This window comes from Nothobranchius furzeri, chromosome 12 (genome assembly GCF_043380555.1).
Source record: "Nothobranchius furzeri strain GRZ-AD chromosome 12, NfurGRZ-RIMD1, whole genome shotgun sequence".
NCBI lineage: Eukaryota > Metazoa > Chordata > Actinopteri > Cyprinodontiformes > Nothobranchiidae > Nothobranchius > Nothobranchius furzeri.
The window spans coordinates 26,849,027-26,993,205 of record NC_091752.1 but is presented as its reverse complement, the minus strand read 5'-3'; the positions used below and the strand labels follow the sequence as shown (position 1 = coordinate 26,993,205).

General features: G+C 42.3%; 1 protein-coding gene across 5 annotated transcripts; it reads right to left on the bottom strand.

Moving 5' to 3' along the window:
* Positions 1-32,091: 32,091 nt before the first annotated feature.
* LOC129166804 (uncharacterized) lies at positions 32,092-132,947 on the bottom strand. Of its 5 annotated transcripts, XM_070542504.1 has the most exons (5): positions 99,184-104,428; positions 49,004-49,098; positions 47,477-47,609; positions 47,287-47,326; positions 32,092-33,465 (listed from the first exon to the last, which is right to left on the bottom strand). In XM_070542504.1, exon 1 carries the CDS (start codon positions 103,696-103,698, stop codon positions 102,919-102,921), a length of 780 nt encoding a protein of 259 aa, XP_070398605.1. In that variant the 5' UTR covers positions 103,699-104,428; the 3' UTR covers positions 32,092-33,465; positions 47,287-47,326; positions 47,477-47,609; positions 49,004-49,098; positions 99,184-102,918. The 5 variants fall into 5 exon arrangements, 4 of the variants coding, with proteins under 4 accessions (XP_070398605.1, XP_070398603.1, XP_070398604.1 ...); XR_011515686.1 differs by lacking the exons at positions 47,287-47,326; positions 47,477-47,609 and adding an exon at positions 132,705-132,947 and having other exon boundaries at positions 99,184-99,230; XM_070542502.1 differs by having other exon boundaries at positions 47,287-47,609.
* Between the last annotated feature and the right edge of the window lie 11,232 nt (positions 132,948-144,179).

The following is a 144,179-nucleotide window of genomic DNA, read 5'->3' as shown; positions in this document are numbered from 1 at the left end:
TGTGGTTGTAAAACCACATGCTAGTAGTCTGGCCCCGGTGTGATCAACCAGTTTCTGCGGGAATGTGACGGCGGAACCAGGGCCAGATTAACACTTTGTTGTACCCTGGGCAACAATATTCAAGGGCTCCATCATCACGACCCAAGGATCACCATAATGTGGTCACATACAGAATATTTTACTGTGATATGCAGTAAATATACTCAATACTTGAATGCCTGACAACACGTAACCCGCCCAGAGTAAACTTTGACCCACCTCGTGTGGACTGACCAATGAGGAGAGGGTCTTAACTTGAGGCCCTCTCTTCATTGGTCAGTCTGCATGAGACTGACTCTCAACTGACATTCAGTCGTAGGCAGCGAAGCGTCTCTGTGCAGCGCAAAAGCCCGGGTGGACAGTTTGTTTAATGCAGGGTGACCATATTTCCATTTCCAAACAAGAGGACAGGGGATCTGTGCCTATGACGTCACACTATGGCAACGCCACACAAACCATGTTGGGATCCATTTTTTGTAAGAACTAAATTAATATCAGATTCTGCCAATTAAAGGGCTCTAAAACAATTCATATGTAAATATTTTGCATATTTAATGCAAAATCTAATTTTTCTGCTTTAGTGCTGCAACAAGGTTTTATTAATAATAAATTATTATACCTTTTGTTTTACTACAGCATCGGTAAGCTTCCTGTGCACAGATTAAGGATGCTTGTTTCAGCTGTGAGATTAGACGATAGGATCAATGAAAAAATAAGTTGTCACACACTCCATGGAAACTTTCAGAGAATCCACAAATAGTGGCTTTCAAATGGTTTTGTTACTTTTAGCAGGTTTAGAAAAGCAGCAGATGAGACAGCATGTCTGATAATTTAGTTTTTCATCTGATAATATTAGAACATGTCAGTAATGTCTGAGGGGCTTTTATAAACACCATATAACTAACACTACTGGAGAGGGCATGAATTACACAGAGGCTTCTGGGGAGCCCAGTTATGGGGGGGGGGGGGGGCATTTTGCCTTGGCCCCCAAAATGTCTTGAAACGGCCCTGGGTGTGTGACTGAGTTTTGAAGGTGATCTGAATTGTATCAGATGTATAAATATGACGTGTATAACTTATTGTTTTTTACTGGTAAAAACGTGTAGTGGAGATAAATCTACCTACATTTTACTTTGTTTTCTTGTTTTTATTTAACTATTTTCCTGTCCTGTCTGTCTCTCATCTTCCTGCATCTCCTCTTAATTCTCCAGAAAAACTGCTGCCTGGATTCTTACCTTTTCACCTCATCAGTTACTTTTGAGCAGATCAAAGGGATCTCCTGACCGAAAAGCGCAGAGCGCGTTTTCGATGCTGCGTCAGTGAGGTGACATCACCACAGCACAGGTGATGAGCTCCACAGTAGCGAGCTTCAGGCACAAATAAGACAGAAAATAGAGAATATGTGCGGACATGAACGATCGTGTGCTAATTATAGTTTTTTGGTTGCGCCACTTTGAGAAGGGACCGTGTGCTGGAAGCAGCTGCCTGGATCGCTGCGCGACAATGCGGAACCGGTTCGCAGCAGCGCAAGTCTGCCGGCTCTCCCTCACGCTGATCTGCGGCTCTCCCTCGCGCTGATCTGCGGCTCTCCCTCGCGCTGATCTGCCGGCTCTCCCTCGCGCTGATCTGCCGGCTCTCCCTTGCGCTGATCTGCCGGTACCGGCTCTCCCTCACGCTGATCTGCGGCTCTCCCTCGCGCTGATCTGCCGGGTCTCCCTCGCGCTGATCTGACTTGCTCTGGTCTGCGCGCAACGGTGGGCAGGAAGGGGGGGGGGGGGGGGGGGCGCTTTTGGAAGAGTTGTGCGACACAACGAATCGATGACGCAATTCGTTGCCAACGCTTTTAGTAATCGATTTTCATCGAATTTATCGATTCGTTGTTGCAGCCCTATTATGTATTTTAGGTCACTGCCGAGCTGAGCTTAGATTTTAACATGCACTGTTTAACCATGAAATTTAAATGTAATAGGGTAAAACCCAGTGCATTTAACATAATGCTGCACTTTAGAAAATGGGTTGAAATATAACATGTTGGTGGAGCTGGGTTCCGACTCTCGGCTTGTGGAGCTCTCGGGAGACCTCTGTTTTCCACCCGTTCTCCCCTCCCCGCAGCTCGGCGCATCTCTGTCTGATCGCGGCTTCTGTCTGCTGCGCGGGCTGCCAGCTTGTGGAGCTCTGGATGAAAACCGATGTTTTCCACCCGGTTCTCCCTTCCTCGTAGCTCGGCGCCTCTCAGATCGCAGTGGCGCTTGTCTGCTGCGCGGGCTGCCGGCTTGTGGAGCTCTGGGATGGAAACCTTTCCACCCGGTTCTCCCCAGCGGCAGCTCTGCGCATCTCAGATCGCAGTGGCGCTTGTCTGCTGTGCGGCTGCCGGCTTGTGGAGCTCTCGGAGACCTCTGTGTTCCACACGGTTTTACCCAGCGGTCAGCCCGGCGTATCTTTGACTCAGAAGCTCTGGTGTTGTGCACAGTTAACTCTGGTTGTAGCTAGGTTGCTACCTCCGTTAGCTTAGCTCCCACCTCCGCGTTAGCTTTGGGTTAGCTTCAGGCTAGCTTGTAGCTAGTTCGACCGGGTGTCGTCAGTTGTTCCCAGCCTTACAGCCCCACCCTCAGCTCCACCTCTCTTCCCTTTTGTGGAATTGTCTGGGCTTGACGGAACCTGTGACACGGTCAAAATGGCGGTGGTGGCCACCTCCCATTTCTCCTCAAAATGTGTTATTGGAGTCTATGGAAATCCATTGTCCAATATTTATATGTCGATGGTGTTCCCCTGAAATATTCTGTTTCCCTTGGGCAGTCGAGAGCAAATATTCCCAAATCCACAGAACTTATTGTCCATTATAAGGACTAAACTTCCTCAAATAAAAGATGGTTGAACTGAGTGAGATTACATATTTTTACATAACTTCCAAAAATGATAAATAAGCTTGCTGCAAAAGAGTGAACAAGAATGTTTTACTGTATCTTTTTTATTGTTTTTAGGAGGAAATACAGATAAAATAAAATCACAAGCATAACATCATTATATTACATTACATCATTTTCCCGTAAAATTTTATCACAAATCAGAATCAGAATCAGAAAAGGTTTATTGCCATTGTTAGTGAACAAACGATTCACAAACTAGGAACTTGCTTCGGTACTAACGTGCTACATATAACATGAATAATATAATTAAAAAATAGAATAAAGTAGAATAAAATATAATAAACTAGCATAAAACTTTGCTATAAAAATGGCAGGTAAAGGTAATATGGCCGATAACGTGACGTTATGTCAAGTACCGAAGACGAGCATGGTTGTGTGTTTATAAGCTGTTCACAAGTCTAACGGCAGATGGAAAGAAGCTGTTCTTATGGCGAGAGGTTCTGGTCCGGATGGACCGTAACCTCCTGCCCGAGGGAAGCGGCTCAAAAAGTCTGTGACCCGGGTGCGAAGGGTCAGCTGCTATCCGACCTGCACCCCCCCGAGTTCTGGAGACGTACAGGTCCTGGAGAGATGGAAGGCTGCAGCCAATCACCTTCTCAGCAGAGCGCACAATGCGCTGCAGTCTGTGTTTGTCCCTCACTGTGGCTCCAGCGTACCACACAGCGATGGAGGAAGTGAGGATGGACTCAATGATGGCCGTGTAAAACTGCACCATCATCTGGGCCGGCAGCATGGCCTTTTTCAACTGCAGCAGAAAGTACATCCTCTGCTGGGCCTTTTTTATCAGGGAGCTGATGGATGGCTCCCACCTAAGGTCATGCGTGATGGTGGTTCCGAGGAAGCGGAAGGAGTCCACAGTGGTGACGGGGGTGTCCGTCAGGACGAGGGGGAGAGATGGGGCTGTTACTTTCCTGAAGTCAACAATCATCTCCACTGTCTTCTGAGCATTGAGCTCCAGGTTGTTGCTGCTGCACCAGTACACCAGCCGTTCCACCTCCCTCCTGTAGGCGGACTCATCACCGTCAGAGATGAGCCCGATGAGGGTGGTGTCGTCCGCAAACTTGATTAGTTTAACGGAGTCATAGCTCGAGGTGCAGCAGTTTGTGTACAGGGAGAAGAGCATAGGAGAATGTTGTGAAAATAGCCAGAAGTGTGATCTCCCGACATGGGGGACAGAATTTTTCAGGGGAACACAATTTCTCACAACACCTGACCTCCCGGCTGACGTCACCCCTCCTCCATGTGTGAATCGTGACCGCTTCAAGAGCAGAGCTAGCTTACTTCCTTCAGAACTGGTAGGCTGATAAACAGTCATAATTTTAAATGCTTTTTTAAAGCGGCGGAGTAGCTTGTTTTAAGTTTTCTGTGGGTTAGGCTACACAGGTTCGAAATCCATTATACAGTCAAACTCATGAGTGAGCCACCGTAGCTGCAATACTTTCTCTGAACTGCATGGCGCTAAAGAGTCACATTTTTTCATCATGATTTCAATGGATTACACCCATGGGGCCTTTAAACACAATTCGGCTGCAGCACCGGGCTGCCCGCTATGCTAAAGAGGTACATCAGCTGATGCTGATATATTTAAAAAAAAAAAGTAAATATCAGCCCAATATATCAATCTATCCCTAATGCATCTCACCCCCAATTGGCTAACAGAAAGAATACTCTTCTGCAGCCATTGTTTATTTTTGGGTAAAAAATGCAATGCTGATGCTTTATCTCCACAAATAACACAAGCCTGAACCTGTTCCATCATGTTGTGGATTTGCTAATGCTAATGGTTAGCTTCTACTAGCCGAGACACACTCTGCTCTCCGCACTGAAATCAATAGTCTTCTGCAGTCCCAAGAAAGATGTGTGAGGCCATTTTTACAGAGTGACGTAGATCTGTGTGCCTCTTTATGACCCGACTGTTTGTCAAGAAGTTGGCCAATTGTCAAGAAAACACTGTTTTCACACTCTGCATGCTTGGAGTGAGTGATCAATTTCTAAAAGAACAAATATTATATGTTTCTCAGTGAATCTCATCTTTTAGGCCCCAACTGGCACCAGACCAAACAGGAAATGTGTCAAAGGTCTTTACTTGGGACTTTCTGTAGTTTTACTTTGCAATCCATTTCAGGATTATTTTAAAGCTTGACCACAAACTGAAGCAACACACTGAAGGGCAGCTTTTGTAACTGTTGTATACAGTAAAACTTCTGTGAAACGATTTCAACAGAATTGGGTGGTGCAAGTAATTATTGGAATATCACATTTTACCCTGTCACATGCTCTTATAGTGACAAGATGTTGTGCAGCCATGAACCATCTGTGTTCTGGTTAATTAATCCTTTTTTTGTTTCTGTTTCCCATCACGATGCACTTTTCGTCACATGTGACAAGCAACCTTTCGTCACATGTAACACCCGCAGATCCGCAACCAAGATGTTAAAAATAGTGACCAGTCAGTATTGATGCGGACAATGATGCACAGAATCAGGCCGCTTCCAAAAACAGACAATTTATTAAAAATAGTTGCAAAGCTAAAAGTCCATATAAAATCTCAGTCTGTGCAGGTTGTGCCTATAAAACCTGCAGAGAGTTCAGCACAGCCACAGTAGATGCAGAGCTTCTTTTTCTTCTTCTTCTACTTGGTGTTTAACTGCGGTTGGCAACCAGCTTCATGGAGCATTACCGCCTCCAACTGTTCCGGAGTATGGGCCAGACAGTGAGCTCACAATCTACATAGAACCCTGCACCTTCACTCTCCCTTCCCTCTCATTTAATCATCTTTCTTTCTCTCCTCTTCCTTATCAACAGCTAAAATTATTATTCCTGTCTACACCCTATGAACCCCCCCCCCCCCCCCCCCCCACACACACACACACACACACACACATACACACCCAACTCCACCAGATCCCTCACCTGCACCCAACTACTTGCCAACACGGTCTTCAGAGCAAACTCCTCAGTACCCCTCTCCCTCATCTTATTCCGCAGAAATTCCCTTTCCACAAAATAACCCTTAACCCACAGAATTACATGTTCTACCATCTCTTCCTCCTCCCGACACACTCCACACAACCCAGTCTCATTTTTACCTATCATTTTTAGAGTTTTGTTCAATGAGCAATGACCCAATCTGAGTCTGTTAACAACCACCTCTTCTCTCCTATTACCCCATGCACCCCATGCCCTAACACCTCCTTCTTAACATTATATAAATGCCTCCCCTTGCTCATAGAATCCCATCTTTCCTGCCACTCCTTGACAACCTGCCTCCAGACAACATCTTTCGCTTCAGATGTACTACTGATCATTTCAATTTCAACACTATCTTTACTCAGAGCTTCTGTAGCCAATTCCAGGGGCGTGTCCAGGGAGTGGCCTGGGGTAGCAAATGCCACCATTGGAATCTGATTGGCCACCCCAGGTGCCACCACACAGAATTCCCTTTAGATAGGCTTTTCATTGTCCACAAAAGGCTTGGGGTAAAAAAAAAAGCATAACCATTGGTGCCACCCATGCACAAAGTGGTGCCTCACCTGGGCCACCCCATTTTAAAAGATCTGGACACGCCACTGGCCAATTCATCCACTTTTCATTTCCACTGATCCCTACGTGAGATGGCACCCAAAGAAAGTGAACATAACTACCGCTACCCCTTATTCTGTTCAAAGTCAACAGAATGTCAAACATACCCCGCCTTGTTTTTGAATGAAATGACTGTAAACTTGAAAGAACAGCTGCTGAATCAGAGCACACTACTACTTGTTTGATCTTTGAATGATCTATCCGTTTTAATGCAACCAAAATATGTGGCGTCTCCATTGTGTATTTTTATTCTACTACAACAATGAAAGTGCTATTTTAACATCCTGCAAAATGTTAACGACTCCTTTATCTTGTAACTATTTATTTTTAGCGGGTGCTCTGGCCGCCCAGGTCTGAACGCTGCGGTGTGAGGCTGATGCCAAGCAGGCTACCTGTGGAGCGCTCTGAAAGAGACCACAGAAGCTGGTGCGTGCTTCACATTACGCCTGATTGATGCTTCTCCGTCAGCTCCTCAAGGGAGAGACGCACACGCATTAATGGAGACGTTTTGCTTTTCTGTGGTACGATGCTGCATACACTCGTGTGTCCGGTCCACGATAGTGAATTTACTAATGTGTTTAATTATTTCAGACTTTAAAACACAGACAAATTTGTCTCTCATTCTCCTCCAACTCTGCATGCAGTCACCACCACTAAACCACGCTCTGCCATCTGCAAATAGAGTGTTTACTCTGTATTTTTGTACTCCTTCAGTCATGGGTTAATAAACATTCATATTGTTGGACTTTTTCCTGCAATCCGTTCTTCAATCTATTCTGTGTCTGACGCTATATCTTTTTACTTTTTGACGGGGCAGTAGTGGTGCTGTTGACCAATCGCAAGCTTGAGGTATTCGTCACTTTCGACGGATGTTTAAAAATTTGGGCTCGTTTCCGTCACCCTCTGTGTGCCTGTCGGAGAGCCCTTGCTCTGACGCATAATGGCGTTGCGTGTCTCAGCTCCAATGCAGACAAAGAAGAAGGAATCATGCTTTAGAGTTGCTCAACCGTGTTTTTCTGGCTAGAATGCCTGCCAAACTCTGTTAGCTTTGTTTAGCTTTGGTTAGCTCAATTAGCTTGTAGCTTCATTGGATCCAAGTTGATCACATCCTCACAGCCCCGCTCTCAGCTCCACCGTTCTGCCAGACTTTGAATTCTTGAGGAGTGTTGAGACAAGTGACACGGCCAAGATGGCAGTGGTAGGAACTGCCCCTGAGCTTCAATTAGGCTCTTCAGAAACCTACGAATGAAGTCACGGAGGGTTTTTCCATCATAGCCAAGTTCCTCAATTCTGGAACAATCTTGGCCAATAAAACTGATTCATAGTCTGTTGTTTGCTTGTTAGTAATTATTCTGAATGCTGCTGGACCATGTTTGAATGTCACTAACTAAACTCAACTAAAACTTTATTCATCAGGGGAATTTAAAACAACATTTGTTGTTGTAATAAATTTAAAGTAAATGAATAATAAAATCAAATAAAAGCCAAAAAAAAAACACCCTATGAAAATAAACAAAGTCAAATGACAGAAGGTTAAAAATTCCCTTAAAATAGACTAAAATCCAGTGAGCAATAGTGAGGATTTAAAAAGGATTTATATAGCTGCAGGTGTAGGTCGTCCACCGTGGTGGTGGTGGTGGGGGGGGGGGGGGGCATTTGCCTCCACATTTCTGGCACCATGACATGATCAGCCTTGTCCTTCAACCACCGGAAGGTCGTCATCAACGGGCCTTAATGTTTTGGATGAGCTAAAGATCCAGCAGGTATTGGGGCCCGTAGCTATGTGACACTTTAAAAGTCAACAATAAAATCTTCAAATCTATCCTAAAACCAACCAGGAGCCAGAGACGTTCAGTGAAGACAGGAGAAATGGGATCACACTTTCTGTGTTAAAAGTTTGGCAGCAGCAGACCCAGCTGCACACCAACAACCAGTCTCAGAAAATTACTTTGACATAAATTAAAACCTACTTGACCTCAGCTGAATAAACTAAAATTGACTCAATTTACTCAAATCTCTTTCAAATAGGTTACATTGATTAATGATCCCCAGATTCACCCACCAATTTACTCTTTAGTTTAAAGAGCAGGTTCACTGAAAACCCCATTTTAATGATTATTTATGATTATAACCAGTCACTCTGAGTTTTTCATGCAGGCTGAACATGAAAATAGTCTCCTACACCTATCTCCTACATTAGTTTCTGATAGAAAATAGATGGTGAAACTCTAGGATTAGAAAAGCCTGACAGATCTATGTCACACTGTCACTTAGCATTCATGGACTCACCCATTTTGACTCTTGACGGGGAAAGTTGTTGTTGGTTTAGCATTTGGAAATCAGCAGAGAATGTCTTGGCTAGTAGAAGCTAACTGTTAGCATTAGCAAATCCACCCCACAGCTGACGCAGGAGATCGGTGTTCAGCCTGCATGAATAACTCAGTAAATATTTCTAATCAGTTATAATTTTTAAATAAAGGCTGAATTGAGTTGATTATCAGAAATAATCAATAAAAAATGTTTCTCAGTGAGCCACACCTTTAAATCAAACTATAAATGATTATGTTCAAAGGAAGTCACAGATCAGTCTCTGCTTCTTCAGCAGAAGTAGTTACATTTACTTGAGTAAATTTGAAAAAGGTACCGTATTTTCCGGACTACAGAGAGCACCTCAATATAAACCACAGATATCTACTGAATTGAAAATGTAGTTTAACTGAACGTAACTGAACTGATCAGTATCAAACAAAACAGAAAAGTTATTGATTAGTTTATTCATCATCCTCCTGCACACTGAAACCACTGAAGTCATCATCTTCTTCAGTGTCGGAGTAGAACAGCCTCAGAAGAGCTTCGTCACATACCTTTTCTGTGGCAATGTCAGTGTCGCTCTCTGTGTTGCTGTCATCATCCCAGGATGAAGCTGGAAAAACAAGCAGCGCTGTTTTACTGTGAAAAAAATCCTCCTGGGCGCTTTCCTTACCACTCCTTTAACCATTCCTTCATTAGACTTTCTAGCATCCATCCTTTCTGGTTGACTAAAGCCGCACCTCATTATAAGCCGCATGGTTCAAAGCGTGTGAAAAAAGTAGCAGCTTATAGTCCGGAAAATACAGTACTTCTTGGTTTTACAGCATTGTACTTTTTACTTTTACTTGAGTAAACTCACTACAGAGTATCTCTGCTCTTACATGTTACTTAGTTACTTCACTGAATGAAGACCAAGCACCAGACACAAACACATTTACAGTTTGATTTAAAGCTGCTGAAGGTCAAGTGAATCTAGAGGAAATAGTCAAGTGAATCTAGAGGAAATAGTTTATCTAGTCAGTAGAAGTACTTTGGACTGTTATAACATATATTACCTATTAGAAGACTTCTTTCTCTGAGTTTCCCTCTTATGGACTCATTCCTGATCCTATCCTCCTTCCTCCTAAAGAGAACCCCTACATCTTGAGCGCTGCAGCCTCCAGTGCTGCCTGCTGTCTTGTCCTCATTGACACTGTCCTTGTCCTCTTCCTTCCAGTCTTGCTGAATCCCTTTTATCACACTTGACACTTTTCTCCACCCAGGACCAGTGATGGGTTTTAAAGCTTTATATTCAATTAGAGCTATGTGGAAATGTTTCTGCTGCATTTTTTGTAATTTTACAATTGAATTATTTTTACCTTTCTTTTATATTATTTTTCTTTAAACCAAAGACGTCGTCGTCGTCATCGTCTTCCTCCGCTTATCCGGGTCCGGGTCGCGGGGGCAGCATCCCAACTAGGGAGCTCCAGGCCGTCCTCTCCCCGGCCTTGTCCACCAGCTCCTCCGGCAGGACCCCAAGGCGTTCCCGGACCAGATTGGAGATGTAACCTCTCCAACGTGTCCTGGGTCGACCCGGGGGCCTTCTGCCGGCAGGACATGCCCGAAACACCTCCCCGGGGAGGCGTCCAGGAGGCATCCTGACCAGATGCCCAAACCACCTCAACTGGCTCCTTTCGATCCGGAGGAGCAGCGGTTCTACTCCGAGTCCCTCCCGAATGTCCGAGCTCCTCACCCTATCTCTAAGGCTGAGCCCGGCCACCCTACGGAGGAAACTCATTTCGGCCGCTTGTATCCGCGATCTCGTTCTTTCGGTCATTACACAAAGCTCATGACCATAGGTGAGGATTGGGACGTAGATCGACCGGTAAATCGAGAGCCTGGCTTTCTGGCTCAGCTCCCTCTTCCCCACGACAGATCGGCTCAGCGTCCGCATCACTGCAGACGCCGAACCAATCCGCCTGTCGATCTCCCGATCCCTCCTACCCTCACTCGTGAACAAGACCCCGAGATACTTAAACTCCTCCACTTGAGGTAGGACCTCTCCCCCGACCCGGAGGTGGCAAGCCACCCTTTTCCAGTCGAGAACCATGGTCTCAGATTTGGAGGTGCTGATCCTCATCCCAGCCGCTTCACATTCGGCCGTGAACCTACCCAGCAAGAGCTGAAGGTCAGAGCTGGATGAAGCTAGGAGGACCACATCATCCGCAAAAAGCAGAGACGAGATTCTCCTGCCACCAAACTCGACACACTCCACACCACGGCTGCGTCTAGAAATTCTGTCCATAAAAGTGATGAACAGAACCGGTGACAAAGGGCAGCCCTGGCGGAGTCCAACCCTCACTGGGAACAGGTCCGACTTACTACCGGCTATGCGGACCAAACTCACGCTCCTCTGGTAAAGAGACTGAATGGCCCTTAACAGAAAGCCACCCACCCCATACTCCTGGAGCGTCCCCCACAGGGTGCCCCTGGGGACACGGTCATAAGCCTTCTCCAAATCCACAGAGCACATGTGGATTGGTTGGGCAAACTCCCATGCCCCCTCCATCACCCTTGCAAGGGTATAGAGCTGGTCCACAACCAAACCAAAGACATTTGCAGAAAATTATATATTTTTATCTATTTGATTAAATTACATAAGCAGTTATGCTGAAGAGTTATTCGGTACTCAGTATCATTGTAACCAAATACTTTTTTACTTTTACTTGAGTCGTTCAATGATGGTAATTTACTTAAACTTGAATAAAAATATATGAAAGTAGTAACTGCACTCTGACATGAGGATGAGCTTTGGCTCATATCCATCTTTGTGTGCCAGTGAACACACACACACACACACACACACACACACACACACACACACACACACACACACACACACACACACACACACACACACAAACACTAAAAGCTTCCTTAAAGTCTCAGGTACTTTCCTCATGAATCAGTGCCTGTTTCCCACCACAGGAGTCTCACCTTTTTCCCCTGAAAGAACCAGTCAGCAGAAAGCTTTAGTTGTGTCTCTTGCCTCAGTGCCTGAGGTTAATCTGAGATCTTCACTAGAAGGTTTTGAGGAAACAAAAAAAAAAATATATATATATGACAGTTGTAATACAAACAATTTAACAAGCAAAAATTTAGAAAAAATAAAATGTGTATTTTTAATGGTAACATTTAAAGTACAGACTGCAATCAACTGTTTCCTTCAGAGACCTCGACTAAAAACACTGGGTGGTGAGATAATTCAACTGGTATCTTGGTGATTCATTGAACTTTTCAGGAAATACGTAGTTGTCTGACTTATTGTTTGTGGTGGCAACCAAAACAACCATCCAACCCCCCAAAAGAAGCTAAACTTTTCATAAAAACCCCGCAGACCAATGAATTAAAGGAAAATCATTAGCTTTGATAGAATGAGAGGAAGGTCTGGATTCTGTGGTGAAAGCATCTCTACTGAAAAACTTAGACTGGAGGTCAAAGCATCAAATGCCTGTTTGCTGCTGCATCTTCCCTTTTTGTCATTATGCTAAAGTCCCTCCTCTCTCAAAAAAGTACCTGGAAGCAAAACTACTTCATACAAAGAAAACAAGGACAGTGTTGTGCTCCAAACAGGAAAAAATATGTATGCACCACACTAAGACTTTCACATCCAACTCTGAACTCCCCTAAACATTCCTGCTACATAGAAAGACACTGTCTCCATGGGGAAAAAGCACCTTTTAATGTAGTGTGCTCCATCTGGAGAATGGTTTCACTTTAGTTGTTACAAAAAACAGAACTTATCTGGTGTACATGTTGTCATCGAGTTAAGGGAACAGTGATTGTAAAATTTTATTTACAGGAATGCTTTCTTACTTGTCTTCACCTAGAAATGAAAAGGTAGCTTACGCATGGCTGGGTACAGCTGATGATCACAAAAACTGCCTGAGCAGGTTAAACGTGTCGGTGCAGAGGATTTGCTTGAGTCATGAAAAAGAATCAAATCCTTGATTCACAAAATAAAATAACACCGGGTGAGGTCTTTTTTAAAAGTCGTCGTCGTCGTCGTCTTCCTCCGCTTATCCAAGTCCGGGTCAGGGGGGCAGCATCCCAACTAGGAGCTCCAGACCGTCCTCTCCCCGGCCTTCTCCACCAGCTCCTCCAGCAGGACCCCCAGGCGTTCCCGGACCAGATTGGAGATGTAACCTCTCCAACGTGTCCTGGGTCGACTCGGGGGCCTCCTGCCGGCAGGACATGCCCGAAGCACCTCCCCAGGGAGGCGTCCAGGAGGCATCCTGACCAGATGCCCAAACCACCTCAACTGACTCCTTTCGATCCGGAGGAGCAGCGGTTCTACTCCGAGTCCCTCCCGAATGTCCGAGCTCCTCACCCTATGTCTAAGGCTGAGCCCGGCCACCCTACGGAGGAAAGTCATTTCGGTCGCTTGTATCCGCAATCTTTTTCTTTTGGTCATTACCCAAAGCTCATGATCATAGGTGAGGATTGGGACGTGGATCGACTGGTAAATCGAGAGCCTGGCTTTCTGGCTCAGCTCCCTCTTCACCACGACAGATCGGCTCAGCGTCCGCATCACTGCAGACGCCGAACCAATTCGCCTGTCGATCTCCCGATCCCTCCTACCCTCACTCGTGAACAAGACCCCAAGATACTTAAACTCCTCCACTTGAGGCAGGACCTCTCTCCCGACCCGGAGTTGGCAAGCCACCCTTTTCCAGTCGAGAACCATGGTCTCAGATTTGGAGGTGCTAATCCTCATCCCAGCCGCTTCACACTCGGCTGCGAACCTACCCAGCAAGAGCTGAAGGTCAGAGCTGGATGAAGCTAGAAGGACCACATCATCCGCAAAAAGCAGAGACGAGATTCTCCTGCCACCAAACTCGACACACTCCACACCACGGCTGCGCCTAGAAATTATGTCCATAAAGGTTATGAACAGAACCGGTGACAAAGGGCAGCCTTGGCGGAGTCCAACCCTCACCAGGAACAGGTCCGACTTACTACAGGCTATGCGGACCAAACTCATGCTCCTCTGGTAAAGGGACTGAATGGCCCTTTACAGAAAGCCACCCACCCCATACTCCTGGAGCGTCTCCCACAGGGTGCCCCTGGGGACACGGTCATAAGCCTTCTCCAAATCCACAAAACACATGTGGATTGGTTGGGCAAACTCCCATGCCCCCTCCATCACCCTTGCAAGGGTATAGAGCTGGTCCACAGTTCCACGGCCAGGACGAAAACCACATTGCTCCTCCTCAATCTGAGATTCAACTATCGATCGGACCCTCCTCTCCAGTACCTTGGAGTAGAACTTTCCAGGGAGGCTGAGGAGTGTGATCCCCCTATAGTTGGAACACACCCTCAGGTCACCCTTCTTAAAGATGGGGACCACTGGCCACTCCACAGGAACTGCCCCCGATGACCAGGCAATGTTGCAGAGACGTGTCAACCACGACAGCCCTACAACATCCATAGCCTTGAGATACCCAGGATGAATCTCATCCGCCCCCGGTGCTCCGCCGCTGTGTAGTTGTTTGACTACCTCAGCAACTTCTGCCCCCGAGATTGGACAGTCCATACCCAGATCTCCCGGCTCTGGTTCCTCCTCGGAATGCGCATAGGTGGGATTGAGGAACTCCTCAAAGTATTCCTTTCACAGTCTGACTATAGCCCCAGTTGACGTCAGCAGCTCCCCATACCCACTGTACCCAGTGTGAGCGAGTTGCTGCCTCCCTCTCCTGAGGCGCCGGACAGTTTGCCAGAACCTCTTTGGAGCCGATCGATAGTCTTTCTCCATGGCCTCACCAAACTCCTCCCATGCCTGAGATTTTGCCTCGGCAACTGCCACTGCTGCACCCCGCTTGGCTATCCGGTACCTGTCTGCTGCCTCCGGAGACCCACAGACCAGCCATGCCCTGTAGGCCTCCTTCTTCAGCCTGACGGCTCCCCGAACCTCTGGTGCCCACCAGCGGGTACGGTGGTTGCCACCACAACTAGCACCGGCCACCTTGCGAGCACAGCTAGCAACAGCCGCCTCAACAATCACAGAGTGGAAAAAGGCCCACTCGGAGTCAATGTCCCCCACTGCTCTCGGGACGCGGTCAAAGCTCTGCCGGAGGTGGGAGTTGAAGACCGTCTTGACAGGTTCTTCTGCCAGGCATTCCCAGCAGACCCTCACTATGCGTTTGGGTCTGCCAGGTCTACGCGGCATCTTCCCCTGCTATCTGATCCAACTCACCACCAGGTGGTGATCAGTTGACAGCTCCGCTCCTCTCTTCACTCGGGTGTCCAAAACATACAGCCGCAGGTCAGATGATACGACTACAAAGTCTATCATCGACCTGCGACCAAGGCTGCCCTTGTACCAAGTGTAATGATGGGCATCCTTATGTTCGAACATGGTGTTCGTTATGGCCAAACTGCGGCTTGCACAGAAGTCCAATAACAAAACACCACTCGAGTTCAGATCAGGTGGGCCGTTCCTCCCAATCACACCCCTCCAGGTCATGCTGTCATTGCCTATGTGAGCATTGAAGTCCCCCAGCAGGACAATGGAGTCCCCTGATGGAGCACTATCTAGCACTCATCCCAGGGACTCCAAAAATGGTGGGTACTCTGCACTGATATTTGGCCCATAAGCACAAACAACAGTCAGGACCCGTTCCCCGACCCGAAGGCACAGGGAAGCTACCCTCTCGTCCCCCGGGGTAAACCCCACCACACAGGCAGAGAGTCTTGGGGCTAACAAAAAGCCAACCCCAGCCCTCCGCCTCTCACCTGGATCAACTCCAGCAAAGGAGTGTCCAACCTCTCTCAAGGACTTGGGTTCCAGAGCCAATGCTATGTGTCGAGGTGAGTCCAACTATATCTAGCCGGTACTGCTCAATCTCCGCCACAAGCTCCTGCTCCTTCCCCGCTAGAGAGGTGATGTTCCATGTCCCAAAAACCAGTTTTCTTGTCCAGGGATAGGACCGCCAAGGCTCCCGCCTTGGTCTGCCACCCGATCCACATTGCACCGGACCCTTCATGTTCCTCCTGCGGGTGGTGGGTCCACAGTTGGATGAGCCCATGTATCCGGTTCAGGCTGGGCCCGGCCGAGCCCCATGGGCGAAAGCCCGGCCACCAGGAACTCGCTCACGGGCCCCAACCCCAGGCCTGGCTCCAGGGTGGGACCCCGGTAACCCTCCGGGCCGGGTACTCCGACTCCTTGATAGTTCATCCATGAAAGATCCTCTGAAATGTAAAGAGTAGCATACATTGTTATGTAAAAAGTGCATTTCTATTAGTCTTTCCATTTAAGGAACTAGGTTTTGGAACCACTTGATGTAAACTGGTTAATTTAATTCAACCTTCTTTTCTTAAGAGTGCATTTTAGCATGCTAGCAAAAGTTCTCCTTCTAGCTAACAACAAACAGAAGTAAAGTATAGTCGTGTTTTCAGAGATGGCTGTAAACATTAGGATATTTATCACAGGAGTTATGAAATTCTCAAATGAAACACTACTACTTGGCTTCGGGACTTTCCACTGAAACTGGAGTCAGCATTTTGATTTTAATCGTTCTACTGGGCTGAGACAAAACAGAGCAGGGCCGTGTTGTGTAGCGCCCAAACAAGCGGCTTTTTCCAAACGTGTATTATTCGCATGTACTGCAGACTGAGGCCAGATAAAAAAAATAATTTAAATAGAAAATATTGTTACGCATTTGAAACAAATCCTACATTTGCATTGGTGGAAGTGAGAAATATTTATAGAGTATCAGGTATTCATTGTCACCTTCCTGTTAACCTTTTGATGTGGACTAAGGCAGGTTTCACTTTCCTTTTTCACATGATTTTATTGTTCACCACCTCTACACCTTTAACTACATCTCTAATCTTTGATTTCTTAATTTAATTAGATTTATTTAAAAACAACCAAAGGTAAAATCTGTTGGATGCAAATTTCTTTTTTCTTCTACAATATTATTTCCATAAACACTTGAAACAAGATTAACAACACAGAGTCATAGAGATTCAAAGCTTTATTGTGCTTTGTGCAGAAGGAAACATGTTTCTCTGTACAGCGATATTCTTACTTTGATGCCCACACTGGATGACAAATAACCTTAAATAGATTAGATTAAAAATAAGCATGAAAAACACAGTATAACTATGAAAAGTGAAGGAGTGACATCATGATGATTCATGTGCAAGTGCACCTCAAGAGTCTGATGACCATGGGCATTTCTGTACATTAACTAAAATATTTGACCAACTATAATTCACCCCTTTTTCCTTAGAAAATCATTATTTCTATAATGAGACAACGCTACACACTAATTTTTTATTTTATGGCTTCTCATGTTTGCTCTAAACACAGATATGAGCTAAGGACGCCTTTAAGAGCTCCCTGGACAAAATATCAGTCATTCATTTATTCTCAGCTGCTCTTTCAGTAAAAAAAATCTATTTCCTCTTGGTGATTGGCTAGAAGGTCCACCAGTGTGGAACTGTTGCTTAGTAGTGAGATGTCTTTCCCACCAACCAGTGTCCTGTTTCTAGTCATCACTGTGACTCATCTTGCAGCAGCTGAGTGGCTGTTATTCATGAGTCAGCACACCTGTGAGTGTCGTGATTGGCCGGTCTATTCTTGTGTCGATATATAAGCTCTGTGCTTTGTTGGGTGTCGTTTTAGAGCCACTGGAGGGAACAAACGTGCATGTGTTCTAATGTATAGAGGATGAGGTCATTGTTGGGGTAATTTTGTGGTGAGAATCAGAGTCTGAGTGGAGCTTAAATATGTTCTAATGAAAAGCAGTGATTATTAATTCCACCATACAAACTAATACATGATTTCAAAATGACAAATAAAAACACAATAGAGAATTTTACTTTATTGCTAATTAGGTTTTTATGGAGTTGTAACGAAAATTTTATATGAATGCGACATTGAAACAGTTAAAATGATTTTAAGCACTTTTACAGTTTTTCTCGATTGCTAAAACACATTTTTCAAAACTGTACGTTTCTTTCAAAACTGCACACACAAAACCCCAAACATAACACACAAATTGCTACACCGTGGCTTCCCTTTGCAACAAAACCCTGCCATCACATATCGTAACATGTTCCCAAAATGGAACACATGTTTTCATTTGGTAAACACAGCCACATATTCACATGACACACACATACCATTCATTGCTTAAACACAAGTAGCCTTTGGGTGAACACTACCAAGCATGGAAAGAACACTGAAGAGCAAAACTGAAAACACAATTGTCTAAATGGAACACGATGAATTACACACCGAATGTATGACAGTGCCCACTTTTCTCTGAGACAAACATTAGACATCACACAAATTTTGAGACAAAACATTTTATTTTTACAGTTACCCCTCCTCACCCCCCACCCCCCCTCACCCCCGGCCACCCCACCCCACAAATTTTGAGACAAAACATTTTATTTTTACAGTTACAGTAACCACCTCCACCCCCTCTCCCATTCAAGCATAATCATGGGGCATCATGCCTCCGGTCTCTGTCTGGCCAGAGGACCTCATCAACATCACAGACGATGTCCTCCTGGTCCAAACAGCACTGGAAGTACCGCCTCGAGTGCCACATGAAGCCCTGACAGGTCTCAAAGGCCACATCTCTACAAGCCTCCTCCATGGCTTGAAGCAGTGGGACCTTGCTCTGTGGATTCCTTTCGTACACCTTCCACCTCCAGGCTGAGAAAAACTCCTCAGTGGGATTGAAGAAGGGGGAATAAGGTGGAAGGTATAAAAAGGAAAACCGTGGGTGGTCCTGAAACCACTCATACACCTGGGTAGCCTTGTGGAAACTTACTTTTATGCTGCAGTCCCTGATTGCAAATTGCTTGCCAGACCCGAAAGTTTAGAGATTTGAATATTTGTGTGTTGTTGATTGAAGCTTTGAGAGTTTGTTTGACAAGTGTGTGTAAACGTGAAAATTGTGTGCTGTGTTTTGACAGCATGGTGATGTGAAATTGACATCAGAGTGTAAAGGAGGACAATCAGAGAGCTAATATGATAAGGCAATCTTAAGTAGTAATAAATGGAGTCAGGCGATTGGGAATTGAAGTAGAGGTTGTGAAATTCGTGCCTCATTTTTGATTTTTGAGTTTTGGCAATCGGAAAAAACTGTAATCATGAAATGAGTCAAGGAAACTGAAACCAATGAAATTTAAAACATGTTACTTTCAATTGTTTATTCATACATATCCAGATTGTGGCTTATACTGTACATGGCTGTTTCTCAATATGCGTGCTTGTCTGAACTTGTGTACTCAGAGTTCCTCGACGTGTTCTTTCTCTGCTCTTTATATCAAAGATACACAGATGCATCCTTCTGTGGACATAGGAAAGCAAAGTATCCCATAATGCATTGCGTTGCAAACCATTATACTCCAAACGGCAGAGGAGAAAGCTCATAAACGTAGTTTAATATCAGAAATACAAATAAAGAAATATATATAAATAATTGTGTGTAACCTGTAAAATTTGCTGTGTGTACTTTTTCACTCTTTACAATCCCTGAAAATGCTAATCAGCTAACACACTATCAAACTAAAAGCAGTGCTGCTTTAAATAGCTTTGTTTTGATGAAAAATAAACCTTTTTCTTTATTCAACAGAATTCAACAGAGGGAAATGCTTTGATCAGTTTTGATCAAAAAAGGCCCAAACATACAAATAATGTGTGTTCATTGCAATTTTATTTAAGGGATAAACCACACTTTACTTTTTAGTTAGGTTTATTTATTTTGTATCATGATGCAACGGAGTATGGTTCTGTTCCAAACGCCGTCTTCGTCCTCCCGTACTCGAAGAACGGACTTTCTGGTGTACTAGCCAAGATCATATTTGTCAAGTACACAAGAATGTACTAGCATCCTTGGGTATATTTTCCTTCTTTTATGGCTACTTTACTTTTCATCAGTATCACTGCTGGGTTAGTTTATTCTCAGGTGCAAGCCTACTGCATCACAATGACTTTCTTCATTTTCAGGTTGTTTCATTGCCAAGATTCCCCAAAACACCTGTAGATCTATGGCAGGCAGTGTTCTTTGTTTTGCTTTGTTTTTTTATGTTTTTTGCTTTTTCTTGAGTTTGATGATTTTTTTCCAGGCAGACGGCAACAATTGAGCAAACAATGATTGATCTAATTAAAAGTGGTCATTACAGGTGATTGTAGAGAAAATCCATATAATATCCTTCATTTAATACTTATAGCAAAAAAGACAAGTTTTGATTCTCTGTCCCAGAGAAATTGGTAGCACTGTTGCCAAGCAATAAAAAGGCTGCAGGTTCAAATCCCACTTGCAGTCTTTCTGTATGGACTTTCCATGTTGTCCTCATGCATACTTGAGTTTTCTCCAGGAATTCCGGTTTCAAAAATATCCATGCTATGTTAAATGGAGATTTAAATGTTGCTAGATGTGAGTTGTTTGTGTCTATGTGTCTCTTTGATGGTCAGGCGATCTGTCTAGAATGTCTTCTTTCTTCTGCCTGATAGCCCTGGGAGATAGGCAGCAACTACCCACAACCCGACCACCCCACCCGCTTTTAACGGTGCTAACATGCAGTGTTCATGGCTCCCGGGCCAGGGGGCTTAAGATTTTTAGCCTCTGCCTGATTTATCGCAGTAGAGTTCATTTATCGGTGGCTGCCTGGTGGGATCTGGGTCCCTGGGCTTTGTTGGGTCCCTGGCAGGGCTGGTTGCCCCTGGGTCCCGGGTCGCTGGGTTACGGGCTCGGCCGGCTTGGGGGTGGGAGGCTGCGGGCGGGCCTGTGGGCTTGCTGCTGATATCCCCCGGGACTCTGCCGGCTGCTGGTTGTGGCCCCCCGGGGCAATCCTCTACGCCTCTCGAGGGGGGCAGGGGCTTTTCTGGTTGCAGTCTCCCTGGGGTCCCTGCGCTCTGGGGCAGCTCCTGGATCTCTGAGACTTGGAGCTCCTTCCATCTCCTACGCATCTTTGGGGTGCAGATCTGTGGCCCCTTACACTCTCTATTGGACGCTTCTATAGAGAAATCTTACACATACAAGCGCGGGCACGCACACAGGTGCTCACATGGTGCTCTCATAAGTATGGACTTGGGCACGTTCAACACTACTACTACTAGTTTTTTACTCCCCTGCACTGTGTCTGAGGTCAGCTGATAGGATGCTCCTAGAAGTCCCAAAAACAAGGAGCAAGCTCAGAGGGGACAGGGCTTTTTCTGTAGCGGTCCCTAGGCTCTGGAATGCGCTGCCTTTGAGCATTAGGTCGGCCTCTTCACTGTCTGGTTTTAAATCTCTATTGAAAACTTATTTTTATGATTTGGCTTTTAACTCAGCATGAGTCTTTTTAGTGTTTTTAGTGTTAGTTCTTAAACTTAATTTTATATGCGGTTTTATGTTGTGTAATGTTTTTAATGTTTTTTAATTTCTGTGAAGCACTTTGGTTGGTTTTATACTGTTGTAAGGTGCTATACAGATAAAGCTGCCTTGACTTGCTTGTAAAATAAATCACAATTATTTATTTAGGCTTCAGATATCCATCCATCCATTCTCTCCTGCTTATCCGGAGTCTGATCATGGGGGCAGCCTAAGTCGAAAGGCCCAGACTTGCCCCTCCCCAGCCACTTGGGCCAGCTCTTCTGGGGGAACCCCAAGGCATTCCCTGGCCAGGCGAGAGACATAGTCCCTCCAACATGTCCTGGGTCTCCCTTTCGGTCTCCTCCCAGTTTTACATGCCTGGAGAACTTCACCAGGGAGGCATCCAGGAGGCATCCTAATCAGATGTCCGAGCCACCTTTACTGGCTGCTTTCGATGTGGAGAAGCAGCGGGTCTACTCCAAGCCTCTCCCGGAAGACCAAGCTTCTCACCCTATCTCTAAGGGAGAGCCCATACACCCTGCAGAGAACATTCATTTTGGCTGCTTGTATCTGCGACCTTGTTCTTTCAGTCACTACCCAAAGCTCGTGGCTATAGGTGAGAGTAGGAACGTAGATGGACCGGTAAATCGAGAGCTTCACCTTCTGGCTTCACTCTTTCTTTGCCACGACAGATCGGTACAATGCCTGCATCACTGCAGATGCAGCACAAATCCATCTATCATCTCGCACTCCAGCTTTCCATCACTCATGAAGAAGGCCCCAAGATACTTAAACTCTTCCACTTGTGGCAGGACATTATCCCTGACCCAGAGAAGGCATTCTACCCTTTTCCGACTCAAGACCATGGTCCCAGATTTAGAAGAGCTGAGTCTCATTCCAGCTGCTTCACACTCAGCTGCAAACCACTCCAATGAGAACCGGAAATCACCTTCTGTTGAAGCCAACAGGACCACATCATTTGAAAAAGCAGATGGCCCAATCCTCCGGCTATCAATACGGATCCTCTCAACACCTTGGCTGTGCCTAGAAATCCTGTCTATAAAAGTTATGAACAGAATCGGTGACAAAGGGCAGCCTTGGAGGAGTCCTCTCACTTACTGCCGGCAATGCGGACTGAGCACTGACACCGGTCATACAGGGACCTAACAACCCATATGAGAAGGCCTGGTATCCCACACAGGGCCCCCCTGAGGGACACGGTTGAACGCCTTTGGGCGAACTCCCAAGCACCCTCTAAGACCCCCCAGGGTATAGAGCTGATCCGGTTTGCCCGGCCAGGATGAAAACCACATTGCTCCTCCTGAATCCGAGGTTCAACAAGCCGACTGACCTTCCTCTCCAGAACCTCTGAATAGACTTTACCAGGGAGGCTCAGGAGTGTGATCCCCCAGTAGTTGGCACACATCATGCAGCCCCCCTTTTTAAATAGGGGAACCACTACCCCGTTCTGCCAGTCCAGTGGAACTGTAGCCTGGCCTACCAGACTAGTTCTCTAATTCTACACAGAGAACTAGTCTGGTTACTCACAGCAGAGAGGCACATGAGGGGAGGGACTAGCTAGCTCAAAAATCAGAAAAAAGGTGGAAATACCGATTGTACAGTGCGACACTGTAGTTTTTTTAACTGTAATCAAAAATAACGTGTGGCGATGGTGCAAACATCTTTTTAAAAGACTTTTAGCGGTTCTTTGAGCTGCGGTTTTAAAGACATGTTCAAGTAATTTAGAACAAAGGAAAGACCCGCAGCGAACTCCGTCGCCGCCTTCGTTGTTTATGAGAAACTGAGCATCGCTGTGTGTGCGGTGGAATTGAGGAGGACTTTGAAGTATTCCGATCCACAACGTCCCAAGTAGAGTTCAGCAACACACCGTCCCCACTATAAACAGTGTTGGTAGTGCACTATTTTCCCCTGCTTCAGACATCTAACTATTTTTCATGGTGTCTACTTTCTGTGGCTATGGGCTTCAAAACGTATGTATTTCATGTCTGAAATTTGGAGGGACAAAAAATGCACACTGACCATTATTTCTTGACTAAATTAAAATTAATTATGTTGCCAACCAAAATATTTCATTCTCAAAACTTTTTGCTGGTTTTAAAACATTTGAAGAGTTTGAACAGTTCTGATATAAGCTAGCCTGGCAAGCCAGACTAAATAAATTGGCCATGCTCCATTGACGGCTCTCGGTTGTGGGGCGGGTTCTACCATTGTCTTTCAAATGATCTCCGCATTCCACTGGACAAAGAATGTGACATACTCTTGTTTCACTCTGTTGCATCATCCCACCCACCAGGCACATAGAGTGCCCTGATTGGCCCACAAAGTGGATAAAGCTCTGTGATTTGTTCACTAAGCAGATAGAGCACTATGATTGGCCCACCATTATGGACCAATCACAGCTCTTTATGTGTTTGAAACCCCTCTAGAGAGCTGTGATTGGCTAGCCAGAGTCCTGGTAGGAGCTGCTGAGGTTCCAATGGAGCATGCCTAGACCATTCTTTGCAAAGCCAGAATTTGGTCTAGTTCACTAGGCTAGATATAAGCTGTAAATCGTCTAGATTTTATTCATGGTTACAACATTTGCGTAGAATCCTTGTGCAACATCCTTGCTTATTTGAGTAAGAACATTGTTAAGGAAAGTACATGCAGATGCATACAGTACATGTGGGTTCCTCATTGTAATATTATTTCTCCTTTTTTTTCCTGGTACTTCCCTTCGAAACCATCTCTTTACAATTACATATTGCAGATCTGACCACATCATTCTGGGACTGATTTTCCCCAGAAGTGATCAGCTATAGAGAGTTTAATGCAACAATTCAATTCATTTCAATTCAATTCAAGTTCATTAATATAGCGCCAAATCACCACAGGAGTCGTCTCAAGGCACTTCACACAGTAAACACTCCAATACAGTTATTTGTACTTATTTAAACAATTAAAATCAAGTGTAAAATCTCAGATCAAGAACAAAGCTGGAGTTTCTACTTGTGAATCTCAGCGGTGTGTGTGTGTGTGTGTGTGTGTGTGTGTGTGTGTGTGTGTGTGTGTGTGTGTGTGTGTGTGTGTGTGTTTCCCTCAAGGACATGCCCGGACATATTCTCACTCAGTGGTAAATACGCGTGATGCAATGTAAGCCAGTGAGGTTTCTTCAGCCTTCATTTAGCAGTTTATGATGGAACCTGTACTTCAAATTCCCTTATTTTATTTAAAAACGATCCATTTTTGTGAATTATTTAAAATATTTAATTTAGCTTTAACATTTCCAGATCTCTTACTGGGATAATTAACAAATAACTTGATTACACAAGAAAACAAAAGGCAAAGACTTCTTTTACATTGTTATTTGGTAACAGAAAAACACATTAAAATAATATATTATGGTAAGTCACTTTTAAAACAGCATAAAAAAATGTATGAAAAGTTTCTCTAGAAAAATATCAACATATTTAAGAAAATGACTACATCTATCAGAAATAAATAAATAAAATCCAAGTTTGAAAAGCTATATTTCCTCCGAATAAATTAATCTATTTTTGTTCCTTTTGCACATGATACGCCCCGTAGAACATTATAATAAAACTAAAATGAATGAACATATGTGGAAATAGAGTTGTGCTGTTTTTGATGCATGGTCATTGTAATCATTTAAGTTATTAAACAAGACTTACAGAGATTTATCTTGAGCACTCTGCACATAAGTATAGACTTTACTTTTGTATCTGCAGCATGAGCTGTCTTTCACTTTCAGTTTCCTTGTCGCTTTTTAACCAACTGTTCACATTTATTGTTGATTTAAATGTGATTAAATGCATTAAATACATAACTTGCATGAGCTCTTTGTTCCTCTGGTAACAATGTGTGTCTGACACACAAGTCTGATTTTTCTTTGACAATGGAGCGATGACAGCCAATTTTATTGGAGTTGCAGGAAATTAAAAACAACTTTTTTCCAATTTAGTGAAACCTTTGTTTACCGTCACGCCAAGATGCACACTTATGAGGAATTAAATCAAATGAAGAACCCAGTGTTCTATGGGGAGAAAAAAGTTTCAAAAGATCTGTGTGTGTGTGTCTACATTTGTGTGTGTGTATCTAGATTTGTGTGTGTGTAACTCTTGATTTGTAACTTGTGTTTACATTTTTGTGTGTAACTTCAGTTCTTACACGTACAAATCATTGAATACACACACACAAATCACCTGGTAAACATGGACAAAACTACATTACACACAGATCAGTTTACAAGTACAAAAATCCTTTTGAGACTATTTTCACACCTGACTGATTTGTGCGTTTGAATGCTTTTTGGAAGCTGGGAAATATGAAATTCCTTTGGAATTAGTCAAAATTTGTGTTGATGGGACAAATATGTTTTTCCGTGGAAAAATATAGTATCTCAGGATCCTGTAGTTATAAAAGATAGACCTACATTTAATTTTAAATCATCTAAAACTGTTTATTTAAACATATGTGTTTGTGAGCCATGAACATGTAGTCAACGGTTTAAAAAGAAATGACAAATTAATTGTAGAGTGGTTCTCTGACTGGAAAAAGCAGGCTTCAAACTGGGAGAAGGCACAAGAAGATGGTGCAGTGTGGTGATCTTTCCTCTGAAGTAAGTAAAAGTAAATCCAGCATGTTTTGCAGTCAGGTTATAAAGAGACAGCTATTATTTTAGACCATTTGAGATTTTTTATTGGTCTGAAAGATTGACACACTGACCCCAGACAAGGAAGTGGTTCTTGGGCCAGTTTATGTGTGTGCACAATAATGAAAACTATTTAAATGAAAATTAATGATGGGTATTTCGACCACGCCAGTCACAGATTTATGGTGGTTCTTTCCTCCTGAAGAAAGGATTTGAAGTTCGCTGAACTTATTTTCCCTCTGTTTTTCTCCGTTTCTGGTTCGATGATGTCACTTTCGTGAAGCACATTTGTACTCCTGGACTTGTTTTCACACTAAACTTAAAATAGCATTTCCCCCGTTCGAAAATACCGTAAATCCTCTAATACAGGCCCGGGCCTGTATTTGACTCAAGCTCATCAAGCTCCAGGCCTTTATTGGAAGGAGGACCAGAATTAGAGGCAGGCCTCAATTTCTATTTGAGCAAAATGAACTAATGGTTCGCTGGAGTTTTTGACAATTAAAATTGTGCCCATATTTTCAAAGTTAAACACATTTCTTTTAACAACGGTAGTTTCTGCTTCAGCCCTCTCCCCCCTCCCCTGCGCAGCGGCTGCAAACTCACTGATGCGCCTGCAGCCTCTCGGAGTTCCTGCTGCTCTAAACATTAAAATAATTATTTCATTTTCTGTTCCTCACTTCTGATTACCTTCAATGGTGTCTGTTTGTTGCAACCACCAGGTACAAAAACTAACTTGTTTTTATTTGACTATTTTTCTGTCCTGTCTCTGTTTATTATCTTCCTGCATCTCCTCTCAATCCTAAAGAGAAACTGCTACCTGGGTTCATATATATTCACCTTATGAGTTACCTTTGAACTACAGTTCTAAAAGATCTACCGACCGCTAAAACAGCGGAGTTCTCGCCGGCCACATCAGTTAGGTGTGTCACCGAGGACAAAACAGGTGATGCGCCCTGATCCACAGCAGAGAAACGCATCAGGCACAAATAAAAGAATAAAATACAGAAAACATAAAAGGAAATGAGCCGACATGAACGATCGGGTGTTAAATTAGTTTTTGAGGTGGCGACACCTAATTTGATAACGTTACTGTGGCCGTGCTCAGGACGCAGATGTCTGGAGCGCGTCAACAATCAGAGCTTTGCATGCGCAAGCTGGTTAAGGTTAGGATGGGGTGAGGGGAAGGTTAAATTGCAAGAGGGTAAACGTCACAATTTGGTTAAATGTCCGTTTTACGGCGGGTGTCAGTACCGACGCTCTGGCACAGCGCGTTGCTTCCCGACGCGCAGGAGCTTGTCACCTGCTGACAGCAGGCTGCTGTCTTTTCCGTGGACTGCATCTTGCTGGTCATTATCACGTGACAGTGACTAGTCGATGACAGGCATAAAAAGTCACTATAGAGTGGTGAAGTCGACTAGGACTTCTCTCCTTTTGAACCCTGCTTTTTCCACTCAGAGAACCACTCTGCCATGCATTTGTCATTTCTTTTAACCCTTTCACTACGTTTTCATGGCTCACAAACACATATGTCTAAAAAAATTTTTAGGTGATTAAAAATTAAATGTAGGCCTATCTTTTATAACTACAGGACCCTGAGATACTATATTTTTCCACAGAAAAACATATTTGTCCCATCAACACAAGTTTAGACTGAATCCAAGGAAAATTTGGATTTCCCAGCTTCCACTGAGCATTCAAACGCACCATGTACGCACAAATCAGTCAGGTGTGAAAATAGTCTCAAAAGGATTTTTGTACTTGTAAACTGATCTGTGTGTAATGTAGTTTTGTTCGTGTTTACCAGTGTGTGTATTCAATGATTTGTATGTGTAAGAACTGAAGTTACACACGAAAATGTAAACACAAGTTACAAATCAAGAGTTACACACACACAAATCTAGATACACACACACAAATCTAGATACACACACACAAATCTAGATACACACGCACAAATATAGACACATACGCACACATTTAGATACACACACGCACAGATCTTTTGAAACTTTTTTCTCCCCATAGTGTTCCCCTTGAAATGACAGAACTGAGATTTAAATAGGGTTGTAGTGTTTTTGATGGAATCATCTGAAGGTTTGGTTAAATGTTCCTGATTTTGATTGTAATCTGAGTTTGGCTTTTAGCAAAGCACATTTTAGCCACGATATTTTAAAGTAGGCACAGAAATAGTAAATTGGAAAAAAATAACACTAATTAACTAAACAAAAGCTGCTGGTCAATGTTTTATTTTTATTATTAGCTTTTTTAATAATGCCATTTGAAATAATATTAGGAGCCCCTTTTACATCAATGCATTGAGGTAAAAATAAAAATAACAAAAAATAAGTTAGTTAGTGATCCTGAATACTGAGAGGCTGATACTGGCAACTAGGCCTATATGAAAAAATTACGGATGCTCAATATTGGCAGCTTTTTTTTTACCAATGTTGTTTAACTCTTAATTTCCGATACTGATGTAAACCGATATATGTGGAGTCCCCCTTATATAAAAAAAAAAGAAAAGAAAAAATGTTGGTTTCTTTTATTTATTTTTTAGTGTCCTGTCGGGCTGTGAAGCAATCATGTCTGAATGCTGAAGACAAGCCTTGCAGTTTTACTCTCACACATAGCTCGTTAGCTAGCTTCTCCTATAGCTAATGCTGTGCCTGATAACAAAAGTTTATCAGAAATATTTTTGGTTGTTTAAATCCCAATGGACACAGACAGAAGTGGAAAAAGTGAATAAAGAAGTGGGGGAGGGGGGTTCACAAAAAAAAAACAATAAATGATGTACAAGAATCTGCTTCTAGACCTGCAGAAAGAGATCACCAAACAGGGGATGTGTTGAACATGCCCAAGTCCATCCTTGTGAGAAAACATCATGTTTCCCCTATCATGCATGCTTAGCTTTAAACATTATCTGTGCAAAATTGCAACTACTTCAATTTAAGTTAGTAATAAAAAAATGTCATGTTTAATTTGTCTCCAACAGCAGCTGAATAACATTATCCCTGGGATAATCCTGACTAATACTCTGTGATGACTTTAGGCCTCGGATAATTATTAAATTCATGATGGGAATAAGTTTGATTAATAACTTAATAAAAAATACAAATTAATTAATGATAAAAAGGTAAAAATGTTTTAGAAAACGAATCAAAGTGAGACATCGGTGTTAACTGACAAAGTGAGCGCTCTCAACTCAGACCTGTCACTGGCATAGTTTCTGTTTCCTTTGATCCCAGTGTGTATCTTACATTTAGAGAAAAATGAGAGTAAATGGACCATGAACATGCTGATTTAGCTTTATACGTTTTTGCCTTGGAGAACATTAATCTTGGTAAGTATCAGTCTGTTCAAAGGATTGTTTAGACATATGTTAGTTGATAAAACGTAAGCAGCGTGAGCATTAACATGCTAAGCTAGGCTAATTGACAGCAAGAAATCTGTAATAGTCAGAAATGTATTTTTTTCTGTTTCTGTACATTTTAGTTACAGTAATAAAACACTTTTTAAAAGATCTTCATTTAGCAAAAGCAAGCCTTGGGTGAATATTCTTGTGCTTGTTTTAGTTGCTTTGCTAGATGGCTACACATAGCGTGGCAGATTCTCACTACACAGGATTCCTAATTATTCACAAGTTGTGCCAAATAAAACTAAAATATCTCAAAAACTAAACCTCAGATCTGTCATGTTTTGGCATTTTGAGAGAGTGGAGACGAAGTCGAAGAGTTTGATGTGTAATATGAGCAAGTTGGGTCATGATAGGTGTAAAAACTGATACCGATATTTTCAAATATTACATGGTAGGTAGACCAATAACATCGGGCATCCCTTAAAAAAAAGAGTTTAACTAATATTTATCATTTATTTGATGAGAAATGATTGAAGTTTGACCTTTTTTAATCGCTAAACTGTATTCACATCAAGGATGTGCTGCAAACAAATCCGCAGCAACTGAGTTACCCCATTGCACACTGGAAGCCCCTACGGCGCGGAACGGCACTGCTTCTAATAGGATCCATTATAGTCTATGGAGTGTTTCAAACTAGCCAAGACATGAAATTTTTTTTAAATGCACCAGAAGCGCCGCAGCGCTAACGATAGGATTGGGTTCTTTTTTTTCCGCGTGCCACTTCTGAGATGCATCAATTACTGCGGTAAACATGGGGCTAGACAAAAAAATCACACAAGGCTTCAGTGTAAAATCCCTGGTAATTTTCTAAATAAAAGTATTGCAGCAATGCTATTTCATATATATGTAGCTGATGTGTGACACAACGGCTTATTTACACCCAGTATTGTTCCAGAAGTGCAGCGGTGTGTTTTCATGGCTTTAATCCTGGCAGTGGAGAGGAGCAACATCATATATGACATCACACAGCGATAAAGTGATTTTCTTAATTTTGGTTTAATGACGGATTGCATAAACTGTAACCTTGGAAGTCTCAAGGTATTTTATGATCTCGCGAGTCGAGCAAAAAGCACAACAGAGAAGCCGCGTTGCTGCTGAGACTCTCCTGGTGTGCACTGGAGTGCTGTGATTGTCGCAAGTAAATCGTTCCACACCATCGATGCTAGGGGTTAGGCTATCGTGTCAATATGGCCGAAAATATCTGAGAATCTTTTCCAACACCTCGTAGAGTCTGGCAGTTCTAAAAGGGCTCCAGCTGGTTTCAGTGGGTTGATGACTGCATGTTTATATGTTGTTGGGTCTCTTTTCTCTATTTTATCTCTTTTGAGAATCTGTGTCTCAAAACTACTCCTTCTGGAGAGCTACAACTGCACACCAGAGAGTGAAAGGAAGCGGTGCATTTCCAGTATAAACAATATAAAATAATGAATTTATAAAAAACACAACAAACAATTTCTACAGCATCCCAAAATGTTACTTCAGAGGATTTAATTAGTGCAAGGATGGGGACATTGCAAACATAATAACTAACACAACAAACAATTTCTTCATTCTGAGTTATTTAATGGGAATTTTGACATAGTTTCTTCCAGCCAAGATTGACTTTTGCTGAAGTTCAAAACAAGAGGCACGCTGAGCTTTACAGGCACCGATTATACCAGCCCTGCTCTGAAACTCCCACTCTGACTCACTGCTTCTTGCTCTCTTCTCACGCATGCTTTTCTGTTCACTTTGGTCATTTTCTACTTGGCTCACATGCTCCATTTCAGAAGCAGCCACACAGTCCTCTTGCCCTTCTTTCATCCTGAGCTGCACTGTTTTAACTAAACAAACAAAAAGATTATCCAGTCCTGCTACCTGCATCACTTAGGCTAATTACTCTATTCGTGAGAGAGAAGTGTTCTTGGAGTTAACTTCCTAGAAAAAAATTCTACTCTTTTCGGTTCTCGGTCAAAAGCCCCTAATTAAAAAAAATAAATAAACACGCAGATCTTGAGAGAAAGAGGAACCCTTTGTTGGGCAGGAACTACAGAGAAAACTAATTGCACAAGGCTGGTGTGATAAGTAATAGTAGGCTATTTTTGAAACGCAGAAATGATTGACAGTAGTCGCTTCTTTGGTCTCTGATCACACTAAGAATGTTTTAGAGTTCACAGTCGGTCAGCCTCGCATTCAGTTGTTTGTTACTCTACACATCCTCTTAAAGAAGAGGATTTTTAAAAATATAATTAAAGCTCCTGACACTGAGGGAATCTTGCACATGGAGTGGAAAGGAGAACCTTGTTGAAACGTTCATGTCAGATCAGACAGGCCTCCAACACAGAATGACAATCATTGCAGCCTGAAATCATTGACGGAAGATTGTTTTTTGTAGTGCAAGTTCACGCGTCTTTAAAATTTTTTTTAATCATAATTGCTCAATTTTGATTGGCCAATTCATCAAATTACTGCAGGACTCACACTTGCTCAAAAAGAGTGTAAATCGGGCCTCCTTGTTATTATAAGCCTAAACTTCCTCGGTGTGACTTTTCAAAACCAGCTACCATCTAATTTTGTTGGCAGTGCATACTTTTGTTGATAAGTGTGTGTGTGTGTGTGTGTGTGTGTGTGTGTGTGTGTGTGTGTGTGTGTGTGTGTGTGTGTGTGTGTGTGTGTGTGTGTGTGTGTGTGTGAAGAAATGAAAATGTAAATAGAAAAGGTCAGTATCAATATCTTTTCAGATATTATTTAAAATAAAACGTACCAAATCAGCTGCTCTGTTAAAAAAATTACACTACAAATATTTCATTGTAAGTATTAGAAATTTCAGTGTATTTTTAGAACAACGTATTAACAGAAATTCACATACAGTTACTGTATATACAACATTTATTCAACAGATTTCATAAGATAAATATTTTTGCAAAAAAATAACAGATATTTTGGTTTTCCATTTCAGTGACATAACAGTTTTTGTCTCAGCATCTCTTTATAACTTCAAAAAAATACATTTACATGCGTTTTTTTTTCAACCATAAAATGATCAGTTCCTAAATGCGTAGGGGCTGCTCTCTGCAGGTGGGTACAAATGGGTCCAAGCTTGCTGACAGGGCAGCCCTCGTTATTTGCAGGTGTAAATATCATCTAGGGCTGGGTGATAGAAAGATAGCAATTTATATTCTGACATAACGTGTCCTAGCAGTGCTTTGAGAGGGCCAGTGCGTACCGGTATGCGTTACCGGTACAGTACTTTTAATTTGACCTCTTAGCGTACCGGGACTCTTTTTTAGTGTATGTTGTGTACCGGTAGTTTTTTTTTTTGTCCATTTCCAAGATTACATAAAAATCTGTACCTCTTCACCCCCTACCCCTTTATTTATTCGAAATCAGCCATATAATTTTTCATGACAAATATCACTTAAAGGTACCAGAGAACATAAAATATCGACTGATGTGAAAAATGATATGTTTATATATTTTTTCTTCCATACCACTCAGCCCTAAAGTCACCAAAATGTAATAATTCTGCATCTTGGGGTTAAATCCAGCATAAAGAATGAAATGTTTCCTAAATATTGTCATTTTAAGATGGCAGCAAGGCACTTTGTTTACAGCTCTTCAGTCTTATAGAGCAAAAGCTATTCATGAGGCTATTTACAACAGTCTAGATATTAATGCATTTCATACACAAACACAATACAAAATAACTGAATATACCTTTAAAATACTAGGCTGAGAAACTGCACATCTTGTCATGAACCAGCCTCCAGGGAGAAGGCAGTTTCCTCCTTGTTCCCCTACAGCCAGATGGGATTTCAGCAGCATAACTGAGAGGTAAAGATTGTTCTAACAAAATATATAAAAGGGAAAAACAAGTGAACCTTCAGCCCCAGTAAAAACAAACAGCCACATTAATCTCCAGCTGCTGTTTTTATGGTCATCTAATGCAACGTGTCGATAAAAGAAACACTTACTGCCCCTCAAAACCTCTTAACTTTGTCCTTCCCTTTAACATTTGAGCTCATTATCCCCCGTGGGAGCTCCACAGCACCATTTAGTTTCCGAGCACCTCGCAGCTGCTAACCACGACACACAGCACCACCTCCTCCATCGCTGCCTGCGGTCACCACCCTTCCCATCTCATGATGTTGATGTTGTCCTGGACCCAAACTGACTCAGCAACTGGAAGAGAACCAGAGGGAAAGGCATGAAGGAACTATTAATGAGCAACAATGTAAGAAAAATTGAGAATTTTAAAACAGAACAATGTCAAACTGAGCCAGTATTTGTCCTGCTGATCAGATGAACAATTTAAAAGTGTTAAAAAGTTGTGTTAACACTTGGAGTTACAATATGACCGGATCCCTGTTAACCCACTTTATATAAACAGGAAGTCTACATCACACAGTCAGCTACAAACTGAGCTGCGGATCTGATCAGTTAAAGCTCGTCTACAATCATGAGTTGTTTTACTGATGCACAGATTTTAAACAAGCAGTTCGTTAACCTCAAAAATGTCATGGAAAACAATTTAAGAGACATGAAAGGAGCCTAGAATCATTTATCCTGATGATGCAAAATGACTCAAGCTTTTAAATCCTCTACGGATTTCTTTCAGACACAAAGAAGTCTAATGACATTTACACTCGCAGCAGCAGATTTACTGTCTGTAGTACAACTATGGGCCGTGTGCACATCATCACACTCAACACTGACACCTGTTTGTGCCCGCAATGCTACATTAAGGCTTGTCAGACAGACAGACTGACAGATAGTGTTTTTGACAGCAAATTCCCTGACTAAATCGAGGCAGTGAGGGTGGATGTACTCTTGAAAAAGAAAGTAGACACAAGCTGAATGTCCACTAAATTAGTTGGTGACATTCACCAGGATATCTCTCCTGGGGGTTGCTACACATGGGACTTGCGCAGGAAAACTATCTACAAAGCAGGTTATTATGCATGCATCAGGTAAAAAATAATACGCTTATTGGTAATTAAACATCATATTTATATGAAAAAGCACATATATAATACATTGTGATGTTTAAAAGGAATTTGTGAGGGAAAGGATGATAAATAATAATTCAGGATACTTAAATAATGACTTTAAAAAACTAACAATGATAAGGGTTGAAGGAGCTGAGCAGTCAGATTTAGGACATATTTGTGGGTCAGTTATAAACTCTAATGCATGTGCTGAAACCATTTTAATTTATTGCAAAAACTTGACTGTGAAGGTCAACTTTACTTATATTTTCAATACAGTTGCAGTGGTCTTTAGTAGGAGGGAATGCATTGTAATTTGTACTCTGGAGAAAAAAAGCTCGTAGGAGAAAGTGGGTTCAGACAGCAGGATTTGAAGTCTTATTTCCTGATATTTGGACATCTTGCCTCTGATTGGATAACAGCAACGCAACTCAACCGCTGACTATGTTTGCTCTGCAACATTGATGTTTAATTTCCACAAATAACTCAAGCCTGGAGGAGTTCTGCTGTGTGGTGGTGTTGCTGATAGTTAGCTTCTACTAGATGAGAAGTTCACAGCTGCTTTTTGGTCATTAAAACAAGAACAGCCTTCCCGATGCGAGTCAAGCTGGGTGAGTCCATGAATGTTCAGTGGCAGTGTCAGGCTTTTCAGAACCAAACATTTCTATTTTGTATCAGAAGCTGATGCAGGAGATAGGTCTAGGCGACTATTCACCCTGCATGTTAAACTCAGAGTGACTGATCAATTAAAAAAAAAGAGTAAAAAATAGTTTCTCAGTGAACCTGCTTCCTCATAAGTAATAATTACGGTTCGCTGACCATGCATGATGAGCCCGGACTAAGATCAAAGAAAATAATCTTTTGAGACTTTGCTTGCAGCTAAGAGAAAATAGGCCTCAGAGTTTTGGCAACACAACAGACAATAGGACCAACTCCCTGAGGATTTGTGTGTGTGTGTTTGTGTGTGTGTGTGTGTGTGTGTGTGTGTGTGTTTGGAAGAAAATAAAAGCTGTCTGAGAGTATTTACACTTGAGGCTTTTAGCAGATGACATTTTGGAAATCTCACACTCACTCCAGTGTAAATGGCACCATGGGTGAGACATTCTGTGTCCTAAAAAATAATTTTGCTTTATTTTTGGACCCGATAGCCCTCCAGTGCTGTTGATTTGTACCTTTTAAAAGAGCATTGAAACCAACAACCTATGAATAATTTTATGTATGATTGCAGTGAACCGTTTTGAACACAAGTTGGTATTTATAACTTGTAATTTTTGCTCTGTTATTTTATGATTTTTAAGGTGTATTATTTTTGTTTTCTAACAATCTTCATTTAACCATGTTGTTGTCAGACAAGTTTTAGATGAATGAAATAAAACATTTAAATAAAAACAATAAAAGTAAATGAAATTAAAAATGAAATTCAATTAAAATCAGAGGCATTAAACCTTTTAAAGACTATCATCATCATCATCATCGTCATCGTCATCATCATCATCATCCATCTAGAGCCCCTTACAGGCATGAGGCATGCCACCAAAGTGCTGCATAGTAACAAATTAAAACAGAAAAAATCATCAAAAACTATAAAAAACCCACACGTAAATGTTTAAAATCATAAAAGATTGTAAACGATCAACTACATCTAACCCACAGAGTTCACAGTCAAACCATAAAAGTGGGTCTTCAGCCTCATTTTAAAAACCACTACTGAAGAGGAGAGCCTGACAGATAGGGGAAGTGTGTACCACAGTTTTGGTCCTGCTACCGGGAACGCCCTATTCCCTCTTCTCTTTAGCCAAGCTCTAGGCGCCACCAGCAGCAACTGGCTCTCAGAGCGGAGCGTTCGAGCAGGTACATATGGCTGCAACCATTCTGCTAAAATGCTGGAGCCAGTCCATTCAGAGCCTTAAAAACCATTTAAAGGAGTTTAAAACAAATTCTAAAATCAACAGGCAACCAGTGAAGTGCAGCCAGAATGGGTGTCACGTGATTGAGCTTTCTTTTGCCAACCAAGAATCTCGCTGCAGCATTCTGAATGAGCTGCAGGCGAGCTACTGTACCTTGACTTACACCAAATAAGACAGGGTTACAGTAGTCTAGACGTGATGTTATAAAGGCATGAACCACAGTCTCAAGATCCTGTCGAGATAAAAATGGCTTCACTTTAGCCAACTGTCTCATATGATAAAAGGAGGACACCACCATACTAACGTGGGCATTAAAACACAAGGCATTGTCCATCTTCACACCAAGATTGACCACTGATGCACTTAAGCAGGAATTCAGGTCACCAAAACCTTGGAAGAATCCAGATGACCATTTGGTCCAAACAACAATGCCTCTGTTTTACCCTCATTTAGGTACTGAAAGTTCTCTGCAATCCATGCTTTGACTTCAGCCAAACAGCATGAGTCCACTGATCGGACCATTCCCAGCATCATCCAGAGGTAGGTATAATTGTCAATCGTCTGCATAAAAATGGAACCCAATTCCATGCTTCTGTAGGATGTCACCCAGTGGCAGCATGTAAATAGAAAACAGCAGTGGTCCCAGAATGGAACCCTGTGTACCCCACCAGGGCAGATGTGAGAAGGCCAAGGAAAACACGCCCATCCACACACAAACCCTCCTGTCCTGGAGATATGATCTGAACCAGCTCAAGGCCAGACCAGAAATCCCCACATCTAGACGATGGGGCAGCACTTCATGGTCTACAGTAAGGCTGCTGTGAAATCCAACAGGACCAGCTGTACTGGATTGCCCCACCAGTTGCTGAAAAATGTTGAGGACCTTTATCAGTACAGTCTCAGTACTGTGCAGCATTTTAAAGTCTGACTGAAAGGTTTCTAAAATATGGGTTTCAGTTCAAATGTGCGTTAGCTGATTATAAACACACTTATCAAGAGCTTTGCTAAAAAAAAGGGAGCCATGAAATTGGCCTGTGTTAGCTACAACTACAACAAGCATCAAATGATCATCACACAAAAACATCTACCTGCATCAAGTGTTCGAGTTAAAAATATAAAAACAGAAATGTTTTGCGTGAAAATATATTTTTAAATCTTGATCTAAAAAAGCTTCTGTTTTAATAAGAAAAAAAGCTATCAGATTCTACATTTAATTATTGCACAATATTTAAATCAAATGCAGATACTTTATCTCCCCAATTATTTCACACTAAGGTACATGGAGCTGGTTTCAATCTCCAGCAGTGATTGGGCGAAATGTGAGGACATGGTGGACAGTTCAACAGTCCATCAACCCAATTACAGAAAAGTATAGAAAATAGGAGAACCCAGAGAAAACCCACACAACCATGAGGAGAACATGCTGGCTCCATGCAGAAAGGTTCCAGCTGGGATCAGAACCTGCAACATTCTTGCTGTGAGGCTTCAGTGCTACCAGCAGTGCCGTCATGCAGCCCAACGCAGTGGGTATTCATAGTCTATTTATTATTACCTAATGGAGGTGTTTAGACAGATTAATATTATTAGTGTGTTATTTTCCATGCAATCTGGCGAAATTAAGATCTTCAAAAGATTCATGGTTCAGGACAAATGCCTCCAGTTCTCCTCTAACTGAGGTTCTTCTGCTGAGAATTTAAATGTCTTTGTTCATGATGCTGTGATTAAAGAAGAGCATTTAGATGGATTACAGTCTTCAATTATTAACAACCAGCCTGGCTCCTCACACCGTTACCGCGCTGACAACAGGACAGGACAGACGGAAATTCCTCCGCTCTGTTCAAGCTGTTCATCATTCTGTTAAGAGTTTAGGAGATAAATTAGTCAGTTGCCCTTTTTAAGTGGAGTAGCACTTAGTTTCACACTTAATTCTGCCATGTGGAGATGGTTCATTTCCACTACTAACCTTTTATTCAGAAGCTTCTAAAAGAGGATCATATATTTCTCCTAAGACCCCAAAGCTCAAACTGTTCAGATTCTCAGCAACAAAGCCACAAACAGCCTCTCCCTCAAATGTAAACAGCCCTATGAAAGATGGAGCTAAAACAGGGAATCCAATTCACTCCAGTGACCTTTTTCTTTCAGGACAAAGACGAGAAACTATGATTAACTTAGTGAAGGGACAGGACCAGATTAACCAGTCTGATGGATGACTCCGTGCTTTGTCTTCCCAGTTTGATGAAGTGGATCAGCTTTTAGTTCTCCCGGCGTTGCTTTAAACACTGTGAAGTTCATTTATCGGAGAGGAAGGCAGCAAGATGCATTAAAAGATTGTGACTGATTAAGTGTAGATGCCTTGCAGAGACAGCAGCAAATTTATGCTTAGAGCTGAAATGGTTTTTCAAACATTTAGATTCAAACAGGAAGTAAATGTGAAAACTAGAATAAAATTGACCTTTTTAATGACTTCTATTTTAAGGGTCGCCAAAACCTTTCAGGCATTAATGACATGTAAGAAAAAACTAAACAAATGTATAAGAAACCCCAGTTAAAGGTCAACTTTACTCATATTTTTAAAACATTTTCAGTGGTCTCTAGTAAGAATGAATGCCTTGTAAGTCGTACTCTGGAGAAAAAAGTTTCGTGCAACAGTGGCACAGGAGTTAAGTGCTCGCCCCGTAATCAGAAGGTTGCAGGTTTGAGCCCTGCTCAGTCTGTCCCTGTCGTGGTTTCCTTGGGCAAGACATTTAACACACCTTGCCTGCTGGAGGTGTTTGGAAGGACCGGTGGAGCCTGTGTATGGCCGACTTGCCTCTGTCAGTGTGCCACAGGGCAGCTGTGGCTACAATGTAGCTCATCACCACCAGGATGTGAATGTGTGTGTGAATGGGTGAATGACTGATTGTGTTGTAAAGTGCCTTGGGGGGTTCTAGGACTTTAGAAGGCGCTATATCAAATACAGGCCATATTTGGAAATCTCACCTTGGATTGGTTAACAGCAACGCAACTCCACCACTGAGTCCATTTGCTTTGCAACATGGATTTTTTATCTCCACAAATAACACAAGCCTAGAGGAGTTCTGCTGTGTTGTGGAGCTGCTAATGCTGTTTACAGTTAGCTCTTAATAGTTGACAAGTTCTCTGCTGTTTCCTGGACGTTAAACCAACCACAGCCTTCTCCATCGCGAGTCAATATGGGTGAGTTCATGAATGTTAAAGTGACAGTGTGATGTAGATCTGTCAGGATTTTCAAATCCTACTGTTTCACCGTTGACTTCTATCAGAAGCTAATGCAGGACATAGATGTAGGAGACTTTTTTCATGGTCAGCCTGCATGAAAAACCCACAGAAAAGAAATAATTGGTTTTCAGATAAGTTGATTTTTAAGAGTCAACTTTCCTCCGAAAAATAAACATCAGAAGTTTGAAATTAATAAACCCACATACTGGTTTGTTACTGGATTCACACCAAATTCTGCAGTTATCACTTTTGACTCCAGAAGTAGTTTCCTCTTAACCCTTTGATGCATAATAGTCACTACAGTGGACAGGTACTCAAAATTGTTATTTATTTATTTTTGCTATTAAGCACAGCTGTTGAAGACTTTATTGCATTTGAGCCCCTCCATTTGGACTTCAGTAAGTCAAGCCAACATATTTCATGTTCAGAATGCATGCTGTCCACTGAGGTGGACATGTAATAAATTATGTGTAAATTAAATGTTACAAAAAATGTGTAAATATGAAATTTGTTTCATTCACACCTAAAGGTGAATGAAAAAAAAATCATGGTTGAAGATTTCATAATTCATGCATCAAAGGGTTAATGTCTTAATGTGACCGTGTATTTTCCTTGGCAGTAAGGGGCAGTACATACCTAAATCATTGTAAGAAATCAGTATTTTTGTGTTCGAGTAAGACCTTACCAACGGATGAGTCAAAAATACCTGGTAAGGAAACCTCCAGCAAAATGACAAACACATCAAACTCCCTTTCATCACTGGCAACGAGTGAAGAGGTAAATGTGTAAAACAACACCATTTATGACCCAGCAAACATGCCCATTTGGGCTCACGGTGGGCTTTTGTGTGTTGTGTCTGGGCTAGTGTGGGCAGGGAAAACTCACACTTACCCAAGAGTTCACCCACAAGTATCTTGTGTATGGTTGCATGAATGAGGCCCATTTACGTTTTCCCACATGGGCCCCTATAAGATTTAGTTAAGGGCAACCCACAGATGAATCTGCCCAAATCCATCCCCTGCTGAACCCCTGTGGGGTGCCATGAACCAGCCCAATGGTTGATTGCACATGTACATTAACATTGATTATTTCTGTGGGCACCCCACAGTGGCATCTGCGCAAAATGACCCACAGTGGCCCCATGAGTGTCAGCCCATGTGCAGAATCCATGGGTCTGCCCACTCAATCCCTCAGTGGGATTTCTGTGGGCACCCCACAGTGGGATATGCCCAAAAACTACCCACAGTGACCCCTTCGGTGTCAGCCCACATAGGAAACAGTTTTCCAAGATTTGTTTTCTGTGTGATTTCTATGTGCGCAGAAACTACCCACAGAGTGAGTGATTTTAGAGTTAAATTGGGCAGAGTGCTCGCTTCTATATATGGGCTGACACCAATTGGTAGTTTTTATGATCACTGAATGATATAGCTGGGCAGTCTGTTGGATTCCCCATCTGGGCTGACACTGTGGGGAGTTTTTGGGCACATAACACGGGTGCCCAGAGAAATTCCCATGAGGCTTTAAACTTGGCAGACTGCTTGATCCCCCATATTGGCTCACACCCATGGGGCCACTGCGAGATTTTTTTGGGTGGATATTACTATGGAATGCCCACAGAAATCACCCTGAGGAATTTAAATTGGGAGACTACTGAATTCCCCACATCGGTTGACACCAACAAGGCCACTGTGGGTAGTTTTTGGGTTGATACTACTGTGGGATGCCCACAGAAATCCCCATGGGGGATTAAACTTGACAGGCTGCTGGATTCCCCATATTGGCTCACACCCATTGGGCCACTGTGGGTAGTTTTTGGGTGGATACTACTGTGGGGTGCCCACAGAGAGAAACAGTTAACTCATAAGCGCAAACATCCAATGGGCTGGCACAGTGCCGCCCACAAGGGCTCAGCATAGGCTGGATTTGGGCAGATATATCTGGGGTGCCCTTAACTAAATCCCAAAGGGGCCCATGTGGGAAATGGCATATTGGTTCCATTCATACACAAAATCCTTGTGAGTTAACTGTTTGGTAAGTTTGAGTTTTCCCTCTCTATACTACCCCAGACACAGACCATTACAGCCCAAGCAGGGCCAAACGACCATGTTTGCTGGGTGCCTTTGTTGTTCATTTCAATTCAGTGGGAGTTCTGAACCAAAACCCTACCATTGGGTTGTGAAAATATGTAGTATTTTTTAATGAAACACAAATGACACTTTTTAAAAAAATAAGGTATTAAGAGGTATTTTAATATTTTGTGATTGTAATGATAAAGCAGCATTTGCTCAGGAGGTAGAGAGTGTTGTTCAGTGATCAGAAGGTTGTAGGTTCAATCCCAGCTCCGGCCAGACTATTTTCCCCATGCTGGACACAAATGGCAGCATTGGACAATTACTACAGCAGTATGTGAATGCAGCATGAATAATGAAAAGTGCTTCAGGTACCTTGAAAAGCATCATCTAAATCTTATCATTATTATTTTTATTTTTATCAAATGGTAAATGGTGGGAAACCCACACATGCCAGGGTACCAATGTGACATGCAGAGCACACGAGGGTGCCACAGTGGGGCCATAGCGGGAAGCCTATTTGTGCAGGCCAGGGTGCGGTCATGAAATGCGGGACACATGAGGGTCCTCACGGAAGGGGGCCACAGCGGGAAAAACACATGTGCAGTCCAAGGTACCACCGTGAAATGCAGGGCACATGAGGGCCCCACAGTGAAGAAGAAGAAGAAGAAAAGATCTTTTCTATAGCTCCTCTCAAGATAAAAATCACGAGGCGCAATCAGTGATGGACCACATATACAGACCAAGCCCTGCGGGGTTCCTACATGGTACCAAGTGTTTCACATTTCTTGGTGGCTGTGGGTTCCACTGTGGGCAACCCTTCGTGGGCCACATTTTTGCTCAGAGAGATCCCACATGGTGTCACGAGCGTGCCGGGCTGCGAGGTGGTGATCAGATAAGGATCCAAACGCGGGGAGCAAGTAGGTACTTTTACCATTAGTTTCTTTAATGAAGCACGCTGGACACTGAAACAATGACACGACATGGAACACAGAACAGAAGGGGTTTAAATACACGAGGAGAGGGAGCTAAGGTGATTGGGAAACAAGAGGCAGGTGGGAGCAATTAACGGAGACACCGACTAAAACCTAAGAGAAGACAAGACAGGGCGTGACACATGGGGCCCTAACAGGCATGCTTGCTGGGAAATGGCGAACGTTTTGTTACCTATTGTTATGAATCAGTAAATGCATTTTATCCTCACGGGCTCCCATAAAAGGAAACATGGCATCACCCAGGGACTTTGACCAGCTCCTGTGTATTTTAGACCTGATCTTTATGTTATATGTTTCAAAGCCTCCAATATGTTTCAACATGTGGACATCTTTTAATTCATTTTCAACACCAACAAGATTAATGGTCAGACTTCACATTGTCTCTTTAACTTGCTCACACAGAAGCTATATACCTAAATTATTATTTTTTTCGACATATTTTTCAAGATGATAAACTGCTTGAGATGTGAAATCTTGTTTTCAAGCAGGTCCTCCTATAATACAACAACACATCATCAATTTATGACTAATCTTAAATTTCTGCATGGATTCAAATGTACTCAACAATAACATTAAATGTTCAAGCTTTGCCAATCACAGTGAGTGTTTCCGCAGGAAAAAGTTGCACATTTGTGCAACCGGAGCTCCTTTCTGTCAGTCATTAATTATATACAGAGAGTGACTGTTAATACAAATTGCCTGAAGGTAGAAGATCAGGGGTTATGCTGCTAAATCAATCTGGCCATTAATGGTGAAAGGAAAGGAACCAGCTTGATGGATCAGTAGATATTCTGTCTTGTTGTCACTTTGGATATGGAGAAAACCCTGCATCAGCATTAAGTAGGCTTAAAGGTACTTAACACTGTCTGTACATATTGAATGAAGATCAAAGGTGAAAATGAAGGACAAGTGTGGCAGATAAGTCATCAACCTGACAACAGTTTTCTTCCAAACAACTTTTCTTTAACCAAAAGGTAGCTTTTTAAGAAATATGTGACTTAACAACTCAATTAATTATCCAATTTGATTGAATCATTTTAAGTGATGAACAGTATTTTGTACCAATGACTTCTAACAAATAATCAACTCGACTTCTTTGGAATTGAATAAATGTTATAAGTGCAAACATGATTCATTTTAGCTGAATGACTCACAGCCCACTTTCATAAGGATGACCTAAAAACAAACGGTCAGTATAGTGCAAAAGTCTTTCGCCTACACTGTAAGAAATTACATATTTGAATTAACTTAACCAAGTTATGTCAGCTGGTTCCATTATTGCTTAAATGTTGGGGGGGGGGGGGGGGGGGGGGGGCACCTGTTTCAAGAACTAGCAGAATGCCACATCAGAGGAGAATTTAACACAGTAGAATTTGGAGTCTTATTTCCTGATATTTGGGCATCTCGCCTCAGATTAGATAACAGCAACGCGACTCTACCACTGACTCCGCTTGCTCTGCAACACTGACGTTTTATCTCCACAAATTACTCAAACCTGGAGGAGTTCTGCTGTGTGGTGCAGTTGCTAATGCTAATGGTTAGCTTCTATCAGATAAAGGTTCTCTGTGGTTTCCTGGAAGTTAAACCAACAGCAGCCTTCCCATCACGAGTCAAGATGGGTGAGTCTCACCGTCTATTTCCTATCAGAAGATAATGCAGGAGATAGGCGGGCGAGTCTATTTTTATTTTCAGCTGGCATGAAAAACTCAGAATGACTGATTATTATCAGAAGTAATCAATAAATCAAAAATCATTCAATGCTTTTTCAGTGTTCCACAACTTTTAAAAAGTAATTTCACGCACGATGTGCGATATGCCAAAACTGAGATGTAACCAACGTAGTGTTTTTCTAAGGTCAGTTGACTATGCGGCCATCTTGAACTGGGTTGTCTCTAAAAGTTAATTGGTTGGGTTAGGGTTAAGAATTTTTTTTAGGTTTAATCAAAATCAGTCCACTAGGTCATGAGCTATTTTATTAACAGACACATAGATTAGGAAAATAATAACATTGACACTATTTGTTCTTATGTGAAAACGTTCCTTGTTCTAAATGAAAAAAGAACTGCCTATAGAAAATGATAATGCACTAAAATGACCCTGGTTATTGTGAAACCACTGTGATTTTTTTCATGCACAGTTATACTACACAATCCAAATCTGATCTCTACTCTAATTTACTCTAACTTTACTCTAAATTCAACAAAGACTAGTTTCAAATAATTTTATAACATTTCTGCTAAAGTTAACCAATATAATAATAAAAGTAGTAAAAATAATAATACATTCCCTTTGGAACAAGACACCTTCTTGTCCCGATTCACTCCTAATTATCAGATGTCAGAATAAAAGATTTGATGAAAAGAACTTATCTTCCTTTTTCCTTTCTAAATGGCTCAGATGAGGCTAAAGATACCACAGTGGACTGAAATACCAGAACCAGGAAGCCAGAAGATTAAATCATCTAATCATGATTTATACCAACACAGCTGTAAAAACACAAGACCTTCTGCACAAAACACTTCAGAGGGTAAATGAACATCTGGAGTTCGGTTTGTCTATCTGTGGAGACTTTTTAACACTTTTATCAATCCTCTGAAAATGAAATTGTGTTTAAACAACAAGAATTATGGGAAATTATTTTAATTCAAAGTAGGGCTGCACAATATATCGAAAAATTATCGTCATCGCGATAACAGGACGTGCGATAGGCCCATCGCAAAACACGGCAAAAACAGCGATAAATGTTTGGTTCAAATATTTCCATCCGTGTCATACATCAACTTTTTGTAAACCATCTCTGTTTTTTACGCGGAAGTATTATTTGACCAATCAAATGTAGTCCTTCTGATATGCGGCCAATCAGATGGTTCCGTTCACGTAATACGCCCGCCCCCTACATAGACCCTTTTGGAAAGCAACACCCGAACAGAGTTTGCGGCGCTGTTCCCTTGTTCGTTATGCTGGCTCAGAGCAACGAACGCACTTTGTGCTGAATTTTCTGGATTCAGCGCTGCTTTCAAACGTGAACATGACTCCGCTCGGTGTCGTTAATCATTTTTACCGGGCTGACTCCGACACGTGCCGGTGAACCAACCCACCTTCATGTCGCTAGTGTTAGCCCCAGGCTCCGGTTAGCTTCCAGCTAAAATGCTACAGCACTCTCCTCCCAGTCCCACCCTGCTAAAGAGGGCCTGGAAAAGTTCCCCCACACATCAAAGTGATTTTTCCTTTATGCGCTTTTATAACCTTGTTAATCAGGATAGTTGATTTGCTGCTGCACATAAACTGTCAGTCAGAAGCTCTGCTAGCCAGTTATCTTAAGAGGAACTAGTTCAATTTGTTAGCTTGTTATCAGAATCATAGTTGCAGTTTCATCATCTGAGCTGCTTTTTAAGATCTAGGTAAACTTGTTCAATTTGGGGTTAAAAACAATCGTTTTCACATATTTTCCATGTAGTTTTTTTGCCAGTTCCTCTTCTGAAAGGTAGACAATTGTTTTTCTCTTTCCCTCAAAAGATCTTAATTTTCTCCTAGTTTGGCCCAGCACAGTTCACTTCCCCATTACAGCAACAGCCTTATATCATAACCACATAAGTGGAGAAAATGCTCAGTAGCAATGAGAGAATTTGCTGTTGCATTTAAGTGATGTTAACTGTTAATAAACATTTAAACTTATTTTCTGATTTTTTTAAATTTATTCAAAAAACCCTGGTAAGGGATGCTTTTCTGTATTTGGAGCATCAGAAAAAGTTTTATGGTGGAGGTGATGTTTTAAAGTCACTGAGAAACTGCATGCATGCAGTTTGTTGTTTTGCTGCTAATACAGTAGCAGGTGCAGCTGCTTATTTTAGCAATAAAAATGTTATGTTGTAATGGAATTCATGCATTAGTTTTTGCTTGCTTTGAGCCCAGAGCAGACGTCACACGCCAGACGACATCAACACTGCATACTTTAGTATTTGTTCATTCATCGTGAGTAATATCGATATCGCAATATTAAGCACTGTTATCGAATATCGCAGGTTTTCCTACTATCGTGCAGCCCTAATTCAAAGTCAAAAAGATAAACAAGCAGTGAAAAGATGATTTAATTTTAAGGTAGAGACGTGACATAGTGGAAAGTGCGGTAAAGTCCGAATATTTTTCCAGGAAGCAGATGTAAATGAATGTAATGTCCCTTGAAATTATGGAAACAAATGTGTGTGTGTGTGTGTGTGTGTGTGTGTGTGTGTGTGTGTGTGTGTGTGTGTGTGTGTGTGTTTAAGGATGGCACAAAACACTTGAGCAGCACATGTTCTCATGCACCCACACTGATAAGAGTCAGTTAATTAAATCATGTCACATTGAGAAATCAGCTTCACGGGTCTGTAAACAATTTCTATTCAATTTGTCTAACATGAAGAAATGAGGCTGCACAGTGGTGCTGTGGTTAGCGCTGTTACCTTGCAGCAAGGGGGTTCTGCATTCACATCCCAGCCTGCGGTCTCCTTGCAAGGAGTTTGCATGTTCTGCCTGTGCATGCGTGGGTTCTCTCCGGGTACTCCGGCTTCCTCCCACAACCCAAAAATATGACTGTCGGGTTGATTGGTCGCTAAATTGTCCTTAGATTTGTGTGTGTGTGTGTGTGTGTGTGTGTGTGTGTGTGTGTGTGTGTGTGTGTGTGTGTGTGTGTGTGTGTGTGTGTGTGTGTGTGTGTGTGTGTATGTGTGTGTGTGTATGTGTGTGTGTGTGTGTGTGTGTGTGTGTGCTTGGTTTGTCTTAGTGTTGCCCTGTGATGTACTGGCAACCTGTCCAGGGTGTACCCCACCTGTTTGCCTGAAGACAGCAGTAGATTGGCACCAGCAACCCTGCGTGGATAAGCAGGTAAAGAAAATGGATGGATGGATATTGATCTCGTGCTCCAGCTTTCCCTCACTCATGAACAAGACCCCTGAGATACTTAAACTCCTCCACTTGGGGGCAGGACCTCATCCCTGACCCAGGGAAGGCATTCTAACCTTTTCCAAATCAAGAACATGGCCTCAGATTTAGAGGAGCTGATTCTCATCCCAGCTGCTTCACACTCGGCTGCAAACTGCTCCAGCAAAAGCCGAAGATCACGTTCTGATGAAGCCAACAGGACCACATCATCTGCAAAAGGCAGAGACCTCAGGTCACCAAAACGGATGCCCTCCACACCTTGGCTGTTTCTAGAAGTCCTGTCCATAAAAGTTATGAACAGAATCGGTGACAAAGGGCAGCCTTGGCGGAGTCCAACTCTCACTGGGAAGATTTTTGCATTTTATATAATATTAGTAGATAAGCAGAGGACAGATTTTCTAGGAGAAGTAAATTTTTTTAGCCAGCTTAAACATAACTTCCTTATCCTTGTAGAAGAGGGGAAAAAGCTGTGACTGTTGGTGACTTTAGAGATGAACGAATTAATCACTGGCTTAGTCACACTTGTGTATTACCACACTGCTTAACCATTCTATGTAATTCATTATTAAGCATGTTTTTAATTATGTCTGTGTGCAGCTTTTATCCAACATTCACTCATTTCACCAAAGTAACATCAGGTTCCAGTGGGGACACTTGTATTTTTACTCTGCTGACGCAGTGACACACGGAGTATTGATGTCTTGGATTTTGATGAATGGACCGACTCCTTTCAGCTGATTAGTCTGAGTTCCTGCAGCTGCCTTCAGTGTCAGTCAACCAGCAGGAGACAATCCACCAATAAAAACAGCAGCTCTAACATCTGTCTATTGCCTCTTTTCTGCTATTTCGGCTCTTGTTTTACGTATTACACATTTTTAAATAATGTTTCTAAAAGATCAACTGAAGAGCTTCAAGATCAGAATGATATTCAACAGAAAAGGTCAAAATTAGTGATGTGTCATTCGCGAACGAAATGGCTCTTAGAGCCGGATCTTTGAAGTGACTGACCAGAGCCGGCTCTGTCTCGGAGGAGCCGAATCAGAGTTTTTTCTTCCTTTCTCCTTTTTCGCTCCCTTTCTTTACCTCCGCGTTTCTGCAGCGAGCAGGAGGAGGAGGAGCGGAAGACAGGTAGTGTAACCAGAAATGTATTTGTCTTTCTTTTTTATGAGAGGAGGATACAGCAAATATCGGTATTGGTTTATGTGATAATTGGAAATGAAGGTTCAGCAATATCAGTATAGGCAGTATGTCCCTACCAGTCACACATTCGCTAATTAAACCTACAGTCATGGTTTTGGTCCATGGGAGGAATTTGTTCCTTGAAAAAAGTTGAGCTTGTCTCTGAACAATTAAAGCAGAAACAGCTGAAATCCGTACAAACCCAGTGAGGTTGTTAAGGTCTGCACATTTTTCGTTACTCGTACCTCAACACTGCTTCTGTTTTTGCATTAAGCTAATAAAATAATTTGATTTAACACAACAACACACAGAGAATAGTATGGTCTTCTAAACACACACACACACACACACACACACACACGCTAAAACAGCAGGAATATTTAGACACTTATCAGAGAAGCATGTCTGATTAGGCAGTAACTTACAGAGATGTGGACCCCTGAACCGACAGGCTCCACTGAGGTGTTTTCTCCATCCATGACTAAACCTGGTGGAAACTCCTCCCACCTGTCCCCCAGCCCTGCATAAAGGAAGAAGAAGAAGAAGAAAAAAAATCTTCTGAGAAAACAGCGACACAATCAATTTGTTATTTTTACTCAGTTAGCTGCAAGAAAGAAAAGGGTTTCAATGAACATTGTTCAGGAATTTTAAACTAATTTAAAGAAATGCTTCAAATAAAAGACTTCTTTCAGAACATGACTCTTTTAAGCTGACTCATCCATGCCTTCACATTCTACCGTTTGGGATGACCAAAAATGATGGCACATTTACTAAAAAGAAAAACATCTAAAAGTTCCCATGTAGAAGATTTCACGTGCGTCACTGCACAGCTGCTTTAGATCAAAAACAAACTAAAACATCCGTGCTTGTAAATTTTATCTATCGACGCAGATATGTCCTCATCTCAAGGATTCGTTGTCTCTCACTGTAACCACTGAAAGACGCCGGATGACTAGACCTCGTTTAAGAGTTAAATAAGATCGCTCGTTTTGAGTGTGTCAACATATTCAATGAAAATTCTGATTTATTAAAGCTCCTCTTTATATTTTCTGTCATTTTGATTAATTCAGACGAGGCTGAAAACATTTCTGTCCACAAACAACAAAAGTAAACAGAGCAAAATTCAAGAAAGCTTGTTTTGTGTTAGATTTATTTTTTGTTTGTTTATTTTTTTTTTTTTAGGTGTTTACTGTGCTCCTTTTTGAGATGAGCGTTTCTCACCCACACTTCACATGCACTGTATGTGCACAAGCACGAGCCGGTAACTGAAAAATCCATCCCACACTCAGAAGTTGTTGGGTTGTATTGTTTTTTTATTTGTTCTTATTTTAACCCGTGAGCTGTGGTTTGACTAAAGATATTTGTTACAGTGTGACTGACGAAGCAGGTGAAAGCACTCATGCCTTTTACTTTAAAATCCTTTTTACACCCTCTTTTAATTTTTTATGTGTGGATCTCTCATTAAATCAATACATTTGCAGTGGCCTAGTAGGAATGAATGTCTTGTAAGTTCTACTGTGGGGAAACAAAGCTCCAGTGCACCATCTTTCAGGAACTAAAAGTGAGCCACATCAGAAGGCGTTTGTCAATATTTAAGGACGCTAGTACTTTCTTGTGTACTTGACAAGTATGTTTTTGGGAAGGCCACCAGAAAGTCCGTTTGTCCACACATGACACATATTTGAACAGAACAGTACTCCGTTGCATCATGGTACCAAGCGCTGCTTGTTGCTACGACCTGACATTAAAAAAAAGGTCTACTTTGTTCCTTAAAAACTAAGTAACAATAAAAACATATTATTTGTATCATATTTGGTCTATTTTTTAATTAAAATTGATAAAATACCAGCAACAAAAGTTTCTTTCTCATCAAACAGAGCTATGCTGCTTTTATTTTGATAGTGGGTTAGCTAATTGGCATTTTGAGGGATTGTGAAGAGCAAAAGTAAGTAAGTAAGTATATTTTATTTATATAGCACTCATCACAGACATAGAATCACAAAGTGCTTCACATAGATCAAAACAAAATAAAACAAAGTCATAAAATCATAAATAGATTAACATCATAAAATCAAAATGATCTCAAAACAGAACCAGATTAACATCAGAAAAAGAAAGTCATGAAAATATAAAATTTCATTGACGGATAAAAGATTAAAATTTTGATTTGAAAATAAGAAAATAAAAGATTTAGGTAAAAGCAGCTTTAAATAAAAGGGTTTTTAGCTGTTAATAAATAACACACACGGAAAATTTTACAGGTTACACACAATTATTTACAATTATAGACAACTTTATATTTCTCTATTTGTATTTCTAATATAAAACACTACAGTTATGAACTTTTCCCTCTGACGTTCGGAGTATAATGGTTTGCGATGCAATGCATTGTGGGATACTTTGCTCTCCCAAGTCCACAGAAGGATGGACTGATGCATCCCAATGGGCGGAGCAAGAACATATCCGGGAACTTTGAGTGAACTTTCCATGATACATACTTAGGATTGGAACAGTACTTGGGCCATCGCTGATGACGTTTCACAACGACGCGAGTACACAAGTTCAGACAAACACACATATTGAGAAACGACCCAGAGTTTAGCTTCAGACAGCATGATTTGGAATCTTATTTCCTGATTTTTGGTCATCTGGCCTCTGATTAGATAACAGAAACATGACTCTACCACTGACTTGTTTGCTTTGCAACATTTGTGTTTTATCGCCACAAATAATACAATCCTGGAGGCGTTCTGCTGTGTGTTGGAGTGCTAATGCTAAAAGTTAGCTTCTAATAGTTGAGACGCTAAACCAACAACAACCTTCCTCGTCGCAAGTCAAGATGGGTGAGTCCATGAATGCTAGGTGGCAGTGTGACGTAGATCTGCCGGGATGTTCTAATCCTAGAGTTTCACCGTCTGTTTTCTAGCAGAAGCTAATGCAGGAGACAGGTGTAGGAGACTATTTTCATGTTCAGCCTGCATGAAAAACTCAAGAGTGACCGATTATAATCAGAAATAATCATTAAAAATGGGGTTTTCGTGTTCCACACCTTTAATGTTTCTTTCTTCATTAATTACAAATGTATGGAAAGTAGACCTGATACCAAACAACAATTAACAATGGGAAATCTATGAATAATATGTATTGGCTGCATAGAAATAAACATCACCTGCTTCTTAAATGATTTTCCGCTGACATAAAATACGTTTTTTTCCCTAAGAGAAAGTCCCAACCTTAATTCTATGAAAAGCTTTTTCTAAAATGCAACAATAGAAGGTCTGGGACATTTGTGAAACCCAAATCACAGCTGCTGTTGAGTTCAGGTGAAACGAGGGTGATTTATCTCCCAGAGCTGAAGGACTCGTGACTCATGATGACTGTAAGGAAACAGAAAGAAATGATCTGGGCATTTTAACAGCAGAGCCGCTACAATACACACCAACAGCATGTCTAGCTTAACATTAAATTCACTTTTGAATGAAATAACAATTACGAATAAGGTCTGGTATGCAGTGAACACTTTCTTTTAGCCATTTCTGGGGTCTAAAACACATGAGAAAAACAATTAACCCGAATCAACCCGAATATGAAACAATGAACAACAGAATGATCAAACCGTATCTGATTCAACAATCTGTTTTTCATCTTCCTTGTTATGTAACACGAGTCGCTTCACCGATACCAATCTGCTATGCTGCAGCTTCATCAAAGTCTCTCCACTGACCTTTCGCAAGCAAATTTTATATGAGCAGGACAGCCAAACATCTGCCCGGTAAAACCTGTTTTTATGCGCTTTTAATACGTGAAAAGAAGGACGTCAAACGGTGATGGAGAGAAAAGGAAAATAAATGTCTAAACTCCATCGGCAGGTGAAGGTTAAAGGTCACAGCAGTGACTTTAATGTTGCATTCAGGTGAAAGCAACCAAAGATGCTCTCAAATGCAATAAAGCACAAATGGAATTGAATAATTTGAGAGAATTATGTAAATTTTTATTATTTGGCTCAGGGATACTGGGAGAAAAGACTAACAAACACAAACATGACATGGGCTGTTTAGTTTTATATTTGAATAAAAAAGTGAGGGTTTTGTTTAACATAAATATAATTCAACTGTTCCGTTCTAAAAATAGAAACGGGGGATTTTTAGATGCTGCAGTCTAAAAATCTACAAGTAATGCAAATTGATCCCACTCAACACATCCTTGTGATCAACACACTCCACTTATGTGCTCATTTTGGAATACAGGTCATGACTTTTTATAAATAAATAATGTAACAATTGCTTGCCAACCCACTGTTGCACCCTCATTTATAAAACTGATTGTCTAAAGTAGACTTCTGCTGTTAGACCGTCAGCATCGAGCTCATTTGAAACAGGAAGTCAGATCAATTCTAAAACTGATGCTTAAAAATAAAAATCATTAAGATCTTTTTAACTGAACACCTAAATCATAACAGACAAGTTTTAAAAAGATGTTTGCAACAAATGACCCGTTTTAAGGGTCGCCCCCTGCTGGTCATTAGATGAAATGGCTGTCTGTTTTTAACTGGACTGAGTTCTTAGAGGACACTGTGTACAACCATTCTTTTTATTTATTAAATTATTCAGAAACAGTTTTCAAGCTTTCAGAAAGTTTTACAGAAGTCTTTTTGTTTGTTTGGTTGTTTTTTTTGATGGATTTTGTCCTCTGACTTATTCTATTTTCTGTTCAATCCTTCTACCTGACCCTTTTTTCTTTGTTTGTTGTTGTTTTTTTACAGCAAGTAAAAACCAAGTCATTCCAACATATGAATCAGGGGGAAAAAGGCTCCTCAACTTCAAGCATATTTTTCTGCCTACACACAAATGCAGCAACAGATAAAAAAAAAAAAAAACTTTTGAAGATCACCAACAGTATTCACTTAATTCTTCTACATTAAATGAATCTATTAAAGATATTAGTTTCATAACCAAATTAGAGTTTTAATCCAACAAGAGTATCACACAGTAGACGGATCAAATTGATAATTTAAAGGCCCTTTTTCTAATGAAACTCCATTAGTATAGTATATAGCCCAATGATTTAAATGCACACTGTTTCACTTTCAGAGTTTCAAATAACAGAATGTTGTTTTAAATCATCTGGCCATTCTCTGGTCCTAAAATGAGGAAAATGCTGTTTCAGATGAACAATAACTAATCGTATTACGCCATGTATCACACGTAAAAATGCCAAAGCTTGTGTTTGCAACGCTGACTTCCAGACTAACATCCTTTAGGCTGATAAGTTAAATAACAAAACAGAGCATGCTCTCCCAAAAACATACCAACTGTAGAGCATGGTAGCGGAGGGCTGATGATTTCAGCTGCTTTTCAGCTACCTTGCTGTTTTGAAGTCCACAATGAACTTTTCTGTAAACTAAAGCAGATAAATCTCAGTCCACTCGTATACTGTGTTCAATTTGGCGTAAAAAATCAGGTCATACAACAAAAAAGTAGAAAAACACAGCAGGAAATCTATATTCTGCCTGAAAACAATATGCTAAATACAAACAATGCTAAAGTCTGCAAACCCTGGTAAACTGAAACAACATTACAAAGAAAAACTGTGCTTTGAAAATAATTCTGGACCATGATAAGAAACAGGTTATTACTATAGTTACACGGTGCACAAAAAATCCCACAAAAAATGTTACTGTAATTCAGCTTTTAGCAAATAAAATAATGATATTGTCTACAATGAATAATGTTCATCTGATGTTTTACTGAAACAATAGTTTTTGCACCAGATTTTCTTTTTCTTGGAGCTGACTAAAGGTGCACTTTTACAAATTGCTCTGTGCTGTAATTTGCAGTAAAATGCCAGCTTCATTAAAAAGAAAATAAAAAAAAAACATTGGTGAAGAAGACAAGAGTGTGTCTGAAGCCGTCACATCCTTTTCAACGGTAAGCAGACTCTCTGAGTGAGCAGAAGCCTCCTGTAAAAATAGCAAGCTGGCTGGTAAACAAACCGGCCTCAAAAAGGAAGTGAGAGGTTTAATATCAGTGCAAGGCTGAGGCAGCGGAGCACAGGGAAAATCCAAAATCAATATGTTTCAGTTCTAGTCACGATCTACCATAGCATGTTTACGTTTAACCGAGGTTTGTATCCAGTTCACTCCTGGAAAAATAACGTTCGTGGTGTACATGACTGAGCTGAAGGTGTGACCAAGCCTCCAGGAAAAAGTCACCTTTTATCACTGCCAACAAGTAAATGCTGGTGTAATCTTCTTTAATCCAGAATTTCAACACTATTATGTGAAATATGCAGCCGTTTAAAAAAAACACTCAAGTTGTTTAGCTTTCGATCTAAAAGCCGATCACTGACATTACTAGACATTTCTGACTTTACCGTGAAGACTAAAATAATCAAAGTTCCTTCTGAACCTCACTAAAAGCCAGCAAAGAAAAAGCTTCTTCCAGTTTTGCTGATTCACCCATCCATCCCTACCCCTGCTCCATGTCGACTTGTCACATTAACACATCACAACTTCTCTTTTTTGCTTTTATACTCACAAAGCACGACGGCTTTGTACGAAAAGGCAAAAACATGCAGTTTAAAAACACAACTGAAACTTTTCTTGAACTAACTGACCCAACAGCCCACTCAAGATGGATTTCAGCTCCGCTCTTGTGTGAGGAGCTTCCCACGTGTAAATCTGATATGATTTTAAACATCTCTGAGTTCAGGGTCATTTTAAAATGCTTAAATTTAAGAGCTTTACAAGAAAAATAATCAAAATTTCACTCAAAACCATAAGAGGAAATTTTTAAAACACCAAAATCAATTAAAGGTGGCTTTAATGCCCTAAAATAAAATTCTATGTGTCTAAATAATGACCACAAATGCAGGAATCAAACAAATTTCTGTATTATTGACAACATCTAAGTGGTTTGTACAGCACTCCGTTTCAGGCAGGATATGGTAAGGCTTTAAGATGTTTGACTTAAACATCTTTACACCCACTACACGGAGAAAAAAAAACCCTGAGAATGATTTGTGACTTCTTCTCTGATCCGCAAACACCACGCTGCTGCAGAGGAGTCAAACCCAAACAAAACCACGATGGGATGGTGGAGCTGTGGCAACTTTTTAAAAACAATTCCCTCAACACGAAAGAGCTTGACGGCACTAATATCAGCTAAAATTCACTCAAACCCAAACTAAAAATGTGTGACTCAAAGCCACACGTCTGAGACTATTGTACTGCTACCAGAAGGTAAATTCCACTATAAAAATAAAAATCAACAGAGTGGTTTAGCTGGAAACAGCTTAGTTCCTGAAAAGTTGACCTCCTGCACATGTGGGGTTTTAACTCAGCACCAACATCTGTGTGGAGTGAGTCTCTGCATGCAGTGATGCTGGTGATTATATTAAGCAAAGCATGAAATCTTGCCATGTGTCACAAACAATGGATAAACAGTCTCTGATTTGAATGTTTAAATGTCAGGAGGGACAGACGATGAGCAGAGAAGAAGGAACACATTTCTTCACGCACCTATGTGCATGCAAATAAATATGCTGCTCAACACACACACACACTCAAGCTATAAAGCACATCTACAGATGCTCACGTGTGTTTGAACTCTCTCCAAAATCTGAATCCACACTTTTAAAAATTCAGGTGGGCTCATCAGTAAATATTCACTCATCCTTCACGCCCTGCAACGATTCGGAATAATGGTGAAATTTTTATGTCTGCTGTAGACGTGCAGGCAGTGAAACGGCAAAACTATAAAAGTCTGCAAACACTCTGATGAAGTTCTGCACACCCAATTCTACACTTGATTACAATACCCCACACCACTGCAGACTGTCACAGAGCCGTGCACAGTTCACACACACACACACACACACACACACACACACACACACACACAGAAGGGTAAGCTTGCCTTCTTCTGGATTCTGTACATCTGGTACATACCGAATGTAGTGTAAACAAATATGTGGCCACACACACCTATAAAGGAACCATCAACGTTTACAATTGCACCTTTAAAGAAGCCCCGTGCTCTCACTTCTGTTATTTTTGTTACCAGCGTGTTTTTGAGTAAATACACAAATGCATTAAATTCTAGATGCAAAGTGCTTTTTTTGTATAGAGCTGTAATTACAACATTATCAGGTTCATTCACATAAAACAGGAAAATGTTTACACCGAGTAATATCAAGTCTTTTGTGGATCACATTTTTTACATGCAATATAACTACAAACCATATGACTTTTGATAACCCCCCACCCCCAAACACACACACACACACACACACACCTATACACACATGGTCATTCACAAACAAGTACAAAAAGCCGTGCAAACTGTAGATGAACATATACAAAAGCATTTGCATGCTATAATAAAAATGTATTAGAAGATTTTCAGATGTATTTAGCACACGTCTCCCTCAATGTATTGTATAAGTATTGAGAAAGCATACAAACACACACACACACACACACACACACACACACACACACACACACACACACACACACACACACACACACACACACACGCAAAGAGGGAGATCATGGTGAAATGCTGAACATTTGCAGACGAGATGCCACCCACGGACACAAAACTGACTTTCTGAAACCGTCAACATATTTTTTTTATTTATTATCTAATTTTGGGTCACTGAGATAAATGTGCATTCTGCAAAATTCAATGTCATTTTCAAATCCTCATTTTGAATTAGAAAATTGGATAAGAGATCAAAATAATAGAATTGGGGACTCATTATTTTAGACATGTAAACAAAAATCAGGAGATTTTGGATATTTTTCAGTCGTAAAATTTGTGATGATTAAGAAAAAAGCAAAGACGAGTGAGAGAAGAAACTGATTATCTGTATCTGCAACAACTAAAATATTCAGCAGCCACAAATAAACCTAGGACTGAAATATAAAAGAAGGGATTTAGTCACATTCAGATGTTTTATGACTAACAAGAAAGAACAGCTAAATTGTTCAGAGTGTTCGTTTGAAACCGCAAAACTCGTCAGGAAGGAAAAAGAAAGTCTTCAGCAGGCACGCATGAAAGTAAAGTAGTGTGTGATTTTTAAAAAGTAGTGAACTCAATCCGAAGTAGTAAAAAAGAAAGCTAATGAGTCAAAGTGTGTGTTCAGGTGAGTGGGCGGTCCTCCAAAATTTAACCCTTTCAGGCCAACAACACGATTTTTAGTGAACAGACCCAGCAACCTGACAATATTTAACCATCTGATCCTTCACTGATTTTGTGCTTTTTCTCCCCTCGCTCTGCTTTTTTTTTGGGGTTTTTTTTCTGCCTGCATATGTTGATGCTGAAAAGGTTATAAGACTTTTTTTTTCCAGCTGAAACTTGAGTGGGTTGTCAGAGAACCGAACATTTCACAAGGCAAATTTCCCCTGGTGCTCTGGTAATATTATCACTCCAAAGCATCACAGTTTCAGAATGACTTATGGATTTATTTGTATGAAGAAAACAAGTCTGACACCAATTTCAAACAGCCTACAACTCACAAATCAGTTTGTCCAGCTTCATTTGAAACTGTAGACATACATCAAATAAAGGTTATGAAGGTTTCTGCCCATATTTGTTTTATTTGATTCAACTTTGTGTGGATAAATGTTAAAAATATGGATGCTCTTTTATTAGAAAAATGCGAGCAAAATAATAATTATCCAAATGACAGATGGAAAACTTCACAACATTATTAAAAAATGAATAATCATTTTTGAGCATTTTTGGTAAATGTCACTGAAAAGCAACACATTTATAAAGTGCCATTGTGCCTAAAACTGAGAATAAACCTTTGCAAACATTTAACATCACGCCACCCACCACTCCGAAGTTCATATGTCACCTTTAAAAGCTCATCGATCAAAGTTATTCTCATTCTGATTCACAGTTTCACTTTTACTGGTAGTTTTATTTATTGAAAAACACAAACCAAACAAAAACAAACCACACTTTTCACACAATTACTCTGCATTATTTCTAGCACAACAATTCATTTGTCTTTCACTCCTGGGTGATAGAAAGTCGAAGGGCCTTTAACTCAAAAGAATAAGTACGCAGCTTATGACTGTAATTTTTCAGCGTGAGAAAAAAAAACAGTGAACACCAAGTCAAATCAGAACTAAGATGGACAATTTTTCCCCCGACACCAGAGGCAGAAATCGTCTCCATGTGACACAAACAGCTGTGTGTGGAGACGGCCGTTCCATCGAACTTTTCTGCAGAGCGCACCTGAGAAACGTGACATAATCCGGCATGACTGTCTCACCTAAAAATATAAAAGGGACCCAGAGCTGCTTTACTCTGCGTCCTTTTATTAGTCAGAGAGCAGAAGAGAAGACGCAGAGGCAGTGCTTTGATGCGATCAGGCGCGTTTCAAAAAGTGAAAAGGAAGCAGAGAGGATGAAACGTTGGTGGGTAGAGCTGCTGAAATCTGCCTTTTCCTTTTTCTCTGATGCTGATAATATGAAGGTGAAAAGGATGAAGAACTGAGAATAATGTGGAGTAAATGTAAATAATGTCAAAATCATTAAGAAGGGTCAATAATACAATAATAAATAAGGGTGTTTCTTTTTTATTTAGCGTTTAATAAATATAAAACTACATATTTAACAGGGAATGAGTTTTAAAATTAGAGCAACAATTTATTTTGCTTCATTTTTGTTTTAATTATAGTTTTAAGACAAAAGTGAAAGTAGAAAATAAAGTGAACAAGATGGGTAAGTTTGTTTTATGAACAAAAAAAGGGGGTGCAACCACAACAAATGGGATGATTTTTCATTCATATTTATTACAACAGTTTAGTCATAAATTCTACAGAACGTAGTCGTAGTTTACATTTCACTAAGAAGCTTTTGTTTCTAAATGCGAGCTTCAGTCTGAATCATGTCAGCTTTAACGCCTCATCGATCAAAGCAGTTCTCTTCTTTCGTTCGGTTTCCCGCTGAAGCAGACGAACAGAAAAGTCAGCTTTTCTCCTCGGCGTCTCGGAGCATCTTACCCAGAAACAAGAGAACAGAGGAACAAACAAAAAAAGGTATGACAAAGAAAGAGAAGAAGAGAGAGAGGTCGCAGTGGGAGACATCTTGGTTAAATTGTGTTGCGTTTTGAGTCGACGGAGCAGGGATATGTGGGAGGCTGCTCATACACAGAACAAGCGTCCCTAGGAGAGCTGTGGCCTAAAAACGGCGCTCCGTTGAGAGTGAGACGTGGAAATGACACCACCATCTGCTCAAAGAGCTGAAGTGGTGAGGAAACACTTTCTGACTATAGGCCTCACACACACACACACCTCGACACAAACACATTTCTAGCCTTTCCCTTCACAAAAACATACTACTTTTACCAAATGATATCTATCTGCAGCAAGTGACCCGAGGGAGCTCCGGGTGTGTGACCCAGGCGTGCATTTAGGGTGGGGGATGGGGGGGATCTTTCCCCCAGATTCAGATCGACCCCGATCCGTCCCCCCAACTAAGGCCAGAAAGATAACAAAATCGGAGGTTAAGCGCTTGAAGCTCCTTTTTCCAATTACACTGAATGCAGCAAGACGTAAACAAACACGACTCCAGAGGTGCCAAAGTGGTTGCTGCTAGGATGCAGGATGAAGTGAAAAAGGCAAGCAATGATTACTGCGTATTTAAAAAAGACCAACAGTGTAAGTAGGCGGGGCCGATCTGTCTGCTTTTGCATGTTGGTTCTAGTTTCAGTACGTTGTTGTCAGTGTTGGGACTTACTCGTTATAAGTGCCAAAGCCTCATTGCTGACTTTAACAAGTCTCATCTACAAATATGATCCCTCATGAAGTTACTACTTTACATCAGAAGATAGTGGAGATGTGGAACCTTCAGGCTGAGCAAAGTTTGGGAGTTTTTAGAGTTTGAAAAATGCCTCCCGCTGAGAGGCTCCCAGTCGGGGAGAGGAGGAGATGTGCGCAACATGAAGAGCGCAAATATTAGATAAAACGTATAATTGCCGGCAGGTCTGGTCTTTGTTGACTGATCACTTTGTCTGGTAATGACTGACTCTGATTATGAAGCAGAATATTGACTGATGAAGAAATTCACTCATCCAGCCAGGAAGATTGACGCTGCTGCAGCATCAGACAGCTGGTGCTGCACGAGAGGTGTGTGGAGTTTACAAGCTCCAAACGTTGGGTTTGATGTTGGTTTAACCTTCTCTGGGGCGTGATGGATGTAGAAATGATGGTAAAACACCGCAAACGTGACAGACGTAGCAACAATGTAAAAAAAAAAGCCGTAAAAAAAGGGGCAGATGCCAATGTGTTAGGTATGGAAGTCAAGTGTGCCACATAATCATAAAAAATGTTAAATATGACATTTTAGAAGAGATTTATATATTTATATATAAATTAAAACTTTTCAAATATAATGAAAATTTCTAAATAATGTAAAAATACGAAGGAACATCTGTTGGTCAGGCTGATGGGAACCACTGCTCTAAGTGATAAGTGAATATTGTTTTTTAAATATATTTTATGTGCAGTTTTTTAGGGCTTTTATGTTTTCTGTAAAGATTGGTATGCTGAAAATCATTTAATGTGTTGCATAAAGCATGAGGTTTTGTTAGTAATTGATTGGGAGAATAACAAATGACTGAATTAAATAGTGGGGCGCATCTGGCGCATCTGTCAGTGCACCCCAGGGCAGCTGTGGCTACATCGTAGCTCATCCCCATCAGTGTGTGAATGTGTGTGAATGGATGAATAAATGATACACTGTAGTGTAAAGCGCTTTGGAGCCCTTACTCTGAGAGGCGCTATAGAGCTCCGGACCCCACGTGACTCTCAGTTAGTGGACGCCATTTTGGCATGCAAAAAAGGTAAACAAACACGGATGTAAACATGAACACGAACGGGATCCGCTTGGATTTTACTTCGTCTGAGTTTACTTCACACTTTAAAACAGAAGAAATCGTTTTATATAGTCAGAAATCAAATAGACTGAACATCTCCGACCCTTACCGTGCCCCTGGGATACTTTTTAAAAACGCCAGAAGCTGTCGGAGCAGACTTCTTACCGGCACAACACCGGACCTGGCCGAGGAACGCCTTGGGATTCCCCCGGCCGGAGGAGCTGGGGAGAAGGTCTGGGACTCTCGACTCTACTGCCCGCTCCGACGCCAGAAGCTGTCAGAGCGGGCTTCTTACCGGCACAACACCAGACCTGGCCGGGGAACCCCTTGGGATTTACCCGGAGGAGCTGGCTCCGGCGGCTGGGGAGAGGGAAGTCACGCTACTGCCACCGCAACCCGACTCCGGATACGCGGATGAAAATGGATGGATGGACGGACAAATAACAGATTTACACGTAAGTAGTCTCGGTGACACAGATAATAGCAATCCAAAGTGCTTTTTATGTGTGATCTGACAATTGATCAACCATTGCTTAAAAATTAAATACAGCTTAGCCGGTTAATTGCTGTGATCATAAAACACGGAAACGGCAGCACGCAGAACACACGAGGCAACGTTTTACGTGATGTTTACTTGCTGCTATGAGTAATAAGACAGAAAAACCCACGCCAAAATAAGTTTAAGAAGCCCACTAAGAATCATAATAAAAGCATTTAAAATAAATACCATACACAGTTGAGGAAACGTTGGTTTAAGTACCTGATATGAAGTGGTCGCTGCGTACGCAAAAACCTTTACTCTCGGGATCCCACAGCTTCATTTTCGCCCGGTCACTAGCGCGTTTTATTATAATGATCCAACGTTTGCGGCGCTCCGGATCTTGGGGAATCCTGTAGATGGCTCATTCCTTATGTCGTCCGCGTCTGTTCTGCATCCTGGGGCACAACAGGAATCTACCATATTTCCCGTTTGATTGAGTTTTCTGACAATAACAAATAGTCCAGCTGCCGGCTTCTACCTGCCAATATGGTGCCGTTTCGATTTGAACTGTTGCATGCCGGGAGAAGTGACGTCAACTCCCGGAGCTCTATACAAGTGTGGATCATTTATCATTTATAGTGTTGATCAGGTAGAGCTTTGTTGCCAGCGTTCCACTGCATAATGGCTTCAAACACGTATATGAAAGTGTTCGTTTTTACGTAAACCATTGGATGAAATTACACAAACTGACTGAGCTCTAGTTAAGGCGCTTGCGATAGTTTGTGTATGTGTACGTGTGTGTGTGTGTGTGTGTGTGTGTGTGTGTGTGTGTGTGTGTGTGTGTGTGTGTGTGTGTGTGTGTGTGTGTGTGTGTGTGTGTGTGTTTGGGGGAGGGTTATATTGGAACTTTGTCCCCCCCAGTTTGAAAATCCTATCTGTGCCCCTGGTGTGGCCCCACACTGATCAAATTGAGCGGTTTGCTCTTTACTCATCATGACTAAGAACACAACCAGCTCGCCTTCTTGGCAATGTGAAAACGAGAATAGAGCTCGGAAAAACTACGTGGAGAAAGTGAATGAGCAACACTATCCTCCACCTCAAAAGATTACTATCGTGGGTCCTGTGAGCAAAGCTTTCCACACCAGGCGTTTCAGTTCCACATGTTTCAGAACAGACGGCCCCTGGCAGCCATAGAAGATAACTAAAGAATCAGAAATATTAGAAAATGTAAACATGTTTATCCTTTAAAATCATCTAAATAGATTTGATGATCTTTAATAACCAAATGCAAAACAACTGGTGGAATTTATGTGACTGTGTTGTGGTGTAAAAATAATGATAATTTACCTGATCAGTTATCATGCCATCATTATGTTGCCTTTGGTAGCTTTTATTATAGGGAGCCTAAATCACACCCAGCTACTTCCGGACCATGGGTCCCCGGAAGAACAAAAAAATGAATACAAGTCAATGAGGCTAAAAACGTTATTTTCCAATACCTGACTGAGGTCAGTCTTTTTAGTCCCAGTGTGTCCAGAGGACCGTGCTCAGCTGACCTCAGTCCACTGGCCCCATTTCTGAAACCTGCAGCAACTAATCTGGGAGTCCAGCTTGACAGTTTGGACAAGCAAATTAGTGCTGTAACAAAAGCTAGTTTTTACCATTTAAGGAGGATTGCCAAGGGGAAGCATCTGCTCTCAATTCGTGATTTTGAGACAGTGATTCACTGTTTATTACATCACGCCTTGACTACTGTAACTCACTGTACCTTGGTCTCCCTCAGTCTCACCTCTCCCATCTTCAAATGGTGCAAAATGCAGCAATGTGGCTATTGATGGGTTCGAGGAAGAGGGATAACATCACCCCAATTTTAGCTTTGCTGCACTGGCTGCCTGTTGATTTTAGGGTTCAGTACAAAGTACTTTTATTGGCTTAGCTGTACATGGCCTTTCCCCAAAGTATCTGTGTGAGCTTTTAGTTGCTCACGCCCCATCTCAGTCATTGAGGTCAGTTGACCAGCTTTTCCTGGAGGTGCCGAGAACGAAGCGGAAGCTCAGGGGTACAGAGCTTTCTCAGTAGTGCCCCAAGGTTGTGAAATGCACTGCCATCTCAGATTAGGATGACTTCCTCACCGTCAGGTTTTAAATAGCTTCTAATGACTCATCTGTTCTCAGTTGCTTTTAATTCAATGTGAGAATGCATCTGTTAGCTTTTACGTCAGTTTAAATTATTAGCTTTTACCTGTTTTATGTCATGGTTTTATTTCTTTTACAATGAACTTTTAACATATTTTAAGCATTTTGGGAAATTGCTGTTTTTTTTTTTTTTTTTTTTTTGCTTTGTTTTGGCTTGTTAAGCACTTTGGTCAGCTTTCATGCTGTTGTAAAGTACTATATAAAAGATCACTATAAAGTTGACTTAACTAATTCCGCTTGTTCTGTGGCATGAATTTCACATATGATGTCTGAATTTTAAAGATGCATTTTGATACCAAGAAAGTGCTTATTTTTAAGATTAAAAATCTAAGTTTTGTGTGAAATTAAGTCCAGGATTACAAATGGGCTTCATGAAAGTGACATCATCAAACCAGACACGGAGAAAAACAGAGGGAAATAGCTGTCGGTTGTGCAAACTTCAAAGCCTTCCTTCAGGAGGAAGGAACCACCATAAATCTGGCTATGTGGTAAGTAGCAGCTACGCTAGGGGACAGGAGATTCTGTGGTGACGTCATATATGCGATGTACCAATGTCTGATTTGTAGTCACGTTAATTACGAACTTTTACAAGCTGATAAATCTCAAAGTACGTGACTGGCGAAGTCGAAACACCCATCATTACTTTTCATTTAAATAGAAGAATAACATATGTGCGATCCAGGGCATAGGCAAAGCAGATTAGAAAATAGCTCTTTTAGCCCCATCTCCTCCCCTTCCAGTCGGCTCATGGGTTCCTGGAACAACAACAACAATGAATGCAAGTGAACGGGGGCAATAAAAACTATTTTCCTATCCGTCTTGCCTTATGCCCTGATTCATACATATGATATACTTCAATTTAAAAGAAAATAAACTATGTGAGTTTCGACTCGTCATGTACTTTGTGTTATTAGCTTGTAAAAATTCTTAAATAAAATGACTACAAATGGCATATAATATGTCACTGCAGAATCTCACTTATTTACCACATGGCCAGATTGTTTGCTTTGGTTTTCCCCATGTTTAATGCTCCTGTTGTCCTGGAAGAAAGATGTGAAGCTCGTTAAACTCACAGCCATTTTCTTCTCCATGTCTGATTTGATTATGTCAATATGGTGAGACCATCAGGTGAGACGCATTCGTAGTTTTATACGTCTTTTCACACAAAACTTAAAATAGCTTTTGCCACCGTTTGAAAATAAGCGTTTTCTTGGCATCAAAATGCATCTTAAAAATTCACGGACATCATTTGTGAAATCCATGGCACATAACAAACGGGATTATAAACTAGCTTTTACAACCCCGTTCACTTGCGTCCATTTTTTCTCATTTCCGGTGTCGGTACCAGATCTGCTCGGGGTCCTGCGCCTGGTGATGACATCACATTCCGACAAATCCACTCGGCTTTCAAACTTAAGTTTTGGAAAGACATCAGCAGTTTTGTTAATAAATTCTTGTTTGTTACCACCTAAATGTTATTTTTTTATAATTGTAATTTTTTAATAAAACCATATTATCTTAGTTTTGTAAAGAATGTGAAACTATATAAAACCAACATCAGACTGCTAAATATGACAACAGTTCTTACATGCGAAGCCATATCTGTTTGTATCAATGTGGAATTTGTCTGTATATTTCCTTAGCTGTTATGTAAATACATCCATTCATTCATTCAAAATATTGCTTTGTGTCTTTTCAATAAAGTTCTTATTTTATTTTGCTCCATTTAATCAAAACCAAGAGCTTTTGAGGGTTGCCGTTTATCAGTTGATATCTTTGCTTTTATTTTACATTTCCTTTGGAAATTCAAACATATTTTCTTTGAAAAGTGTTGATTTTTCGGACTACAGGACTACTATCACTAAGACTACAACCGTAAATTCGTTCTGACCAATCAAAATCCTCATTGTCAACGTGCTAACGCAACTTTTACGAACGTGGTATCGTAACTTCCGTAAGTCTTACATTCAGCCAATCATCTACTGTGAGGGAATTTGCAGGTGCAGGACCCTGAGCCAATCTGACTGACTGAGCAGATCTGGTACCGGGGACCATGTTTTAAAAGCAGATGGGCGTGGCTTAGGTTCCCTTTATAGGCTCCCTGTAAAATCATTGGGGAAACTGCTTTTAGTGAATTAGTGAGTTTTGAGCACCTCGACCAATGTGTTCCCATGTTTTGAGTTAATACGGGAACAGAAACAGTGATATTCCCCCAGAAGTCAGCACAGATGATAACAATAGTAACTATAATGGCTTTGCTCCACCTTCTGGAAGACACGTGTCGGAATAAAAACAAGTCACTTGAAAATTTTTACAAAGTAGCTCAAATAAACACACAAAACACAAATTAAAACTAAGAATCACCATTATTTCACTCACTGCTCTCCTACTTCCCCATTGAGTTTATTTTTACTGGTTGCACATGTGAGAACATTTAAAATAAACTGCCCTCCTGCAGTTCTGCTCACTTTTCAGTAATTTGAGCTACTCAGTAAATTAAAGTTACTTTTAAAATGAAGGTGTAAAACATTCATAGCAGTGACCTGAGAGGTGAATTTAGAACAGACTGAGTGGACAATGGCTCATTTATGCTACTGGACTCAGCGTTACAGAGATTTCATTTCTGGGTCAAAGGTATCAATACGAGTTGTGTAAACTCCTCGAGAGGAAGAAAAGGAGAGGAAGTTTATTACATCACCATAAAGCTAGAGAATGTGTGTTTTGTTTTTTTTTTTTGAGTGTGTTTAACCCATCGACACACACACACATATATATATATATATATATATATATATATATATATATATGTATGTATATATATATATACAATGGGTTTCCACAGGCTCCAATAACACGTTTTTGAGGAAAAATGGGAGGTGGCCACCACCGCCATTTTGACCGTGTAACAGGTTCCATCAAGCCCAGACAATTCAACAAAAGGAAACAGAGGTGGAGCTGAGGGTGGGGCTGTAAGGCTGGGATCAAATGACAACACCCGGTCGAACTAGATACGAGCTAACCTGAAGCTAACGCGGAGGTGGGAGCTAAGCTAATGGAGATAGCTACCTAGCTACAACCGGAACTCTGTGGAACACCAGCGACCTGAAGCTCACACGGAGTTTGTGTGGAGGTTTGCAGCGCTTTTTCATGAAAACTATCTTTCTGTGAATAAAAAAGTATTAAATTGGTAAGTTTATAAGTTATTTCCTTAATGAAAATGTATTTTGCTATGAGCAAGTTTTCAATATTTTTAACGTACAGTATTTTCCAGACTATAAGTCACTCCGTTGTATAAGTCACACCAGCCATAAAATCTTGAATTACCATGCAGATGCCTCGCGGAACAGTTTTCAGGCGAGACCGAGGCTCAGACTGAGGCTACTGAGGCCTTTCCACGGAGCTAGCTCTGTGGTCACGTGGGTCTGAGGCTGCGGTCACGTGGGTCTGATGCTCATTAACTATTCAGAATTTTCATACACAGAAGAGTGACAAAAATTCACCCTCCTCAGAGTTGTCATGAGTGTAAACTAGACCAATTAAACCAAAAGCATGCTTTGGAACCAGACTGTAAACATGTTGCTGTGAAATTTGTATTTTTAACATGGGAGTCAATGAGGATTTGCTCGCTTCTGACGCCAGCCCCCAGCGGATGAGGGTGGAACTGCAATTTATTTCACTTCCGCATTGGCTTCAATTTCAGACCCGCATTGTGGAGGCTTGGTTTAACCTTAAAGAGCAAGTCACCCCCAAATAAACTTTTTTTTGCTGATAAACTAAATAAACGAGTGTCTAATCGTGCTGCAGACACGTGTCATCAATAATTTGGCACTTCAGTGCATCTTAGTTAAAATTTAAATATTCTGCCTAAAACTGGCAGTGTTGTGCAGTTGTCAGGTAAAAACTCTGCACTGTATTTTAATTTAAGTCTGCCACCGCTATTGGCTAAGAAGTATGCTATGATGTAAACTGGTACATTATGATGTCACAATGCTGTCATGAGCCTGAGTGTGTGTGTGTATTTGTTAGCGGCTCCGCCCTCTCGGTCTGCCAGGCAACAGCATGTGTTGCATTTTTCAAACATGAAATGGGAGTGGAGTTAGACTCTGGTAGGGGTTGACTTGCTCTTTAAGCATTTTCACAGATAAAGGAAAACAACCCGTGCAGCTGCCTGCTTTACATGGGGTTTCACATGTTGCTAATTGTTCTGCTCTGAAATGTTCCCCAGCAACAGACACAACAAGCAGCACAAAACGTGATTCATGGTCATGTGATTCGCACTGTCGGTTTAGCTCTGTTGTTCTCCAGAATCATGCACCTCATAAGTATTTTTGGCACGGTTTCTAACTACACTCTGTCTAGTTCCAGGTCAGAATATATCAAAGGTTAAATCCACTCCCAGACGTTTATTGTCCGGAAAATGAGCCGGCTGAGATCGGAGGCCCAACAGTGAGCTGTTTGTCTTTAAATGAAAGGACAGGAAATCCATTTGAAAGTCAGGACACCAAAAATAACAAGATTAGTCAGAGCGATCTCGGCCCAGGTGGAGTAATCACAGGATGACGAGCCTGAAGAAACAACTAGATCATCTTTTTATTGCTGAGACCTTTTGACGATTAAATATCTAATATCTGATCACATTAAAATAAACACAAAACAAGCTTAGCATTATTTCATAGTGCACCAGAGCTTACAGAGCAGAACACTCCCGACTCCCACTCGCTTCTCACCCATGCAAATCATAAAGGATCCCGAAACAGTGTGTCCCTCACATGTTTTGTATTCACTCTGAAGTTTTGCATTAGAACAAGAGCTGAGTAATGAGGTGTTTTTAGCATCAGCTTTAAACTGAGCGTCACCTGCAGAAACTAATACTTGGATGAAAAACAGTTCCATAGAAACCAAAACAAGATGCTGATAAACACAAACAATTCAAATCAATTCTAAACCGATTGCTGCAGGCTCAGTCTCCTTTTGACCATCCGGATCACTCTTATTTACATATTTCATAGATTTATTCATTCCTGTTTACATAGATTTTTCTGTATTCCTACGTGTTTGCATCTTTGCAAACATTCCCCAATGATTAAAAACTTTCTAATGAATATTACATATTTATTTGCTCTTATACGTTCTGTCACGTCATGAGTTTTCTTTCCTTTTGTACTCTCAAATCCTTTTCTTTTTGTGCACAGCCTCCAAGACATGTGAGCCAGGTCATTTTTGCAAATGAGAACATGTTCTCGAACATTTTACCTGGTAAAGCAAAGGTTGAATTCTGACCCTGAGAGAGTGCTGGTTTGTTAAATAAAATGAATAAACCTGTCACACATGATTGTGTCGGTGTTTTCTCTGCTGGTGACAAAGGTCTGCTGAATCAGAATCCCGCTTTTGGAAAACTGGAACTTTAGAGTATATTCAGAGTTTTTCAAGGTTAAAGGTTTTATGTCAAAAAACCTACTAAGCACAATGGCTTTAGATAATCTCTGTAATTAAAAAAATTGACAGAATCTTAGATTAGTAAGGAGAGGATTTTCTGTGAGCAGGTGGGAGGTTTGGCACAAAGCACCTAACTGTAGCTTATTTTTTAATAAAATGAGCAGAGGTGTGTGTGTGTGTGTGTGTGTGTGTGTGTGTGTGTGTGTGTGTGTGTGTGTGTGTGTGTGTGTGTGTGTGTGTGTGTGTGTGTGTGTGTGTGTGTGTGTGTGTGTGTGTGTGTCTGTGTGTCTGTGTGTCTGTGTGTGTGTTGGTGGTATGTAGATGTCTAGCTGGCCTGGTGTGAAAGACTGCAGGCCTCCCACGGTCTAGAAGAAGAGACGACCACAAGTGGGAAATATCTCACGAACTCACGCATAGCTGGTAAGATGGTGAATGTGACCTTTTTTTTTCTTTTTCTCCAAGTGACCAGCTAAAGGTAAGACATTAGTTCATGTGCGAATATACCACTGTAAAAAAAGATGAATCCATGTTTCCCAGGTGTATTTATTTTCCATTTTACAGCTAAAGCAGCCACAGATACATCTGAGCTGTTTAAAGTTCAAACAATTAAATTATTAGAACCAGAGCCTGTGCTAAACCCGAGTAACGGGAAATGGGGGGATCGCACCTGTAATTTTCCAGCTAAAAAAACCCTCATTGATCATAATTTTAATATAATTGTGTCAATAGTACATGCTAAGAAACTGAAAACAAAAACACTAATCTGAATCTTTCTGATGTCTTCTTATTCTTTTGGATTTGTCGGTAATGTCCGTGTCTAATGTTCACAAGAATAAGCTCATTAAGGGCAATGCAACATTTTCTTTAGTGCAAACACACACACACACACACACACACACACATACACACACACACACACACACACACACACACACACACACACACAGATGGGACTTTGTGATTAGAAGATTTATCCCACAAGGACAGCAGCATGAATTAGTAGCTTTGGAAACTGTATTTTTCCATATGTTCAACTGGGGTACAACCTTATAACTTTGTGGCTCTAAGCTAAAATAAGATCCTTAGAAATATTTAGAAGTTGCTGCTAGGTCTACATCAGGTCCTCAGCAGTCTCACTGAAACAGCATGCATTATTACCTTCGTCTTTGCAAATAGGAAACTCATCTAAAGAGACGATGTGTAGTTTTTACCATTAATTTCTGGAAATATCCATTTAAATGTTGTTTAAAAGGAAAGAAATGATGCTCAGTTGTTGAAAAATATTGGCAATTTTGTAACATATAACTAGAAAAGGTTTAAAATACATGGGAGCGGGTCTAAGTCTCTGGACGACGCCACATTAGATGCCAAGTTTCCTCCTACGGGAGCCCATGAGGACAAAAATGCATTTACTGATTTGTAGCAAACGGTTACAAAACTTTCATCATTCTTATATGTTGTTGTTTTACATATTTACCTCTTCACCTGTTGCCAGGGATGAAAGGGAGTCTGATGTGCTTGTTATTTTGCTAATGCTCGCACTCCCCAGGGCTTTTTGACCCTAATGGGCATCTGTTGGTAAGGTCTTACTCTAACACAAAAATACTGCTTGCTTGCAAATAACAGCAAATATTGCCCAGAGTGCTTTACAAGTTAAGACACAATGAAAGAGTAAAGCATGCCATAGTTTCAAATATAAGAAAGATAAAAGATTAAAAAGGTGTCTGGAGTAGAAAAATCAGCAAAGATTACAATTTCAGTTTCATCCTCATTTAGCTTAAAGCTATTTAGGCCCAACGATTGTTTAACATCACTGAGACATTTCAATACTAAGATAATCTGCTCCTGTTGTTATGGGTAGATAATGTTTAAGATCAAAAACAATGAAGATATGTCATAATTAAAGCCATGGTTCAAAGATTTTGAAATTATAGCAGCTATTACTCCTATTCTCCCTTCTGGAAGGAGCTGAAAGCCATGCCTCATACTGTCGCAAATAGCGCCATAGTGCTAATGAAGCACCACTGGGAATTTTATATGTTCCTGCTCAAAACACCTGATAACTGCTGAATCGTCATAGGGTTCAGCAGGAACTGTTAAACACTTCTTTAAATCAAATCTGCAGTGTTCAAGCAGCACTCGTGATGCTAGCACTCCCCTGCTAACACAACAGGCCAAAACAATAGCCCTGATTTAGGGCAGCAGTAGCTCAGGTGGTAGAGCGGGTTGCCTCATGATCGGAGGGTCATGGGTTCGATTCCAGCTCCCGGCAGGGGTATCCTGCTTTTGTGTCCTTGGGCAAGACACTTCACCCAACTTGCCTGTGTTAGTGGTGGTCAGAGGGGCCGACGGCGCCAAATGGCAGCCTCGCCTCTGTCAGACCTCCCCAGGGAGGCTGTGGCTACAAGTAGCTTACCATCACTAGTAGTGTGTGAATGTGAGTGTGTGAAAGCGTCTTTGGGGGTCTTGAAAAGCGCTATATAAGTTCAATGCATTATTATTATTATTATTATGTAGCATTACTTTAAATGCTACGCTAGTCACTTAGCTCCATTACGGAAAAGATAAATCCCTTTTCGCTTTCCTCCCTCCTCTTCCACAGCTAGCTTCATGTTTACAAACAGACATTAATTCAATGCAGGTTGAGTTAGCATTCAAGATAGGTTGATGCCCTAAGATGACTGTGTGTCACCCTGAAATGCATGCTGGGAACTGGGGCACATTCTTGTTGATTGACAGCTCTATAAGGAGCCTAAGCCACTTCCGCATCACGGGTCCCCAAAAGAACGAAAAAAGGAATGCAAGTCAATGGGGCTAAAAACGCTCTTTTCTAATTCTGCTTGTTTTGAGCCATGGATTTCACATTTGATGTCCGTGAATTTTAAAGATGCAATTTAATACCAAGAATGTGCTCAAACAGGGGAAAGGATATTTTAGGTTTTATGTGAAAATAAGTCCAAGACTACAAATGTGCTTCAAGAAAGTCACGTCATCGAACCAGACACGGAGAAAACGGAGGGAAAAGGGATATAAGTTCATCAAATTTCCTACAGCAGGAAAGAACCACCATAAATCCGGTCATTTGGTAAGTAGCAGCTACTTTGAGGAGGAGAGATTATGTGGTGACATCACATATGGGACGTGCCGATTTCTAGTTTGTAGTCATGCTAATTACAAACTTTTACAATCTAATAAATCTCAAAGTACGTGACAGGCGTAGTCAAAACACCCATCATTACTTTTCATTTAAATTGCAGTACAACATATGTGTGATCAGGGCGTAAGGCAAAGCGGATTAAAAAACAACGTTTTTAGCTCCGTTGACTTGCATTCGTTTTTTTCGTTCTTCCGGGGACCCATGGTGCGTAAGTGACTCACCCCAAAATTCCACTATCTCCGCTCCGCTCTGCCCCCACCCTCCGCTGGCGCTCGCTTCCAGACTCAAATTATACTGTACCCGCTCTACAACGGCTCTGCTCCGGTGCGGAGACCTGAGGTGCGCAAACAGGCATGCGCAGGATTTTCGAGATCTTGCGATACAGTCCGAGCAATAAACGCGGAAGTTAGATCCAAACACCCGTTGTGTGGGAGAAGCATCGAAATGAACTGTTTAATCTGACTATCATTTGTGTTGAGAGATCAGCAGTGTTTGGATCAACAAAGTGTGACTACTTTGATAGTAGAAACTGTATTTATGGCTTACTTTTGTGCATTTAAAGTTCAGCCGCCATTGATAGTTGTTAAAAGTTGTTAAACCTGTGCATATGAAACAAAAAAATGCTTTTTTTATCGATTTATTGTGAAATAACGGAAGTTGTGCTTGCTCTCTTTCCTGTTGGGCAGTTGTGATTTCTGTCCATTGACTGCGGAGGTGCTCCGGCAAAAATAGAATCGATCCTATTTTCGTCGGATGGCTGAACGGCGGGCGGCGCACTGCGCTGCACGGCCGCAGTAGTGGAACAGCTCTGATTTACTACAATGGGACCGCTTTTGCTGCAGAGTTCGTGCCGGAGCGGAGCGCAGCGGAGATAGTGGAATTTTGGGGTCAGGCTCCCTATCTTGTGGAGCCACAATTCTATTGGTCAAATGCCCTAGGCTCGCATAATGATTCGTTTTGCTGTGGAGGCCAGAGTATGGGCTTAGGGGAGTTATACATTTTGAACGATTAACCACTTTATATCATAAAACAGGGTCAGATAGTCAAATTTATGACAAATATAAGTTGCTTTAGATTTCTTAAACTATGTGCCACAGCTTTAAAGAAAAAGGACCCTAAAGGCAAAATATATATTGCAAACATTACTGGACCAAGAATAGAGCCCTGGGGCACGCCACAGAGAGTCATATTCCGAGCTGTAGGGACCCATTTAACAATGAAAAGATGTAAAATGTTGAGCATGAAACAAATATTACTTTTAAGCTGTGTGTAGTCAAGATTAGATTAATCATTGGAAATGTCAAATACAGTCATTGTTTACCATCGTACATGCATGTTCCATTAAGTACAACAACTGTCTTGGGTTTGTTTACACTCTGTGCTGGTAGTGGTCAAGCAGCATCAGCTGTGAATAAAAGCTATAGTTGTCCAACCTACGCGTCAACTCAGTCGTTAACAAAGCTTTCTGAAGTTCAGAGTGGGTGTTGGAAGATGTGTCAATATAATGTCCAAACAGTTAAATGTCTGGAGCCGAGGCTCAGACAGCAAAGGTGTTTGGTTCCAGTGAGAAAAAAAAAGAACTGATAAAAGGTTATGATAAGAAAATATCTGTTCAGTGGCATATCATTTAAGGCTGTGGAGACTGCTGCTTTTGTAAACATCTCCCACACAGTTTCCTGTTTCATCTGCTTTCTGCATCATGAAATGGGTAAAGATTTTAGAGCCTAATTCAAACTAGACTATAAAATGCATTCTAAAGCCATTTATGTTAAGAAAGTTAAAGAACAATCTTATTTCAGCTAAAAATACTTTTTTTTACAAACTTACAATAAAACTCAGTTCTCTGAAAGGTCAACTTCACAGAAAATCCATTTTTTATTAATAGTTCTGATTACAACTAGTTACTGAGTTTTTCATGCAGGCTGAAGAGGAAAATAGTCTCCTACACCTATCTCCTGCTTTAGCTCAGGGCTGCCAACTTTTGAACAGTTCAAAGAGTGAGACGGGGTCATGGGGTTATGAGCGGACTCGCCGACCGTTGGGGGGGGGGGGGGTATTTATATTGAGACTTTTTGTGCTCTACATTTTATTTATTTATTTCTACTCGGTATGGGAGAGGATTAGAGCCACTGACAAGAAAAAAAAGAAAAGAGAGATTTTTCTCAGAATTCTGACTTTTTTTTTTCTCAAAATTACGACTTTTTATCTCGGAATTCTGACAGGGAATTCTGGGGAAAAAAGTCAGAAATCTCTTTCTTTTCTTTTCAGTGGCCCTAATCCTCTTCCGTACCTCTGACTTTACAGAGGGAACTGATCTTTGTTTAATACAAATTTTCTTTTTGTGAGTACAATTTAACATCCAACTCTCCTGAACTTTTTCACATTATCTGTCTGTCTGTCTGTCCGTCCGTCCGTCTATCTATCAGCAGTAAAGAGTTACAGCTACATGTCATAAATGTCACACAGGAACTTTTAATTATAATTCATGTATTTTTTTTAAATTCCATCTAGGAAAGCAAACATGGCTGGAATCAGTTTTACTGTAATCTGTGTCTCTAAGTGTGTGTGCTGCTGTAATGAGTGGATGTCCTCACTGTGGGACTAATAAAATTTACTCTATTCTATTATATTAATTCATATCAGTCAGTAGGGAAAAAAAAAACGCTTGAGGAATTTAGGCCTTTCCAGGCTTCCGCACCAGTAACCTGGTTATGGAGGAGGGGTTCGTCTCACAAACAGGAAAAACGCACTGTTGACGCGGTGAATTAATATACTAGGATTCCTAATGTTTTTATTCACTGCATCACCAACTAAAGTCGGAGCGGGAACATGTGAGTGACTCACCACGGTAGCCCAGCTTGCTGTGAGCGAGAATCTGTGGCTGATGAGTGAAAACAAAAGAAAAACATTCGACACTGAAGCTCCATCAACATCAGCTGGCGAACGCGACGCGGCTGCATTTCTAAATAAAGCATGTCATTTTGGCGGCGCACGCAGCTGCAGCTCACAGTTCTAGGAGAAAGAACCGGGCATGCCCGTCCCATCAACCAACATTAGGTGGAACCATCGACATATACATATATGGACAATGGGTTTCCATAGACTCCAATAACACGTTTTTGAAGAAAAATAGGAGGTGGCCACCACCGCCATTTTGACCGTGTCACAGGTTCCGTCAAGCGCAGACAATTCCACAAAAGGGAAAAGGTGGAGCTGAGGGTGGAGCTGTAACGCTGGGATCAACTGACGACACCCCGTGGAACTAGCTACAAGCTAACCTGAAGCTAACCCAAAGCTAACGCGGAGGTGGGAGCTAAGCTAACGGAGGTAGCAACCTAGCTACAACTGGAGTTAACTGTGCATAACACCAGAGCTTCTAAGTCAGAGATACGCCGGGCTGACCGCTGGGTAAAACCGGGTGGACCACAGAGGTCTCCCGAGAGGTCCACAAGCCGGCAGCCGCACAGCAGACAAGCGCCGCTGCGATCCGAGATGTGCAGAGCTGTCGCTGGGGAGAACTGGGTGGAAAGGTTTCCATCCCAGAGCTCCACAAGCCGGCAGCCCAGGCAGCAGACAGAAGCCGCGATCAGACAGAGATGTGCTGAGCTGCGAGGAGGGGAGAACCAGGTGGAAAATATCGGTTTCCATCCAGAGCTCCACAAGCCGGCAGCCCGCGCAGCAGCCCAAAGCCGCTATCAGACAGAGAAGCGCCGAGCTGTGGGGAGGGGAGAACCGGGTGGAAAACAGACGTCTCCTGAGAGCTCCACAAGCCAATAGTCGGAACCCAGCTCCACCAACATGTTATATTTCAACCCATTTTCTAAAGTGCAGCATTATGTTAAATGCACTGGTTTTTACCCTATTACATTTAAATTTCATGGTTAAGCAGTACATGTTAAAATCTAAGCTCAGCTAGTGCAAGAGCGGCAGTGACCTAAAATACATAAATATAATTTTACTTACCGAAAAAAATGAAGTGGAGAATCCTTGGACGTTCTATAAGTGCAATTAATGACACAGCAAGTCATTTTGTCCAACAATTGCACAAATAATATCCAAAAAAGAATTCACAAACGCTACAACTAATAGTCTAAGTTGAGAGACTGAAAATGGCGGAACAGTTTTCAGGCTAGGCCGAGGCTCAGACTGAGGCCTTTCCCCGGAGCTAGCTCTGTGGTCACGTGGGTCGGATGCTCATTAATTATACAGAATTTTAGGCTCTTAATACACTTAAACAGACGAGTGAGAAAAAAATCCCCCCCCCCCCCCCCCGAGTTGTCATGAGTGTAAACTTGATAATTTAAACCAAAAACATGTTTTGGTACCAGGCTGTAAACATGTTTATTTCTGTGAAATTGGTATTTTTAACATGGGAGTCAATGAGGATTTGCTCACTTTTGACACCAGCCCCTAGTGGATGAGGGTGGAACTGCAATTTATTTCACTTCCGCATTGGACTCGATTTCTGTCCCGCATTGTGGGGTGACACGGCTGCCAGCCTGAAGAGGGAAAAAGCAGCCAGGATCACCCAGCTCTGGTGATTGACCGGACACCGCCCCGTAACAGGGGGGCTTGGGTGGAGCTCACCGCTCCGCCCATCTCACAATCAGAGAGGAAAAAACCCATCGGCTTGGATCATACAAATAGGATTCTGTGTGTGAAATAACGCCAGTTAACTTATTATTTAAGTGTTGTTTGTGTGCGTGTTGTTCAGTAGCTAATGCTATAATTATTATCATGTTTTTTTTTTCGTGAGCCCTACACACTGTGCGTGATGCTCATTTGGGGAGCGCAGGTGCTGGTTTAGCATGAGAGATTGGAGGTGAGGAGGGTCAAATGCGTGTGTCTCACGCTCAGTGCGTGAGAGTTGGCAGCCTTGTTTAGGTTCTGATAGAAAATAGACAATGAAACTCTAGGATTATAAAAGCCTGACAGATCTATGTCACACTGTCACTTAACATGGACTCTTGACTCGTGACGGGAGAGGCTGTTGTTGGTTAGCATTAGCATTTTTACCACATGGCAGAACTCCTCCAGGCTTGTATTATTTGTGGCGATAAAACATCAACTCTGCAGAGTAAACTGCTGTTGGCCAATTAGAGGTGAGATGTCGAAATATCAGAAAATAAGACTCCAAATCCTGCTGTCTGAAGCTCAACTCTGATCTGGCTCACTTCTAGTTCCTGAACAGGAGCAGCTGAGCTTTTTTACCCAGATTATGACTTACAAGGCATTCATTCTTACTATAGACTATTGCAAATATATTAAAATTATGAGTAAATTTGATCTTTAAAAAATATAATATGTATAGAAATTACTGAAATATCTTGTGCAAAAGGCTCCCCCAGAGGCAGAATAAAGATTGAAGAAGATTTTGGGCTTGAGCCTAAGTAGCCACCCCCTAACCCAGGGGTCGGCAACCTTTTCCAATCAAAGAGCCATTATTACCGGTTTCCCACAATAAAGAAAACACTGGGAGCCACAGCAGCCATGGCGTTGTGGGTGGGCCTAAAGGGCCTGAGGAGGTGATGCTTTTTGACACGTCACACACGTCTCCTTTTAAAACATGTTTAAACTGTTCAGAATAATAATCCAGGTTCTGTCTGTTGGATTGTTGTAATTAAACTTCGTACAGAACGAAAGTTTACATTAAACAACGTGTAAAAGGTAATAAAAGGTTTCGATTAATTCGTTATTTTTATTTTTTCCCTCGTCTACAGTGATGGGGATAATGACGCAGTGCACATGAGTCTAGTGTTAAACAAGTTTGTTCCTCTTTGCAACAATCTTCACAATAAGGCAAAGCAGTTAAATGACAGGGTTCGTCTTGACCAGATATTTCCCGTATCAGACCGTTTATTTGACGGAGAAACCTAAATCCTGCAGATGCGCTGACATTTTAATCATGACGCACATCGTGGAGGTAGCTAAATCAACCAAGAAAAGCTTCCCATCAGCACATCGGAGCATTTTACTAGACACTGTGTTCACATAAGGTGGACAGTGAGCTAAAGATGTGGAGAGGGGTTTGGAGCGTGCCGGTCAACGGCGGCAGCAGAACCAGAGCGCATTTGGGAAAATTCCTCTCACTGAAGCAAGTGTTTTCCAAACCCTGCCTCTCAGAGAAACTTGTCACTTAGAAAATGTTCCCTAATTGTGAAACTTTGGCTGAATAGCGCTTGTTCCTGACTCCAATGTGGTGATGCATCCATGAGCCTGTCTGAGGCAAAAGTCCAGAAACTCATATCCTCTTCAGCTCAGAAAGCGCCTATAGCAACATTTGATTACGCACAAGCAGGTGACCTGTCATTTCAGGTCTTTATCATTTTTGTTTAGGTTTTAAAATATGATAATCTTTACATTTAGAAAGGACATACAGTGAAAAAAATGAATGCAGTAAAAATATATATATTTTAAATAAATATTCATTCATAATTTTACAAGCACAGAGAGCCGCATCAGATGGATGAAAGAACCGCGTGCGGCTCCAGAGCCGCTGGTTGCTGACCCCTGCCCTAACCCCACCCCTGAGCTTTCCAGCGGACCTTCTTGTAGCAACATCATGAAGCATGAAAACAGTGGTGTAGTTAGCACTGGAAGAGACTGATTAGATCTGATGGGTGACGGGAGAATCCGGTTGACAGATGAGTTGGATTTCAGTTTAAATAATAAAACAGCTTAAGGTTTAATAAAACACAGCTCAGATAAGAATCTGTCAGTAAACGGCTGGTCCGTGGTGTTCCTCTGACAGGGGAATGAGCTGCAGCTTCTCAAAAATAAAAGTAGAGAGCCTTTTAGCATTCCAGGAATATGAACACGTCTCAGTTCAAAATATTTTATCATCTTTAAGGTGAAACAACAGGTTGTTTCTTTTTTCTTCTGAAAATCAAAACTGAAAGAAGGTTTGTGGGTTTCAGACAAGACTGTACTACTTAGGGAAAGGAGGCAAGGTGATAATTAACATTTAATTTTCGTGTGTGTGTGTGTGTGTGTGTGTGTGTGTGTGTGTGTGTGTGTGTGCGCGCGCACCATATGTGATGCCAGATAAAACCTACACAGTCTCAACTGAACTTTCAGCACCAAATGTGACTCGTCTCCTGCTTTTTCAGTTCCTTTCATCCTTCTGCACGAATATTTTGCATGTTTAAGATGCGTTTTGATGTTTCACATCTGTTGAACACATGTTTATTAACATTTTAATCAATTGGAAGATAATAATACCTTTAAGTTTTGGTTTGAGGTGTCAAATTTTTGTCCTTTTTAATGTTAAAAATGAGTTTTGGTGTATTTTGAGGCAGATTTTTTAATATTTAAAAAAAAATTGATCAAACCAAATTGGATTTATGATTAAAACATTAAATTGTTAAAACTGGATTGGCTATTTGAGAAAATGTTTTGATAGAAATTCGTCTAAAATTGATTTTTAAATATATGTAGCAATTTTAAAACTTCAAAATTTAATGAAACACTCAAAGCTCACACCTTCCCTCCAAACCTTCAAATTATTTCAGACATTCTGTCAAACGGATTCACATTTCAGCATGTTTTAATGATCTGTCAAGCACAACAGAAATCCTGAGCAACGTACCCGCTATTTACAGCTGTGTGCAAAATTCAAATTAGTTTTTTTATGGTAACATTCAAAGGTCACACTCATTTGCTGTAAATGCCAGTGCTCACATTGTGTGGAACATCAGGAAATGCACCAAACTGCAGGGAGGAAAGTGACATTTCTGTCACGAGGGTTGAGCCAGGTGGGTATTATTTTTGCACAATTTACAAAATGTCTGACAAAGAAAGTTCATCTTAGAGCCAAACGAGGACACAAGCGTGCAAATCCCTCAACCTATTTGTAAAAAAAGTTATAATAATAACACCCACTGTGCTGCTGTCAATCAATTTCTGAACTGTTAGGTAAGATTTTATAAAAGCTGGGTCAAAATTCCCAGAGAAAATCAATAAATCCGTTCAGTTGTTTCAGCTACATCATAGTTGGTGTGAAACGTCAGGATATTCTGTTTAAACCTGCAAAGATCTATTTAAAGACAAAGAGAAAAAAGTTTGAAGACGATAATCTTATAAAGTGAAAACAAAACTAATCTGCTGTTTGAAAAAGGCGGACCCGGTCTCAGACTGAACGTCCTGTGAGACGAAACGCTGGGACATTTGAACACGCTCTCAAAAAGCTGCCCTATGGAAAATAACAGACCAGTAAAACCAGTAAAGTCCGCTCACTGGTCGCAGCTGAGCTACTGAATCAAATGCAACAGTAGTGAAAACCTAATTAATGATGTTTCATGGCACTTGATGTGTTGAATTACACCTAATCTGTTATTCTACGGCAACACAAAACACCAGTAAATACAACAGACAGAGTATGTCTTAAAAAGAAATTATGCTGATTGAATAAAGCTCAAATTCATAGAGACATCAGCCAATGTACACATGATGTAAATGTCAGATGTCTCGTTTTCTTCTCGGTCTTTGCCGCTGACCAGATGAAAAGATGCATCTTTTCTCATCGCAACAACCTATAATCAACCTCAGGATGGCGAAGGTCTTCCTCTAAAATCTCAAATGTCACACAACCAGATCATCAACATCACAATTTCAAAAGCGTTTCCCTCCAGTTATTCACATATTTGCAGCATTTTCCTTATCAACTTAACTTTGTTAATGATTCACTTGGGTAACCAAAGTGCTACAATGTAAAAAACTTCAATTTATAGTAGAGCAAAAAATATAATAATAACTAAAAAATATGATTAAGACAAGGAATAAGCAAGTAAGAAAAAAATTGATCACAAAGTCAACAACTCATGCTGTACTTTGAGCCAAATCCAATACGAGCCGATCCTCCCGGACCTCCTCCAAGACAAAGTGTCCCAGATGAACGTGCCTGACCCCATCTGCAGGTGGATCACTGACTTCCTGACAGACAGCAAGTGGGGCTGCAGAGGCATGTCTCGGGCCTGTGGACCATCAGCACTGGTTCCCCTCAGGGTTGTGTCCTGTACCCTCTGCTCTTCTTCCTGTACACCAACAGCTGCACCTCCAACCACGAGTCTGTCAAGCTTATCAAGTTTGCAGACGATGCCACCGTCAGCGGACTCATCTCTGATGGGGATGAATCTGCCTACAGAATGGAGGTCGAATGGCTGGTGTTGTGGTGCAGCCACAACAGCCTGGTGCTAAACACCCAGAAAACAGCGGAGGTTGTTGTGGACTTTAAGAAGCACACAGCCCCACTCCCCCCCATGACTCTGTCTGACACTTTCATCACGATGGTGGACTCATGCCGCGTCCCACCATCGCCCAGGACCTCAAATGGGAGCGCACCATCACCTCCATCATAAAAAGGCCCAACAGAGGATGTACTTCCTGAGGCAGCTGAAGAAATACCGGTACAGTCGATGAGGCAGTTCCACACCGCAATCATCAAGTCCATTCTCACCTCTTCAATCACCGTGTGGTATGCTTGAGTTACCATCAGGGACATGAAGAAGCTGCATCGTGTCCTGCATTCTGCTGAGAAGGTAATTGCAACTGCAACCCCCCCCCCCCCCCCCCCACAAGAAGCCAGGCATCTTTTTTTTTTGTGCTCTAATATTGGGTGAAGCAGGTTAGAGGCAAACGTTGAGCTAACAATGCTAATGATGATTTAGAAGCAAATGTCCGCTCTAAAAGTATCTCTAGCGACTATTTCCTTTACCTACAACTTGATGTCACAGTGAAATGTATGTGTGAAGTGAATAATGAGTCAATCAAGACGTATTACTTTCTTTAATGAGTCGTTCAGAACTAAACCAGCAAGTTAACATCAAGATGGTAAACTCCTCTAATACCAGAGACAAACTACCATAACAAGTGTAGTAAGTGCTCCCTACCATAAATCACTCAAGCGTGCTAACACCAGACATAACAATGTATTTATCTACTTATCAACTTACTGTGTATGACTCGTCTTTGCTTGTCATCTAGAGTCTACTGATGCTAACCCATAACCGGCAACAGCTATGAACCTCACAGAACAGGAGTGATACAGAATAAATTTTTGCTAAGAAAAATGTACTGTAGTAATTACATTTGACCACAGGATGTCATAATTACAAATTGCACCTTTAAAGTCATACTCTGCAACTTTTTCATATTTTAAAATCATTTTCTTGTGCCAGTATGTGCTAAAATGATCCTTTTACAGGGTTGAAATGTCACTCGGACCCCCACCATCCTCTGTGGCCAGCTGTGGTGGCCTCATGGAGGGGGTCATCGTCTAGCACACTGCTGCTAACCACTTAAACATTCTCTCTCCTGATAATAACTTTTTGCTTTCCTTGACGTTGAATGTGCTACTGCTAGTTTACCCGTTTAATTATAGATTCACTAGGATAAATACAATAAAGTTTATCTCTCACCAAATAGAATATTTACTAAGAAATCACAATGTAACCATAGACACATTGCTTGGTGTGTGTGTGTGTGTGTGTGTGTGTGTGTGTGTGTGTGTGTGTGTGTGTGTGTGTGTGTGTGTGTGTGTGTGCGCGCGCGCGCGTGTGTGTGTGTGTGTGTGTGTGTGTGTGTGTGTGTGTGTGTGTGTGTGTGTGTGCGTGTGTTTGTAATCTGTCTTCTCGATCAGGATGGCTGCTTATACTGAGCCAGGATCCTCTGGAGGTTTCGTCCTGTTAAAAGGGAGTTTTTCTCTCCACTGTCGCTATCTGCTTGCTTAGTAAGAGGAAAGCTGTAAGTGACTTGATGCAATTTGCTGGGTTCCTTATATAGGAAACATTTTTTCTGATTGGCTTAATGAACTGACCTGAATTGGAATGTTTATTATGTGAAGTGCCTTGAGATGACTCTCGTAGTGATTTGGCGCTATATAAATAAAATTGAATTGAATTGAATTGAATACCACACTTGCAACTTCAGAGTTAGGTCCACTTTAGTGTAAGATGATCGCACAGCAAAGGAGATAAGTTTCACTTTTTCTTTCGCTAACAAAACACTAGAGGGTGCTAAAAGCAAGCCAAAACTTCCTACTATCCCTTTAAAGAAGCAGATAACATGGATTTTTTAAAAATTACAATTTCCTAAAATAACTTTTTAAACTTGCAGGTAAAATGTGATTTGATTTTTTACAGAAGAAAAACTCCAGATTTATTAAGTCAGCCAAAGTATTTAGGTTCACAACAAGCGCTGATGGTTACAAGGATGTGTGTGTGTGTGTGTGTGTGTGTGTGTGTGTGTGTGTGTGTGTGTGTGTGTGTGTGTGTGTATGTGTGTGTGTGTGTGTGTGTGTGTGTGTGTGTGTGTGTGTGTGTGTGTGTGTGTGTGTGTGTGTGTGTGTGTGTGTACCTGCGTGAGACTGCATGAGGGTGTTAGCAGTTCTGGGTGTGGGGTTGTGTTTAATGCAAGAGCATGACTTGGTTTGGGTAATCATATCATGTTAGGGAGTCCTTCAGAAAAGACCTCTCTCTTTTATTTCTTATGAAACAAAAACATTTTTACAAAAACATCTGATTTCTGTTCTGAATTGGATTTTCTGCACAACAAAGACATTATAAAATTGCTGCAGCTGAATGACACCAAAGCCTCTGTTGGTGAACACATCCTCTGCATTGTGACACGGTTATTCTGGGACACCTTTGACAGATGTAAACACCGGGACAGTGATGCATGTTTTTGATGCTGATATTGGTTCAACATGACCTCACAAGGAGGCCTTATGTAACCTCATGGGGTCAGGATGAAGACTGGAGGTATGGATCTATGAAGAAGAAATGCAGGAACAAGAAATTTACACAAAAATACAAACAAGAAATCAGTCAAATCATATAAAAGACCACTGGGAATTATAATTCCACTGCAAAATGTCCTCATTAATGCTAATAATTCCCAAAGAAATAAGAACAAACATATGATTACATTAAAATTTTTACCTCAATAAGAGAAAAAAAAAGCTATTCAAAGTTTGTTTCTCATGAGGCAGTATAGGGGTAACAATAAAGAAATTACTCTAGGTTATCTGCTCCAAAGGGATACAAAGCACCAGATAAAGAAGAAAAACTCACACGAAACTGAAAATGTTCCTTAGTGCAACTATTTCTCAGGATTTAAATTTTCCCCCCAAAAAAGTTGTTTTATTTTATGGAAGCACAACATAGAGATTTACAATATCTCCTCCACAGCCATTTTGGTACAGCATGCGCTAAACCGAGGACACATCATCTAATTCAGTCTTAGTCATTCCATACTATGGCATGCTGTTCATTAAATTATTAGATATATCTAATTCATTCATTCATTCATTCAATATATCCAATTCCAATATAAATATTGGAATTGGATATATTGAATGAATGTTGAATACTAAATTAAGTCTGAATTTATTGAATGAAAGCCTGAATTTTTAGATTAAAACCTGAATTTATGGATTAAAGCCTGAATTTATGCTGAAAGTCTGGATTTGATTGAAAGTCTACATTTATTGATTTAAAGCACGTGTTCATTATAAGGTTCAGTCAAAATGTTCAGGGTTTATTCAATATATTCAGATATACTCCAGTATGAATATATAATAGCTTCCTGAACAGCATGCTATGTATTAATTTAGAAAGTTTTCCAAAATTATGAAAAAAAAATTAGAATAGTTTCTTTACAACATGCAGTGTTTTATTGTTTCTCTTAAAATTAAAAAATACAATCTGTCAAAATTCTAAAAGCATCCATGCCAGATGCTGTTAAATCTCAAAAGCCTCCTGGGTTTGATTCAGTTCTGTGTATAGAAAGTGCAACAGTAAAAACAAAAACACACACAGATGATAAGAGTACTCGCCGTGTTAGAAACTCAGCAGTCACTTCAACAAAAACCCAATTAAAGCGAAGTAGCTCATAACCACAACAGCAAAAACAGCTCGACTTTGATGCCCACAACAACACGTTTTACAGGAGGCGACACTTTCCTCCAATAAGATGAATTCTGCTCCACTGAAAGAACAAAACTCAATGTGCAGTTTCATTTGACATGTGAGAGAATATCAACATGTTATGAATTTCAGATTATTCCTCTGAAACTCTTCTTCAAGGCCAGCTGAGATTATCTTCTAATTGGACAACGTCTAATTGGACAAAGTCAATAATGTGAAGCTCTGCAATCATCGGATTTACAGAATGATAGATTAAAATGATATTACAAATTTTAAACCCAATACAGACACTTTTTAAACTGTGAGATCATTTCTTACAGCAAAAAAAAAAAAAAATTTAAAAAGACATCTCATGTTAAGCATTTTAATATTTGAGATTTTCTTTAAAATAAATAAAAAGTTGATTAATATTTAAACTAAATCTTATATCCATTATATGTATGCTCTAATAGATTTATAAATATCTAAAGCACAAACTACTATCAGGTAAACAAAAGTATCATAAATAATAATATAATAAAAGCTGAAATCCGTCAATTAAAATCTAAAATTCTGCTTTTTCAACTTCCGCTTTGGGTTCAGAAAAGATCTCAAATAAAATATTTCATTTCAAAGTCTAATTTATTCCATTAAAATCTTTAAATCTTCTAATAGATTTTGTTATCTTTTTCCTCAGATTTGTACATTTTATAGCTGTGTGTACTAAAGGAAGCTCTCTACAATCTTACATTCTTTATATTAATAGGAAAATATTTTCTTCAAGTGGTTTTTAAATGTTTGGAGTGTGTAGTTCCTCATTTAGCCTCCATTACATTACAGGCTCATTGTCAGTTAAAGCAGCTGTGAGCGGGGGCTGCAGTCAAATGAATGCAAAAATAACAGTCCAACTCCCACACACACACACACACACACATACACACACACACACACACAGCGGTTCGACCTTTAACATTTCTAATATCTAGTTGACGCCGAGTTAAAATGGGAAAGATCAGGGGTGAATATCGTCTTCAACTCAACCGCAGTGACTCAGAAACACACAAACACACAACAATAACGATGTGAAACTTTATATTCTAAGTTCAAAGAAATTGAGACTCAGACACAGACTTTTATTTCACAAGTGGATATCTTTTTTTTTCTTTTGCTTTTGAGATTTTCCTGGTCTAATTTCTACAGTCAGAGTAAGCATGACATGGTGGAAAAGAATTGTTCCTTTACATTTGAATGTCAGCACCTTAAAGCAATATGGGTTCATGTGCCAAAATTATTTAGATGGAAAAATATTTGATTTTTAAAAAAGAGATTTTTATTGTGTGTGTGTGTGTGTGTGTGTGTGTGTGTGTGTGTGTGTGTGTGTGTGTGTGTGTGTGTGTGTGTGTGTGTGTGTGTGTGTGTGTGTGTGAACCTGAGAAAGGGAAAAACAAACCCAAAATGTCAACCGTGTGCCTTCTCATCACACAGGAAGCTTATCAGGCCGTGACATTTTTGTGATCTGTTCTTGTTGTTCTTTGTTGTTTACAGGCTGCTTACACGTGACGTCACACCACACTCTCATGGATATTTGTTCTCATGTCATTTCTTAACTTTTCGCAAAAAAAAGAGAGCCAAAATGAAAATTTAATCTAATTCTAAACGAAAAAGTAACACTGATGGTTCGTTAAAAATGTAGATTATGATGAAACTATTGTTAATGTTTTCGTTTGCATTGTGTAGGATGGTGAATATTGTGTGTAGTTCTCCTGGTAAAACGCGATGCTTTGAAGATTTTGCTGAAAACAATAAAAGGAAAACGGCTCTGGAGAGACAAGAGCGAGCGCTGCGCTTATTCTAAAGGGAATAAACGCAACGCGAGGTTTTATCTGCAAGAAAGGAAATAAATACGAGATGATAAAAGACCAGACTCTCATAAAATGAGATAATTATTCCATCTTTGTTTCTGTCCAGTTCTAAAAATGCTTTGGGGACGTTTTCCGTTCCCAGGCCATCGGATGTCCAATGCGGACATTTCTTAGATAAGGAAGAGCAATTACAGAAACGCGTGTTATCTGTCAGATTGTGCAATAAAATGATTTTTTAGACAAAATCATACCCCGATTTCCATCAGCAGTGAAAAATAATCCATAAACTGCCTCGTGAAGTCACATTTAACTTTTCCAAGTAGTCTCCTTGGAAACGACGCACACGTTCTAGTAAACACGACAACATGTAAAAGGGAGAAAACAGTAAATTTATAATAATTCTGAAAAAGTTTCGGCTTGTTTGATGTTTTTGGACGTTGAATTTGCGCAAAAATCCCGATTTTCACTTTGAAAACGAAATGTTCTGACGAAATGATGAAATAAAACTTAAAAGATGTCTACAAAGATTTTATTACAACATATTTAACACGATCAACGTATAAAATGAGCAAAATGACTAGAAATTTAAAACATCACAAACTAATCATAACTCTGCTTTGGTGATTTATCAGTGTTTTACTGATATTATCTGGAATAAATGCTTCGATTTTAATCCAAACAATGAAATAAGTTTGTATTTTTAAATGATACCTTCATAACTAAAAACTATGGGGGTCATCTAGGTTTTTAGAACGGAGGTTTACCAGAAAATCATCGCAGAGATTTTTTTAGAGGTCAACTGAAAAAGAAGAGGAAAATAATCTATTCTGTGGAGATGAGTCACCCTCTAGTGGTGAAAAGATTTTACACCATTGTTTATCTTCATCCTTGTTCCTTGCAGCTTAGTGTTGTTTCCTTTCTTGTATAACTCAAACATTTATGATAAAATCCATGACTTTCTCAGTCATCTTGAGTTTTTTTTTGGTTTCTCTTTCTTTTATTTTCTGCTCTGAGACAAGAGAGCTGCTCCCAGACAGGTAAACACACCTGCGACGAAGTGGAAAGAGCCAAATAGTGCCAGAGTTTCCTGGAAAGCTGACGGCTCTCTGTGTGATCAAAGCAACGAAAACCCAGGAAACTTTTTTTAAACAAAAACACCATCACAGCATAAGCCATCTGCCCTCTGGTGACCGACACAGACTTAAAATAGGTCGTATGTGCATCAGGGGATGGGATTCTGCTTTATAATGAAGGATCGATGAGATAAACTGACACAAGTTAGTTGTGCAAAAAAATAATAAACCTCCAGGATTTATAGATTATTCATTAAACTAATCTCAGAACAAATTGGAAACAAATCCTGTTCACCTGTTGGGCCACTAAATCTCCTGTGTTATTTCCCAGAAGGATGACTAAACTCCCCCTCAGAGCCCTGCTGTCCTCCCCACACACCCTCATGTCTCCAGCATTACCGTCTTTGGTTTGCAGCTCGAGGAGAACCGTGGAAACAGTCGACATCAGACATCAAACACTCTGAAATAAGGTGACCCAGACGTGAAGCTGAAACCGTGTGGTTAAAAATTTGTCGTTTCTAAGGGTTTGGCACTAAGAACTGAGAGAGAGGTTACAAGAAACAGAAAAACAAAACTGGGACTCCTACAAATATCTCAGATTATGTGACTAATGCTGCATACCTCTTAATGTTTCAGTTTGTTGCACATGACAGGTTTCTGAAAGCAAAATATCAGCTTGACACGGCAACAGATGCAATTTAGGAGTGACTTTCTACCTTAATGAGCTCATGAGGTCACTACGATTTAATGTTGGATCCATAGAAGTACTCAAATTTTCTCTTAAGAATTATGAAAAAGTCCTAAATTGCAGGATGAAATTATGTAGATTTATTTCACAAATGTTGTCTAAAAGTTTGACTTAAAAGGCATTAAACAATTTTTTTATTAGCTTTCAGTCAGCATGCCACTGTGCAAAAAAGTAAATTGTAAATCAGAGGATTTAAACAAATAATAATGGATATTTTGGTGCCACTTTACAATAAGACTCCCTATATAGATGGCTAATTAACAGTTTATAGATACGTTATTAACAGTGTTGTGCCGAACGTGTTCATTGAACGATTGTTCGTGAATGCGTTCTTTTTTTTTTTGTGAACGTGAACTGAACTCGTTCGTAGTTTGCCTGACGAACGTAAAAGTGAGTGCGTTCGTCCTGGCGTGTGTGAACGGCTTTGTGAATGCGTTCTTTCGCCATTCTAGCTCCAGATCTTCACAGAGCTTTTCCGGAGCTAAAGCCTAGCAAAAACCTCCTGTTAACCATTGAGTTTATAAAAAGTAGAACTCGCAAAAGCGGAAAACATAGGCAGTAGCTGTGTGCAGGAGTCAAAGTTCATTCAGAAAAATTGAAAAGAGACTTAACTGAAAGATTATACATTTTTTTATGTTTTGCACTTTTAACATGTTTAGTTTGCTACCTCAGCCTGCTTACTAAGACTGTTTAATAATTTCCCATTAAAAAACTGTTCAAATAATGATTTCCTCATGTTATTGAGAACTTAGGGTAAAAACTGCAGCTGGGTATGAGTGTGGACTGAACGGGTGCCAACTTTTGGAAAATTATTTAATAAGTTTTATATATATATATATATATATATATATATATATATATATATATATATATATGAGAAAAAAGAACTATGAACTAGTTCATTTTTGAACAATGAACTTTGCTCAAAATTTTTTAAATTATGAACATCAACATTAATATATGAACATTAATATATGAATATATGATTATGAACTAAGAAACAAACTAGTTCATTTTAAAATGTATGAACTGAACTTTGAACTAGTTCGTTTTTTAAACGAACTTTCCCAACACTGGTTATTAATTTATCACTTTAGAGATCATTAATAATTTTTTTATGCAATAAAACAGTACTTTACTGAAAACCCATTTTTAAAATATTATATCTCTGCTTTAGCTTCTGATAGAAAATAGACAGTGAAACTTTAGGATTTGAAAAGCCTGACAGATATATGTCACACTGTCATTCACGGAATCACCCATCTTGACTCACAACTGAGAAGGCTGTTGTTGGTTTATAGCGTCCAGGAAACAGCAGAGAGCATCTTGACTAGTAGAAGCTAACCATTAGCATTAGCAACACCACCACACAGCAGAACTCCTCCAGGATTGTGTTATTTGTGGAGATAAAACATCAACGTCAGTGGTTGAGTCACATTGCTGTTATCCAATCAGAGGCTGAATGTTCAAGAATCAGGAAATAAGACTTCAAATCCTGTTTAGCTCAACTCAAATCTGGCTCACTTCTAGTTCCTGGAACAGGAGCACCAGAGAAAACAGCAGGATTTGGTGTCTCATTTCCTGATATTTGGACAGCGGCGTGACTCTTCCACTGACTACGTTTGCTCTGTGACTCGATTGTTTTATCTCAGGCCCCCACAATGCAGCTCTGAAATGGAGTCAAACCCAAAAGTGAAATAAATTGCAGTTACACCCTCATCCACTAGGGGCTGGTGTCAGAAGCGAGCAAATCCTCATTGTCTCCCATGTTAAAAATACCAATTTCACAGCAGAAATACCGTAAACATGTTTGCAGCCTGGTACCAAAACATGTTTTTTGTTTAAATGATCTAGTTTACACTCGTGACAACTCTGAGGGGGGTGAATTTGTTTCTCACTCTTCTGTTTAAGTGTATCAAAAGCCTAAAATTCTGTATAATTAATGAGCATAAGACCCACGTGACCACAGAGCTAGCTCCATGGAAAGGCCTCAGTAGAGCCTCGGTCTGGCCTGGAAACTGTTCTGGGATTTTGAGTCTCTGTGTGTGTGTGTATGCTTGTTTGGATATTTTTTGTGCAATTGTTGGACAAAATGACTTGCTGTGGCATTAATTGCACTAATAGAGTGTCCAAGGAGTCTCCACTTCATTTTTTTCTGTAAGTAAAATTATATTTATGTATTTTAGGTCACTGCCGAGCTGAGCTTAGATTTTAACATGTACTGTTTAACCAAGAAATTTAAAATGAATAGGGTAAAACCCAGTGCATTTAACATAATGCTGCACTTTAGAAAATGGGTTGAAATATAACATGTTGGTGGAGCTGGGTTCCGACTATCGGCTTGTGGAGCTCTCGGGAGACCGATGTTTTCCACCCTTATCCCCTCCCCGCAGCTCGGTCCATCTCTGTCTGATAGCGGCTTCTGTTTGCTGCGCGCGGGCTGACGGCTGGTTCTCCCAGCAGCTCGGCGTATCTGTCTGATCGCGGCTTCTGTTAGCTGCGCGGGCTGACGGCTGGTTCTTATGGCAAGACAGAACCGCCAAAATACGCCACTTCTCCGCGCAGCTCGGCACATCTCTGTCTGATCGCGGCTACTGACTGCTGCGCGGGCTGCCGGCTTGTGGAGCTCTGGGATGGAAACCTTTCCACCCGGTTCTCCCCAGCGGCAGCTCTGCACATCTCAGATCGCAGCGGCGCTTGTCTGCTGTGCGGCTGCCGGCTTGTGTTCCACCCGGTTTTACCCAGCGGTCAGCCCGGCGTATCTCTGACTCAGAAGCTCTGGTGTTGTGCACAGTTAACTCCGGTTGTAGCTAGGTTGCTACCTCCGTTAGCTTAGCTCCCACCTCCGCATTAGCTTTGGGTTAGCTTCAAGTTAGCTTGTAGCTAGTTCGACCGGGTGTCGTCAGTTGATCCCAGCCTTACAGCCCCACCCTCAGCTCCTCCTCTCTTCCCCTTTATGGAATTGTCTGGGCTTGACGGAACCTGTGACACGGTCAAAATGGCGGTGGTGGCCACCTCCCATTTTAGCAGAAAAACTTGTTATTGAAGCCTATGGAAACTCATTGTCCATATATTTATGTCGATGTTTTATCTCCACAAACACCTCAAGCCTGAAGGAGTTCTGACATCTCACCTCTGATTGGCTAAGAGCACCACAACTCGTTCACTGCCTTAGTTCTCTCTTCAACGCTGATGTTTTATCTCCACTAGCCTAAAGGAGTTCTGCTTTGTGATGGAGTGGCTAATGCTAACAGTTAGCTTCTGCTAGTCGAGATCATATTTCAAAATTAGCAAGTAAACACTTCAAAGCACATCTAAACAACAGATAAATGTGTTTCTGTCATAACTTTAATAAAAATTTCCACATAAAAGCCACTAGAGGCTGACGGCACTCATTTATGCTTCCTTCTTTCACATGACAGACTAACAAAACGATTAAAGCTCCCAGAAAATCAATCTGCTCTACAAGGCAGCCCAACACTGACAGTGTGAGTATTTGAATATATTGCTTGAACCCAGTAACCTCGCTAAATCAGAGTCAGAAAATGACTCCCCTCGCAGCACGGCGTTAGTCATTTAGCAGAAACAGAGATCTAAACCAGACACAGAAACAGTCCACAGATGAGACGACGAGAGATGCTTTGTCTTTTGTGGTTCCTCCTCTAATTCCTGAGTAAAGAGCAGAGCGCTCGTAGACGTTTACTGTATCTGGCAACATCACTGGTGGTGATGAGTAAAGGTGCAACAGAACACACACGCCCACACACACACACACTGGTGGTCTACTACTGTTTTCACCTTGATGTTCTGACATTTATCGATCCAAGAGCAGACTCATTGGAACATGTACGAGTGTTATGAATGGTTAACCATCAGCTGAGGGCAGAAGTCTCGTAAACAAACACAACAGGTTGCATTCAAGCATCGTCAGAGAAGGAGCTCAAATCTAATGTTCCAGTGAGTCCCTGTGGTGAAGATGGGAGCTCAAGACTTGTGTGGCAGAGAGATTTGACATTGGTGAGTTGTGAATTTCTAAAATCAAAAGGTCCTTTAAGGACAATGTCATGGTTTCATGTTCTGACGAAGCAAAACCAGTTTGATTCAGACCAGTACTAGGCTCTCACATACACACACACACACACACACACACACACACACACACACACACGCACACGCACGCACGCACACACACACACACACACACACACACACACACTATATGCAGCAGCTGCAACTCAAGTGTGAGAACGATCAGTTTAAAGTTGTGTGGTTTCATTTTCTCACATTTCAAAATGTTTTTAATGCAAGATCCAACTTTGCTTTGAATAATGTATTGGTGTGTGTGTGTGTGTGTGTGTGTGTGTGTGTGTGTGTGTGTGTGTGTGTGTGTGTGTGTGTGTGTGTGTGTGTGTGTGTGTGTGTGTGTGTGTGTGTGTGTGTGCACTGCCGGTCGTATAACTATGAATTAATATGGTCTGCTGTGTTTTAAGATGCCAGCAACCCAGTCTAGAGTAAAAGCCCACACAAGGCACACATGACTCTGGGCATGTTGGAGTTGATTCACTTAAATCAAAAACTCGACTAAGTTACTTCTAAACTCTTTTGTTTTGCAATAACTCTAAAATTGCAAAATAAATGCACATTAGCGTTGGAAACTTCTGCGAACTTGAACAAACTTGAGCCTCAAACTCACATAAAAAGTTGTTCAATTGTCATGAAAGGAAGATATTTTATTAACTGATGGATATCAAAGTAAATGCATGGATCTAAATTAATATGATAGCTTTGTGTTTCACAATACCAGCAGCTAGGATTGTGGCATGATACAAATAGGTGCAGGTATAAGGTTTTATTAGAATTCTCAGAAAAACGTAAATCTCTGTCCACGCTGACAAAAAAAAAACCAGGACAGATGTGAGTGTGTCTCAAGGGAGATGAGGTGCAAAGTCAATTTCTGCTTTCCTGCTTTCATTCTCCAAATGACACAGAACCTATTTCATACATTTAAAATGACTCCTCTCAACTCAGCAGAAAGAAATAAGACCCAAATTATGTAAATATCAAAATCCTAATTAATTAGCCTAATCAACTCACACAGTTTGATGGTAAAACAAACTCTTTGCTGTCTTTAGTATATCATAACAATACAGTGAAAATGATGATGTAATTCAGCCAAATCAGTATTAACAAAGATCAGTAAAGCATTGTGAAGCTTCAACCAAAAACATTTTACAAATCATCTCGATTCAATCGATAATAATGACCGAACTGAATCATTTGAGACACATTTTAAGCGTTTTAATGTAAAATGTGTTAGTTTTATTGCTGCCAACCAACAATATGGACGGTTTTTATTTTCAATTCTAAACCAGCAAACATTATCCTGATTCATTTTGAACAATTAAAATAAAATAAACAAAAATAAAAGCTCCAGGACAGAAGCACGAAGGATGGCTTAAAGAACCAAAATCTAAAAACAGACAAGAAAAACTACTATCTGAAAGCTGATGGAGATGATAAGTTAGTTTATTAAAGTCAAAGTTGAATTAAAATCGGTAAAGGCATAGATTAGTAGTCCTAACCTGTATGTTTAGGTGTTTCTCCACTAAAATACTCAATAATCAGGATTCATGTGCATCTGTTTACATTTAGCTGCTAATCCTTACGGTTTTGTGTTTGAATAGATCGTTTTCAATTATGAGTGATTCATTTAAACAACCGTCAAACAGGAGCATAAAGGTTTTTCTTGCCTGGTCAAATTTTTTGGTTTCTATTTTTTTCTGTTCTGTTCTGTTCTTTTTTTTAATGAGGTGGGAGATAGTTAGGAGCTTCTCTACCCAGCAACAGACAGAGCTGAGTCATCTCTGTCAGGCCTCCCACGCAGCTCTACTCTCGAAATCTCTGGGTGTGGAGATGCTCAGCCTCGGGCTTGATACCAAAACTAACAGCATCACTTCACGCAGGACCACAGAAACACACGGTTACTGTAAACGGGGGGAGCCGTGATGGAACAAGGCTGGCACTGGTGGGCGTGCGTGTGTGTGTGTTTGAACGTGTGTAGAAGAGTGCCGCTGCATTTCAGGTGTTGGAATGAAAACAGTGGCTGTAAGTGCAACGAGCAACAAAGATGTGAGCTTTAGAGAGTTCTTTTCACCACCAGCTGGAGGTTTTATTCTGAAAAGGATAAAATAAACTGTCATCATGTGTTGCTAGTGCATTCTCAATATTCAGGGTTAATCATGTCTTGTGCCTTAAATAAAGCCTAAAACATTCATTTCAGGATGGACTTTTTGCCTTTAAAGAGCCTCTTTCAAACAGTCGCATCGTTTTCCTCTTCAGTTACAAACTTCAGTGACGTCATGGCATCAGCTGAGGTCATTTTGCTGGCTCAGCTGTTCTCTTTGACAAGTGTTAACCGGCGGTTTAGCTACTTCACCGTGACTTTGGTTTCGAAATGAATGAACGGTCTGCTGCTTTTTAGAAATCCTACATTTGCAGCCGCTCTTTACGACAATGCACAAGGTCACTCAGCCCAAAACCCACCGTCCTACTGAAGGTGTAAACAAATGCTCACTTGTTCACTCCAGAGCTCTGTGTCTTGCAGCCATGACTGCTGTGATAGTGGACTACATAATGAATGAGCGAATGTTGCTAATAGTTTACAGTTGTGTTGAAACATAGTTATTATGAAGATTACTCAATAATTTGAACATAAAGAAACACAAAGAAATCCTTTGGCAAATTATTAGATTATTATTACTATTACTACAGCACAAAGTACGTGGACGAGTATCTCGATTCACTTAAAGCTGTGGTAGCCTACGTAGGTTAAAAATTCTAAAGTCTCTTTAAAATGCTTAAACGTGACTATCTGGCAATGTTGTAGGATATAAAATAGGTAACCTTTCACATTTTATAATTCTCCTACCTAGGTTCCTTCGCTGGCATCCACACCAAAACTAATAATTTACATGAGCCTATATGAGGGCTGACCTGTAGAGCTGTGAATCCACCAGAAGGAGTGGTCGATCAACAAGAATCTGTCCCAGTTCTCAGCATGTACTACGGGGGGCTCAGACACAGTCGGATTAGCGCACCCACCTAGCTTGAATGCTAACTTGACCTGCATTGAATTGATGTCAGTCTGTAAACTTCAGAGAGGGAAGTTAGCTTGTTTATCCGCCGGCAGCAGAGGACGGTGTCGCCCTCTGCTGCCCGCGCTCTCCTCTCGGATGACATGTGTGAACCAATGTGTAGACCCCATCGTCTCTGTTCATGGTTGTGTGTCCACGTCTCCTTATTTCTATGGCGTGTGAGAAACAAACTAGTCGAAGACACACAAGAGCAGTGAAACAAGAAGCATAAAACACAATAAAGTCAGCCGTAACCGACTACTGTACAAGGAAGAATCAATAATGAACATGGACACAACAAGGATCATAAACACTGAACAAAAATGCAAAAGATGGATTAAGGAAGCCACAGAAATAAGGAGACATGGACATGCAACCTTGAACAGAGACGATGGGGTCTACACATTGGATCACACATGACAGTGTGTCATCTGAGAGGAGAGCGTGGGCAGCAGAGGGCGACACCGTCCTCTGCTGCCCGCAGATAAACAGAGAAGGAAGTGATGTCGCCAACAGAGGCTAGCTCCGAAGAAGACCACAGTAGTGGTGGAAACATCAGAATACAAGGTAAAACAATTTTTTTCTGTGTTAAAAAAGAACCAAGTAAATCAGTTCCTACAGTTAGTTTTATAAGAAAGGGCATATTGCAGTAATGGTGCGAGCATAAGTGCACTGACAGCAAACCAATAAGGTATCACCTTTAGGTCATATTAAAGTTAGTTCTTCCATTTTGCCATGACAGTTTACAGCATTGCTGTCACGGCCAACACCTCCTCCAATCGGAGACCCACCACACAAGCTGTTTTTACAGGACCATCGCGTTTGCAAAACGGGATTTGCCGCGGCTAACCTGGGGAGGATTTTGGCATTAATAGTAGCAAAGCTGAAGCTAGAATAAACTGGCATCAGGCCCCTCTCAAACTAAGACGGGATAAAGGGAGGTCGTCACTTCTGCCAGTTCTCTGTCATCGATTCTTCAGTGTCACGAGTTCAAGTGATCCCAGCCGATCATCAGGATTCCCTTGCTAAAAGAGTCTTCTCTTCTTTTCCAGTGTCTGCGTGACCTCATTTCCACTCAGGTTGTGCACGTGCTCTCCTATATTAAACCACGTGTTAAACTCTCCCAACACTTGTACTTCCACATATGGGTCTTAAAAATGCTACAGCTCAACTCACTACTTACTCAGCTCGTTCCTATGGATGTATGGGGGCAAACCATATGGGTGCCAACAGGGTTTTCTTTGGTTTCCATGATGGTCCCACAGGGGTTTGCCCACATACATTTTTACCCACATAGATTTTAACAGGCCCTACATGGGTTTTCAGAGAGACCCAGATGTTTTAACGCATATTTGAGCTTGTTAGAATCTATGTGGGCAAATCCCTGTTGGTCCACCATGGAAACCGTACACAAACCTTAATGGCACCCATGTGGTTTGTCCATATATATCCATATATGGCCTACCTATGCATGTTGGCAGGGCAGTTTGGGCTAAAATACAGTATTTCAACACAATATCACCATTAATGAAACCATTTTCTTGGTTGACGCATAAACAATTTTGAGCATCAAAATCAAACTATGTTCATCCTGTTGGAACGGTTAGCAAACATCACTGCAGAGCTTGTGAAATTTCAGACTGTCGCAGTTTCACGATGAAGCCAGCTTAGCAATTGTCTAGTTGAAGATATCATGAGACAAATTTTGCAAGTGTGTGTTTTGGCGAAGTAGAAACATTTGCATGTTCAGACGAACGATCACACGTTTGCAGCATTAGGACGCCGAGGTGCAAAACTGCTAGAGGATGCACCGTATCGCTCTAATACCAAGAAGAGCCAAGAGATCATTTACAGAGACTTTAACATCTGTGCATCAATTCATGCATGGAACGTCGTTACAAAACTACACAAAAGCACAAACATGAAAAAAGTTACAGCTAACTCATTTAAAACAGCTTTTGACTCATTCAGTGTATTTTAAGGATGTTCACAGATAAAACATGCAACAGTACAGACTGCTAAACTCCCACTAACATGCCGTAAAGATTCACTTCTGCATTCACAAAGATAAAAGCAAATTAAATGCTCTCTTTGATCTACTTTTTCCATCTGAGGGCTGCTGCTGCTGTGACATCACCAGGAGATTCACACTGCTACTTTCACTTCAGCCCTTCGAGATGTGGCCAGAGTGTTGGAATCATCTCGTTGGGACCAGTTGGTCGCCAGCCAATATCCAAATACAGTTTAAACAATGTTTGGAACAATCTAAGTTTAGCTAACAAGCCCCAAACTGTTGCTTTTAAAGTTTCAGTCCACTTCTGATGGTTATCTACACTTAAGAGTTTCAGTTGTCTTTTCTTTTTAAGTGTTTTGTTATAAGTCACATTTACGTTTTATGTGTTAGCGCAACTTTTTGTTCCGAGTGAAAAAAGAAAAACAGTTTAATTGTTTTATAAATAATACCACTGCACTACTGTGGCTCCTCAAAGAGCTCAGCTCACCAAACTTTAGATAAATGTATAGTCCTGTGAAAATGAATGGGATTGTCCACTTCATAGAATAGAACATCAGAATAGAGATGGCTGGAGCCATAGCAGAGTGCCTACAATGGTCCATACATTTAAATGTGGTCTAAAAAGTATTACTGTCAATGCATTCCTTCTTTACTCTAAAACGAAGTTGACATTAAAGTAAAAACAAAGTCCAGCTTGCTCCTACTCACCAGTTTGTGTCTCTTCGTCCTCCTCTTCATCAGGTTTTCAGTGAACACTAAGAGGGAAAAGAGGAAACAAGAGAGAGAAAGACTGTTTTAATCACTCTGAAGGAAACCTGCTATCATCCCACACACATTTTTCTGCATTTACTTCACAAGTACACAACTAAACACACACACACACACACAGACACACACACACACACATGCTCAGAGATAACCCCCAGAGGCTTGGTTCAATCAGAAGGGAGAAAAGATGTGGGGTGGGAAATAAAAAGATGACAGTAAGACAGTCAAGATCCAGAAGAGAAAAGATGAATGAATAGAATGCAGAGAGAAGAGCAGATGTCATGGGGGAGGAGGAGAGCATTGAGAGAGACCGGAGAGAGCAAAAACGAAACGCATGGCTTGGCTGAGTCATTTGTAACCACCACTTCCTTCACTGCTCTACTGATGACCGGCCAACTTCTAAACTAGGCTATATACACACACACACACACACACACACACACCACACACACACACACACACACACACACACACACACACACACACACACACACACAGTAAAGAATCTCAACCACACACCAACTAAACTGCTTTTTCTCCTTAAAGCACTCATATCTTTTGTGTTGATTTTCAGTTATATAAAGTAAAGTTGGTTGGTTTTAGGCATTAAAATATAAAAAGGCCATAAGAAACACACTAAGGTCATCACATCTACAGCTTGTGAGCTTCAGCCTGAGAACGTGACCCATGAGCTGACCCCATATGTGTCCCATGTGAAGCAACACAAATCTTAAAGGGTTTTTCCATTCCCACAATCCTCAGAGGGATGGCTTATTAACCGAGGCACGGATGGATGGATGGTCTCAAACATTTTATTAACAATCAAACATGCTAAGTTGCAACATTATGAACGAACAAACGAATGAATGAATGATTTTAACAGTAAAGTGCAACTTCTTGATGGTGATATTTGAAGGTAAAACAGCTAATGCTGTACTCTATTAATCTGATACATTTAACTCTTGCCATCATGAAGATTTGGGAAATAATCCATCATCAAAGTTTACATGACAAAAGCAAGTCAATCTCATAATGAGACTGTAATGTTCACAGGAACCAGTATTTCATGTTGAAAGGTTCAGGCAGCACAACAGAAGTTGGACAAGGATCTATGGATTGTACATTGTAGAGATTAAAGCAACACAATCAAAGGAAATGAATGTGTCATTTAATCTGCCAAAGACATGAAAATATTAAAGGTGTGGGTGACTTGTATATTTTCAGTGGTCTCTAATAGGAATGATTAACTTGCACGTTATACTCAGGGGATAAAAAGCTCAGATGCTCCTGTTTCAGGAAATAGCAGAATACCACATCCGAGGAGAGCTTCAGACGACAGGATTTGGAGTCTTTTTTACTGCTATTTGGACATCTCGCCTCTGATTGGCTAACAGCAACAACGCGACTCTACCACGACTGTTTGCTTTGCAACGTTGATGTTTTATCTCCACAGATAACACAAGCCTGGAGGAGTTCTGCTAGGTGGGGGAGTTGGTAATGCTAAAGGTTAGCTTTAGTCAGCTGAGACATTTTCATCTGTTTCCTGGACGCTAAACCAACAACAGCCTTCCCCGTCTTGAGTCAATTTGGGTGAGTCCATGAATGTTAAGTGACAGTGTGTCATAGATCTGTCAGGCTTTTCAAATCCTGGATTTCACCGTTTATTTTCTATCAGAAGCCAATGCAGATAGGTGTAGGAGACTTTTTCATGTTCAGCCTGCATGAAAAATTCAGACTGACCGATTATAATCAGAAACAAATAAAATAAAAAAATATACGTTAAGATTTTGAAAACTTGTGAGAAATAGAATGTTTTAACAAAACTATCAAATAAAGATGAGTAATTATTGCAGAGGTCTAGATAAATTCTGTTTCCCTTTACAGCCTAAGACCTGGGTTGCTCAGCGTTGCGCCTACGGTTTTGAGAAGTCAAGTGGTCACACAGGAGGCGCAGAGCACTTCTTGAAAAGTTGTGCGATAGTCACAACATCACGCTGGACTTGAGAATAGGAAGCGGGAAGTGACTCTATTATTTATACGTGATCAGACTTGCCGTCGTGTTGTGAGACTCTAATTCATTAAAAATGGTTAAGTACGCTATTTATTAGAATATTTTAAGATCAATAGTACCGTACTTTAAAGTTATCAAAACTGAAGCTGTGTTTGTGTCAGAACCCAAGCCCCCAGACCGGCCTCTCCCAGCTAACCGGCCTCCATCTTGGACCACATTTCCCAGCATGCTCCTCGCGGGAACTCCCGGCATTCTCCCAGTCACACCCAAGCCTATATATGGAAGACGCCGCACCGGCTCTTCACTCAGTCATCGTTTCATTGAAACCCCTGATCAGAGTTCTCTACCGAATAATCCTGATATCAAACATCTTTACCAAGCTCAACTCCCGTACCCAGTCGACCATCGTGACAGGATGACTGAGTCCGTAGATCCAGCGGAGTTCGAGCGCATGAAAAGAAAGACGGAGCAAATGGAAAATGAACTCATTCAGCTCCACGCCCTGATCGATCGGCTCCACACCAAACAAAACTCCCAGACCGATCTCATCCTACAATTATCCACAGCCCTCCATGCTCTCCAGCATCAAGCCCTCGCTCCACCAACAGAGGGGCCGCACTTTAGTCTCCCAGAGAGGTGGAACGGAGAGACGGGGAGCCCAGACGGTCTGCTCGCCACCCTCGACATGCAGTTTGAGTGCCAGCCAGGGCGCTTCCCCACTGCGCGCTCTCGGGTGGCGCATCTCACCTCCCTGCTCTCCGGACGCGCGGCTGAGTGGGCCGCTGCGCTTTATAATTCCAAATCACCGGCTTGCAATGACTATGCTGCTTTTGTGTCCACCCTCAGAAAGTCTTTTGTTCCACTCAGCAGCGAAGTGGGAGCAGAAACACAACTCCTAAAGCTCCGCCAGCGGGAGCGCACGGTGTGCGCTTATGCGTCTGAGTTCCGCACCATCTCCGCCAAGCTGCGGTGGGATGACTCTGCCCTCTGAGCTGTCTTCTTGGAGGGACTGGCGACCTACATCTGTGATGAGATGGCGGGAAAGGAACTGCCCCAGACTCTGGATGAAGTGGTCGATTTGGCGCTGCGCATGGATCAGCGGGTTCTGGTTTGGCCCAAGCCCTTCACTCGCCCATCCAGGGCGCCTGGACCTCTTCCTCGTTCCCCCACGCCTGCTCCCGGACCCGCTTCTACTGATGAGCCCATGCAATTAGGCCACCTTCCTCCAGAGGAGAGACAGCGACGGTGGCACGAGGGTCTCTGTGCCTATTGTGGCTCCTCCCACCACAGACGCCTGAACTGTCCATTACGTTTGGGAAACGAAGGAACCCACTGAGTATCGGGGTCGCTCAGCCTGGGTCACCTTCAGCCCCGCCTCTTCAAATCGACTCCTTCTTCATGTTACCCTCCTTCATGGTGAGACCTCACTTCAGATGCACGCGCTGTTGGACTCAGGGGCCGCTGACAATTTTATGGACATGGATCTGGCTAAGCGCCTACGGATCCCCATGACCCCCTTGGAGAGAGTTGTGCCTGTGACCTCGGTGGACGGTAGGCCCCTCCAACCCTATCCTATCCAAAACCGAACCCAGCCACTCCAGATGATTGTCCAAGGCCACCGAGAGACCCTCCAGTTCCTGATCATATGTGCTCCCTCCTCTCCTCTAATCCTGGGATTTCCCTGGCTCCGTCTCCACGACCCCCGGATTTCCTGGTCCCAGGGCCGCATTTTGGAATGGGGGATCCAGTGCCAGGCCCACCTCTCTCCTCCTACATCCATGCCAGACCGCCCGGATGGTGACACTGGCCAAACACCGCCCAATCTGCCACTGCCCTACCGGGACCTGGCTGCGGTGTTCGACAAGCGGCGCGCCACCACACTGCCGCCTCACCGCCCGTACGACATGGAAATCAAGCTGCAACCAGGAACCAGTCCACCCCGGGGGCGCCTTTTTTCTCTCTCTCCCGCCGAGTCCAGAGCCATGGAGGAATATATTGACCAGGTCCTCCAGCAGGGTTTCATTCGATCTTTCTCCTCCCCGGGTGCCGCAGGCTTCTTCTTTGTCAGGAAAAAGGAGGGTGATCTCCGCCCCTGTATCGATTACCGAGGTCTGAACAAAATCACAGTCAAAGACCGTCATCCTCTGCCGCTCCTCACATCTGCCCTGGACGCCATCTCCCAGGCGCGGATCTTCACCAAGCTGGACCTCCGGAGCGCCTACAATCTGGTCCGTATTAAAGCTGGAGATGAGTGGAAGACCGCTTTCATCACACCCACCGGTCACTGGGAGTACCAGGTCATGCCCTTTGGGCTGTGCAATAGCCCCGCCGTTTTTCAACGCCTCATAAACGATGTCCTCCGCGACATGTTGGGACGGTGGGTGTTTGCCTACCTGGATGACATCCTGATCTACTCCAAGTCCGAGGCCGAACACCTCCACCATGTTCGCGCTGTTCTAGCCCGGCTCCTGGACAATAACCTGTTCTGTAAGCCAGAGAAGTGCTCCTTCCACCAGCGGTCCGTATCATTCCTGGGCTACATGATTTCGGATAAAGGACTAACCATGGATCCTCAGAAAGTCCAGGCGGTGAGAGATTGGCCCCTCCCGACAAGCCTGAAACAACTGCAGAGTTTTCTGGGTTTCTGCAACTTTTACCGCCATTTTATTAAGGACTTTAGCACCATTGTGGCACCTCTCACTTCTCTCACCCGACCAAGCCCTCCCAGCCAACCGTTCCGGCTGACTCCAGACGCCGTTCGGGCCTTCCAATACCTAGTCGCCCGTTTCACGTCGGCTCCTATCCTCCGCCATCCGGATCATGCAGTCCCTTTTGTGGTCGAGGTCGACGCCTCGGATGTTGGCGCCGGTGCCATCTTGTCCCAAGCCGGGCCCGACGACAGACTTCATCCCTGCGCCTACTTCTCCAGGAAGTTTTCCACCACCCAGCAGAAGTACGGCGGAGGGGATCACGAGCTGCTGGCCATAAAGTGGGCATTGGAGGAATGGAGGCAGTGGCTTCTGGGCACCACACAGCCGTTCACCATCTGGACGGACCACCAGAACCTGACTCACATCAGATCAGCCAAGCAGCTCAATCCTCGCCAGGCCCGCTGGGCCCTCTTCTTTGAGCCCTATGAATTCCATCTCGCCTACCGCCCAGGGACGAAGAACCAGAAGGCGGACGCCCTTTCCCGCCAGTTCACACATCCAACGCCCACGTCCGAGCCGGCACCTATCCTCCCCGAGCACCGTTTCTTGGCCCACCTGAGGTGGCCACTGGAGGAGGCTATCCAAAACGCCCTCCGAGACGATCCCGCGCCTCCAGAGACCCCCGCGGGTCGGCTCTACGTCCCCACGGCCTGTCGCAGCGAGGCATTGTCCTGGGCCCACTCATCACGCCTGTCTGGCCACGCGGGCTTCTCACGGACTCTTAGGTTCCTCAAACGAGCTCCCTGGTGGTCACGTATGGAGAGAGATGTAAAGGATTATACAAGTGCCTGTGACGTCTGCGCCCGCTCCAAGACATCCAACCAGGCCTCGGTTGGTACCCTCAGACCTCTTCCGGTACCCAGCCGCCCCTGGTCCCATGTGGGGTTGGACTTCGTCACAGGGCTCCCACCAGTCAACGACCTTAATACCATCGTGACGGTCACTGACCGGTTTTCTAAGGCTGTTCACTTCATCGCCCTTCCGGGCCTCCCCTCGGCCCGACGCACAGCTGAGTTGTTCCTGGAGAATGTGGTGCGTCTCCATGGATTTCCTGTCGACGTGGTCTCGGACCGTGGTCCCCAGTTCACGGCCCGGTTCTGGAGGGCTTTTTGTCATCTGTTGGGAGCATCAGTCAGCCTATCTTCGGGCTATCACCCGCAGACCAACGGCCAAACGGAGCGGGCAAACCAACAACTGGGTCGGTACCTCCGCTGCTTTGTCTCGGCCCAACCCTCGCAGTGGCCTAAATACCTCCTCTGGGCTGAGTTATCCCACAATCTCCACACCTCCTCGGCCACTCTGATGTCCCCGTTCGAAGACTGCTATGGCTACCAGCCCCCGGTCTTTGCCCACCAGGAACCCGAAGTTGCGGTGCCGGCCGCTCAATCCCTGGTGAGGCGCTGCAGGAACTCCTGGATAAAGGCACGGGCCTCCATAACCCGAGCTAACGCCCGTTACTCTCACCAACACCTCCGCCGGCACCGTCCTGGTCCCTCATATGCATCCTGGACGCTCGCCGCAGGGGACGGGGCTGGCAGTATCTGGTCGATTGGGCTGACTACGGCCCTGAGGAACGCTCCTGGGAGCCGGCCCGCTCCATCTTGGACCCTGCCCTTGTCTCTGACTTCTGGGACCGCCGAGGTCGCCCTGGGACTTCTGGAGCCGTCCCTGGACCGGCGGGTCCTGTCAGAACCCAAGCCCCCAGACCGGCCTCTCCCAGCTAACCGGCCTCCATCTTGGACCACATTTCCCAGCATGCTCCTCGCGGGAACTCCCGGCATTATCCCAGTCACACCCAAGCCTATATATGGAAGACGCCGCACCGGCTCTTCACTCAGTCATCGTTTCATTGAAACCCCTGATCAGAGTTCTCTACCGAATAATCCTGATATCAAACATCTTTTCCAAGCTCAACTCCCGTACCCAGTCGACCATCGTGACAGTTTGCGCCGTAAAGCCGTTCCGCGCCGTAATGACTGTTGTAAAGTACTCCACAATGTTGTAAACAGCCATGGCGCGTCCGCCTCTGGTGTGCTCCAGGCTTTAGGCTGTTTTCCTCTGCTGGCCCTTTAATCAAGTTTTAAACAAAAACATCAAGAATTTTAACATTAAGCTCTTCCCCACATCCCTCTCTGCTGTGCTCCAGCTTCTTCAGCCACTACACACCACAGCTCTAAAAAGTAAACAAAAATTATAGTGTTCTTACTGGTTGTAAGTCATTTGAAGTACAAAAATGCTTGTTTTCACCCACAGGATTTAATGTTTTTTACCAAAGGCACAGTCTCATTTTCAGCCAACATGAGTAAGCGAACTTCAGTTTCAAAGTATCTCCGCTGTTTTGGACAAAAGCTTTGTGGAAAATATCCTTTAACAGATACTCAGAGCTATGATTGTGTACTTGTAGTGACAAACTTTATGAATCAGGATTTTCTTCAAGTTTGACTCAAAGATTAAATGCAGGAAAGAAAATTATCCTGTCATTTGGTCTGGGGGATCAAAAATGTCTGTATTCATTTTGAATGTGGGCAAAAACAGAAGCAGTAGAGGAGTCTATTTATCTTTGAGTTGGTTGTCTGTCATAGTAAAGCTTTATGATGCAATGATTTCAGGACAGGGCTGCAGGTGGCATTGTTGCTTTGCAGCAAGAAGGTTGCATGCATTAACTCAAAGCTCTAACTCTGTGAAGAAAGACCGTAATGTCTCTTCCACAAAACCTTCAACTGCACATCTGACACAAACATGACGTCTGGTTTACACAAAAATGGGTCTGTGTAAGTTTTTAGGTGATTGAGGCCTCTGAGTCAGTTTTGTGGAATCCTAAAAAAAACAGTTAATCTACGATCTGAGATTAAATCAGCTAATAGGTCATCAAAGCACTTGAAACATCTACATCCAAGCCTCACAAGTACTTTCAGTGAAATTTAAAATCTCCTCAATGTGCCTACCATTACTGCATCGCATCGACCTGAGGTTTTGCTCGTTCTCTTTTAATTCTTACAAAAATCAGAGATCTCACACAATCAGGTGGAACTTTCCTCCACTCCACTTCATTGCTGGAGACACAAACGTGCTCTAACACTGAAGCCATGGGAGTTCACAGCTAACTTTATAAATGTGAAATTTGAAAGCTCCCATTCACTTGTTTTTGAATACATTCGCGGTGGTCTCTAGTATAAATGCATGTCTTGTGAGTTGATATTTGTGGAGAAAAAGCTCTGGTGCGTCTGTTTCACAAAGTAGAAATTAGCTGGAGGAGAGGGGACCAGAAAATGATTTGAAGTCTTACTCATTAATATTCATGATATTCTGACATCTCGCCTCTAACTGGCTAACAGAAACATGCTTCTTCAGCCACCTCCATTCACTCTGAAACTTTTGATGTTTTATCTCCACAAATAACACAAACCTGACGGAGTTCTGCTATGTGGTGGAGTTGCTAATGCTAACAGTTAGCATCTACTAGCCGAGGCATGCTCTGCTCTCTCCTGGACGCTAAACCAACAACAGTTTTCTGTGGTCTTGAGCCAAGATGGGTGAGTCCGTGAATGTTAAGTGACAGTGTGACGTAGATCTGAGTGGCTTTTGCCAGTGTTTCACTGTCTATTTTATATCAGACACTAATGCAGGAAATAGGGGAAGAAGATTCTCCTGTTTAGCCTGTATGTGAAACTCAGAGTGACTGATTATATTTAACTAAGTACAAACTGCTTTTCGTGAGTCTGCTCTTAAACATGTGTTATTGCTAACACGCAAATGTTAAAGTAACACAACTTTTTTTTTTGCTTTAAGCTAGAGCTTTAACATTGATCTCAGTTATTGTTGTGTTAGAAACTTGACCAGTTTCATATTTGACACCAATCTACAGCCCTCTGCTGACCAGATTCTGCACTCAACAGTTTTGTGGAGCAGGTAGGTCCAATAGGGGGAGCTCTTTGCCAGCTATACAGCTGGTAGCTGTTATGCTAGCAGTTAGCATTTTTAGTTTGCAGAGCATCAAGAAAAAAGCACAAGATTAAGAAAAATAATTTGTTTGCTTTTCTGTTGGCCTCATGGCAAAGCCTGGGAGTAAATGTAACAGAGTAATGGTTTTGGAAGCAAAGGACTAAAACCAGAGTGAACTTTGACGGGGCCTACACCAGTCTGAGGGAGCTAAAGGAGGCTACAAAATCGTGGACTGATGGTGACCTGGCTTTGTTTCTACTGGACTTGTAATATTGATTTTGTCCAACTGTGTGGATTAGTTGGCTTATGCCTCGCTGAGGTTTATTACTAACTGTAGACCATTGACCCATTATTGTGAATTGTACTCTCGAGTGGCCTTCTTTGTCCACCAGGAGGTTGGGACATTGGTACACTTTCATTTCTAAGGCTATGCTTGGATTACTACCCAATCTCATGGAGAAGTGTAACTTCTCACAGTCTGCGTGCAAATGATCGGTTGTTACTTGTGTTTTGTTTGCTCACACCGAACTGAGCTTTCGATCACTCCGCTCCTTCTGCGTCAAACAGGCTGCAGGAAAACTGGAAATCAACCGAGTTTATCTTATTGAATACATTTAAAACCAGACTGAGAACCCTTGAGACGAATTTCCCGTGTCGTAACGGTCTTCTGTAATTTTGTACATACATAGGCGTCATTTTAACCGGGGACGCCGGGGACATGTCCCCGGCAAAATTTGTGATTGGCAGCTGTGTCCCCCCCACTTTCAAAAACGCCTGCTGATGAGGATTTTTGTTTTACCAGCTCAGATCTTATCCAGGGGTCGGCAACCTATTCCCATCAAAGAGCCATTATTACCCGTTTCCCACAGTAATTCTGGACGGACCTTAATAAGCAGTGACTTAAGTGAAGCAGGCAGGTCGCGCTAGAAAATTTAGTTTAAAAAGACGTCATAAATGTTTTCCCCCGTCATTTTTATTTATAAAATATGAAGTAAAAACTCACAATTTAATTTTCATTCATTTGTCATTAATATGTAGTCTACACCCGTGCGTTAACCATCTTCCAGTAAACGCACAGCATCCAGCCCACCTCTCCAAATGCGTAAAATGTGCATCAGCCGCTAGTTAGGCGCACCATCAGCTGATCAGCCCAGACAAGAGCAGAGCAAATAGAGACAAAATAGAGGATGATTCTGTCTGGATGTGGATGGAGATTACATTTTACAGCAGCCTGATCATCATTTAAATACGTAAACCATCACCTGTCTTCTAGTCCATGCTATCAGCATATATTTTAATTGGTGTGTGTGTGTGTGTGTGTGTGTGTGTGTTTTCCACTTCAAACACTGGTCTAACCAACCAGACCAGCGTGTCCAGTAACGTATTAATGTTACAATTAAACAGTTTCCCTTCATGTAGGCTAGGAACATTTCACCTGCCGTGGCCCGACCGCTTCTGCTCCACACGAACTTTGTGCGTGATCAAATGTCTCTACGCATCATGCGTCTCCATATTAGAGACGGGAACAAGCGCTGTTCAGCCAGTTTCATAATTTCATAAAAAGAACATTTTTCCAAGTGACACATCCCTCAGAGAGACCGGGTTTCCAGACCGCTTCAGTGGGAGGAAATCATTGCATGCACCATGGTTCTGCGCTGCGCTGCGAACCCCTCAGATCTTCAGCTCACTTTCCACCGTGGGCGCTCCGAGCCGCGCTGAACACAGTGTCCAGTATAAAGCTCTGATGTTCTGATGGGAATCTTTTACCTCCGCGATGTGCGTTAACGATTAAAATGTCAGCTCATCCATGTGCATCAGTGTGCGTGGGGGTAATTCTTTCAAACCAAGCAACATCCTTGAGTTCATCTGTCAAAATAAACAGTCAAATGGAAATATATGTAACCTGCCGTTTAACTGTTTTGCCTTCTTGTGAAGATTGTTGCAAAGAGAAACAATTAAACTTGATTAACCCCAGAGCCACCCAGAGCGCATGTGGGAAGGTTCCTCCCACTGAAGCGAGTGTTTTCCAAACGCTGTCTCTCAGAGAGACTTGTCACTTAGAAAATGTTCCCTGATGATGAAACTTTGGCTGAATAGCGCTTGTTCCCGTCTCCAATGTGGCGACACATCCAGGAGCCGTCTGAGGAGAATCCCAGAATCTCACATCGTCTTCAGCTAATAAAGCGCCTATGATTACGCACAAGCGTGACGCGTCAACCCGGTCTCACAGTAAGACCGGGTTGGACCTGTTCAGGTTTATGCAGACAATCTTTACATTTAGAATTGGCATACAGATGTAAAATTAATGCAGTAAAATATAAAGCATTTTATTTAAATATCCATCCATTATTTTACAAACACAGAGCCGCATCAGATGGATGGAAGGGCCGCATGCGGCTCCAGAGCCGCCGACCCCTGTGCTAGCCTACTTTATTGTCCCCAGCAATTTTTAAACCCCACTCAAGTGTATGGTTATTGTCCCCAGCAATTCTGGAAACAAACTGACGCCCTTGTGTACATAACATGTCTGTGTAACTGAAAGATTTTGTAACTGTAACTTTTGCTGCCTCTTGGCCAGAACTCCTTTGAAAATGAGGTTTTTAATCTCAATGGGACTTTCCTGGTTAAATAAAGAACAAATAAATAAATAAAATGTTGCTGTTAGCTCATTGTTAGCTCTAGCTACAGCAGGCTGCAGCAGGGTTGTTTATGACAATTGTAATTTCACATCCAGTAGGGCGGAAGAGCAGGAAACTGCTCTGTGCAGCTACGCCTTACAGCTGGTGACAACCTTTGGAAAATGAAAACTACAAAAACAAGAAAACAAGAAAAAGATGTGTACAGATTTAAGTCTAAATGTCCAGAAAAATGTTACCCTAACATTTCTGTTAAAACATTGGAGGCTTACAAAAAATATTTAATAGTTTTCTCTGAGTTTCATTTGAGTAAACTGTGTTGATGAGCTTCAGGTATTTCGATGTATGTTTGAGACTTTTTATGTGAGTGATTGAAGTTTTCCTGGACACTGCAGCACATATTATTTAGTTTGCTAAGTAAAAAAAATCTTGGGTTAAAATGATTTTAAAACGTAACAAATACAGTCAAATTCAGGAGCACAATGACGTTCACTGTAATAAAACATCCTCTAACAGATTCACACAGAAGCTGTAACAATCTAGTCAGACAGTGATGATCAGTGGCTTTCTGGAAGTCAGTTGAAACACGTAAACTCTGCATCGTGAAACACACAAATCTATTCTTACGTTTGATCTCAGCTCACCGGCGTGCGTTCACCCGGTGCACAAACAGAAAGTTAGACTCTGGTGAAAGCTGGCTCAGCAGATTGCTCACTGTGGGAGGATTGTGGGAGTCTGAGTTAGCAGATGAGTCAAGGAGACCCATTAATATCCAAACGAAAACCCCATCAGTTTTATCTGCGTGGGAATAAAAAAAACACTCGCGGAGTCGTTTCTGTCAAACAGAAGCCGTGTGTGTTTAGACAGTGGCACCACCTAAACATGTTTTAAACTTTAATTTGTTTCTCGTTTCTCATCAGTTCTAAACATCTCTGACAGATTTCTGCTGGCATCCCCAGACAGTGTGCTACTGTTGTTTTTGACACTCTCGTCTGTCTGTTGGTGGTGGTTGAATGAGAGTGCAGTGCATGAAACCAACCGTGCAGATTGTATCGTAACGCGTCATTCATAGAAGCAGCAGCTCAGAGACGTTAGAGAAACACGGGTCCTTTGGTCAGAGATGTGTTCTGATGATTTATTAAAAACATTTATTAACTTTAAAGTTTGGCTTTAATGCTTATCAGCTTAGTAACCTGCTGGTGTCTGATTACACATCTGGTTTTGATTCTACCAGTCAGGGAGGGAAGTGTACGCAGAGCTGTTCCTTGCCCTGAACCTCTCTGAAGGTATTCCATGTGTCTTGTTATTCTTGATGGTTTATGCTGACGCTTCCTCTGAGCATCTAACATTTACTTCAACCTTTGCCCGCTCCTTCCCAATCCATTTGTAAGTCATGCAAACAAAGGGATGTTTGACTGTCTAAAGCTCACTTGACAGCTGTCTGACAACATCTGGCTCCAGGCACCGCAGGTGGAGACTGATGATTCTCCAGCTCAGCTTTAAGTGGTCATTCATTTTCTTCACACTTTAAACTTTTATAACCAACTCAGAAGTTCACAGGTTCAGCAGTTCTTACAAATGGCATTTTTATACACTTTTCCTTTCTTAATACATTTTAGCTGCAAAGTAAATGATTACACATAGGAACAGTGTTTTGCCAGAGTGAAATTTAAAGGTGTGAAACTGTGAAAAAAAACATTTTTTTCATTATTATTTGTGATTATAATCTGAGTTTTTCATGCAGGTTGAATATAAAAATAGTCTCCTACAGCTATCTCCTGCATTAGCTTCTGATGGAAAATAGATGGTGAAAATAGGAATTGTAAAGCCTGACAGATCTGTGTCACACTGTCACTTAATGTTGGACTCGTCCATCTTGGCTCGCGGTGTGGAAGGCTGTTGTTGGTTTAGCGTCCAGGAAACAGCAGAGAACGTCTCAGTTAGTAAAAGCTAATCATTAGCATTAGCAACTCCACTACACAGCAAAACTCTTTCAGGCTTGTGTTACTTGTGGAGATGAAACATAAACTTTGCTAAACAAATGGAGTCAGTGGTAGAGTTTCATTGCTCGTAGCCAATCAGAGGCGAGATGTCCAAATATCAGGAGATAGTACTCCAAATCCTGTAGTTTTAGGCCCAATCCCAATACTTGCACTTCCACCCTTGCACCCTTCAATTTCGCATTCCCAGCCAGGGTTGCAAGTGTGTAGGACGTTAACCACTCCCCTTTTGGACCTTTGATCTGAAATTCACCTAAGTCCATGCAGACTTTGGCCAAGAGTACTACCCACAATCCAGTGCTGTGTGAGAATTTTGAGAGGAAAGCAGAGCAATGGCTCAAGTGCCTTTTCTGAAAATATTTAAAGTTTATTTTAAGAAGATTAACGATATTTATTCATGCTCTGAATGTTTTAGACTAGGATTTAATGTGGACAGCAATACATTCAAATTTTGTTCAATAATTGTTTGAAAATTGTTGTTTAAGATTTTTTTTTAAAATAGCCCAAACAGCGACCGGCATATGTCTCAGTCGAAGACTTCTGACAACTGACCTGCACTTCTAAAGGGCCTCTTAGAGTCAGAGGACTCCAAAGTGCTTTACACTACAGTGCATCATTCATCCATTCACACACTGGTAGGGATGAGCTGCGATGTAGCCACAGCTGCCCTGGTGCGCACTGATGGGGTGAGGCTACCAAACATGGGTGCCACCGGTCCCTCCGACCACCACCAGCAGGCAAGGTGGGTTAAGTGTCTTGCCCAAGGACACAAAGGCAGAATTCTCAGTCTGGAGCCGGGATTGAACCTGCAACCTTCCGATTACTGGTCAACCTGCTCTTCCTCCTGAGCTACTGCTGCCCACACTTACTACACACCTCCTCAAAGTGCACTTCACAGAAGGATGTAGGGCACAGTGCGAGTATTGGAATTGGGCCTGAGGCTCAACTCTAACGTAGCTCACTTCTACTTCCTGAAACTGGTGCACCGTGTTCCTCCCGGAGCACAACGTGCAAGGAATTCACATAGAGGCCACTGCACATGAGTGTTCCAAACCTTTAACATAGGATAACATCTTAAAAACATGAAAAGTGTGAAAAACGTGTGACTGCACCTGTTTAGCACATGATTTCTGTGTGAATTTTGGAATATTTTCAAGGTAATAAAGAGTGAAACCTAAGGACGCTCACATGTGAAGCCTTTGGGAGAACATGTACACCACATGTAAAACACACCAGGCATGTGTAAACACATCGACACACGCAATCACACGTTTTGTGAAGAACATGTTCAAGTGAATTAATTTTTTATGGTTTTACAATAAAATTTAGTTCCTTTGTATTGAATTTCTTATAAAACCTAAAGAAAAAATGTGATTTCATGCCAAAAACATTAAATGGAAGTGACAGAAATAAATGTTTACTCCATAAGAAGTCTGAGAGAATGCAATCTGAGACAAAGAACAACATGGACACTGAGTATTGTCCTCATAGAGCAGCGCTGCAGACGGATTACAAGCCCACACGTGAGTATTAGCGCAGCAAGGCAAGCATAAGCACATGTTGAACTGTCTGCAGGTCACAGAACTGCTCAAGGATCAGAAATGTGATGTTTCCTGACCAGTGGAAAGGGACACGGGGGTACAAAGACACCTAAATATTTTAATCACTCAAGCAGCGGTCACCAACAAGCTGTAAATACAAAAACAACCTCAGCTACACAGTCTGAGCAAACTAAATTAAAAACTTTCTGCTTTCCTCCTCTCTGGAGGTGCTGTCTATGAAAAACTCGAGCTTATCTTTTGCACAAAGTTCATCTTGAATCTTAATTGATCTGATTTGGATTTAAAATGCCTCACTGTGTTGAAGCATTACTACTTTTAATAATTTCCTCTGTGTCATAGCTCTACCCAGAACCTTTACTATCACAACACTCCCCCCATCCTCCATAAATCTGCCACCAGTTGCTGCTGTTCTTATGTCGGCATAAATGGAACAGTTTGTCTGGCGATGCAAAACTGTGGAAACAACTTTTGTTTTCGTTAGAAATCTGATTAGCCCAGCATCCACACATCTGTTATATGTGAGTGTTCATCATTGGGAACCTGCATTCTGTAGAAAACATAATGAGCTTATCTTCTTCTTTCATAACACAAACCAGTGGTCAAAAAAGTTAGCATGGATGTTTCACTGCGCTCTTAGAACACCTTGTTTTCCTTGGAAGGATAATTCCCCTGTCACCTCACTCATTTTTCATCACTTATTCCCTTCCAGGAGTAATCTTGTATTCCTGTCTTCCTCCACCACTGGGAGACTCCTGACAGAGGGACGTGACTCAGACAGGATCTGACTCACCTCCACCGGAGCCTAAACACTTAATTCCCACGCAGATGATGCACTGAGATGCTATTGTGCATCCGATTAGCCTGACACATGAACTCATGGGGGAAATGGGAATGGGGAGATGCTTTTCTTCACAAAAAGAAAAAATACACACACACACACACACACACACAGAGGGGTATTTGTCTCTGAGAAAGTCTACAATATGGCTTCTAATTCCTGCGTCTTATGAATGAAAAATCAGCCAAGGAGGGAAAGTCTGTGTGTGTTTCCACCATGAATAATGTCTGGGTAAGACCACCTGTGCCTCTTTTCTGCCTCAGTTCCATTAAAAACCCAGAAGGTTCAATGCTGGACCTCAGTCCATCCCAATAACCTAAATAAACTAAACTAGCTAAAGCGTTTATAAAGATATTTCAAGATATTTAATTTGCAGAGCTTTGACAAATGCACCAAATATCAGGAAATGTAAATCCTTTGTGTAATTCTCACTGGCAAGTTGTCTAAAATGTGAAAATGTGCTGATTAAAGGTGCAATTGGTAAGACTGACATCCAGTGGTTAAATGTGGATACTGCAGTCCATTTTTAAAGCAAAGATATTACTCTCTCACCGCCATTCCATGAGTTCCCAGGCTGTTACTAGTTACAGGTATGAGGCATGCCACCAAAGTGCTGCACAGTAACACTAAAACGGATCAACAAAGACTATTAAAACCATCCAGTAAAAAATGGAGTAAAATCATGTAAAAGCTCAACAACATCTAACCCAGAGAGTTAAAAGTCAAACTATAAAAGTGGTTCTCTTTCTTAACATTCGTTTCGATGTCTCACTATGGGATACGCCCCTCCGCGGATTCCTCAGAAGCACTTATCTCAATACGCCAATCCTGATTGGCCAGTGACCGTGACGTACGCGTCCCCATGCTACTATAAGTAGCAAGCGTCCCAACGCACGCACTATTCAATCACCTCTTCTCGCTTCGGTGGTCGCTTATCTCTGAGGTAAGTTAGCTCAACTGTTCACAGACGGAGCCTTCTAATATTCTCTCCGTCGCCGAACGTTAACTTACCGTCCTTCTGTCCTGACCTTCACCATAGGTTCGGGGCATAACGAGCAGCTTCACACTCCAGTGCACCTGTTCGCTCTCTGCTAACACACCAGTTAGCCAACATGGAAGCCGCTCCTCCCACCAGAGGAGTCGATGGCTCAGGAGCTCGCCTCTGTACCTGTGGGAACAAAATCTCAAGCAAAGACCCGCACAAGGTCTGCTCGAGCTGCCTCGGGCTGGAACACGCCCAGCTGGCATTGGAAGTCCCCGGGTCATGTGAGAACTGTGCCTGCTTCACCCTGAAGAGCCTTCGCCGGCGGCTAGCGTGCCAAGCTAGCCTGTCGGGGAAGGACCCTTGCCTGCCGGCCCCTGGGCCACCGCCTGGGGACGCCAGCGAACATGCCCTCCCGGAGCCGGAACCGTGTGCCGAACTCAGCTGGGGCTCACAGCTCGAACTGGCCGGTCCGAGCCACCCCGTCGAGGACGTGTTGGAGTTGGACTACGGAGACGACGAGGACACCTCGGAACTCCTCATTTCAGAGGAGGACGAGGATGACGACGTCTTTCTCCCCGTCGCTCAGGCCTCCATGCCTAGCTTTCCGTCCTCTCCCAGGGATGGAGCGGCTTCTCCGGCCGCCCACCTGGACATGCAGTCAGTCTGCCGACGCGCTGCGACCAGGCTCAACATCCCTTGGCCCACCGTGGTCACTGAGGCTGTCAGGTCCCGCTACGAGGGTAAGAAGCTGCCTCAGGCCACAAGGGCGGCAAAGCCCCTCCTTCCCGCCTTCCCGGAGCTTCTCCAAGAAGTGAGGTCCTCCTGGGACAAACACCCTTTCAGCTCAAGGTCTCCGGTCCAAGGAGCCTCCTCGCTGGACTTCGAGGGGATGGAGAGGGCTGGCATGCTTCGCATGCCGCCGATGGAACCGCTGGTTGCAGCCCACCTGCACCCACGACTCTCGGCAACTTCCTCCAGGCCTCCCGCTCTCCCTGCAAAGGCGGACCGCTTCCAGTCGGCGCTGAACGAGAGGGCGTACAAGGCTGTCGCCATCTCGGTCCGAGCTTTGAATGTCTCCTCCATGCTCTCAGCGTACCAAGCCGAGCTCTGTGAGGACATGAATACGAAGCCGGACCCGGAGGTGTGGGAGGAAATCACCGTACTGACCGACATCTGCCTGCGGGTGCAGCGCTGCGCGGTCCAGGCTACGGCGAAAGCTATGGGCATGATGGTGCTTCAGGAACGTGCACGTTGGCTGAACCTCACCAACCTCTCTGATAGAGAGAAGGAGGACATTTTGGACATGCCAATCGTGCCTGAAGGCATTTTCGGCTCTGCCCTGGCATCGATGCAGCAACGGTGTGAGGCCAAAAAGAAAGAGGATGAAGCCCTTCATCTCTGCCTTCCCCGTAAGCCTTCACCGGCACTGCCGGCTCGGCCGAACCTTCCTCAGGCAATACCCCGAGCCCAGCCTCAGTTCCGGATCCCAAAGCGCCCGAAGCCTCAAGCTGTCCAACCAGCTCCCTCGGGCTCAGCGCCTCGACCAGTGTGGCCTCAGCGATCCGGCAACCAAGCTGCTCCGCCACCGGGACAATCCACCCGACCCGGCGGTCAGCAGGTGAGGAAGAAGAAGAGGGCAGCCTGACGGAGTTCTTTCCCTCCCGACGCTGCAGCTGGCAGTTCCCCGTTCGCCAGCCCCTCCTGTTCAACGTTGCCATGGTGCTTTCTCCCCCCCTCACGGAACCCCTCCGGCAGAGTCCCCGAGCGGTCCAGGTTGGGGCCAGGACGTGCAGCCGGCTGTGCCGGCTCAGAACACACGTCACAAGCACTCACATTGTTGTTTTTCACAAACATGTCACGCTCAAGGAGCATTAAAACGTTCGCTGCCGCATCCAGACAAAATGTCAAGGGCGCAGCAAAAATCAATAAAAATGTTACCCATGAGCGGTCCCAGGCGGGGTCGGCCCCTGGCGGACTTTCTAGCCAGCCACGGGTCGTCCCCGTACACCTGGGCCGTCAAAGAACAAAGCCCCCGCGCATGCGCAGTGGTTGCCACGAGCACTGCTGCCCCACAACCTCTGGGGGGAGCTGGTGCTCCGTGTGTCACGGCTCTCAACTCACATGGAGGAATGGACAGCGGTTTCTGCTTCACATTGGGTGATAAGAACAATTTCGAGGGGTTACAGGCTCCAATTCGCCTCAGTTCCTCCTCGATTCTCCGGCGTAGTGTTCTCCCACGCCCAGGGGTCGTCAGCTCACATCCTTCAGGGAGAAATCTCCTCCCTGCTGGAGAAGGGAGCGATATGCATTGTGCCTCCCGATCGGTCTCAGAGCGGTTTCTACTCCAGGTACTTCCTGGTCCCGAAACGGGGAGGGACCGGGATTCGCCCGATCCTGGATCTGAGGGCCCTGAACCGATGCCTCAGAAAGTACAGATTCAAAATGCTCACGCTCTCATCCCTTTTGCGTCTGATTCACCAGAACGACTGGTTCACCTCAATCGACCTGAGGGACGCATACTTTCATATTCCCGTGTACCCTCCACACAGGAAATTTCTGAGGTTTGCCTTTCAGGGAGTGTGTTACGAATACACCGTGCTCCCATTCGGCCTCTCGCTGAGCCCGAGGGTGTTTGTCAGGTGTACGGAGGCGGCGATCGCCCCTCTGAGAGGGAGGGGCATTCGACTGGCCACATATTTAGACGACTGGCTCCTGCTGGCACGGTCCAGAGAGGAGGCAGCGTCAAACACGCTGGTTGTGATCCGTCACTTGTGTGGTCTGGGTTTCAGAATAAACTGGCAGAAAAGCGCTTTACTCCCCTCCCAGAAAATAACCTTTCTAGGTCTGAATCTGGACTCAGGGGCGTTCACGGCCCGTCTCTCGACACCGCGCGTGGACGCGCTCTCGCTCTGCCTGGCGCGCTTCCGCCTACACAGTTCGGTGCGGTTTGCGTTATGCCTCAGGCTGTTGGGTCTCATGGCGTCGGCTATTTCAGTGGTACCACTCGGCCGTCTACACATGAGAGATTTTCAACGCTGGGTGGCTTCTCTGGGTCTCTCTCCAGTGCGCCACAGAGCGCGCAGGGTGACGGTCTCTGCAGCGTGCGTCGCGGCGCTCCGCTGTTGGCGTCACCCCTCCCTCTTGGCACAAGGGGTGCCTTTGGGGTTGGTTCTCGTGAGGAAAGTGGTCACGACAGATGCGAGCCTGTCAGGTTGGGGGGGGCTCCTGGAGGGTCGCTCTGTCAGGGGTGTGTGGAGCAGAGAGCTCTGGGGGACACACATAAATTATCTGGAACTCCTCGCGGTCTTTCTGGCCCTGAGGCGCTTCCTGCCTTTTCTGTCCGGCCATCATGTCCTAGTGAGAACAGACAACACCACGACTGTGGCATATATAAACCGCCAGGGGGGGCTGCGCTCCATGCGGTTACACACACTGGCACGCAGACTGATCCTATGGTGCAGCAGGCATCTCCTCTCAATCAGAGCCACCCACGTCCCGGGTGTTCTGAATCGGGGGGCGGATCTGTTGTCCAGAGGGACACCCCTGTACGGGGATTGGAGCCTGCATCCAGCAGTGGTGGAACAGATTTGGATCCGGTTCGGCACAGCCGTAGTGGATCTTTTTGCCTCCAAGGAGAATGCTCAGTGTCCTCTGTTCTTCTCCCTGCGCGACCGAGACGCTCCACTCGGCGTGGACGCGCTGGCGCACGACTGGCCACGGGGTCTGCTTTACGCTTTTCCCCCAGTGGCCCTGATACCATCCACCTTGCTGAGGGTACGAACCCAGCGCCACACTCTCATTCTGGTGGCCCCATTCTGGCCAGCCATGCATTGGGTGGCGGACATTTTCCAGCTCCTGGAGGGCCAACCTTGGAAACTGCCGCTTCGCAGGGACCTGGTGTCCCAAGCGGGAGGCTCGATCTTCCACCCTCATCCAGAACGGCTGGCCCTGTGGGCCTGGCCCCTGAGGGGTGCGGACTAGTGTCAGCAGAGCTGCCCCAGGCAGTCATTCGAACCATTCAGAATGCTAGGGCCCCCTCCACTAGGTCCCTATATGACTGTAAATGGAGGGTGTTTGAAGCCTGGTGTCAGGGCAGGGAGGTCTCACCCTTCCAATGCCCGGTGAATGTCATTCTGTCTTTCCTGCAAGACTTGTTGGATGGGAAGAAGGCTTTCTCCACCATTAAAGTGTACCTAGCAGCCATTTCCGCCCGACACTTGGGTTTTGGGAAGAAATTGGCAGGTCAACACCCCCTGGTGTGTAGCTTCATGAAGGGCGCGCGCAGGCTTCTCCCTGTGTCTCGACCCCTGGTGCCCTCATGGGATCTGTCCTTGGTGCTGTCGGCCCTCTCCGGGCCTCCATTTGAGCCTATGGACGGCCTGGACCTTAAGATCCTGTCTCTTAAGGTGGTGCTACTCCTGGCTTTGGTATCTGCAAAGCGAGTTAGTGACTTACAGGCTCTCTCTGTGCACCCATCCTGCACCCAGTTTGCACCAGGTGACATGAAGGTGTCCTTGAAGCCCAACCCTGCCTTTGTGCCTAAGGTGGTGGGCTCCTTTTCTCCTATTATCCTCACAGCTTTCTACCCACCGCCCTTCTCCTCTCCTGAGGAGGAGCGGTGGCACAAGCTGTGTCCGATTCGCGCGCTCAAGGAGTATGTGAATCGGACAAAGAACCTTCGCAGGGGGGACCAGCTTTTTGTGTCATGGGGTGGGACTCGTAAGGGGAAACCCGTCACAAAGCAGAGGCTTTCCCACTGGATTGTGGAGGCTATTTCTATGGCTTACTCCTGTCAGGGCATTCAGGCACCTGTTGGGCTCAGGGCCCATTCTACTAGGGGCCTGTCTGCTTCTTGGGCCCTTTTTCGGGGGCTGTCAATCCAGGAGATTTGTGCTGCAGCAAGTTTGGCTTCTCCACTTGCATTTGCACGCTTCTATAAGCTTGATGTTTCGGTCCCTGCAATGACTCACACGATTCTGAGTGTGGGGTCTTTGGCGGGCCAAGACGTATCCCTGTAGGTTGGTGATCGCTGGATAAGCTGTCTGGCAATACGGGAGTCTCTATATCCCATAGTGAGACATCGAAACGAATGTTAAGAAAGAGAACTTTAGGTTACTGTCGTAACCCCGGTTCTCTGAGTAACATGAGTGAGATGTCTCACCAGACAACCCTTCTTGCTGGGCGAAGCGAGAAGAGGTGTTTATCTTGAATAGTGCGTGCGTTGGGACGCTTGCTACTTATAGTAGCATGGGGACGCGTACGTCACGGTCACTGGCCAATCAGGATTGGCGTATTGAGATAAGTGCTTCTGAGGAATCCGCGGAGGGGCATATCCCATAGTGAGACATCTCACTCATGTTACTCAGAGAACCGGGGTTACGACAGTAACCTAAAGATCTTCAACCTTCTAAAAACTGCTACTGATGGAGAGACCTTTACAGATAGGGGGAGTGCTTTCCATTGTTTTGGTCCTGCTCCGGAGAACACTCTATCCCCTCTCGTCTTTAGCTGAGCTCTAGGCGCCACCAGCAGCAACCTGCTCTCGGAGCAGAGCATTCAAGCAGGGACATATGGCTGCTCCAACTCCATCAAATAAGCTGGAGCCAGTCCATTCAGAGCCTTAAAAACCATTAAAAGGAGTTTAAAACAATTTCTAAAATCAACAGGCAGCCAGTGAAGAGCAGCCAGAACAGGTGTGACATGATCAAACTTTCTTTTGCGTGCCAATAATCTCGTTGCAACATTCTGAACGTGTTGCAGACGAGCTACTGTACCCTGACTTACACCAAATAAGACAAAATTACAGTAGTCTTATAAAAAAAACATGTATCACAGTCTTAAGATCCTGTCTAGATAAAAATGGCTTCAGAGCACTTACTACACCTATTAGAGTAGCTTCTCTGCGGTGGTCTTTTGCCATCTTGCAGCTTGCTGTTATTATTTTAAACGAGTCATAAAAGCAAGTAAAATGACATGATTGACTGATTATTCACTTCCCACATACATCTCATTGTAATATTGAGGTGTTGGTGATTGAAAAAGTAGCTTGAGACATTTTTAAAGCCGACTATTTACCTCTAATTCACTGTTAGCATTGTTAGCTCACAGTTAGCCTCTAGCCTGCATCACCTGATATTAAAGAAAAACAAAAGGATGTCGTGGCTTCTTGAGAAATAACTTTGGTTTGTTCCATTTTACTGGCTTCAGTTCTTTAAACAACAGGAGCTTTTTGCCTACCGGTGTCAAATGACATGCCAGCACTGCTGCGTTAGTTCTATGCAGATTCAGCAACCTCCAAACTCATAGAGTGTAAACCGTGACAACGTCCCTCTTTCGTTTTTTCAAAAGAAAAAAACCTGACAATGTGTTTCAATATAACCTTCCTTCCAACATGACTGAGACATTACACTGTTTTGGGATTATTTCACAGCAGAAATCTTACAAATTGCTCCTTTAAAGCCAGAGTTTTGTTAGCATCTTACAGAATAAACAAATAAAGCACCTTTCCATCTGTCTTCCGAACCCAAATGGGGGAAATTTTCTGTCAAAAATAAAATATTCTTAAAGTTAAACTGAGAAGCACCTGTACAGGTGTACCACACATGGAGTTTCTTATAATGCCTCACAATGAAACGTATTAACTGAGTTTTGATTTGCAGAATGAGATCGCCAAATTAAAAGTCAGTACGGAGAAAACTTTTCTCAAGGAGCTGCTACAGTTTCATTCAATCTGCAGAGATGCATGATAAAGAGGAACAACAGGTGGGGGCGTCTCACTTCCACTTTCAGAATGGAAGCAAATGAAAGCTAAAAAGTTTCCTGGTCACTATGTCTGACTTTCATGTTTCTCTTCAAAAGAAAACAGTCACTTCGGCGGCGTCCAGTCAAACCTGAAGACCATCGCCACAGTGTGGGAGGTGAAATGGAAATAACAGCTGTTTGCTTTACATAATAATGTCTTTCTGATGAGATGGAATTGGTCCTAAAACAGAACTTGGAAAAAGGCTGTGTCCTACAATAAGAGCAAGAACCTCAGTTTGTTTCTGCTGAATTTATCTGAATTTTTTATTTAATAACTTGTTTGAAAAATAATCATTCAGGGACGACAGCCTATTGAGACTTCCTGCTGATTTTAGATGACGTCATTATGCTTTTTTCTTCTTTAGCACCAGTGAAACTGAAAAATAAATTCCAGCCTTAAAGACGGGATTATAAAGATTTGTATGTGTGAGAAACCTTCATGCAACATTTTATTAAATGCATCTTCCAAAACATCTAGCACGCTCCAATGCTTTGTGTTGCTTGTACATCATAATAATCATGACTAACGATGACCATGAAGCAGCTGAAAGATGAAACTCTCCTGCAGAAAGTGGGCGTGATCAGATAAAACAGCAGCTTTTCAGGTGTGATATCAATTATATTCAGAGCTTGTATGTGTTAAAACCTCCTTGCAGATTTAGAAGTAGGAAAACATTCAACTTAATCAATATTTTCACACACACACACACACACACACACACACACACACACACACACACACACACACCTGATTATCTCAACTCATTTCCTCAGCTGCCTGATCTGTGTGAATCAAAGCCAAGCCTCCTCTCACTGCTCTCCAGCACAGTTTTCACTCTTCCTTTATTCTCTCTTTTTTTTAAATATCCCAGTCAATAATCCCAGCTGACATCCACCCACCAATCAATACCTCACATTCTCAGGGAATGCAGTTTCAGTTGTTTGCCCTCTGGAAACGACGGAGTTCAAAGAGTTCATAGCTGGAGGGCACAGTTCTCAGCCTGATGGTATAATCTGGAAAACACTGTCCTCTTCTGGTCATATGAGGATTTGCAGCGTGCCAGGAGGCTCAAGTGCTCAAAAGCAAAAAGAATCAGAATTGCAGTCATTAGTTTGTGTGGTTTCCACGTGCACCCACACACAGATCTGACAACACTTGGGCATGTGTCTTATGAGCTTATGGATGATGTTGTGGATGGCTCTAGGCAGCTTTCTGGGCCAGCTGTGTGGACTGTGTCAGGTCCCGCTGGTGCCTCTGTCTCCTTGGGGGGTTGTCTGACTGCGTGGGAGGGCATGGTGCCCCGTGTCATGCTGCTCTGGGAGGTGTTTGAAGGCTACATTGGCATCCAGAAGCCTTCCAGCTGTTCCTGGTGCAGAGTGTTCTAGGGTCTACATCCCACTCAGTAATATAATTTCAAATGACAAAATTACAACACCTGTACAAAAACACCCAGCACTTAAAGTGGGCTGGGATGGACCGGTACACAATACAGGTAATTCTGATTTAATAAATGTAATCATGCAATTAGGGTTCTTCTATGTATTCTTATTGGAGAACAAAGAGCTCCCCAGCACAGGCAAGAATCCGACTTCTGGAGAACTTTCTCTGTCTGAGGTCAGACAAGAAAACTGCTTCCTTTACATGAAACTTTATACAAGCTGGGCCTCCTGTCTCACTTACATCTGTCTTGCCATTAAGTAAATATGCAGGTTCATGCCGGTGTTCATTTATTTAAAAAACATTTGCATGAACAGCTATAAAAATGTACGACTGGGGTTGCTTTAACACAGCAGAAACATTCTGAAACGCCCACTCAGCGTAGCAATCAGCTCTTTACTCAGGTCAGAAGTAATCTCTGTTTCTTTGAGCTGAAGCTATTCAAAAAGTGCTACCTGCAACAGGTATAGGGGAGCAATGGATTGTAGGAAAGTGGTCGCTTTAACACGGTGTCAAAAGTGTCAGGAACTATAGATCATTTAACATCGCTAAATATCAGTTATCAGCCACGAGAGACAGACAGACAGACAGACAGACAGACAGACAGACAAGTAGGTGGGTGGGTGTTAAATCACAAAGCTCAGTGTATGGGTTTTAACCTTTTCAGTGGCCTATTGGTAGGGTGCCTGCCCTGAAACTGGGAGTTTGGGGTTCAAATCCTGGACGCGACAGACCAAAGACTTTAACAATGTGATGAAACACTTCCCTGCTTGACACTCAGCTATAAGGGGAAGGGTACGGGGGTTAAACCACCAAACAGTTACCGAGAGCAGCCACAGCCGCAGCTCACCGCTCCCCATAGAGACAGGTCAAATGCGGAGATGACTTAACCAGTGAGTGATAGCTCAGGACTCAGGGGGCATTAACTTTACAAGATGTAATGAATATGCCTGACCACTAGATGGCAACATTCATCTAACTGTAACATGAAAGGACGCAGTGGGTTCATCTAGGGGCCTAAACGGGGACACCCTGGATAGGTCTCCAGTCCACCAGAGGGACACAGAGATAAATAATCACACTCACTCACTCACTCACAACTACGGACACTTTTAGCATCTCCAAATCAACCTGGCATAGATGTTTTTGGTCTGTGAGAAGAAACCAGAGAACTCAAAGAAAAACATGCATGCATGAAGAGATCGTGAAAATTCTGCACAAAATGGCTGCTTAGGAAGGATTTGAACTAGCAACCATTCTTGCAACTGCAGCACCATGCAGCCAAAGAAAGGTTAAAACTATCTTATGTATCTTTACTTAACATTAAGTTGACACATTCTGTGTCAGACAATAAAGCCTTGATGTTTGACAAATAAATAACTAAAATATGTTTTTGTATCTAAAGCAACAGGCTCACTTTCTTCCATGCTTCATGCTCCACCTTTGACCTTTGGCCTTTTCATTTCATCCTGCGCCCACAAGATGTCGCTGTAGCTTCAGTTCCATTCAAAAAGCTAAACGCTCACAAGGGAGAGAAAAAAAGAAAGAACAATGCTTTTTATAGCCAGAAGAGGTAAGCAATTAACAAATGAAACCTCTTTTTTCTTTTCATGAACATAGCTTTGAGCTCCACCACCACCACTTCCTCTGTTGTGAAGCCATGGGTGCAGGTCTTTACTGGAAACCAGTAGCTGTGACTAAAAACACCACTGTAGTATTGTACGGTGTGCTTGTGGCAGCCTTTGCTGCTCGATGCGAGACAGTTGAGCCCTCAATGGCATCTACAGAAGAACGCTCACACATCCTTTTTTTACTCTCACACAGACCGTGGGGCAGCATCTTACTGGAAACCAGTGCAGTTGGCTCGCCCACAGCAGCATTGGGTGTGGACGTGGGTGGGTCTGAAAGATTCTTGCTAACAGAAACTCAAACGTTGAATTCTAATATCACTAAGCAAACACAACACAACCTGCAACAGGTGAACACATTCATGCAAAAGTCAAATTAAAGGTCATGTTCCTCAAAATCGCCACCGCCATCCAGGACCAAAAAAAATAAATGACACATACTAAAAAGATCAGAGCTGGTGTCTTAAAACTGAAGACAATTCACAAAAAAATGCATCCTTTGAACCAAATGCATTACAATTTTCACTTACAAAAGAGATGAAAGCACACAGCTTTACATTTTCTCTAGTCTCAGAGTGCATGCACACCTTCACACGACTGTGCACACTTTTATTCACAGGTCAGAGAACACAAATAAAAGCTCTTCTGAAGTTTATGCAAAATCACCACTGAACCAGTCAGGTTGCCTAGTGAACGTCTCACAAAACACATTTTAGGCTTTTAGGTTTTATCTTGTGCAGAAACATCGAGTTTCTCTAATGATCCTCCAGCTCACAGCTCACTAGTTTATGTTGCAACACATCTTCAGTCAATTCGTACAAAAGACTCTTTTATTTCCTGAAAAGTTGAGATGTTGAAGATAATCAGAATGATGGAAGAAAGAGGAAGTGCTGCTGTCCTTGTGATGTGAGTAACGCACATTTGTGATAGCAGGCATGGTGATGAGTGAACAGATTATAAATATTAATAGACTGCATGCCTTTCAGAGCGGTGTCAATCAAAGATTCATGAATAGAAGTAATCCATGACTTTTAGCAAAGGTCTCACTGGTGACAGTAGTCTTCTGGTAGGTTTAAATACCAGTTTTGCTTCAGTGTATTCCCATAAAACTATAAAAGTGTGTGGCACTATAGTAGTTACATTGCATTAGTGAGTTTTTAAGATTGTATATCTTTTCAAGCAACACTAAAGAGTTTATAACACTTTCAGCTATTGCTTTCAAACTGGTTTCAGTGGATCTTGAGTCAGAAACTTCAGCCACTTCAAATGGGACAACATTCATAGTTTGCCTGACTGTAAGAGTAATGTCTTTGGAGGCAAAGCAAATACATTGAACTAGACAAGGAGCTGAAACCAGAGTGAACATTGGCGTGGCATACACTCATTGGAGGGAGCTGAAGGAGGCTACGAAATCACGGACTGATGCAAATAATAAGATCCAGTATTCATACATTGTGCAAATACGGCAACCTGTCTGGCGACTTTGTTGTCTGCAAAGCAGATACAAACAACAGCAGACAACAGGAGGATTGTTTATGATTGTTGTAATTCTGCTTTCAACCAGTAGGGGGGGAAAAGCAAGTCATTCCCTTCCACAGTCTTGCTACACCTACACTTCCTGTTTGAGAAATGCACCAAAAGGAGGGACCGCCTAGCAGGCTGAGAGGACAGAGCTGCAGCAGTGACCGACAGCAGCACCACTACCACCCTCAAGTCCGTGGAAGAACAGAAAGCGCCCTCATACCCCTTTTATATCGCCATCGCGTAATCTTTTGTAAAAAAGGACATGATTGCGCCACATTACCACCACAGTCTGACCACTCATAAATGAACGAAGGCTCCCTGATGCTCGGTGTTGCAGCAAACTGGTGGCCTTGTTTTTTAAAGAGAAAAATTATACAGTTTACCAGCAAACAGAGCTGTGGCGTGTCCAGATCTTTTAAAATGGGGTGGCCCAGGTGAAACACAACTTTGTGCATGGGTGGCACCAGTGGTTATGCTTTTTTTGTTTTACCCCCCAAGCCTTTTGTGGACAATGAAAAGCCTATTTAAAGGTAAATTAGTGTGGTGGCGGCACCTGGGGTGGCCAATCCGATTCCAAGGGTGGCATGTGCCACCCCAGGCCACTCCCTGGACACGCCCCTGAAACAGAGCTTAAATGGGGTGACTTTTAGCCTAAAAATCTAAACGGACAGTTGCCAAAGCAAAATGATTTTGCTCTACATGTCGGTCTAGCCACACTCCATAGGAGCCTCCGCAGGCCTACCATTGGCCTGAGCAGTATCGTGTCATGTTGGTCACAGCGCTCTATTGGTTTGGTGGGCGGAATGATGCGACGAAGTGGCTTTGACATCAACTATTTAGACTTGAGCTTTTCGCAGAGACGAGAGCAGATAGAGGTACTGAAGTCCTTTATTTAGGAAAATAATGTATTTTGTCTTCTTCTAATGACGGACTGCCCCGTAACTGACATCCATAGCAGTGACTATGTCACGTTGTTTGTAGTCCAATAGCATGTGGAGCTCCATCTATATTTATACTCACATATACAGAATGGCTTGCCAGGCTAGGTGACTTGGTCTTTAACAATAAAACTGTCACCAAACTCAAAGGTCTGAGTAAATTATCAGAAAAGAAAGTCATGCTGGAGAGGAACAGTCCAAACAAGGATAGCAATAAGAAATTAAAGATTAAATAAGAAAATGTTGCTAATAAAATCAGTATTGACTGAAACACATCGTCACATTTCACTGGAAGGAGAAACTACTCTGACGGAATCGTAAGATTTTCACTCTGTCATTTAAAATGTGTGGACTTTTTGAGTGTTAATTTAACTAAATAACAACAAATTTTGTTTAGTATGAAAACTAATGACTCTTTTATTTTTCATTTGTAAACCAGATAATAGGATGTCACAATTACAGCAAATATAGAGTAAAACTGGTACGGGAGGATTACTCGAGAGAAATTTCAAAGTGTGATGCAAAAGCTGCCTGCTCATGTGTTTTTGTCAGAATGCAAACAGACACAAGGTTCACTTTCATTTGAATGAGCTGAATGTGGTTTGCATTTCTCCCTGCAGCGTGAAGTAACCTGAAGACATCTAACTCTTGCAGCAGATGCAGAAGCAGATTAGCAACATCCGGTCCACAAGTTCAGTCGTCTCATGGGGAGTAAATTCATCTGCAATCGTTCTTGGTTTATTTTGTTTGCATCCTCTGTAGTGATGTCAACAACTTATTATCTATCTCCTCCCTCATCACTACTCGCACAACACCCTTGATGGGTTTTCTCACTGTCCTTTAAGCGGGGCGTGGATAACGAGAGCAAAGAGATAGATCAGATTGGTCAAACCTATTAATGTTATGAAGAGCATAGGTGTATATCAGCTGGAAATCCCCCCCCCCCCTTCATCGTCTGCCTTTGCAACAGTAACGCTGCACAAACCAATACTGTAAAGATGTGACCATTAACATGGGAAATATGTCAATACACAGAGTAAAAGAGATGAAATAATGTTAAAAAACTGGTCTGGAAATTTATTTTCAAACTAAACTACATTGCATCAAACTGCAAATCTGCATATTTCACCATCTGATATGTGAAGCTAAACTTTAAACGCCCTTTACAACTTTAAAGGTGTGGAACACTAAAAAACCATTTTTAAAATCAGATTTCTGAGTTTTTCAAGCAGGCTGAACATGAAAATAGTCTCCTACACCTATCTCCTGCATTAGCTTCTGATAGAAAATAGACGGTGAAACTCTATATATACGTTGTCACTTAACATTCATGGATTCACCCGTCTTGAGTTGCGACGGGGAAGGCTGTTGTTGGTTTAGCGACCAGGAAACAGCAGAGAACGTCTTGGCTGCTAGAAGCTAAACGCTAGCATTAGCAACTCCACCACACGGCAGAACTCCTCAAAGCACTTTTTTTTGTGGAGGGAAAATATAATTGCCGTAATTCAGCGGTAGTCGCGTTGCTGTTATCCAATCCAAGGCGAGGTGTCCAAATATCAGGAAATATGGTTCCAAACCTGCCGTCTGAAGCTCAGCTGTGATGTGGCTCACTTCTAGTTCCCGGAAATGGTGCACTGGTGGTTCGTTTACCCAGAGTACAACTAACAAGGCTACTAGAGACCACTGCAAATGAATGCATTGAACGAGTGCTCTACACCTTTGACCATCACATTTTCTAAACTTCCACTTGTGTTTCTATAGCAACGCCCCTCCTGTACAGCTCTTCTAATCTGAAATCATGAAGGTAGAGTACACAGCAACCTGTCATCGCTCCGTCAGCTCCGGCTTTGTTCAACAATGCTCTTCGACAATGAAGAGTTAAGTTTGAACAGGATGCAGCTGCAAAATCATCTACTGTTTTACCATCAGCTAAAATACAGAAAGAAACTATAAATGTGTTTTATTTTTTCCCCTCCAGGAAATACTAAGAGTTACAAACTGCTGTCTCAATTAAGATACAACTAAGCGGCTAAAACTGAAAAACCGCAAGCCTAAACTTGCAAATTCTTGGACTTCAACTATTTTCTTTTAGGAAAAAAAAAACAACCCCAGAGCAAAAATGTATTGCTTTAACAATAAAGAATCTCAAATCAATAAAAAGGAATATGCAGCCTTGATGAAACCACTTGGTGGCACCATTGAGCAGCTTAATGTTGGTGCTGAACTGAGCTTGGAGCCACTAGGACTATCTGGAGGTTGGTTTGTTCTGGAGGGCAGAGCAGAAACGCAAACAGCAGCTTAGATTCCTGCCACCAAACACCTTCTATACCAGACTTTCAGTTTATCCCAAGAGGTAGTTGGCTAACCTTGTCCTCTCATGGGAAAAACAACAGAAATATCAGCAGGATCACTTTTCTGTTTTAGTTTGATCTACGGGTTTCTGGGACAGCTCAATGGAACAAAATAATCGTTGGGATTAAAACGCAACACATACGGTTTGAGATAGACAGCTGGGAAACACCTGTGCAGATGTACCACACATCTGGAGTTTCTTACAATGAGTTTGATTTGACCCTTTTGGGTTACCGTAGTGATGTAATAAGATAAGAATCTGAGCATTTAACAAAATAATGCATTTAGGCCTCAATCAGCTCGTTGTACAGAAAAAAATAAGTTCTTGTGTTATTCAAATCTAAATTAATCTAAGAATATCTATAATTTACTTTATCGCCGCTAAATAGCATGAAGTCTAACAAGATTTTAAATTATCTTTTAATTTAGGATCCACATGTTTAGACACTGCTCTCTAGTGGCAGATGAAACCTGAATATGCATATCCAACATCTTTATTACATTTAAACACTCCATCTCTTGTTTTTGCATAACGTTATTCTTTGGTAGAAGGTACAACCGAGCATCTTCTTTTCACTTCTAAAGTATTTTATGTGTAATCTGCTATATTCTTCACCAGCTGCTTCCTTACTTTAAGCATCCAGTTTTGTCGCTGTGGATGCAAAATAGTTCTCTCGCGTGTCATTAGAAAGTTTGTGCTGCCGAGGCTGCTAGGTAAATCAGTGATAACTTGTTAAAAAGTGCCTGCTTATAGCATCCAAAAATAGTTCAGAACAAATGATCTCTGAGTATTATGTCCCTAAATGATGGTTGCATGAATTAAAATATGTAAAAACACGCCCTCCTTTTTTGTGCATCTCACACACTGACATGCTAGCTGTTACATAGTTTCTCTTCCTCTATCTGCTTCAAACACGTTCACTGTTCAGCTCATATCCGGGTCGACAGCTCTCCATCTCCAGCCACATGAATGGAGGAAACAGGGACAGGGAATCCCCACTACACTCATAATGAAACCCTCTCACACTTTACACCAGCAGGTCCTGTCAGTGAGTTCTGTTAGCAGTCTGGGAGAGAAAAGGGACACGTGAACAAGAAAAGGTTAAGCAAATGATACCTTTTCATGCATGTTTTCTTCAAATAAAAGAAGATTTTCTGTGGGAGTTTTCTTTGAGAAAAATAATGTCATTGTAGTGGTGCGTTCAAATACTGCTGGAAATAACAGAACAATGTCAGATTAATGTAGACCAGGTAATAGATTTAGATCCAGCTGAATCATCTCAGTCTGGTGGCACTGAAACTGAAACGAACAGCACAGTTTACAGTCAACCAGGTGATAATGTTGCCTAAAATCGGTAATTGTCTATTTCTTTTTAGAAAAAGAAAATATATAGTGTATTATTCCGATTCTACACTCTGTGGAACAAGTACATACACCATTGTGTGTTAATTAAACATATAATTTGGGATTTTACGCACATAGGGAACGATTGTCTCGTTTCCGACCGTCATTGAACGCAGCACGCCGTGGTTTTGCGCTGCAGCGGTTTGGATTAATAATTTAGGAGGAGACGTCCTTTTGGCTCTTCCAGGAGGTGACGCTCGCGCTAACTGCGCGCACTGATAATATCATGCACCTATTTACAACTAAATAAATAAATAAATAAATACAGGCAATTCAATGTTCTGGCTGCTGTATCTATATCTTAGTCAAAAAATTGTTTCAGGTCGAGTCATTCAATAACTCGATTTAAAAAAATACAAAAGGAAGAGGAAGACCGAGTTACTATCTCATTTAGACACCGCACACTTCCTTTTAAATTTGCGCAAGCCGCCCATTACGCATGAGTGAGCGCTGCACGGCTTCCTAAACTATTATTTAAACTGGAAGTCCTTGTCTCTATAAAGTCAAGTTCCAAGCACAAACTGTTGAAACACCAATGCAGAGCTGCAAAAGTTCTACTTCAGTGAATTCATCAGTCACAAGCTGCTTCCTCCTTTAGGCTTTGAAGGGACCACACAGCTGTGAGGTGTAGACGCTTTCTGAATATTTTTTGCACTTAATTCATGTAGTAAATTAATTTACAACACTTACCCCCACGTCACTGGCAGTTATGCACAACTTTCGCACTTTTGTTTTCTTTTAAGCTCGGCCAATATTTGCGAGGCGCGCATTTGCACCACTACCTGTCACATTTTTTCACTTTCAAAGCTTTGAGCGAGAAAGTTAAAAAAACTGAACCTGTGCTGTCATAAGCCATGTGCACGCTTTCTGTCAACCTGTTCTCCTAAATATCCTAAATGCTGCACCAGACTGGTCCAATGAAGCGCCACCATTCATACTGAGCTCTCAGGAGGACTTGCAGAATGATGCGTGTTCGTGTTTCTGGGCACACCCACCAGACCAGACCGCCCCTTTAGGTCCAGGAAGTTTTGATTATGAATGGCATTCTCTCAGTGTTGGATCCCACGCACAGAAACATGCAGACCTACTGGACTCTTGACATTAACAAACAGCTTTGGAGGCACGATTGTCACGCATAATGGGTGAAGGTGGGGCTTTTTCTTTCTGCAGAGAAAGGAACATCTACAATAGCTTTTTAAAGCCATACTATGAAACCTTTTCATATTTTTAAATACTTTTTTGAGCCTGCATGTGCTAAAATGACCCTTTACAGGCCTGATGAAATGTCACTCAGACCCCCACCGTCCCCTGTGGCCAGAATACCACATTTGCAACTTCAGAGTGGCAGGCCGCCACCTGTTGGACTTTGAAAAATGGAGCTGAAATACCTGGTGCTGCAGTCTGGTTCTAGCACGTTTCTTTCAGATCATGAACACTGCTGGTTTGTTTAATTTAGAGATGAATCACACCTGTAGACACTAAGCATGGGAAAAAATTGTATCTGTTAGATGAAAGTGTTAGAGTTCTGATGAGAATTAATAACTGATATCCTGTTTTATCTTCCCCACATTGGCTGCCTGTTAAAATTCAGAATAGATTTTACGATCCTCCTCCTCACATTTAAAGCTCTTAATAATCAAGTTTCATCATACATCAGTGATCTGATTGTTCCAGATGTTCCTAACCGAGCACTTCATTTTCAGACCGCAGGTTTACTGGTGGTTCCTACAAGATCTAAGAATAGGATGGGAGGCAGATCTTTTAGCGGTCAGGCTCCTCTCTGGTAGAACTAGCGCCCAGATGGCAGGCACCTTCCTTCTGCTGGGTCACAGCGGCACACATACAAATCTGACAGAAGACTGGCTACTATTCACAGACAACTGGTTAAAACTTCCAGGACCTACCATAAATGAACCTCCTCCCTCGGGTCAAAAATCTGCATCATTATCTTGCCGTTTAAATTGGACCTATAGGGCATCACACCTCAGCAGAGCAAGACAATAGTTCGGCTTTCCCACCATGTCCTTACACCTCGGAAGACCTGAAATCCTTCTGTGTACACACACAGCCAGATGTGTTTAGGAATGTTCAAGGTGTTTGGAGATCTACATCTAATGAAAATGAATGTTTACCATTTTTACATCAACATTTCTCATGTTTAAGATAACAGTGTTCAGAACACCTTCTGCCATCAAATGACTAACTTCAGTTATGGTGACATCATGTAAAAGCACCTCACTTGTCTTCACATCAATTCATGCTTTTGGCATTTTTTCCTATACCCTGAGATTCAATCCATAAAACCCACCACAAAAGGTGCAATTTGCATAAAATAATGACACATGGGACACTTTAAAACATCAAAGCAAACACGTTTCTTTAGCTTCAAAAGCCACAGTCTCAAGTAAAGGGGCGTAAGGGGAAAAAGATAGAATTTTAAACTGTAACACAAGTAAAAGTTTATTCCTGATGAAGGTCTCTGACCGAAAGCTTGACCAATAAACTTCTACATCGCAGATTGAAGTGTGCGGATTCTTATTTTGTTTATTCCACTTTTTGATCCAGCACCTTTCCCAGACGAGCAGTGGCTCCTTCTACTCTAAACTGTAACACCAGTAAAAGTTTATATTTAAACACAGTTTTGAACCATTTTGATCATTTTTGCCATATTTCGTCACCTTATTCTTCAGCTTAGGATGGTGCTGCAGCATTTTAATTGTGGATTTTGAGTATTTTAGTTGTTTTTTGGGGACGAGGTATTTACAGTAGACTTGCTGGTGTGATGTTGATTATTGTCCTGCGGCATGTCCTAACCGACGTATACACAAGCTGATGATGAAACAGGCCAGTCATTCTCTTTCAGGATTTTTAGGTAGAGAAAATAATTCATAGTTACATCAATTACAGCAAGTCGTCCAGGTCTTGAAGCATCAACGCAGCCCCAGACTATCACACTGTTAGTGGGATGGGCAAATACCTTTACATAGAATTGTATAGCAGAAGGATAAAACCATGTATAACCAAATAAAAATTATTTGATAAATAGAATCACAGATAAGTTTAACAAAATGGCACCTATGTGGAGCCCTTGGCTTGGATGATGCTGTATTTCCTGCACGATAATAAAGTTCTCTTATGTATTCTGAAATTATTACTTGTAGACAATGATCAGAAAGTGTTTAAATATATAAAGCAAACCCACAGGCATTGACTGAGAATTTAACTTCGCTTTAGTTCTTATATTTGTTGCAGGAAACCCACTTCTTTTTTTTTGTCTGCAGTAGAGGAACTGCAATTGATCGTGGTCAACAGCGTTTTGCTTGTGGAGGCTATCTTTACGCATTAGTAGGTGCGTTCCCAGCTTGTGATGCATTTTTATGGGGGCTGATCCAGGTGACGCACGTGTATGTTAGTCAGTAGAATCAAAATTCAAGATCCCAGTTGACTTGTTTGTTGTCTTGTTTTAGTCCACAGGACCAGCTGAGAAATGCCAGAATCCCAAACAACAATGGGACAATCTTAATAATAGGTTACCTGGATATCCACATTCATTATTATAAGAAACAGAAAGCCTATGAAACAAAAATTAGCCCTAAAGACAATTATAACTTAGGAAAAGACAAGTATCTTAAAAAGTGATGCAGTAATAACATTTTAAAAAGCACATTTTCATAAATAAAAAGGAAGTAAAAGCAGAAGTTGAAGCAAAAGGTCTGGTGACTTCCCAGCAGCTTGTTTCGTTAAAGTGTCAATGCTTAAATGTAGCAGCGGGTTTGTGTTGGTAGGTGGCATCTTCTGTCATTTCTCCAGCCTTATGGACTCCTTCAGCTTTACCCAGCATGTTTCTGGCCCCACACATACCAGGGGGCACACTCTAGACCTTGTTTTACCCTGGGTCTAAATGCTGACAGTGTTTGTCCTGAGGATGTTTATATTTCAGATCACCATTGCATTTTCTTTAACTTGTCAGTTTCTGCGTCCCCACCTCCTGCTCGCCGTATGGTTAGTTCTCGTTTTCTTAATGAGAGCACAGCTAGAAATTTTTCTGCTGCTTTTGATCCACCCTGTTCTTCTGATAAAGACCCAGATTCCTTAACTTCTCAGTTTAACGAGCACTGCCTCTCCATTCTGGACAACATCTGTCCTGTCAGAACCAGATCAGTTCCTGCAGTGAACCCTACTCCCTGGTTTACTGACAGCCTTCGCAGCCTGAAGCGCCAATGCAGAAAAATTGAGCACTTGTGGAAGAAAACCCATCTCCACATCCATCTGCTGCACCTAAAGGATCTTCTGACATCCTTTAACTCTGCAGTCAGAGACGCTAGGGTTTCCTATTTTTCCAACCTGGTATCCCAGAGCAAAGGGAATCCCAAGGTGCTGTTTAACACCTCTGTTGCAGACTGTGAGAACTTTCTGTCTTTCTTTGTGGACAAAGTCAATAAGGTTAGATCTAGCATCTCTCCTTCAGCCTTATCGCTGCCTCTCTCGACTCCTACCAGGCCCATCATCCTAGATAGCTTTGCTCCTGTTTCTTTGCCTGAGTTAACCAAACTAGTTAACTCTATGAAGACCTCTGCATGCCCCCTCGACATCTTACCCTCATCTTTGTTTAAAAGTGCTTTTCTGTCCATCGGTCCCAGCGTGCTCTCTATAATTAATGCTTCTCTGGTTTCTGGTCAGGTCCCTGCTTACTTTAAAAATGCTGTAATCCACCCGCTTCTTAAAAAACCGAGTCTTGACTCCTCTCTCCATAGCAGCTTCAGACCCATCTCTAAACTTCCGTTCATCTCCAAGATCTTGGAAAAGGTTGTGGCTAAACAACTCAAAGCTGCTCTTGATGAACATAACATCTATGATAGCTTCCAGTCAGGTTTTTGTAGAGCTCATTCTACTGGAACAGCTCTTCTTAGGGTCTCTAATGACCTTCTGACTCACAGTGATGCAGGGGACTGTTTTGTTCTGGACCTGCTGGACCTGACTGCAGCCTTTGACACTGTTGACCATCACCTGCTACTGGAGAGGCTGCGAGCCTGGGTAGGCCTAAAAGGATCTGCTCTGGAGTGGTTCTCCTCTTATCACTCTGAGCGTTCCTTTTCTGTGGCCGTCTCTAAGTTTAGGTCCTCCACCACCTCTCTTACCCGTGGTGTCCCACAAGGTTCTTTGCTGGGGCCTCTGCTCTTCCTCCTCTATCTGCTCCCTCTTCAGCACATCCTGAGCTCCTTCAAAGGAATCTCCTACCATCTTTATGCAGATGACATCCAACTGTACATCTCCTTTAAGCCCCATGAGATGTATAAGCTGCAGCTGTTACACACCTGCTTAGACTCTATCAAAACCTGGATGGCTGGGAGCTTTCTTCAGCTGAATGAAGATAAGACTGTGCCCCAGACAAGCTGGTTCCCAAAGTCAGAGATTCTCTAGGTCAGCTTGCTTCTCACACCAAACCTTCCGTCAGGAATCCTGGCGTGACCTTTGACCCAGCTCTCACCCTGGATTCTCATGTCAGTTCTCTTGTTCGCTCTTCCTTCTTCCATCTCAGGAACATTGCTAAGCTGAGTCCCATTCTGTCCCACTCTGAACTTGAGACAGTTCTCCACACCTTCATCTCCTCACGCTTAGACTACTGTAACTCTCTTTTCACGTGTCTGAGCAGAACCTCCCTGAACCGTCTACAGGTGGTTCAGAATGCCTGTGCTCAGCTTCTGACCAAGTCCTCCAAACACACCCACATCACCCCACTTCTCCTCCAGCTTCACTGGCTGCCAGTCAACTTCAGAGTTCATTTCAAGATCCTGGTTCTGGTCTATAGGGCCTTACGTGGACAAGCACCATCTTACATTGGTGATCTTCTTAGTTCCTAAACCCCCAGCAGGTCCCTGAGGTCCAGTGACCAAAGCCTACTGGTAGTGCAGCGCACCAGGCTAAAGACCAAAGGTGACAGATCATTTGCTGCTGTGGCCCCCAGACTCTGGAACTCTCTCCCCCTGAGCCTGAGATCAGTGGACTCAGTGGTCTCCTTCAAAAAGCAGCTGAAGACTCACTTGTTCAAGCTGGCTTTTGTATGACCTTCTTCACCACTCTCTCTTTATTCTGCTCTCCTCACCTATTCCACCTTCCTCAGGATCCACTGATTTCCCTCTTTTCTAGTCACTCTCTCTCTTTCTTATTTTTTTATCACAATTGTCTATATTTTGCTAATTTTAAATAAATTTTTACCATCTTCTAAATTCTTTTTTATATTTTTACATTTTTGTGAAGCGCCTTGGTGCCATAGAAAAGATTTCTTCTTCTCCTTTCTTCTTCCTCTTCTTCTTTCTTCTTCCTCTTCTTCTTTCTTCTTCTCCTTTCTTCTTCCTCTTCTTCTTTCTTCTTCTTCTTTCTTCTTCTCCTTTCTTCTTCCTCTTCTTCTTTCTTCTTCTCCTTTCTTCTTCCTCTTCTTCTTTCTTCTTCTTCTTTCTTCTTCTTCTTTCTTCTTCTCCTTTCTTCTTCCTCTTCTTCTCCCTCTTCTCCTTATCCTCCTTCTTCTTCTTCTATCACCAACTCTAGTAACCAACAGACCAATAACAGAGCTCTAAACAGACACACCTCTGTTTCAAAAGATGCAAACCACACTGCAATCCAGTTTCCACACAAATGCTGAGTGAGAAATTTCCTGTTTGGGTTACAAAAGGTTTTTGGTCACAGCAAAATGAGGAAACCTCAGACGTGACGGTTACCTTCGGTCTTGACCCAGCAGGGAAGACAAGTGGATGACATGGTGACATGTCAGGAAGTAGGACAGCAGACGCTTTAATGATTCAAGGTTTTTCTAACAAATAGAACCATTATGGGGAAAAAAATGCAGCTTTAATCTTCTGAAATGAACAGATTTCTACTGTAGAGTCAAATGTAAATACACAATTCATTTTTTTCTCCCCCGTACTAAATGTGTTGTCTTCTGACCAACTTTTGCTCAATTCTTTTGTAGAAGTCTAAATATTTGACAACAAAACAGAAAAAGTAATCAAGTCCGGATGAAAACCTTGTTATTGTCCGCTTGGTTTCCTTGAAGGGGAGTGTTTGGAGCCAGGATGTCTGCTTACTTTGAGAAGACATGCCCATCTGTGAAGGTTGTTCTATTCATGTGTGTGAACAGTGTTGTGGCAACTGGAGCTTTGGTGATTGTTGAAAGAAAGATGTAAGCAAAAATAAAATCTGTTTTTAGTCCATATGATGAGATTCTGGGAGATCTGAAGAGTATATGCCTACATGCATTTATGTGCTCTGCTTTTCATATACTCTGCTACATGTGTCCAGGGTCTCACACATCTGAAAGGACATCTCTTTCCTCTTTATGCTTGGGACAGACCCAAAACTCACTGGAGTTATGTTTTATCCTCTCTGGCCAGGGAATGTCTTGGAATATCCTGGAAATGACTGGAAAATGGGAGAGGAATGTTTGGGTTTCCCTCATGAGGACTGTTGGCTTGGACGGTGTATGGCTGTCTCGATGTAGCCTTGAGGCGGGGTGACATGTCCATGTTGTACCCCACCTCTCTTCCATTCCAGTTCCCAGCCTTAAGGCTACATCGAGAAAACCATACACCGTCTAAGCCTACGGTCCTCATGAGGGAAACCCAAACATCCCTATCCCACTCTCCAGCCATTCCTGGAGTATTCCAACACAGGATATAAAATAACTCCAGTGAATTCTGAGTCTATCCCAAGTCTCCTCCCAGTAGGACAAGCATAAAGAGTCAGGTACCCAGTCAGATGTCTGAGACCTTACGCATGCAGTCGCGTATCCCACAAAACAAAGACCGTTGCAATTTGGCCTGTCGTCCACATAAAAGTAACGATACGCCACCAAAAACGATTCTTCCAAAAGTGGAAACTTGTGAATTTTCTATTGTCAACCTCACTACTCGCAATAGAAATGCTCTGATATCACATGTGCAACGCTTGATTACACTTTTTTTTTACGAGTTCAGATACTGCTCTATGTAGAAGACCACAGGCGAAGGGCAACATTAAAGACTGTTATGGCCCACCACCTAGGTATTCTACGTCCAAGGAATGTTTTTTGGCAAAGTTGTCAACAATTTTGGGAACTACTGCCACCTACAGGCTTGGCATGCCTACGAATGTGTTTCTCAATAACTGCTTTTTGTATGTGGACACAATTTCTTAACCTAGATAGGCGGATGATGATATTCAGTTTGACAAAAGACAGAATACGTTTGTACATGGTCTACATAACCTTAGCTGACTCAGTTTGTTATAATGGAGCTGCAGCTCTACTCAAAACCCCTCCTATAAGGCACTCTTCACCCTATCTCTACAGCTGAGCCATGTCACCCTACAAAGGAAGGGGGGCGTTCATAAACTGGTGACAAAATCCGCCTAACATGCACACTTTGTGTATCGAAGAAAAGAGGATACCTGCACCTTCACGAGGTGCAAATACCATGCAGAAAGGTCCCAACTGGAAATCTATTTCATCCCGTTTTACTGGAAGGTAACAACTATAACCAACTGTATCTCAGCACTGCCCTCACCCACTAAAGTTTTAAAGTAACTGTTTCGTATCCTAATGAAACTGACATATTTTGGGTAAAACATTTAAAACGTTGATTGAAGCTGAATGTACGTCCGACCCTGATGTCAGCATGTTGTTGGTTTTCCTTAACTACCAGACTGGAAACGCTTGACAACTGAGTATTTTATCACCCATTCACAACAGAAAATCTCCCTGTGCTGTTCTACTTGGTACAGACCGGAGTTTCTGCATCGTGTTGAATGTGTCTGATCATCACTGTGGGTTTGTCTGTAATGCATTTGTCTTCTGAATTAAGGGGAGACATCTGTGGCCTTCACCTTAGATCAAAAACCTCCCAGGAATAAATCTGTCTTCCAAAATCCTGCGGGCAAAAAACAAGATTCAGAAGAAAACAGAAAAGTGTTTTATAATCTCAATGATTAGGGAATGTTTTGTGTTCTGCTCTGTAATAAAGGTCTGTGTTTTAATTTATTTTCACTTCCTAGTCGATGAGAGGAGAAAACACGTCTTTGGATGACAAACCAAGCTCCATAGAAGTCGTCCTTAATTCAGTCAACCTTTTCTTTTTATCTTCCATCTTTTATCTCCTCGGTGGTCCTCAGCCTATTTAGTAAGGAAGACCACAGCCTTTGAAAGAACTGTTTACATGAGGGTTAAAACTAAAGGCGCACCACTCTTATGTTTAGTAAAGACATGAGAAAAGAGAGTTAGTGGGTGTGTTCACTTTGACATACTTGCATTAGCTTATTGTGGAAACAAACACGGGAGCAGTTTTTCCTAGAGGCTGTGCTTCTTTTTCCCACAGGCTCAGAAGAGCAAAGCTGTTTAAAAACACTGGATCCAGTCAAGGTTGTCTGTGTCCAAACACCTGCCTCGGTCGAGTCTGGGAATAACCCAATAACATCTCTGCTACACTCACAATCACACCGGCGTGACTTAAAATGAATCAAACCATTGAGTTTGTGTTCAAAATATGTATTAAAGATGTTTTTGAAGTCCTGCAGCACAGTGGATTAGTAGTTTAAACCGTCTCCTTTGACTTCAGTTGTGCTAATATAATTGTCTTACCTCTACAGTGAAGTCATTGTCCTGGCAAATGTCATTTGAAATAGTTTCTGTTTACATTGTAACTAAACAGGGTCATGCGTCACCACGTGATTATTAATATGCAGCCTTGCAAGCGTGCCTTTCTAAATGGGATTATGAGCTTTGAAGGTGTTTGGGTCTTACTGCAATGTTGGAATTTAAGCAAATTAAAACAAGAGGGAAAAGTTTTATTTTGATTAAATGTGAATGAATGCATTTGAATGTTTTATAAATGAAGCCTTTAGTTCTGATGTGTTTATAGGATGTGTGCGCTGAGGTTAACCTTTCTGCAGAAGAACTTCTATTTGGACTTTGCTTATTGTGTTTGGAGTGAGACCTACTGAGATAAACACAAGGATGGGAGCTGTGAGTCAGTCTAGACAAAGTTCTCAATGGTTCGTTCCACTAAATGAATGTTCCCGAGATTTTCTGGACAACTCATTTATAAAACTTTGTATTTGATGTTTCGTAACACTTTGAAAATGTGGACCTTTATTCTTTGAGTGCAGCAGCCACATCTTCAGTTTGTTTTTGACGCATTCGTCGAAAGCGACTAACAATTTAACCTGACATGCATGTTTTTGAATTAATGGAGGAAACCAGATTAGCTGGAGAAAACCCATGAATGCACGAGGAGAACATGCAAACTCCATGCAGAAAGGCCACAGCTGGGATTTGAACATAATTCTTTGTTGCTGTGACACAACACTGCTACCAACCACACCGCCATTCAGCATCCAACACAGGAAAACTGGGTCCCCTTCTTGATGGCATGAATCCATATTCGATATTTTTTGTTGGAACTCTGAGAACCAAACTAGATCAGATCTGAAAAATGTTTTACTAAATAGAGTTGCAATATTCGAGTCTCTTCTTGCAAGTATGAGGCATTGCTTAGCTTTAAAAAAAACAGGTGTAATGCTGCTTTTCGGCTACTTCTGACATGTGAGCCTTCTGCATCACAGCATCAGGGCTCCTAAAAGAAAATAGTTTAAATGGCCATCAGGAGAGACGTTGGGGCTGTTAAACCACCAGGCTTTAATCATCTGAAAGACACCCGCCGGCCGTTCCGGTTCCTGTTGGCTTTGGACTCAGTTTACTGATCAATGTCATGTGACATTTCCCTGGAATGTTTGCTGAGATGTGTTCACTGGTGCAGCATGCATTTCCAGGAATCCACATGATCAAAGAAAACAAAAAACTGGTTATTTTACAGTCTGCAATACTGTGTACCCAGTCAAATATCTGATGCAAAGGTCCCGTGTTGGTATGTGGAGGCTTAAACAGACGAATCCTGGAATGCTGTCTTTGTGTTGGCCTACTTCTTAGGCCGGGTGCTAAAGCAGAGGCCACATCTGCTTTAGCACCTAATTCTACTGATCTGTTATGAATCATAACTTTTTAATGCAAAGACTGGAGTCATAATTTTGGCCCTCTTTTATGTTGAATTTATTTCACAGTTTTCATTGGTTCACTCAATCCATTGTTTTACACATTTGTCCTGTACCAGAATGTTTCATCTATTTTGTAATTTGTATTTTGTAATTTGAATTGCTTTTATTGTTGATTTATTCAATGTATTTACCTACAACTGAACCATGTTCAGCGCTTTGGGCTCCCTGACAGGGTTGCGGAAGGCGCTTTATAAATAAAGCTTTGATTGATTGATAATAGCAACATTATCGAAAATTATCCAACAATGGAGCACAATACCACCTGTTTACACTTTGAATTACCTTAGGGTTCTTACACCATCAAATTCAAGCACTTTTAACCATTTTCAAGGGAAGAATTTTCTAGTTCCAGTATGTAAAGAAACTTTCATCCATTCTTTTCTGAAAGAGCTTCATCCTAAGGTCACGGGGAGCCCAAGTCATCAGGTGGGAGGCAGGGACACCCTGGACCGGTCTCCAGTCCATCACAGGGACACACAGAGACGAACATCCATTTAAACACTCACATCCAAGTATAATTTAAGAGTTTCCAATTGATCCAACAAGAAATTATTTGGTCTGTAGTGGTTAACCGGAGTACCTGGAGAAGACCCATGTTTGCATGGGGACACCACGCCAACTCCTCATTGAAAGGCTGTGCAAGTAAGATTCAAAGCAACAACCTTCTTGCTTCCAAAGCAACTGCACCACTGTGAAACCGGGGCACAAGTTACAGTAAAAACGTGTTTTACTCTTGCTTTTAGGCCCTATCCACACGTAGCCAAGTATCTCCAAAAATAAAGATATTTTTTCTGCGATTCAGCCTGTCATCCACACAAAAACACAGATTCACGCAAAAAAAGCAAATCTTTTTAAAAACTCCAGCCAAAGTGAAGATTAGTATTTTCTAGTTTTAAGTGTCTGTGTGGACAGAAATAACCAGATTTAGGTTTCATAACGTCACTGTATGCGACAAAAATGCTGACGACCCATGTGCGACCTGTGTTTACACTACAACATGGACGCTCTCAGAGCTGTGCTCGCGTTATCAATCGTTTAAGCACTTTTTGTCTTTTAGCAATTCTATCTCCTCATCAGTTCTTTCTA

Bases quoted from the DNA above. Each gene is read 5' to 3' on its own strand.
- LOC129166804 (XM_070542502.1), bottom strand. From the start codon at position 103,698: ATGGTGGAGGTGTTCGGCCTCGGACTTGGAGTAGATCAGGATGTCATC.